Consider the following 139,799-nt stretch of genomic DNA (forward strand, 5'->3'; position numbering starts at 1 on the left):
ATTGTTTCTCGCACATTTGGTTGCTTGGAAGCAGGTGTTAAGAGTCAGAAAATTTACTTTAGCCAAGGCTGGAGTTTTGCCAAGCAAAGCCAAGAAGGGCCAAGAGCCGAGGGTGTTCACAAGGGAGTAATTATGGTTAAGGACCAAGAACTCTAAACTGGGTTTTTTAAAAAGAGTAATGCTCAGTGAAAAATGAGGACAAATAAACGGATGGTCCCAGTATAGACTAAGCATTGTGAGGACATAGCACTCAAGTAAATAAAGATAGGAAATATGGTATTTGAAAGGAATATGCTTAGAATTAAATTTTCAGAGATCTTAGAAATAGCCAAAGGAGCAAGTGGCTGAGGTGAAACAGAAAACGTTGCATGTGAACAGTGAGGAAAAGAAAGAGCTAAGAAGCCTTTGTGTGAGGATTTGATGTGAATGTGAATCAGCAAGAACCTAGAGCAGAGATGAAGACAATGTGAAGTGTTCAGTATCTATACTTGCTCATATTAAGTTGGTGGGAGATATGAGTTTTCAGAGAAAGAACAAATTAATTTTACTCACCTATCATAACCACACTCTCCTCACATTCCAATCCTTGCTCTTGGGATGATACAAAGAATGCTACATCAGATGTCTCTGAATATATCCTGCAGTTGCAAATGGAAATATGCATCTGAGCAGTTAAATAAGATGGCTTGTATTGTGGCCCTCTTCCCTTTCTTGAAAAATAAAACTAAAATTCATCTCCCCTCTAAGAAAAACAAAGAGTTGAACAGGAAAGTGGTAAGACAGATTTTATTCAGAACTATTGCAAAAAGGGAGATCTCAGTACCAGGCTCAACTCTGAGTACAGCATGGGCAATTGGGAGTCACAGCCAAGGAGCAGGTAGATGCAGTGGAGGGATAATGACTAAAAGGAAGCATCAGGGGCCAGGGGAGTTCTGAATAAATCAGCCTCTCGGGACTCTTGCTGAAGGCGGTCTGGGATGATCAGGCATTATCTGGGGGGCACTGGAAGATGAGGAATCTGATCATATGTCAAGGAAGGGGGCTTCTGGTTAAAATCACTTAGCAAGTTTCTTGCCAAAACTGGCTCCTAGAAGGAAGTGAACAGATGGATCTAGAAGGTACAGAAGCCTGAATGAAAATGGTTAAGGAGAAGATCTTTGTCACTCCCTAGGGAAATGAGCTCACCTTGGAATGTATCCTGAAGTTCTTTCTTAGGAATGTAAATAAATGACTCCAAGGAAGAGAGGAAGTGAATGTCTCCAACTCTAGAACCCAGGGACATGCACAGGCCCCAAGTCTCACCCCACCTTGAAATAAACACACCCCTCCAGGGAAGCAGCTCTCTCAGGAAAGCCTTTCATTTTCTCATCACCCTTCATCTTCCAAGAGTTGATCTTTAGCACAGCTACTAGATTTCAGTGAAATTTGTTCAAAACACTGTACAAAAATGTAAAAATACATTTTCTACAGTTTCCCAAATAATAAGAAAGAACTGAGTGTTCAGACCTTCAGTGAACAAGAAGGATGGTGAGAAGTGAGTGTGGTGCAATGGCTGATTTTATGTGTCAACTTGTCTGGCCCAAGGGGTACCCAGACATTTGGTTAAACATTATTCTGGGTGTGTTTCTGAGAGTGTTTCTGGATGAGATTTTTTAAGTATATAGGGCTTCCCCAGTGGCTCAGCAATAAAGAATCTACCCGCAATTCAGGAGATGCAGGAGACACGGGTTCAATCCTTGGGTCAGGAAGATGCCCTGGAGAAGGAAACAGCAACCCACTCCAGTATTCGTGCCCAAAAAATCCCATAGATGGAGGAGCCTGGCAGGCTATAGTCCATGGGGTTGCAAAGAGTCAGATATGACTAAGCAACTAAACAACAACTATATAAATATATTTATATATATATATATTTATACATGTATATATGTATATATATGTGTATAATTTTGCTGTACAGCAGAAATTAACACAACACTGTAAATCAACTCTACTTCAATTAATCAGTTCAGTTCATTCAGTCACTCAGTTGTGTCTAACTCTTTGCGACCCCATGGACTGCAGCATACCAGGCTTTCCTGTGCATCACCAGCTCCTGGGGCTTACTCAAACTCATGTGCATTGAGTCAATGATGTCATCCAAACATCTCATCCTCTGTCATCCCCTTCTCCTGCCCTCAATCTTTCCAAGCATCAGCGTCTTTTCAAATGAGTCAGTTCTTCTCATCAGGTAGCCAAAGTATTGGAGTTTCAGCTTTAGCATCAGTCCTTCCAATGAATATTCAGGACTGATTTCCTTTAGGATGGACTGGTTGGATCTCCTTGCAGTCCAAGGGACTCTCAAGAGCCTTCTCCAACACCACAGTTTAAAAGCATCAGTTCTTTGGTGCTCAGTTTTCTTTATAGTCCAACTCTCACATCCATACATGACTACTGGAAAAACCATAGCTTTGACTAGATGGACCTTTGTTGGCAAAGTAATGTCCCTGCTTTTTAATATGCTGTCTAGGTTGGTCATAACTTTTCTTCCAAGAAGCAAGCGTCTTTTAATTTCGTGGCTGCAGTCACCATCTACAGTGATTTGGGAGCCCCAAAAAATAAAATCTTTCACTGTTTCCACTGTTTCCCCATCTATTTGCCATGAAGTGATGGGACCAGATGCCATGATCTTAGTTTTCTGGATGTTGAGCTTTAAGGCAACTTTTTCACTCTTCTCTTTGACTTTTCATTGAGAGGCTTTTTAGTTCCTCTTCACTTTCTGCCATAAGGGTGCTGTCATCTGTATATCTGAGGTTATTTATATTTATCCTGGTAATCTTGATTCCAGCTTGTGCTTCATCCAGTCCAGCATTTCTTATGATGTACTCTGCATATAAGTTAAATAAGCAGGGTGACAATATACAGACTTGACGTACTCCTTTCTTGATTTGGAGCCAGTCTGTTGTTCCATGTCCAGTTCTAACTGTTGCTTCTTGACCTGCATACAGATTTCTCAGGAGTCAGATCAGGTGGTCTGGTATTTTCATCTCTTTCAGAATTTTCCATAGTTTGTTGTGATCCACACAGTCAAAGGATTTGGCAAGGTATATAAAGCAGAAGTAGACATTTTTCTGAAATTCTTTCACTTTTTCGATGATCCAATGAATGTTGGCAATTTGATCTCCGGTTCCTCTGCCTTTTCTAAAACCAGCTTAAACATCTGGAAGTTCGTGGTTCACTTACTGTTGAAGCCTGGCTTGGAGAGTTTTGAGCTTTACTTTACTAGCATGTGAGATGGAGAAGGCAATGGCACCCCACTCCAGTACTCTTGCCTGGCAAATCCCATGGACAGAGGAGCCTGGTGGGCTGCAGTCCATGGGGTTGCTAAGAGTCAGACACGACTGAGCGACTTCACTTTCACTTTTCACTTTCATGCATTGGAGAAGGACATGGCAACCCACTCCAGTGTTCTTGCCTGGAGAATCCCAGGGACGGCTGAGTCTTGTGTGCTGCCATCTATGGGGTCACACAGAGTCGGACACGACTGAAGTGACTTAGCAGCAGCAGCAGCAGCATGTGAGATGAGTGAAATTGTGTGGTAGTTTGAGCATTCTTTGGCATTGCCTTTCTTTGGGATTGGAATGATAACTGATTTTTCCAGTCCTGTAGCCACTGCGAGTTTTCCAAATTTGCTGGGATATTGAGTGCAACACTTTCACAGCATCATCTTTCAGGATTTGAAATAGCTCAGCTGGAATTCCATCACTCCCATTAGCTTTGTTCATAGTGATGCTTCCTAAAGCCCACTTCACTTCGCATTCCAGGATGTCTGGCTCTAGGTGAATGATCACAGCATCGTGATTATCCGGGTCGTGAAGATCTTTTCTGTACAGTTCTTCCATGTATTCTTGCCACCTCTTAATATCTTCTGCTTCTGTTAGGTCCATACCATTTCTGTCCTTTATTGAGTGCATCCTTGCATGAAGTGTTCCCTTGGTATCTCTAATTTTCTTGAAGAGATCGCTAGTCTTTCCCATTCCATTGTTTTCCTCTATTTCTTTGCATTGATCACTGAGGAAGGCTTTCTTATCTTTCCTTGTTATTCTTTGGAATTCTGCATTCAATCTGTATATCTTTCCTTTTCTCCTTTGCCTTTCATGTCTTTTCTATTCACAGCTATTTGTAAGGCCTCCTCAGACAACCATTTTGCCTTTTTGCATTTCTTTTTCTTTGGGATGGTCTTGATCACTGCCTCCTGTACAATGTCATGAACCTCCATCCATAGTTCTTCAGGCTCTCTATCAGATCTAATCCCTTGAATCTTCAATTAATACATATATATTTAATAAGACAGGAGAAATAAGTGTATATGTGAGAAAGTGAGAAAAAATTTGAATGAGTAGTTAGGAGTAAAGCAAGTTGCTCTCCCAGTGTGGGTGGGCCTCATTTCATCTGCTGAGGGTCTGAATAACATAAAATGCTGAGTAAGAAAGAATTCCTCCTCTCTACCTCATTGTCTTTGAGCTAGAATAGCCATTTCCTCTTACCTTCAGACTCGAATCCAGACAGGATCTTATAACTCTCCTGGTTCTCATGCCTTTGAACTTAGACTAGAACTTCACCCTCAGTTCTCCTGGGCCTCCAGTTCTCCTACTGCAGATCTTGGAAGTTCTCAGCCTCCACAATGGTGTGAGCAAATTCCTTATAGTAAATACACATAAGTATTTTAGAATATATATATATAGTAAATTTTAGTCTGTGTGTGTGTGTGTGTATAGTAAATATATACTATATATTTAAAATAAAACGAAATATTGAATAATATAATGTTATATTATAATAATATATTTTATTATAGGAGATATAAATATAGAAATATAATCGTTGGTTCTGCTTTTCCAGAAAAATCCAAGATTAACATACATACCACCCTTATGGCAGAAAGCAAAGAGGAACTAAAAAGCCTCTTGATGAAAGTGAAAATGGAGAGTGAAAAAGTTGGCTTAAAGCTCAACATTCAGAAAATGAAGATTATGGCATCCAGTGCCATCACGTCATGGGAAATAGATGGGGAAACAGTGGAAACAATGTCAGACTTTTTTGGGGGGCTCCAAAATCACTGCAGATGGTGACTGCAGCCATGAAATTAAAAGACGCTTACTCCTTGGAAGAAAAGTTATGACCAACCTGGACAGCATATTCAAAAGCAGAGACGTTACTTTGCTGACTAAGGTCCATCTGGTCAAGGCTATGGTTTTTCCTGTGGTCATGTATGGATGTGAGAGTTGGACTGTGATGAAGACTGAGCGCCGAAGAATTGATGCTTTTGAACTGTGGTGTTGGAGAAGACTCTTGAGAGTCCCTTGGACTGCAAGGAGATCCAACCAGTCCATTTTGAAGGAGATCAGCCCTGGGATTTCTTTGGAAGGACTGATGCTAAAGCTGAAACTCCAGTACTTTGGCCACCTCATGCAAAGAGTTGACTCATTGGAAAATACTCTGATGCTGGGAGGGACTGGGGGCAGGAGGAGAAGGGGACGACCGAGGATGAGATGGCTGGATGGCATCACTGACTCGATGGGCGTGAGTCTGAGTGAACTCTGAGAGTTGGTGATGGACAGGGAGGCCTGGCGTGCTGAGATTCATGGAGTCGCAAATAGTCGGACACGAGTGAGCGACTGAACTGAACTGAACTGAATGGCGGTTACCTCAAAAGACCAGAAGTTTTTAAGGAATTAGGGAGAAAATGGTCAGGAAGAAACAATGAGAAGCAGAAAGGAGGCTATCCCACCTCCCAGCCTGTGCTCCACTGAGAATGGAAGAAGAAGCAGACACCACAAGGACTCCAGTGTCCTCAGGGGAGAGCAGATCTCATTCTTAGAAAGAAAGGAACCTTCTGAGAAGAGATGAGGTTCAGGGAATTTTGTGGATGACAGACAGAGGATTCCAGAGGACACAGAGAAAGGTTCTGAGTGGTAAGGAAGGGATAGGAGACTGAACCCTATTAAGGGATATAAAGAAACTTACAGGACACAAATCAGACAGGGAAAAAACAGACCACTTTAAGGTGTTCTTAAACCTTTAGCCTTAAGCCTTTAAGGGCTTAGCCTGCCGGTGGAAACTGACCTAAATGAGATGAACATATAAAGCGATAACATGATCTCTGATGGCCTTTCAGGAGAAAGTGACTAAGCAGCTCTAATTCCATCCACAGGCCAGGAGTCTGGAGAAGGGAAGTCTCCTTAAATATTTCAAGGAGACGTGAGCCCAGGAGAGGAAGCTCCTCCAGCAGGAACCACTGGCTGTGCCCTTAGATGGGGCTGCAGGGACTCTGACCACACAGATTCTGCTCAGGTCACCAGTGAGTAGCCTTACTACCAAGAAAATGGGAGGTAAAACTCAGCACCTTCCATTACAGAACGGAAGATGATTCGTGGTCAATGTCCCCTGAAGAGAATCTGGCCATACAAAAGCTCTCCCTGAGAAGATCTCCATGCCCCACAAATCATGGAAAACCAGGCCCAAGGGTAAGTCCTTGGTAATGTTTCCCACCCTGTCCATGCCAAGTTTTATCCTGTTTCTCATAGGAACCGATTCACCTAGACCACAAGTCTGCTTCCAGAGCATTTCTTCAGCTACATCCAGGTCCATGGGCAATGTTTCTTCCTCTTCCTGCAACTTCTCTCCCCTGGGAGCCCTCCCCACTCCCACCATGAATCAGTACACCATTCACCACTTCCTTGACTTTGTCCAGCCTTCCCTTGGGCTTCCTCACCTCATATACCATCTCTCTGTTCATTCATTCAACATTATTAACATTGACAACAACTCCCCTACCCTCTAACAACAACTCTTTCTAGATTGCCTAAACGATGTGTTTTCTGGAAAACGTGTGTGATGGACTGGTGGTCACAGTTCCATGCCTGAGTCAACTTTGGAGTCCCAGTTCAGCCATCCTTGATCCCCACTGTGATCATTATCTCTTCCGAAATGTGAAAAGCACTGAGATACATTTTTTTCCAAAGCACTTATTGCTATTTGATACAACAGCAAAATCTTCCAGGCCCCATTTCCTAAAGTCAACTGTCTTCACTCATGACCTTGCTACTTGGTAATGAGGCTAACATCTCACTTTTAAAAACATTCATTCAAACGTTTACACGATTGATACTACATTATTCAGTCTCTCACTCCATTGGTCTGTTCTGTTTTAATCTTTTAAGAAAGCATCAATCACATCTTTATGCCATGTATTGTCACATTCAGACAGATGTTAACTATTTTTATCTTGATGAAATAAAAACTCAAGAGTAGATTTGTACTGGGACTTCCCTGGTGGTCAAGTGGCTAAGACTCTGCTCCCAGTGCAAGGGGCTGGGTTTGATCCCTAGTAGGGACTTCCCTGGTGGCTCAGACAGTAAAGAATCTGCCTGCAATGCAGGAGACCCGGGTTCAATCCCAGGGTCAGGAAGATCCCTTGGAGAAGGGAATAGCTACCCACTCCAGTATTCTTGCCTGGAGAATTCCATGGACTTGGAGGCTGGTGGGCTACAGTCCATGGGGTGGCAAAGAATCAGACACAACTGAGTGGCTAACTCTTTCACTTTTAGGAAACTAGATCCCTCATGCCACAAAGAAGATCAAAGATCCTGTGTGCCAAAACTAAGACCTGAAGAAGCCAAATAAATAAATATTTTTTAAAAAAGAGTACACTGGTGATAACCCAACACATGACCAACTGTAGCCAACGAGCTCTCACCACAGTCTTCCATTTGGTCATTGAAGCTTAGAGTCATGAATTTTCCAGAGAACAGATTAGCATTTTGCAGGTGGCTCTTACACCTGCCCACGTTGACCCTGAAAAGATAAACAAGTTTAAAGCCTGTCACACTCATTCATTTTTAGGTCTAGTTACTCCCATGGTCCTTGGAGAGAACCATTTGTGTCTCAGTGACAAGGGAAGCATGCTCATCAATACCTTTGGGGGTATCTTCATTTGTTTCCTCAGAACTATCACAATCAAAGAGCGGCTGCAAGCTCTGCACAATTTCTTAGCAGTTTGCCAAAAAAAGCAGAAAGACTTGGTGTTTGACTCTGGGGATCAGAGATGTATTCATCAAATCTGAGATTTTCCAACTCCTCCTCTCCTTCTCCCTAATCTTCACGTGTTAGATTGTGAAGTCAATCAATCAACAGGAAAGGGAAAAGAGAGCTGTGGCTCCTTGGCATAGATGCCTCCCAGTGCCCCGTCTCCCAGCTCCTCGACCCACTGTCCACCCATCTGAGGAGCTGGGGGAGCCCTCTGACTCATCCTGTGCTTTGCAGCCCCCACTCCTCCTGACTCAGGCAGTCACTTTTTATCTTTTCCTGTTTGTGCTTCAGGGTCTTCTCAGAAGCTGGGAGAGAAGGATGAAGAAACTAACCCTTCCATCATGGGGATGGAGTAGGGGAATGAGAGCTGCAACCTCCTGTCGTTCAGGGGAAGGGGTCTTTCCAGGGGCTCCTCCAAGGAGCTCCCAGTCTGGCGCTTCCAGCTCAGCAGCACCTTGGCTGGCTTTATAGTTGAGACTGGCTTCCCAGGTGGAGCTATTGGTCAAGAACCTGCCTGCCAAAGCAGAAGATGTAAGAGATGCAGGTTTAACCCCTGGGTCAGGAAGATCCCCTGAAGATCCCACTCCAGGATTCTTGCCTGGAGAATCCCATGGACAGAAAAGCCTGGAGGGTTATAGGACATAGGGTCACAAAGAGTGAGACACAGCTGAAGTGACAGCATGCATGCATGAAAGTGAAAGTCCCTCAGTCATGTCCAATTCTGCAACCCCATAGACTATACAGTCCATGGAATTCTCCAGGCCAGAATCCTGGAATGGGTAGCCTTTCCCTTTTCCAGGGGATCTTCCTAACCCAGGGATCGAACCCAGGTCTCCTACACTGCAGGTAGATTCTTTACCAGCTGAGCCACAAGGGAAGCCCAAGAATACTGGAGTGGGTAGCCTATCCCTTCCCCAGAGGATCTTCCCATCCCAGGAATCAAACCGGGGTCTCCTGCATTGCAGGTGGGTTCTTTACCAACTGGGCTATCAGGGAAGCCCATGTTCACAGAGTTTATTTCAAATAAACCCTGAGAGGATAACCTCACAGGACCATGTGGCAGGTCTGTTTTAGATCCAGTGCAGTTTTGATACAATCATCTGTATGCATAATGAAAAGTAATAAGATTGGCAGTCCACTTCCCTACATGGTGAACCGGGGTCTCCTGCATTGCCTGGCAACATCCATACCTGCATATTGGCTTCCCCTCCCCTGCCTCCCTCTCCCCACTCCCTAACTTCTGACTCCTAGAATCACCTTCTTTGGCTATGAAAGAGACTTAAACTAAAACTCTATCCTTTGCCCCATCAGTTTTGTGTAGTCAAGAAACTGGGTGAGGAGTTAACTGAATTTATGAGCCAATTGAAGTGACAATATTGGATTATCTGAAAATTTCCCTAATTCCTTGAAAAGTCCTGGCCTGTACATCAGCTGCAATATAGCCATTCTTTGGAGAAGTAGACAGACCCAAAAGGCAAAGATGTTTCTGTCTCTTAGATAATATTAGCTCTTTTGAGAGCCAAAATGCAGGTCCACAAGGAGATCATCATAAGCAGCAGCCAACCTTAAAACAAGACTTTGACAAGCCAGAGAGTTGAAAATTCGATGTGGACAGTATCTCATTCTTTGTGTCCTAAGGAGCCTTGGAAAAATCAATGAATGTTTATTGACTGACTCTTCAGCTTCAACTGAAGATAGCAAATTAAAGGTTCTGAAGCAAATTTGGTTCTCCATTAGCGGGATAATTCTGTAGTCCCACAGAAGTCTAAGAGCAAGCCAAGGGTTTATCTCAAAAGTCAGATCATCCAGCAATGGTAAGTAAATCCCCCCTCAGCTATTCATTTATAAATTTTATATATATCTTGCTTACCATGCTTGCTAATTCACATGACGGAAAAGTGTTTTACCAAAGTTTTCCCCTATTTTTTAAATGAACACAAATCATGTCACAGCAACAAGTATTTAAATAATAGTCCTTTCTTATTAAGATATAAAAATATACTTTGGAAAATGTCTATTTTAAAAGATATTTATAGAGTTTAAGGATGAATTCCTATAACTCTAGAGTGTTTGGTTGGGGGTGTTTGGGGTTTTTTGTTTTTGTTGTTTGTTCATTTGGTCATGTGTTTGCTTCCTGGTGTGTGAAAGGGATAATCTAAAACAAAGGGAGAAATAAATATCAGAATTAGGGTACGACTTTGTTATTGGTAAGCTTAAAGATACAAAATTTATAATTGTGAATTATGGAATATCAGCGTCAGGATCTGACATAGATTTCCAAAAATTATTTAAAGGGGGAAAGTTTATTTGAATATCTTAGGTTTACAGATGACAGAAAAGTCCATTCAGAAGAAAAGTTTCTGTAAATAGTCATAAAAAAAGCAGACGACTTTTCATGTGAACTGGGACCCTTACAGGTAAGTAGTGCATGTGGATAAAGGGGCTGTAATAGTCTGCTCAGTCTGCATATGCTAGACCACAGAAGGGGTGGCTCTTACCACAGAAATTCATCTTCTCCCAGTTCTAGAGGCTGGAAGTGAGACAGGCTGGGACCCAGGCCCCTTCGTGGCAGTGCTGCAATGTTTGCACCTGGACATAGCTCTCCTTGAGAACAAAATAAAAGAAAACTGTATGGGATTAAAAATAGCCATGTGTACGCACAGCTGGGGAAGATTCTGGGACCCTAAAGATAACAAAGAGACCGAAAAACCACACTGCTACTTTTAAAGAGCCCAGAGCAAAAGCAGAGTACTGTGTGTGCCCTTGCTCTGGACACCACTTACGGAGTGGGGAGACCCCTAAGCCACCCCTGCAGCCTGATCCCTGAACAAACCTCTACCCTCACCAGGTACAAGAAACAAGCTTGCCACCCCCCTCTCAGGGAGAGAGCAAGCAAGGGAAACTGTGGTTTGTTCTCCTGCCCTGCTGCCGCAGAGACCCCAGCAAAGCCCTGCCTGAATTTCTTGTGCAGCCTCTAGTCAATTTCTACCAATTGGGAAAGGTGAAGAACCCTGGATGGTAACAGAAGTCCAAGATCAAAGTGCCAGGAAATGTGATTTCTGGCCACCTTTCCTCCTGGCTTGCAGACGGCTGCCTTCTCACCGTGAGCTCCTGTGGCCCTTCCTCTGCTAGGTGTGCTCAGAGTGAGAGAGTTCTCTGGTGTCTCCTCCTCCTCTGGGGACACCAATCCATCAGATTAGGGCCCCACCCTACAACCTCCTTTAACCCTAATTAGCTCCCAAAGGCCCCACCTCCAAATACCATTGTGTTAGGGTCAAGGCTCCAACATAAGAATTTTGAAGAAGACACAATTCATCCCATGAGAGGGGTCATGCCCTTTGATACAATAATGTATCTTTTTAGAATCTATCCCTGGAGGAGGTCACGGGCAACCCACTCCAGTATTCTTGCCTGGAGAATCCTATGGACACAGGAGCGTGGCAGGCTACAGCCCATAAGTCACAAAGAGTTGGACATTGCTGAAGCGACTGAGCACAGAATCTATCCAAAGGAAGGATTCCAAATTATATAAAAACATGTACATAGAGAATTTTCCTTGCAAGAAGACATACAGAACTAACCCAAAATGTGCAACAACAGTAAGGGACATAAGAATGACAAAGCCAGAAAAAGAAATGTTATGTAGCCATTAAACATGGCAACTCAAAAATCGTACACCAACAGGAAAAACATTTATAACGGTAGGTGCTTTTTAGAAAAGATGAAGGATCAAGTAACTCTGGGATTGAATTGGCTTTGGGTTTTCTCAGCTATTGTTACCATTATGAACTAAATTGTCACCCCACCAAAAAAAAAAAAAACCCATTTGAGGTAGCCCTAACCCCCAATGAATCAGAACATGACTGCATTTGGAGATGGGACTCTTAAAAAGATGTGTGTGTGTGTATACATCCTTGTCACTCATTCATGTCCAACTCTGTGATCTCACAGACTATAGCCAAGCAGGCTCCCCTGTCCAAGGGATTCCCCAGGCAAGAATACTGGAGTAGGTTTACCATTTCCTCCTCCAGGGGATCGTCCAGACCTAGGGATCAAATTCATGCCTCCTGTGTCTCCTGCATTGCAGGGAGAATCTTTACCATCTGAGTCACCAGGGAAGCATTTGAAAGAGATAAGAATGGTTAAATGAAGTCACAAGAGTGGACTCTAATCCAACCTGACTGGTGTCCTTAGATGAAGAAAAGAAGTGCCAGGGATGCTTCTGCACAAAGCAAAGACCATCTGAGGGCACAACGAGAAGAAAGCCATCTGCAAGCCAAGGAGAGAGGCCCTGGGAGAAACCGTCCCCACTGACAGCTGGATCATGGACTCCTGCCTCCAGAACTGTGAGAAAATAAAGTTCTGTGGTTCTAAGCCACCAAGTCAGTGGTACTTTGTTATGGCAGACCAAGCTGACTGACCCCATTTTGCTCACAGAACAAAGACTTGATAATCCCTAAGATGCTCTGTGCTCAGGTAAGAGCTGAAGTGCAGAAAGGTTTTCCTCTGTGTTCAGGCCCTGTCCTCAATTTTCACCCGACCCTGCATATCTGCCTCTCTGAGTTTCCTGAGCTTCTGGGAGCTCTTGCTCTCTCTCCTGCTCCCTGTCCTTGCTGGGCTGGCAGGTGGTGATTGAGCATTTTCATCGCCCAGCCCGGCATCAGCCTCAGATCGTCCTTTGGGTTTGGAACTTGAGGGTGGAGCTTTGTGGGTATCCCTGAGCCTCCTTCCTATGAAGGTCCAGCTGCTCTGCATCTGCAGTGAGTCCTACAAGAGTGCTCCCTGCCCTCCCCAGTGGTGTCAGTGTAGGATGCTGGGCCCAGTGCTCTCTCCACTCATCTCAATGGGCATGAGCTTGAGCAAACTCCTGGAGATAGTGGAGGACAGGGAAGTCTGGCATGCTACAGTCCATGGAGCCACAAAGAGTCAGACACATCTTAGTGACTGAACAACAACAACAACTCCCAGTTAGAGGAGTTGTCTCTCCAGGTAGTGGGTCTGTCTTCTTTCCTTCCTTCAGCATCAACCGGTGTGTACCTGCATCTTGGAGGCTACAAACCCCACTGCCTCCTTTCCTATCTGGAGAAGGGAATGGCAACCTACTCCAGTATTCTTGCCTGGAAAATCCTATGGACAGAGGAGCCTGACAAGCTATGGTATGGAGTCACAAAGAGTTGGGCATGACTGAGCAACTGAACACATCAGTTTAAGGCTTCAAGTGATGGATCAGGCATTAAGGTGGGGTTTAGTGTTCCCCTCCCCTCACTCTGCCCCTGCATTGGTATCTAACATAGTCTGCAGGCCTGCATCACCAGCTGGGCGCTCTCCAGCCTACACCCAGTCTGCCTGGAGAGTCTCCAATGGAGTTCCATAGGACAGAGTCTGGGGGTGGGTCCAAGTCCCATTAAGTCTAGGGGTCTCTTTGCTGCCATGTTAGTCCACACTAGGTTTGTAGCAATTAATTAAAAATTTTGCTGACTTCTTTGGAACACTCTGATGACAGGAGTGACTTCTTCTCTGTTCTGAGGCAGTACTTGTGACTGGAGGGAAGAACTTTGCCCCTTGAAATTCAGGCTACTCGATTGCCCCTATAATGAGTTCAGGAAAAACCAACTTTGTGGCTTATGTTGTTTCTTCTCCTGAAAGTCTGAGTGATGTTCTTTCCAGCTTTCTCCATCCTAGCCAGAAGTGGGACCCACATCCAATTTTAAGTGATGTGTTTCCTGCATGTAAATACTGAATTTAGCACCAAAAGAAATAAGCTTTGCAAACAAGACAACATCAAGCCCAGAACTATAATTATCATGAGGCTCTGATATCACTGATAATTCTCCAACACTCAAAATTATTCCAAGGAGAATGTAAACAGTTAAGAAAAATGACAGATGGGAAGAGATGAAATGGATATAGCCATTATGGAAGACTGTATGGAGATTCCTTAAAAAACTAGAAATAAAACCACCATATGACCCAGCAATCCAACTCTTAGACATAATTGAAAAATTATGAAAAAGGAAACAAAAATTGAAAAAGATACATGTATCCCATTGTTCATTGCAGCACTATTTACAATAGCTAGAATATGGAAATAACCTAGATAGATGAATGGATAAAGCAGTTGTGGTACATATACACAATGGAATATTACTCAGCCATAAAAAGGAAAGCCTTTGAGTCAGTTCTGATAAGGTGGATGAACCTAGAACCTATTATACAGAGTGAAGTAAGTCAGAAAGAGAAAGATAAATATCATATTCTAAGGCACATATACAGAGTCTAGAAAATGGTACTGAAGAATTTATTTATAGGGCAGTAATTGAGAAACAGATATATAGAATAGACTTATGGACATGGGGAGAGGGGAGGAGCAGGTGAGATGTATGGAAAGAGTAACATGGAAACTTATATTACCATATTAAAATATATAGCCAAAGGGAATTTGCTGTATGGCTCAGGAAACTCAAACAGGGGCTCTGTATCAACCTAGAGGGGAGGGAGATGGGAGGGAGGTTCAAAAGGGAGGGGATATATGTATACCTATGGCTGATTCATGTTGAGGTTTGACAGAAAACAACAAAATTCTGTAAATCAATTATCCTTCAAGTAAAAATAAATTTGAAAGAAAAAAACAAAAAGATACATGCACTTTTATGTTCATAGCAGCACTATTCACAATATGCTCCAAGATATGATAACAATATAAATGTCCATTGACAGATGAATGGATAAAGGTGTGGTATGTAAATACAATGGAATACTACTCAGTCATAAAAAAGAATGAAATAATGCCATTTGCAGCCACACAGATGGACCTAGAGATTATCATACTAAGTGAAGTAAGTCAAAGACAAATATCAAATGATATTACATGTGGAATCTAAAATATGACACAAACGAACTTATCTATGAAATAGACTCACAGATGTAGAGGACAGACTTGTGCTTACCAAGGAGCAGGGAGGGATGGATTCAACTCTGCTGTATCACAGAGATTAACACAACATGTTGTGTTGTGTTGTTCAGTTATACATATACATACATTCTTTTCCATTATGGTTTATCATTGGATATTGAATATAGTTCCCTGTGCTATACAGTAGGACCTCATTGTTTATCCATTCAGTATATAACAATTTGCATCTGCTAATCCCAAATGTCCAATCCATCCCTTCCTGCTCCTCGGTTAAGCACAAGTCTGTCCTCTACACTGTGAGTCTATTTCATAGATAAGTTCGTTTGTGTCATATTTTAGATTCCCCATGTAATATCATTTGATATTTGTCTTTGATTTACTTCACTTAGTATGATAATCTCTAGGTCCATCTGTACTTTAATACGGAGAAGGCAATGGCACCCCACTCCAGTACTCTTGCCTGGAAAATCCCGTGGATGGAGGAGCCTGGTAGGCTGCAGTCCATGGGGTAGCTAAGAGTCAGACACGACTGAGCGACTTCACTTTGACTTTTCACTTTCATGCATTGGAGAAGGAAATGGCAACCCACTCCAGTGTTCTTGCCTGAGGAATCCCAGGGACGGGGGAGCCTGGTGGGCTGCTGTCTATGGGGTCGCACAGAGTTGGGCACGACTGAAGCGACTTAGCAGCATACTTCAATCAGATAAATGTTTAACTAATTAAGGTGATATTAAAGGGAAGTCATTTATAAGACTACAAAAATAAGGCCTGGTAGGACCCCCAGTGGCTCAGCAGGTAAAGAATCTGCCTGCAATGCAGGAGACATGAGTTCAATCCCTGAGTTGGGAAACTCCTGGAGGAGGAAATGGCAACCCACTCCAGTATTCTTGCCTGAAGAATCCCCATGGACAGAGGAGCCTGGTAGGCTACAGTCCAAAGAATCACAAAAAATCGGACACGACTGAACACACAAGCACAGGACTATACCAGAAGACATATGAAGTCATCAGATCCCTGAGTCACGCTGCGAATTACCCGGATGCAGCAGCTATAAATCCAGACAGATCCCTGGGCATTGTATGAGCAACTCAAATACTCAGAATAGCGGTGCTATTGGGGATGCACTCTTCCAGAATGGCGAACAAGTCTTGAGGAAGCTCCTCCCTAAACCACCTTTAATCTTCTGTTGATTGTCAAGGTAACTGTGTTTATAGAGAAGTCAATGTACCTTACATGCATGATAAATATATGTTATGATTATATTTATTGTGAGATATTTATAATGAAAAACAGGCTCAGGTTAAATTAATCACTGGATATGCCCAGGAGCAGGAATGCAGTATCATATGGCAACTTTATTTTTAGTTTTTTAAGGAAACTCTAATTTTAGGTTTTAAGGAATCTCCATACTGTTCTCCATAGTGGATGCACCAATTTACATTCCCACCAACCGTGTAGGAAGGTTCTCTTCTCTCCATACCTTCTGCAGTATTTATTGTTTGTGGATTTTTGATGATACAGATTTATCACTTATGTAGAATGTCTGATGGGACATTTGAACATTTTGCAGACTTTTCCCTAGTGCTGTAGAAATCTAGAAACCCACCTTCAACTGAAAGTCTCCAGGAATGTCAATCACTAAGAAGTTCAAGCATTGCACCTACACAAGAAGAAGGGCCACACCGTTGACCAAAGAGGCCACAAAACTGAAAGGAGCCAGGCAATGTGCCCAGGGTCACAGGGCAAGCTGGCTGCGAGCCCAGTCGCTTCTTTGCAGGCTGTTTCCCCTGCAACCAGGCTTTTGGAGGCCTCTAGTCTCCAAAAAAAAAGGAAAATTTAACTCAGTAATGACTCCTCCAAAATAAAAAAAAAATCACAGCAATTACCTTAACTGTGCATCTTTGAGCCACAGTTTGGTGCCTGGGTCCCCTTGACTGGAGATACTGTGGGACCAGATGAGCCAAGGAAGGGAGAGTGGCCACTAACATGTAGTCAAAATGGTCCTTGAAAGCCTGGAGGTTCTGAAAATAAGGTGAGCCACAGCAGAAGAACAAAACCGATTTCCATGTGTCCAGGCTGCTTCTGAAATGAATCATTCGTTTTGCAGCAGTGTATCCACCATGTGGAACACACCTGCCCTGATAGGAACTACGCCAGGGCCACAGGGAGCTGATGGGTAAGGAGCCAGCCCACCTTCCCGGAATTTAATGGGAAAGTAGCCAGTCAGTAATTAATTACACGATTACGTCATTAGTGCAATGAAGGAGACAGCAAAAAGTGACATATTAATTGTGTCGAGACATTAACCTAGCAGGGAAGGAATCAGAGTTCCGTCAAGGAAGCAGGAAGCTCCGATACAGAATGTTGTTCGGTGGCTCGGTTGGGTCCAACTCTGCGACCCCTTGGACTGCATGCCAGGCATCCCTGTCCTTCACTATCTTTCGGAATTTGCTCAGATTCGTGTCCCTTTAGTCAGTGATGCTAACTGTCTCATCCTGTCACCCCCTTCTCCTCCTGCCCTCAATCTTTCCCAGCATCAGGGTCTTTTCCAATGAGTCAGCTGTTCGCATCAGGTGGCCAAAGGATTTGGAGCCTTCAGCTTCAGCATCAGTCCTTCCAGTGAATATTCAGGGTTTATTTCCTTTAGGATGGACTGGTTTGATCTTGCAGTCCAAGAGATTCTCAAAAGTCAGAATAAGGGATTAATCATCGGAATTCCACCTCCCACATCACAGAATATGCTGGGGAAGGAAAGGCCCAGAAAGGGAGGGTTGGAGCGTCAGAAAAAAGGCCCTAGACAGAGCCTGTGAGGGGAAGCTGAGAAGCCCAGGTGAGCATGGCCCCTGAAGTCAGACCACAGCAGAAGAGTGAGATGTGAAGCAATAGTCAGCAGCCACATGAACTAGAACCTGGGAAGAAACACAGCTTTTCTCTCAGCTTGAACACCCCAACGACACAGGTGCCCTACAGAAACCAGCAACCTTCCCTGCAGAGCTTTACACACCTGCCAGGACCCAGAAAAGAGGCAAAAAGGTCACGGGCAAGCCAGAAGGGCTGCAGGTCAGGCAGCAGGCCAGCCTGGGCAGGAGTGAAGTCCAAGGGCACCTGAGCCCCACCCTACCCTTCCTCGTGCATCGTCACTGGGCCTTCATGTCCACCTCCCAAATTTCAGGCATCTTTCTGTGTGGCCAGCTCCCACCCAGAACCACAGCAGCCAGAGTAGCCAACTAACAGTGCAGAAGCCTCCAGAGGCTTTACCAAAGAGAAGCTGAAGGATCAGCTGGAGTTGCATAAAGTGAAGGAAGAGGGGAGCAGATGATCCAAGGCCCTGGGGTGAGTGGACCCATAGATCCCTGTGGTACTTTCCACACTGCGGAGACCAGAGTGTGGAGAGTAGTGCCTGGCCAGGGCGGGTTGGGGGAATACTCAGCTGGGCCTCGCAGGCCATGGCAAGGTTTGAGATTTCATCCTAAGAGCAGTGGAGAGGCAGGGGAGAGTCCCCCAGCACACACAGCAGGCAGAGAACCTACCCTGGAGTCTGAAAGGCCTGGGGTCAGAAGGCACACGGGTCTCTCTGGGACTGTATCTTGTGACTTCACTTGGCTCATTGGGACCACACTGGACTAAGTGAGGACTCACTGACATAAGCCAGGAAAGTGTCCTTGTGCGGAGGCAGGACAGCACACCGCTGATTCAAAGGACCACAGGGTGACTGCGTCGGTCTTTGCGGGCCAAATGGTCTCGGTCACAGCTCTTTTCAACTCTGTCATCAGGCCTGAATGTAGCCACAGAAAACACGTCCACATTGACTGGCTTCTGATAAAACCTCGCTTGTGGACACTGACATTTGAATTTCACATAATTTTCACCTCATAAAACATTATTCTTCTTTTGATTTTTTTCAACCATTTAAAAATGCAAAAACCATTCTTAGTTCATGGGCCGTATAGAACTAAGTAGCAGCTGAACTTGACTCAGGAGCTGTATTCACTAGCCACCCTGGGGGACACAACACCAGTGTCTCTCCCCTTAATCTTGCTCTTTATGCAGACATGTACAGACATACCATATACACTCACACATACAGACACAAACAAATACACAGGCACACACACATTGTAGAAACACGGCACAAACAGCACTCACACACAGACACAGCAAACACTCAGGTACACAAATGCAGAACACACACATCATTCTCTCACATGCATAAGCACAGAGCACACACATAAACATGCACATGAACAAAACCAGCACACACACACACACACATCATAGAAACACACACACACATCATAGAAATACACACACACAGCACACACATGTCATACACTCACATGCACAAGCACAGAACACAAACAGATACATTCACATATACAAAAAACAGCACATATACAGACACACCATACAAATAAACACACAAACACAGCACACACACACACACACACATCATACGGTTACCTGCACAAACACAAAACACACACACACACAGCACAACTGTGAAGAGGCTGCTCTAAGCCTCCAGGCTGACTGCACTGCCTTTTAGTTCAGTCCAATTTGTCTGTTCTGAGTGAAACAAACAAAACTAGATCAACAATAATCTTTTAAATTAGTTTTTGATTTAGACAATCACATGCTATTCTTGGAACTACCTTAGACTTTATTAGCCATGAAATTGGAGCATTACCAAGAGTTGCTAAATTAAGTTACTCTATGAAACATCCTACATTCTTAAGGTTTCTGTAGAGAAATATAATCAATACATCCTGTGCTACATTTCCCCGATAGACATTACTAGAATCTTATAAATTGTCTGCTTTGTCAATCCAGTACAATTATGAGGCCAGGCACGAACCACTCCGTCTGAAGCCATAGGGTGAGCGATGATTCTCACAAATCTTCCCACCAGCCTGCAGGGTCAGAATCTCATTATAGTCTTAGAAATAACATGTCTCACTCAACAAAAGAAGATGATTGTGGGGTTGTTTCAGCTCTGGACCCAGGCTGCTGCCTCAAATTCTGCCTTTCCCAAGTTGAGAACCCAGGGTACCTGCTTCATAAATGTTAGAGCGTGAGCCTTACCCGAGGCTGCGGCCTGCGGCATGATTTACAAGCGGTGCAGGGTGAGAATTAAATATTTATCAACTGCAGGGGAATGAGGCTCCTTCCAAACACTACAGGGATGAGGAAAGTCTGCACTCACTTGGAGCAGGGCGACCTCGGTCCTAAGAAGTGGACCATGTCAGGTGAGGACAGGTCAGGGGAGTGGGGAAGTGGGCATCTCCAGAATGGACTTCAGGAGTTCACCATTCAATCCCTTTGTTCTACTGATGCATCAACAAAGATAAAACCTACTAAAGTTCAATGCAGCCAAATTCCTTTCCTCCAACGTGTGTCCTCTTGGGGTAAATGGATTCACCCCAAGAAGAAGTGGAACCCTGCCAGGCACAACATCTTTCCCTGTGACATCACAAGCACATTCTCGATGCTTCAATTTCTGTTTCCTAAATGTTATCAGGTGTCTTCTCCCTGCCTCTCCCATCCATCAGCCACACTCATCCCTCTCCATCCTGCGTGGATGCCAGCAGCAAGCTCCCTGAAGTCCTGGCTCTGGTCAGGCTTGGTGAGCAGCAGAGGGAGGAGACCTGTCTTTGTTACCTGACTCCCTCCCGGTCACCTGTCCATAGCTTGGCTGTGTCCCCCTACCTGTGGCCCAGCAACTGTCAGGGGCCTTCTCTGTGCAGGCCTGGCCACCTCTCATGCCCCATCAGTCCTGTGGATGGGGATGGTGACAGCTCCTCTGACCTTCATGTCCTACAGGCGCCTGCTGGACCACCATCTATCCCATTCTACTTGCCCAAACCCCTTCACCTGGAAGAGCCCATCTCTTCCTCCGTCTGAGACCCACATTCTCATCTGGGTCTCACCTGGGTCAGTCTACCCACAAATAGGACTGTCCTACCTCTTTGCACAGGACACATGTTTTTCCCTAGGGGAATGTTGTTGTTGCTGTTGTTGTTTAGTCACTAAGACATATCTGATTCTTTGTGAGCCCATGAACTGCAGCACGCCAGGCTTCCCTGTCCTTCACTGTCTCCCTGAACTTGCTCAAACTCATATCCATTGACTCCATGTCTTCTGTATTGGCAAGGGAGTTCTTCACTCACTGAGCCACCAAGGAAGCCCCTCCAAGGGCACAATACGCACTTATATGGTAGGTTCAGATGCTGACACGGCATCTCCTGTATCCTCAACAGCATCCACTCGCCTTCAGGTCATCACCAGCCAAAAACCAGCATCCCGGCTCTAAGATCCCTAACGGTGTTCCAAGATCAGGGCCACAAAGAGTGCAGGAAGTGCTTCTATTGGACCTCTTCAATTATCTTCGATGTATTGACATTACGACTTGAGTCGTTGTTGTTGTTGTTCAGTCACTAAGTCTTGTCTGGCTCTTTGCAACCCAATGGGTTGCAGCACACCAGGCTTCCCTGTCCTTCACTCTCTTCCTGAGTTTGCTCAAAACTCATGTCCATTGAATCAGTGATGCCATCCAACCATCTCATCCTCTGTCATCCCCTTCTCCTCCTGCCCTCAATCTTTCCCAGCATCAGAGTCTTTTCTGATAAGTCCACTCTTCGCATCAGCTGACCGAAATATTGGAGCTTCAAGTTCAGCATCAGTCCTTCCAATGAATATTCAGGGCTGATTTCCTGAATGACTTGAGTCCTACTTTACCAGCTGAGCCACCAGGGAAGCCCTGAGTAAACAAAGGAAGATCCTTAACTCCCTGGGGCAGGCTTGGAATCTGACAGTGTAACTGTCAAAGAATCCTGGAAGGATGGGCAGGTGTGGTCTTCCTGGGTGTCATTTTATAACTCAAGGCTCTGAGGGACACTTCTTTAAATGCATCTGTAGGTTCATTGGTCTTTCACTGGCAGAGAGGCATATGTATCTTTCAGAGAAACATCCCTGGACACGATGCTTTAACTTCTCTCATCCCTTCCCCCAAGCCTGCTTCAGCTCTGTGCATTGCAGGAGTGAGAGAGAGATTTATCACATCAGCACAATCCCATTATCAGTTGAGAGCTGCCCTGGGGTTTGCAGGATTCCTAAATAGAAACTGGCAAGTACATAGACATAACACTGAGAGCAAACACAGATTGCGTGTTTGTGTAAAACAGTCCATCCTTGACTCACCAAGGTCATTTCCAAGTAGATAGCTCTAGGTCAGCACTATCCAAAAAGTTTTCTGCAGCAGTGAAATCTGTAATCTACATGTCCGACACAGCAGTCACTAGCCACACCTGATATTGAGCACTTGACATGTGCCCACTGGGACTGAGGAAATCAATCATATTTCATTTAATTTCAAATAATTTAAATGCAAATAGCCGCATGTGCCTCTGGTATTGCATAGGTCAACTCGAGATAGTTCTGTTTATAAAATGTTCATACCTCTTGTAAAATAAAAACTAGCCAGGGGACCTTCCTGGTAGTCCATGGCTGAGACTCCATATTCCCAATGCAGGGGACCTGGGTTTCCCTTCCCAGTCAGGGAACTAGATCCCCCATGCTGCAATTAAGACTTAACACAGCCAAATAAATAAATAAAAAATAAACTAGCCGAGGATCCCTTTGAGAAAACTTACTCATGGAATAAGCTACTGTTAGAACTTGTTTACTCATAATATAGGACAATGTCCCAGAATCTAATGAATGAAAAAATATTATAGACTGATTCACCAAGCATGTAGCAAGTTGGAGAGATTTCTATGGAGATCATTTGGCATCATTCTCCAGAGTTTAAAACTTAAAGTTCAATTGTATTCTACATGCACCACCCCCCAACTCCTAAAATAACCACCAGAATATAATTCTTATAGCAGGCAAATGGCAAATATTCATTATACCTCAATATACTATCTTTCTCTATATTGATCTATTTGATGTCAGTATTTACTTAATGCCTACAGAATGCTAGATTCTGTAAAGGTTACTACAAAAGGCATAAAGGACATAATATTTGCCTTGTCCCAGGATCCAAATTCTGTGGCAATTTAAGGAAAGCAAACCATGAAGTGAAAAATATGGAATTCACTCATCAAACAGCTCTGCTTGAAGGGTCTTCTGAACACTCTGGTCTTTCTTCTTTCTCATTCAGGGATGGTGGCGGGAGACAGAATCATATTTACAGGAAGTAAAGAAGTCTTGATAATAAACAAGAGTCTCATTTTTAAGCAGTTGTATTGGCAATTAATGTTTCTCATTTAAAAACATTTAATGTTTCTCATTAAAAGGACTCTCGGGAAAGTGATATAGCAATATTCATGGCTTTCTGAAATTTTGCACTATTAATTTCACCCTTCAAGAACATAGGCGACCAATTCCCTCATATTACAGACACAGTCTTATAAGAGGTATTTTTTTCAGGATCCTCTAAGTAGTGGTGATATTCAAAGTATTTGACAGCCTGAAAGATTGAAGGCAGGATGAGAAGGGGATGACAAGATGAGATGGTTGGATGGCATCACCGACTCAATGGACATGAGTTTGAGCAAGTTCCAGGAGTTGGTGATGGACAGGGAAGCACGGCAGTGCCGCAGTGGATGGGGTCGCAGTCAGACATGACTGAGCAACCGAACTGAACTGAACTGAACTGAAAGCAGGAAAGCCACCCAATCAGAATGGACAGTAGATGAGCCAACCAATCAGAATGGTTAGTCCAGGTACACCAACAAATCAGAATGCATAGTGCATGGGAACCACCCAATCAGAAAGGATATTGTATGTACATCAACCAATCAGAATGGATAATGTATATGGGAACCAGCCAATCAGAACAGGTACAGAGCAGAACACAGTCCCATGTTGTGCCAGCAAATCTCCCTTGAGTTAGTCATCAACTCATAGAAGAGGGTCCAGGGTAGGGGCTGAATGTAATTTAAGATTAAAAAAAAGTATTTTATATCATGATAGTATACAGATACACATCATTTTATTATGGTTTGCTTTATTGTGCTTCATAGATACTGCATTTACAAACTGAAGGTTTGTGACACCCAGCAGTAGTCTATCAGTGCCATTTTTCCAGCAGCCTTTGCTCACTTCCTGTCTCTGTGTCACAGTCTGGTAATTCTCACAGTATTTCAAACTTTCATTATTATTATACCTGCTGCGGTTGTGGATGTAAAATGTTGCCTGCCGTATCAGCAAACAAAGGATGCTGTGGCCATCAAGCCATCAGCCACTGCAGTCCCTGACGGTGAGCCCTGAGGGGACTCAGGACAGGAAAGAACAGGATCCTGGCTCCAGACAGCTGAGATGCACAGAAAAGGAATGAGTTCAACACTGAATTGCTTAACTTGAGATGTCTGGTTTTCTTTAATTAAGAGTCAATCTTTTGATGACTATCTGGTCATTGTTGCAAAAACTCCTACATATCCTGTCTCCTCCCTTACCTCTTGGGAGTAGTCCCCTGAAACTCACTAGGAGGCTGCCTTCCAGGCTTGATGTCTTTAGAAAATTTGCCAAATAAAAAAATTCTCAGTTTTTAGGTTGGGCTGTTTTTTTCAATGGATAACCTGTGATCAGTGATTTCTGATGTGACGCTTGCAGAAAGTTTGCAACTCACTGACCACTCAGATGATGGCAAGCATTTTTTAGCAAGAAAATATTTTTTAATTAAGATGTGTGCATTGTTCTTTTAGATATAACACAAAGGCGCATTTAATAGACTACAATATATGTAAATATAGCTTTCACATGCTCTGGGAATAAAAAAAAAAATTGTGTGACTTGCTCTACTGCTGTGGTCTGGAACCAAAACTACAACATTTCTGAGGTCTGCCTGTACAGACATCTTTGTGAATGGATTAGCACACAGGAGTGTATGATAAGAAACATCATCATCACAATGAATTTGTGTTTTTTACCAGGTAACTCTAAGGAATTTACTAAAATCCTAACACTTCTGAAAAGTCAAATTCTATCTTGACAATAGCATGGTTGGGCCTGGGGGGCTCAGAAAGAAAGAAAGACAGTGAAGTCGCTCAGTCGTGTCTGACTCTTTGCGACCCCATGGAGGGCTCAGGGCAGTTACTAATTGCTAGCCATCAGAGTAATCTGCACCAACCAGTGCAGAGCTCAGTCAAATCATAGTCCAACCTCTGTGTTAAATATGAAGAGATGGGGTTGTCAGCAAAATACATTGAGAATCTCTACATGAAAAATGAAAAAAGAATTTTTAATAGAGGTCTCTTGTTTCTTAGAAAATGCTTGATTCTTAAACTCTATGATTATTTAAACCATTTAAATAGTAAAGAGTTAAGAAGAACAATAAAAGGTTTTTTGGTGTCTTCCCTTTTATTTATGAAAGAATGTATTGCCCATATCCAGTTTTTTCATGGCTGGAGATACATCCCCCAAACAGCAAAATCCACATCTAACTCAGCTGAGGACATGAGAACAAGATTGATAAGGAAGCAGATAAAAATGAATGTCTTCATGTCAATACCCAATAATAAGATATTTCTCTAAGGTGCACTTCTGCTTTAGAATGTAATATTATTTATAACCTAAAACTTATGGTTTTTCTGGGCAATTTCAGTCATCTGATGGATCCTAATGTTTAATCCTCTTTTTTTCCACAGATAATATGCAATAATACCCACATAGTAAACATACATAAATATTACCTTCAAGAGACTGTAGATAATAAAGACCTCTTAAACGTCACAATGGGATGTAGACATATCTGCCATTTGCTGGGTTAGCAAGTAGGAGTGTTGAGTGATGAGAAGCATTATCATAATGAATGTGCAGCTTTTACTTAGTAACTATGGAATTCGCTGAAATCTTGAAATATTTTAAAAGTCAAATTCCACTTTAGAAGCTGGGAAAATGGATTCCTTCTCTCAAAATAAAATATCCATTCTGATGATGACAACATTGCTTCTTCCAGGTCATGCTGCAGAGTGGGAGCCCAGCGTTGGAATGACAGCATTGATGACATCACAGTAAGCAATGATGACGTCATGAGCAATGAGATGTAGGTCCTCAGTCAAGAGCCATGTGAAGCCAAAGGGATGTCTTTACTATACCAAAGTCACATTCCTGACCTTCTTAGGACTGGCCACATTAAAAGAAACCTGTGGGTGATTGGCTGGGCCCAGCTGGCAGTGATCAGACTCCTGAAGACAAAGAAAAAAAAAGGATGAATTGAGTTGCTTGAGATCACCATAAAAGGCACATTTGAGAAGAAAGCTCCACCCATCAGCGAAGATAAAATGAGGATGCAGAAAGGGATACAAATGTTAGCATGTATCCTTCCGTTATGATTTGCAGTACAACACTCTAGACATTTCCCAAATTCAGGGCCTAAAGAGAGATCCAATTCAAAGAATCTAGAATGTGTATGAAGGCAAATTACAGCAAAAATTCACAATTTTGTTTTTTAATGTCCTAATTCTCACCATTATGTGAAAATATAGAATATTTTCAACCTTCTTTAAATAACACACTCCTTCCTAAAGGAAAGGAGCAAAATTGATTAACTGACTCTATGTAGATCACCCATCTATCTCCTCAGACAGTTTTCCTGGCTCTTACATTCCCCTTCTGAAATGCACTCCCAAGCAGACCACTCACTCCTCCAAGGGGCCAATGCCTGTGGAAGAGTAATTCCCTGTTAAAATACATGCAGTATATCTGGAGAAAAACATGATCTGAAAGGATACATGTATCCCAGTGTTTATTGCAGCACTGTTTACAATAGTCAGGACATGGAAGCGAACTAAATGCCCATCAGCAGAAGAATGGATAAAGAAGGGAGATAATACAATGGAATATTCCTCAGCCATTGAAAAGAATGAAATAATGCCATTTGCAGCAAAGTGGATGGACCTAGAGACTGTCATAGTGAAGTAAGTCAGACAGAGGAGAAATAGCATATGACATCCCTTATATGTGGAATCTAAAAGAAATGATACAAATGAACTTACATAACAGAAGCAGACTCACAGACTTAGAGAACAAACTTATGGTTGAAGAGGAAAAGATAGAGGGAAGGGATAGCTAGGGCGTCTGGATGGGCATGTACACACTGCTATATTTAAAATGGATAACCAAAAAGGACCTACTGTATAGCACAGGGAACTCTGCTCAATGTTATGTGGCAGACTGGATGGGAGGATGGGTTGGGGGAGAATGGATACATGTATATGTATGGCTGAGTCCCTTCCCTGTTCGCCTGAAACTATCACTACACTGTTAATTGTCTATGCAGGTGGCGCTAGTGGTGAAGAACTCACTTGCTGATGCAGGAGAAGTAAGAGAGGCAAGTTCAATCCCTGGACCCAGAGGATCCCATGGAGAAGGAAGGGCATGGTAACTCACTCCAGTATTCTTGCCTGGAGAATCCCATGAACAGAGGAGCCTAGTAGGCCACAGTCCATAGGGTTGCACAGAGTCAGACACGACTGAAGTGACTTAGCATGCATACACCAATGCAAAATAAAAAGGTTTTAAAAAATAAAATAAAAAATAAATTACAGGCAGTGTATTTTCCTGCCCATCCTGAAGATGCTGGCTCAGACTGCAAGGCCCTGGAGCTGCATTTAACATCTTAAATAATGTAACTGGCCACCATGAATAATTAACATCACAATGGAACTGCAGCGAATCTTGGGGATGGCACCACTCTGACTCCTGGTCTTAATTCATTGATTCCTGGTCACACAAGGAGAACCATCATGCCACAAGGATCGTGCTTCTGTTGTGATGATGCCTGGGGTTTTGCTGTTGTTTGCCTTTTCCCCATGACATGGTTGCACCAACCAATGTTGTTTTCTAAATTTATCAAGAGTTTATTTCTGTTGGTCTCGCTACAGGAGAGACAAGCAAGGAAGACATAACCCAGGTTTCGAATTATTCATAAGCTCATCCCCCAATACTAACAGACTTGGAAGGAAAGACACAGAATTGCCTGAAATAACCAGAAAAAAATGGACTGCCAGTGAGTCAAGGAGAGAAAAAGGAGGATTGTTTTAAATATTCATCATGATGTGAAATATTTGCAAACCCCATGGTTTTGTATCAAAATAAAAGAAGCTTTCCTTTCTCATTGACTGCAATTTTCAGGAAGATATTTCTGACTTTATCAGTTTTGTACTAATGAATTAATGGACAGTGACACCTATATTAACTGTACCTCACCAACAGAAATTCTTGTCTGGAAAATAACATCAGTGTTATATGTCTTAACTGGAGATGCAACCAGAATAGAAATAATCAGGAAGAAAAGTGTCATGTTTTGATTAATGCAAATTTTGAAAATCAGTCCCGTCTTTACCTTCTGAGTCTTCCTAAAATTCAGTGCATGATCTGGAATTTCTACAGCCTAAAATCCTCTTTTATTCATTCATATTGAAAGCGTTGTACCTTCGGACCCACATAAAACTCGGGAGATTTACAATTTGTTCCCCAACTATGATGCTCATGGTTATGGAGTACTTCAATGTCAGGCCACCTCCATGTGACCCTCCTCACCGCCCCCAACAAGCATCTTGAATCCTCTGTGCTCTGCAGCAAGCTCCCTGCAGTGGGGTCGTGAACACGGGTTTCAAATGCACAGATGTAAGTGAAGCTCCGAAACTCAGGGATGGTGTCCCCTTAGGAACGATGCAATGCATGTCTGTCATGTTTTCACGCTGAGCCACAAATGAATTTTCCTCAAAGCAGATTGCCCAGGAGCACAGTAAAAATGTCCATTCTTCAGCCATATCTCCCAGAGATTCTGGCCCAGAACGTCTGGAAGAGACTCGGGAGGGAGCATTTTAACAAGTGCGTCTCTGTCCTGAGGACTGCTGCCCAGTCTGCTGGTACCCAGACTAACGTGTTTCTGGGTGCTGGCTTCATCTCCACACTCAGCAAGCATTCTTCAGGATCCAGAATACAGGAGAAACACCCCCCATTTCCTCCAGTTGTGACAGTAACAAGGACTTTCTCTCTCAGCCCCTGGTAAAGAGTCGCGAGTTCGGGGGGACTCAGCAGGGCAGTGGGCTGAGAGGTGGGGATGAGCATGGGAGGTGCTCCAGGAGGCTAGAGGGGGCCACTTTCCTTGATTTAAAAGCCTACAATTCCCAGTGGACCTGACCTCCACCAGCCATGGCCTCTGGTAGCTCCAGACCACAGTGGACGGCCTTATGTGGAGGCAACCTCCAGCCCACAGCCTGTCCCCAGTGACACTGCCCCAGAGCTGAGCCCTCACCCCTTCTGAAGTCCTCAAGGACCGTCAGCACTGAAAGGACCAGAGACACCCAGGGATCTGAAAAAAGGGGTTCCCCACGACAGCTATGGTGACCCTCCCATGGCAGTGTGGGCCTCCGATGTTCTGGACATTAACAGGGAGGGTGTCGAAGGAGAAAGAGTTATAGGCTGGTTCCACGGCAGATAGGATTTTACCCCTTCCTGGACAAAGGAGCCTGGCAGGCTATAGTCTATGGGGTCACAAAGAGTGGGACATGACTGAGCGACTGTCACTCACTCACTCAAAGTATGAAGAGGGTTTCCCTGGTGGCTCAGACAGTAACGAATCTGCCTGCAATGTGGGAGACCTGGGTTCAATCCCTGGTTTGGGAAGAACCCATGGAGGAGGAAATGGTGACCTACTCCAGTATTCTTGCCTGGAGAATTCCATGGACAGAGGAATCTGGAATCAGTTCACAGGGTCGCAAAGAGTTGGACATGACGGAGTGACTAACACACACACACCAAGTATTAAGGAGCCAGGCTCCCGTTCTAGTAACTGCTGAGTGTAAGTTGTAATTAAATTCATGCCTGGTGATACACAATGAAGACACAGCATGTGGATGCTCTCAGCAGCCTGGGGATGTAGATACAGATGGTTGAACTCTGGGTGGAACTGAAGGGAGGATGAGAGTAACTCCCCAAACTGCCTGCTCCTCCTCACCTGTGCTCAACTCTAAGCGCTGTGGTCACAGACCTCAGGGCCTCCTCTCCTTGTAGCGGGGTCCACATGATGCCCTCAACGGTGCTGCTGCTTCTGTTTAGTCGCTCAGTCATGTCAGCTCTTTTGCAACCCCATGAACTGCAGCCCGCCAGGCTCCTCTGTCCATGGGATTCTCCAGGCAAGAACACTGGAGACGGTTGCCATTTCCTTCTCTAGGGGATCTTCCGATCCAGGGATGGAACCTGCATCTCCCGTACTAGCAGGCGGATTCTTTACCGTTGAGCCACCTGGGAATAGCATGGTGTGCAAGCAGCATCAGTCCTGGACAGCGGTCCAGTAAATCCCAGCCCAGTGCAGTTAATATGAATGTCTTGGACTCTGAGAAAATCATAAGTATTGCCCAGGGTGAAATGACAAAGTAGCCAAGTCGATCTTTGGCAACATCCCACTCTCCCCACCTACAAGGCCATTTCTGTCTTAGGCAATAACCCTTCAATCCAGCCACATGTCAGAAACCCCTCCACTGGCTCTAAAATGCAGAGATGCCCAGGCTGCCCCACAACCAGCTGGACTGAGCCAGGAGATCCATGGTGGGGGGGACCAGGAACCTGGGTACCCCAAAGGCCACACCGATGACTCCCCTATGCACTGCACCCAGGGCCCTTCAGGGTCCCCATTCCCTGGATCATTTGAACAAGACAGTCTTGAAGAAACCCTGAGGGACCAAAATTACAAAGGAGCAAGATGGCCATTTGACCTGGAATCATGCAGCTGTCTTCAAGGACCCGAAACAAAACATTGCCTACTCAGCTACTCTGGTCAAATAGTATTTTTGTCCTGATTGCATTGTGGTGAGCAGTCTATAAGCACTCAGGCTCCTGGTGTCACTTTACTCGTGACAGCATAATGCTGGGTGTTGAGGACATTCTCCAGTAGAGGGAATTAGTGTTTAATGAGCATCCAGAATGTCGTGCCAGACTGCACGGAGTCCACGGCCTCCCACTACCTAAAACCTCCTGAAGATGTGGAGGGTAAGTAAGACATCAGCTGAGATGAGAAGGCGGAGTGGGGAGAACACACACAGGTGGACTCATGAGATGCTGGACTAGTCAAAGGCAAGATGGCCCTGCTCTGAGACCTGCTGACCCAGGGCAGGAGCCTCAGCTGCTCTTGCATACACGCCCTGTCTCCATCCACAGGACAGGCGTCTGACCCAACCAGCTCTGTGGTGAGGAGCCCGGGCCACACTTTTGCTGCAGGCTGACTCACAGCCCAAGATCTCTCCGTTTAACTCACAGGCTGCTCAGGACCTGAGCCTAGCTCAGATTTTCCGTAAAATTGTGTCATCCGTAGTCAACCACTCTGAAGTCTAACCAGCCAGCTCTTGGGCAGGAATCTCACTGGGTACCAGCTCTGGGCCCCTGAGGCGGGTGGTGATACCCCCACAGCTGCACAGACAGCAGAGTGAACAAACTGAGTCACAGGGAGGCCCGGGGAGAGGAGGGCAGGACAGAAGGACAAGGGATGGGGCTCTGACTCTCAGCTGCCTGTCCTGGGCCCTCCAGGGAGCAGGGGTCACTGCACAGGGACAAAAGTCACAAGGAAAGAAATCACAGTGTACTGTCCTTGCTCTGTGGCCTAAGAAGTTCTGAGGAGGGTCCCCACCACCGGCAGAGTGGGACACGCGGCCACACAGACCAGCTGCAAGCCTGGCTGTAGCAAGTTCTAAAGGAACCTCTCACTAAAGGTGGCCTGGACCTGCTCCTACAAGCTGTGGCTTGACCACCTGGAGGGTCTCCAGGGGCCAGATGACCACTTGCAGGACTGTGTCTTCTTTGGAACAAGGACATGGAAGGCAACTACTGAAAGCCCAGCCTTTTCCGCTATGGACCATCTTCTTCCCGCCCTCCTCCTTTTTTCCTTAAATTGGAGTATAAGAATGTCATGTTAGTTTCAGGTGTCCAGCAAAGTGATTCATCTATACGTATATTTTTTCAGATTCTTTTCATAGATTATTTTACCCTTATAGGTTATTACAAAATATGGAATATAGTTCCCTGTGTTCTACAGAAGGTCCTTGTTGGTTATCTATCTAGATTGATGTGTATCCGTTAATCGTAAACTCCTAATTTATCCCTCCTCTCACTTTCCCCTTTTGTAACCATAATTGCGTTTTCTATGTCTGCAAGTCTGTTTTGTAAATGAGTCGATCTGTATCACCTTGTAGATTCCACATAGTTGCGATATCATATGATATTTGTCTGTTTCCTCCCTCCTACAGGGCTTCTGTGGTGGCCCAGTTGTAAAGAACTGCCTGCAAAGCAGGAGACCAGAGTTTTATCCCTGGGTCAGGGAGTTGTCCTGGAGATAGGAACAGCTACCACTCCAATATTATTGCCTGGAAACTTCCGTGGACAGAGGAGCCTGAAGGGCTATGGGGTCGCAAAGAGTCTGAAACGACTGAGTGACTAACACAATTCTTCCCTCCTTTAAAGGCCTCACAGGAAGCATAATCCAAGGTACACTTCACGTCCAGGTTTCCCAAATGGGCAATGAGGACACAGTGCCTGGACCCACACCTGCAAGGCACCTTTTGCTTAAGGATCAAAGATGGACCTTTTCAGAAATGCGCTTGTCCTAAGTTCCCTCGCTTAGAAAAATCGAGCTATTTAAAAACGCTTTGTCAGTTTCTAGCTCAGGCAAAAATAGTTCATCTTCCTTGCATCCTCTTTGATTCTTAAGAAACCTGGTGCTCTGGCTGAGGTGCCCTGCTTGCCTAGAAACTTTACAAACACTTCAAGAAGCACAGGGCGTGTTACCAGCCCCCAGGGCCCAGCACCTCGATGGCCACTGTTCTTTTTCCACCAATAGATTATCTAACTTATTACCTGTTTAAGAAGAAGAAACATCCTAAATTTCTCTCCCTGTATGTTTTTTTCATCATATATATTTTTCATCAAAGTACCATTAATTTACAATGTTTCACGTGCACAGCAAGGTGATTCAATTATACATACACACATATATTATTTTTCGGATTATTTTCCATTGTAGGTTATTATAAGATATTGACTATGGTTCCCTGTGCTATACAGTAAATCTTTGTTGCTTGTTGTGCATCTATTTTTTTTAAATTGGAATCTAGCATTTCATTCATACCAAGTCAAACAAGTGGAGTCAAAATGTCATAAATGTTTTAGTTAGGCAAAAATTCATAAGTTTTCTAAGATATATGTTATACATACTATTTATATATGTATGAAAAAGCTTTTCTACTGTGCTTGAGAAAGAACATCAAAAAAAAAGGAAGAGATGGAGAAATTGGAAAACAAACTAAATGAAATGTCTCCCTGTATATTTTCAAAGCAACACTTTGAACTGAGTGTCCGCTTGGAGCTCCGAACGCCATCCTCCTGTATACAAGCACATCCGTAGTCTCCCTTTCTCCTCATTTATATCAGGGACATGGGACATGACCCGCTTCTGTATCTCCTCCCCCTTGCCCCGTCCTCCATCCCAGACCTGAGCCCTGGGACTTCTTTGGTGGAAAGACACATGCCATGTAACCACAGAAAGGCCACTGAAGTAATGACTGGCTTAAATGTGTCCGTGGGGTGACCATGCTTGACACCAAGGGAGAGCCCCTTCATCAGCACGCAGTGCCCATTCAGGTCCAGTCATGGGGTCTTGACAGGAAACGCCCCTCACAGCCTGGCAATTGCTCCCTTTCACCCACCACCTCATAAGTCAAGAGACACTGGCCCTTCAAAGGGGAAACTGTCGCATCGCTACAGCTGAAAGATACATGTGCCCACAGGAGCAGCTTGATGGGAAAAGTTTTACCTCTCTATTCTCTGCCACCCAGCCTGAGGCAGTAGCTCGAACTCATACCATGAGCTCACAATTTGTCATGCAGGTCCATCTGCTTCTGTGCCTTGAACCCCTCGTACATCTTCCTGACTGGCTACCTTGGTTGCTGCTAACAGCATCATTTAGCTCCTCTCGATAGATGGCTGAGCATCCATCAAGGTCCCCTTCCCTGCACAGGCCTGGGAGGCACATGTCTCTGGCAAGATGTACGTATGGAGCTGGGTCTCAACAGCAGGGAGGCATATTACAGCCGGCAGCCAGCTGGAAGCTGAAGTGAACATCAGTGCCAGGAGAGAAGGATGGGGCTTCGAAGGCACACACTCAGCAGTAGCGCCTCAGGCAGGTATCAACTCTGAGGCCAAACAGAGCTAAGGCTCTGTGATCCACAAGTTGTTGGAGCCCCAAGCTGCGCATCTGGCTTTCCCAAAATCTAGCAGAGGAGAACACCCACTGGGGACATTCAGGCAGAATCGCATCTAAGTGCTTCTCCTTTGAAGATGCACAAGTTAGAAAATGGTCCTGGTTGTACACACATTTGTATTTTGTTTGTTGTTTGAAGTAATTTTTATTAGGCTATAGTTGCTTTACAATGCTGTGTTAATTGCTGTTGTACAGCAAAGTGAAGCAGCCATCCATATACATATGCGTCTGTACTCAGTTGCTCAGTCATGTCTGACCCTTTGCATCCCCATGGACTGTAATTTCCCAAGCTAGAATACTGCAGTGGGGAGCCACTTCCTTCTCCTGGGGATCTTTTCAACTCAGGGATCGAACCCACATATCCTGTCTCCTGCACTGGCAGGCAGATTCTTCACCACTGAGCCAGCTGAGAAGCCCCCATATACACACATCCCTTGTTTTTGGATTTCCTTCCCATTTAGGGCACCACAGAGCACCGAGTAGAGCTCCCTCAGCTGTACAGTAGGTTCTCATTAGTTGTCTGTCTTACACATCTTATCAATAGAATATATATATTAATCCAGATTCAGAGAACAATCTATGGACACCAAGGAGGGAAGAGGGGGTGGGATGAATTGGGAGATTGGGATTGACATATACACATTTGTTTAATATGATTTTTGGATATAAAGAACCATATATTCTGCATATAAACTCTGATTCATTCGAATGATAACCAATGTTGACTCGGTGTCAGAAAATGATGAACTGTGTCTCCACGGCTTCTCATGGATGGTTTCCTTTATGTTAATGTCCCTTGGAAGAGCGGTGCCCATCAAAAGTTGCCTAGCAACCAGAAATACCTGCAGTCAATTGTGCTCTGCCCTCACTGTTTACAATAGCTGGGACATGGCAGCAACCTAGATGTCCACTGGCAGATGAATGGATGAGGAAGTTGTGGTACATATACACAATGGAGTATTACTCAGCTATAGAAAGGAACACGTTTGAGTCAGTTCTAATGAGGTGGATGAAACTGGAGCATATTATACAGAATGAAGTAAGTCAGAAAGACAAACACAAATACTATATATCAATGCATATATATGGAGTTTAGAAAGATGGAAACAACGATCCTATATGCAAGGTAGCAAAGGAGAACGGACTTTTGGACTCTGTGGGGGAAGGTGAGGGTGGGATGATTTGAGAGAACAGCACTGAAACATGTACATTACCATATGTAAAACAGATGACCAGTGCAAGTTTGATGCATGAAGCAGGGCACTCAAAGCCAGTGCTCTGGGACAACCCAGAGAGATAGGGTGGGGAGGGAGGTGGGAGGGAGTTCAGGATCGGGGGGACACATGTGTTCTGGTGGCTGATTCAGTTGATGTATGCCAAAGCAATCACAATATTATAAATTAATTACCCTTCAGTTAAATATTTTTTAAAAAACATATGAGAAAAAATAAAAGTTTTTTAAAAATCATGCTCTTCCTGGTGCCCCAGGCTCACATATCTGTCTGCACATCCCACATCTCTGTGGACTCCTCAATATTACCAGTCAACAATTACACCTTTGGTCTTTTCCCAAAAAACCTGCTCCACAGTGAGAGATACTACGTGTTCTGGCCCCGTTCCCAACACTGTCCCATTGACTCAGAGGTGGGCAAATGCCACATTTGTCCATCATGAACATAACATAATCGCCTGCCATGAGGCAAGGGTGTTTAACGGCAAAAAAATAGTCCAAAAGGGGGAGAAGGTCTGAATCACCTGATGAGGTTGCCTACTGCTGCGTTGCTCTGGAACACCAGCTTCAGAGGACTTGGCATGGAGGGAAGCCGGCTCTGCAACAGAAAGAAGATGTTTTTATAGTCAGAAGTGACCCAAACCCCACTGCCTATTCTAACAACTCTGACGCATAAAGAAATACTTTTATGTAGTACCCCTGGCATCAATCATTCCTAACCACAAACGGCTTTTTTTAAGTTTACTTGATGGGACATACTTTTAGAGATTTATCTTTCTAATGAAATAAAAATATAGCAAAAGGACTCAAAATCGATTCCTTTCTTGAGAGGTTAGTCTCATTCAGAAACAAGACGAATCCATAGCTTTAATGGCTGATGGAGGGAAATAGACACAGTGGGAAAAGAGGGCCAGAGAGATTCAGTTTGGGCCACAGTTTTGGTCAAGGGTCATGATTTATCACTCTGAATACTAATGAATAAATATTCTATCACAGGAAATTTTGCACGAGACTATGATGGGATTATTCAAAGAAATTGTCCATGCTTGGTGATATTCCTTTGAATCTGAAGCATACAGTTTGGAATGTACATAGGAGGGAGGCACAAAAGAATGGAAAGGAAAGGGCTACCAAGAATAGAGTCCCAGTCCCAGTGGAGAAAACAGTTTTGATCATCTCTGCAAGAATCAATTAACCAAAAATCTTCCTGTGGAATTTGTTTTGCTGGCAAATTGTTAGGGCCAGCCCCAAACTTCTAAGGGGTAATTTGTACAGTCTCTCTCTCAACTGCTTTGAAAAGGACCTTGGTTCAGATCCTGCCTCTGTCTTTCACTAGTGACAGTGGCTTTAAAGACAACCCATTATGACTATCGAATTGAAAAGGCAAGATTTCTTGCTGAGTTTCAGATTTAACTGAAGTTTTGGGGAAGTTACCCCAATGTATTAAAATGCCTCCTCACACACTTTAAGGTAGAATAATTAAAAAAAAAAAAGAAAACATTGAAAAAATTATTTTTAAAAACAAATTTTCACCTCAATTTCTTTTAGCTTTAGATAAACAGGTGGATTTCTACTGTAATTGTCTCCTAGAATATTTCTAGTTCTGGAATGACTTTTAAAAATTACACCCCAAATAACGACCGCCAACAGCTAAGCAGATGTCTTCAGAACCGGTGTTCCGTGGGCCTCCTCCGACACCCTCCCTTCCAGATCTCACTGCTGTCCAAACCCAGCCACTCACGTGTGGTCCTTGGCTCATCTGAACGGTAGCCATAGTTTTCATTTGCACTTTTCAGCTTTGTCCCAGCAGTGTCTTTGCTTGTCTTCACAGTCGCAGATTTCCTAGAATTAGACCATTTGAAAAAGCCAATGTTCATCAGCAATGGATGTTCGGGTCTCACTGTCCACCCAGTGCATTCACACACAAAGAACTTAACACAAGGCTGAAGTTCAGGCCCTGGCTCCTGGAGGGTGGCCAGCATCAGGATGGACTTTCATACCCACCAGGATGGCTATGTAGACTCCTGTATGCTCACACAGTCCCCTTATGGGAAGAAATGGGACTTTATCATGACAGGTCCATGGATTCCAATCCCAGGTGGTTGATACTCAATTCTCAGAAACCAGTGACTAAATAAAGAAGGGTTGGCCAGCTATGACCCAAGACCAAATCTGGGCCCCCATCTGTTTCTATAAATAGAGTTTTATTGGAACTCGTCTGCTTCCATATTGCCTGTGGCTGCTTTGCTGTTAGAGCAACAGAGTTGCGTAGCTGTGACAGAAAGCATGTGGCCCACAAAACCAAAGAGATTTACTATCTGGCCCTTCAGAGAAAAAGTCTGCCTCTGAAATAAAGCAAAAATTGGTTCTGCTTCCCAGGGTAAGGAAGTTTGGCGGTAGATATCCAAAGATTTTAAAATATTTATGCTTTACCACTATGAATTGACTATCAAGCAAGGGAAACAAGCAAGGGTGTGTGCAAATATTTACCTGAAAGGATGTTCATTCATGAGCTAATGATGATTACATACAACTTCCTTCACCAGATGTAGCGAGAAGAGATTTTAAATTGTAGCATTACATGTATTAAAATTGTCTAGTAAGATACTGAAAACTAGATACGGTTTTAACACTCCCAACAAAACCACCACTGCCTAGAAATCCCTCCCTTGACTGCATTTATAATTATGTAAATATTGCAGACATTTAAACTGATTATTATAAGTCCTTGATGTAGTTACCTTAAAAATGCTTGCAGCTATATATGGACAGCTGTGAGAAGGGCAGGAATGTTTCCATCCCTCCCCTTTGGGGTGTGAGCACTGAACACTCCTGTCTGCCTAGTCAGTTTCATTGCCTTAAGCAACCCAGCTGGTCTCGCTGTCTCCACTGCCCTGGAAGTTCCAGTAGGACCTCTGCCTGATTCTTAAAATGGTCCTCAGATCCCTAGCCATGACTTAAAGCAGGAGGGCACCAGTCATGGTACAGAGTGTCCTCTTGTGGGAAGAGTGGCAAATGCCAGACACCGAGTAAAAGTCTACTCCACTTCCCTAAGTGAGCAAGTCAAACATAGGCAGTAGGAGCCCACCTATTTTATTCTACAATTAATATCGCCCTATGAGTTGGTAACTGGCATACAGGTTTTTCAGAGTTGCCCACTTTTAGTGCCTTATTTTGAGTCATATAGTCCTAAAACCCCACAGCTGTGTGTGTTGGTTGATTTTCATTTGTTTTTATTTTCAGAAAATTGACGTGATCTCAGACTTACCTTATTTCACTTTGATAACTAGATTCTGCAAAAAAAAAAGAAAGAAAGAAAAGGAACAAAATTACATTAGCAAAATCAGGGTAGTTATTCTGAAAATAAAATCACATCAATTTTTATAGGTCCCTGATTTTAAAGACTCACATTACTGAGTGTTTGTGATCCAACAGGTATTTAGCTCCCTAACAGTGAACTACCAAATGACTTCAAACATAAGGAGAGTAGAATTCACTGTTTACTATCATAAATAGATATATTTATGATACTTGGGTACCTGAAATACAGTAGGGGCCCATTATGTACTTAGTACTGAATCTGATTCCTGAGGTTATAGAGACTGCGTTAGGTCACCATGAGGACTCTGTGTTCCCTGTCCCTGCTGTCAATCATTCAGTGCTTACCTGTCCAGACTTCGTGCCAGTGCTATGCAAGGTGTTATTTCATTTAGTCGTTACAACAATCCAAGAGGTGTTAGCATTATCTTTTTTTTTTAACAAACTAGATACTATTGCACAAGGGTAACTATGTTTTTAACAGATAAGGAATTATATTGCTTAAGCATTATAGTTCTTCATTCTAAAATACATTTTCAGTCAATATGTACCAATAGTATCCATTCATACAGTTCTGCCCACCCCTCAAAAGCTCTTGTTAAATCGCTAGTGTTTTTAGTCAATGGATTCTTGGGCTGGAAGGAATCTGGCATTTCAACATGGGGAGTAACACAGCCCCCACAGTAACCCCAGCCCATCTGGCTCTAAAACCAGTGTGCTTTGCATCTTCGCCTTCCTGTCTAGTGCCCCTATGCATCTTGCTTTATCAAGATCCAAAAAAAATATTCATTTTCCTTATTTTTGGATAATGTTCTCACTTATTTTCAGTTCTAACAACATTACTGATTGACACCTCAAATTGAACCTCAGAAGCAATCTTATTTGAGTTGGAGGGGAGAGATTGGTCTCCCCGTGGTGACAGAGGATGCTGTTGTGTTCCAGCCAGGTTCAGTCTGAAGGAGAGGGACCCCTGGTCCCACTGCTCTAGAAGCATGGATTCCCAAAGCCTCCAGGCCATGCTGAGTGGGGTCCCCAGCCATCCTCAGTCAGTCCCCAGAAACCAGGAACAGCACTGAGAATTCTTCAGGCATCAAAAAAGCAGAGCACCAGAAAAATTTTTTTTGTTTTTATTTACTTATTTTTTTGGCCACACCATGTGACATGCAAGATCTTAGTTCCCCAACCAGGGATTGAACCTATGCCACCTGCATTGGGAGCCCAGAGTCTTAACCACTGGACCACCAGGGAAGTTTCTTGAAAATACTTTTTAAAATTCTTGAATTTTAACAGTTTAAAGCATGGAAATAATTATCATGTGGAAATGCTTTGCTGGATCCTCTACATTTATGTCAAGGTGAAGTATAGTGTCCACTGTGAATCAGCTTTTCAGAGATAGATAAAATCTAGGACAGATCATGTAAACTTTTATTATGTTAATTTATTTAATTCTCCTAACCAGTCTCTGGGCTTCCATGGTGGTTCAATGGTAAAGAATCCACCTGTAAAGCAAGAGACGTGACTTCGATCCCTGGGTTGAGAAGATCCTCTGGAGGAGGAAATGGCAACTTACTCCAGTACTTTTGTCTGGGAAATCCCACGGACAGAGGAGCCTGGTGGGCTACAGTCCATGAGGTCACAAAAAGTCAGACGTGACTTAGCAACAACAACAGCAACAACCAATCTCTAGGATAGGACTTATCTTCATTTGTAAATGAGGAAATTAAGAATCAGAGGATCTCTGGGTGCACAATCCATGTGGACCAGACCTTCTTATTAGGCTGGTGTGGAGTAGACAAAAGCCTAGGAGATGCAGAAGTCCAAATAACCAGAATGTTCTTCAACCATACCACAATAGCTAATATCAAAAATAATAATCTGAAGACAACAAGCAAGCCTAGTCTGTTTTGAATTAAAATTTAAGTTATCCATAGTTTTCATTAAAATTCATTAATAATGCATCTGTGACATACAGGATAACTCCCAAGGAAAAACAAATTTCCATCAAATATGGGTCAACAAGAGTTCACTACTTTTCATTTCTGTTTCCTAGAGAATAAAAGTATGTTGTTGTTTAGTTGCTAAGTCCAGCTCTTTTGCAACCCCACAGACTGTAGCCTGCCAAGCTCCCCTGTCCATGGAATTCTCCAGGCAAGAGTACTGGAGTGGGTTGCCATTTCTTTCTCCAGGGGATCTTCCGAACCCAGGGATCGAATCCATATCTCCTGCATTGGCAGGTGACTGGGCCACCACAGAAGTCTGAATAGAGGTATAGCACAGAGGTAATTCTCCAAGGACAAACTAAACCCATACAGGAGCTAAGTCTAGGCAATTAGCCCAGTTAAGACAGCACAATGCACGTCACGTGAAATATCTCACGAAGAGAGCTAGTCCAAGTGAAAGAGATAGATAACATGGTGCCTGGCAGACATGCAGAAAGTGCTCATCAAATCACATAGTGCTAGTAAAATTAAAAGCACAATTAAATTGACATGTACCCAGACATCAAAACTCTGACTTTAAGAAACAAATTCAAATATTCAAATAGGAGTAGATGAAGGTTTTAGGAGAGAAAGAAAGACAAAGATGGACACACACTCAACACTTGGGTAGTCCTGAGTGGTATCTTGAGGTACCCCTTGGGTAGTCCTGAGTCCATACAACAAAGTGCCTGTGGTTTCCAAAACCATGAACTAACTCCCACCCCAACATTGATTAACTCACCCCGAGGTTGAGCCTGCCCCCAGACAAGGCCACTGCCTTCACATATCTTGGCGTATCTCAAAAAACTTCATTTAAAAGATGTGTACTTATATTTATTAATTTTATTTGTACTATTTTTGTTAACAGAAGACCATGTTTTTCTTTCTACCACTGCATCGATATTCACCTAGAAAAGGAGAGTCAGAATCCTACAAAATAGAAAATAATCTTTTGATGTGCTTAGATAGTTGGATATTATTTTAGAAAGAAAAAACAGCATAGCCTCTGAATGACACATCAAAATAGCCTTATATCTTTGCAAATAATGAAGTAGGAAATGGAAACCCACTCCAGTCTTCTTGCCTGGAAAATTCCACGGGCACGGGGGCCTGGCAGGCTGCAATCCGTGGGGTCTCTTGCAAATAAACACACAACCATCTCTTAACCTTCTCAGGGTGTGAAGATCTGTCTTCCTTGAGGGGTTGGCTCAGGCTTCCTTCCATGAGGAAGTCCTTTCCTTCTCTACTAATTTCATGCATTTCCTTTCAAAGACTCTAAAAGCCAATGTATCTTTTGAAAGAGCAGATGAGCTAATGAACTACAAATCCTTGTACCAAAAATTTAAAAACACATACAAATCTATGTGAACAAAAGTAAATTACCTTCTTTCTCTGTCCTGGAGACACAGCAGCAGAATATTATAATCAGAACAATGATCAGGATCAAAAGCAATGACAATGATACAGCAAGTAGAACTATGGCCCAGGTAGGCAACGATGTACCTGGTTTATCAATACTGTCTATAAGGTAGAAAGGAGAAAAAGATATATTTTAGTGATGCTTGTCGTTGTCAAGGGTATGTAATCACTGAATCCGCCACACTATAAATTAGAATACATTCTCCAACAATGTTGTAACTATTGGATCTGCTACAGCCAGATGTCAGAGGCCAAGTTTTCCCTTCAGTGTGATTTAAATATTCAATGTTCTACAGTATCTTCCATTACTGCCTCATCCATTTATTGTTACCAATAAATACCTGCCTAGTAACACGTCCAAACATTCTCTGGTCAACGCCTCTAACATTCCTGAGAGGTGGATAAGCTAGGCTGTGCCACTCCCTAAGGTTGGGACAGTGGTTTCCATGCTCTGATATCATTTACTTACTCAAGAAATGCTTATTGACCAGATACATGCCCAGGAGTAGGATTGCTGGATCAAAACCCTAATTTGAAAAGAAACACACAGCCCTTTGTTCACAGCAGCACTATCCACAACAGCTAGGACTGGAAGAAAGCTAAATGTCCATCGACAGATGAATGGGTAAAGAAGATGTGGTACACAATGGAATACTAGTCAACCACAAAAAAGAGCGAAATAATGCCACTGGCGGCAGCATGGGTGGACTTAGAGATTATCACATGAAGTGAAGTAAGTCAGAGAGAGAAAGACAAATATCATATGATATCATTTATATGTGAAATTTAAACTAAGCACAACTGAACATATTTACAAAATGGAAACAGACTGACAGCTTCAAACACAAACTTAATAGTTACCAAAGGGGAGAGGGGGTGGAGGAGGGATGAATAAGGAGTTTGGGAATAGTGGATACAGACTATTACACATAGAATGAACAGACAATAAGGTTTACTATATCGTACAGGGAAATATATTCAAAATGCCCTGTGATAAACCATATACCACCTGATGTGAAGAGCTGACCCATTGGAAAAGACCCTGATGCTGGGAAAGACTGAAGGCAGGAGGAGAAGGGGATGACAGAAGATGAGATGGTTGGATCGCATCACCGACTCAATGGACATGAGTTTGAGCAAGCTCTGGGAGTTGGTGGTGGACAGGAAAGCCTGGCGTGCTGTAGTCCATGGATCACAAAGAGTCGGACACGACTGAGCAACTGAACTGAACTGACCTATTCAGTGTTTCATGTCTGCCTCATCACCAATTTATTTTCAGGAATGGAAACAACTGAAAAACTCTTGGAGTTGCTATTATCTTATTTACGTTAATGTATCCAGAAGTACTATAACATTGTAAAGGTGTTTCCCCGCAGAAAGTAATGACAATGATGATGTGGTTTCCAAGTTGTTCATGCCAAAGACATGTTCCTTAGAAAGAGTTTTGATGTACGCAGCTTTAAATAGGGTTCTGAAACCATGATCATGCAAAATACATTGTACTAATTAAGCAAGCCAGAAGTAGTAAGAAAATCTGTAATTATTCTAGAAATGTCTAGACAATTTTAAAAAGTGCAATCAAAACAAAAAGGAGAGCTGGGGACAGAAAGAAAGAGACAAGAAAAGCCATTTTGATTTTTCATGGCCATGTCCTAGTGGGCCCTTTCCTATACATGTGATATCATTGTCTAAATTGAAATTTAATCTAATTTAAATTACATACAATTATATACAATTACATACTCAGCACCAGTCATACCAGCACATTTCAAGGGCTCAGTTGCCCCAAATAAAGTACCTTACCTTCATCAGGGAGAGTCCAGTGGGATCACACCACCTTCCCAATATTTCCCTGATGGCTAATAAATGCATGAAAAAATGTTCAACATTGCTCATTATTACAGAAATGCAAATCAAAGCCACAATGAGGTAACACCTCACATTGGTCAAAATGGCCAGCATCAAAAAATCTACAAACAATAAGTGCTTAGAGACGGTGTGGAAAAAAGGGAACCCTCTTGCACTGTTGGTGGGAATGTAAATTGATCAGCCATTATGGAGAACAGTATGGAGATTCCTTTAAAAACTAGGAAGAAAACTACCATATGACCCAACAATCCCACTTCTGGGCATATACCCTGAGAAAACCATAATTGAAAAAGACACATGTACCCCAATATTCATTGCAGCACTATTTACAATAGCTAGAACACGGAAGCAACCTAGATGTCCATCGACAGATGAATGGATAAAGCAGCTGTGGTACATACATACAATGGAATATTACTCAGCCATAAAAAGGAACACTTTTGAGTCAGCTCTATGAGGTGGGTGAACCTAGAGTCTATTACAGAAGTAAGTCAGAGAGAGAAAAACAAATATCATATACTAGCACATAAATATGGAATCTAGAAAGATGGCACTGATGAATCTGTTTGCAGGGTAGCTTCCCTGGTGGCTCAGATAGTAAAGCATCTGCCTGCAATGCGGGAGACCTGGGTTCAATTCCTGAGTTGGGAAGGTCCCCTGGAGAAGGAAATGGCAATCCACTCCAGCACTCTTGCCTGGAAAATCCAATGGACGGAGGAGCCTGATAGGCTACAGTCCATGGGGTCGCAAAGAGTCGGACATGACTGAGCGACTTCACTCAATGGAGATGCAGACATAGAGAACAGATTTATGGACATAGTGGGGGAAGGAGAGGGTGGGCCAAACTGAAAGAGTAGCATGGAAACAAAAGTTTTAAAAATTACCATATGTAAAATAGATAGTGGATGGGAATTTGCTGTATGACACAGGGAACTCAAACCCCATGCTCTGTAACAACCTAGAGGGGTAGGACAGGATGGGAAGTGGGAAGGAGGCTCAAAAGGGAGGAGACATATGTATACCTATGGCGATTCATGTTGATATATGGCAGAAACCAACACAATATTGTCAAGCAATTATCCTCTAATTAAACATAAATTTAAAAAACAATTTTATAACAACATGTTTAGGTTGATCTGTTTAAATGTGAATTGCTATTCAAGAAAGTCTGCCACTCAACTCTGGGTGCTTGGGTAGCATCTCATTGTAAATGTGTGCTATTTTATTAGATATCAGTCATTAGAAAAATATTAAAACAACAGACTTTCTAGGAAGAAAAATAGGATTTGCTTGTAAATCAATGGTCTCCCCACACTTTAGAACCAGAGATTATAGCTGAAAAATGTCTCTTGGATTTTCTTACTTAGAGTTTTCCTTGAAATCATAGTTTCAAAGTTAAAGGCTCAGAGTAAGTTGCATGAGTGGTTATAGATGATCACTAATGCTTTGGTGAGAAGGCAATGGCACCCCACTTCAGTACTCTTGCCTAGTAAATCCCATGGATGGAGGAGCCTGGTGGGCTGCAGTCCATGAGGTCACTAGGAGTCGGACACAACTGAGCGACTTCACTTTTACTTTTCACTTTCATGCACTGGAGAAGGCAATGGCAACCCACTCCAGTGTTCTTGCCTGGAGAATCCCAGGGACAGGGGAGCCTAATGGGCTGCTGTCTCTGGGGTCATACAGAGTCGGATACAACTGAAGCAACTTAGCAGCAGCAGCAGCAATGCTTTGGTGTCGACCTCTGGGTGCTGACTTCTGGATGAGCAATGATTCCACTGCAGAATAATCCACAGACTTATCTCAAAACAAGCGCTGAAATCCAGAGAACTCTGAATTCTGAAGAACTATTTAATATAAAAAGACATTTGCCTTTTGTCCTTCATGCAAAGCATCTCTGCATTACCTGTGATGGCTTTTTAGTATTTCTTTCTTTTTGAAACATCTCATATTCAATGCAGCCTTAAATGTCTGTGAACTTGGCCACTATAAGGTCCATTCTTCCTACACTTCTGCTCCTATCTAAACTAGATTGTCCCCACAAAGACTGTGTCTTATTCTCCTTATACCCCAAGCAACAGGCATATTAAAATTGGGCATGTTGAACCAATGAATCAATCGATGGATGGATAGAAGGATGGATGGACGGATGAAAAGACTGTTTCCTTCTGACTCTGCATGGAGAAGAGAAATCTGTACACTACCCTGTCAGCTGCAGCTGAGCCAGAACTGGGACTCACCTTTCTCCTCATATTGAGATGCTTGGACAAGGATTACGGGACTTTAGAAAAGTCAAAACTAATATCTATCTCCACATCAGCCACCATTCTTCTGAGGTAAGCTGGGACAGATAGAGGTAAAAAGAGATTTATCCCCCCCAAAAATGAAGGGGGAAGTAACAGAATTATCACTCCCCATATCATCCTCCCTAGCCCCATAAATGGAGCTTTAAAACAAGTCAATCCTTAAATTAGGAGTTTGGGATTAACATATCAGTCAGTCACTTCAGTCACTCAGTCATGTCGACTTTTTGCAACCCTGTGGACTGCAGCACGCCAGACTTCCCTGGCCATCACCAACTCGCGGAATTTACTCAAACTCATGCCCATTGAGTTGGTGATGCCATCTAGCCATCTCATCCTCTGTCATCCCCCTTTCCTCCCACCTTCAATGTTTCCCAGTATCAGCATCTTTTCAAATGAGTCAGCTCTTCAGATCAGGTGGCCAAAGTATTGGAGTTTCAGCTTCAACATCAGTCCTTCCAATGAACACCCAGGACTGATCTCCTTTAGGATGGACTGGTTGGATCTCCTTGTAGTCCAAGGGACTCTCACGAGTCTTCTCCAACACCACAGTTCAAAAGCATCAATTCTGTGCTCAGCTTTCTTTATAGTCCAACTCTCACATCCATACATAACCACTGGAAAAAACTTTGACCATAGCCTTGACTAGATGGACCTTTGTTGGCAGAGTAATGTCTCTGCTTTTTAATATGCTGTCTAGGTTGGTTATAACTTTTCTTTCAAGGAGTAAGCGTCTTTTAATTTCATGGCTGCAGTCACCAGCTGCAGTGATTTTGGAGCCCCCCCACCAAAAAAGTCTATCACTGTTTCCACTATTTCCCCATCTATTTGTCATGAAGTGATGGGACTGGATGCCATGATCTTAGTTTTCTGAAAGTTGAGCTTTAAGCCAACTTTTTCACTCTCCTCTTTCACTTTCATCAAGAGGCTCTTTAGTTCTTCACTTTCTGCCATAAGGGTGGTGTCATCTGGCTATCTGAGGTTATTGATAATTCTCCTGTCAATCTTGATTCCAGCTTGTGCTTTCTCAAGCCCAGTGTTTCTCATGATGTATTCTGCATATAAGTTAAATAAGCAGAGTGACAATATACAGCCTTGATGTACTCTTTTTCCTATTTGGTACCAGTCTGTTGTTCCATGTCCAGTTCTAACTGTTGCTTCCTGACCTGCATGCAGATTTGTCAAGAGGCAGGTCAGGTGGTCTGGTATTCCCACCTCTTTCAGAATTTTCCAGTTTGTTGTGATCCACACAGTCAAAGATTTTGGTATAGTCAATAAAGCAGAGATAGATGTTTTTCTGGAACTCTCTTGTTTTTTCGATGATCCAGCGGATGTGGACAATTTGGTCTCTGGTTCCTCTGCCTTTTCGAAAACCAGCTTGAACATCTGAAAGTTCATGGTTCATGTATTGTTGAAGCCTGGCTTGGAGAATTTTGAGCATTACCTTACTAGCGTGTGAGATGAGTGCAGTTGTGCAGTAGTTTGAGCATTCTTTGGCATTGCCTTTGTTTGGGATTGGAATGAAAACTGACCTTTTCCAGTCCTGTGGCCACTGCTGAGTTTTCCAAATTTGCTGGCATATTGAGTGCAGCACTTTCACAGCATCATCTTTCAGGATTTGAAATAGCTCAGCTGGAATTCCATCACCTCCACTAGCTTTGATCATAGTGATGCTTCCTAAGGCCCACTTCACTTCACATTCCAGGATGTCTGGCTCTTGATGAGTGATCACATCATCATGATTATTTGGGTAGTGAAGATCTTTTTTGTACAGTTCTTCTGTGTATTCTTGCCACCTCTTCTTAATATCTTCTGCTTCTGTTAGGTCCATACCATTTCTGTCCTGTATTGAGCCCATCTTTGCATGAAATGTTCCCTTGGTCTCTCTAATTTTCTTGAAGAGATCTCTAGTCTTTCCCATTCCACTGTTTTCCTCTATTTCTTTGCACTGACCACTGAGGAAAGCTTTCTTATCTCTCCTTGCTATTCTGCATTCAAATGGGTATATCTATATACAAAATAGATAAACAACAAGGACCTACAGTATAGCACAGGAAACTATACTCAATATTGTATAATAACTTAGGGAAGATAATCTGTAAAAGAATATATACCTGGATCACTGTGCTAACACAACATTGTAAATCATCTACACTTCAATTTGAAAAAATAAAAATGAGATAAAATACAGTATATGGTCAAAAAACAAGCCAGTCCCTTAACGTCAGTCACATCCAGAGAGTAACATCACTCGTCCCCTTGCTCCACAGAAAGCAGACTCCCAAACATCACCTGAAATGTTTGCTGTGCTCATAATTCAGAGCCAGCTTCCTCGATGCCAAGTCAGGGGTCTGTAATGGTACCCCAGGTGATTCTGAGGCAGGTGGTTGGTGATCCACACTTTGAGAATCCCTGGGTGCAGTCAAGATGTAAACATTTCCCAAGCAAACTGCCACATTCCAGGGAACCCCGATATTCTCCCTCCCACTGATATGATGACAAAATTATTAAACCCAAAACTGCTTTAGGATATTCACACTCTATCCACTCTTCAGAAGCCTTGTGACTTAGAGAGCTTCAGGCTCCGTGTCAACAGAACCAATCAAATTTCATGGCCACCGTGTGCCTATGCTCCCTTTAGCCTTAGGTTCACATGTTAGTAACAATTCTCACCCCACCAGGCTGTTCAGAAACTCAAGAGGCACAGATCAAAGTGCCAAACACTGTGAGGTCCAGTGTATATGTTCCAGATTGCAGTGCTCATCTTAAATTCGGCCTGATGAACTCTTTTTACAAACTGAAGTTTGAAAAGAATAGGAGTTTTATAAGAAGGGAGCCAGCAGAGGTGGGTCTGGTTCAAGATTCGAGAGAAAGACTTGAAATTCTTACTGGAAAAAGTCAACACACTGTTGACTTACTCAAACGCTCTATCAGGGGTGTTTCCTTTGCTGTTGGAAAAAACTCTCAGCATGCCAACTTGGGTCAGCTGTTTCTTAGCATGACAATCTTCCCCCTAATCTTGCAAAGCAAGATAACCCTAGGGAGGGCCTATTTGAAGGAAGGGAGGCCACCTCGCTGGCATGGGAAACAGAATCAAGAAAGAGAGAGGGTGATATTGCACCCTGCCTGCCTCTTGTGTCCCTTAATTTAACTACCAACTTCAAAAGAGGGATGCTTGTACTCACCTAAAAGCCCCAGGCTCTCACCAACATGGCAACTTACCTCAGGAACCACACGGCTCAGATTTTTGCTTTCTATTGGCTGTTACCTCGCTACACTGGGGTCAAATCTCCCACGGAGTTTCCCACCTAAGAAAGACTTATGCCCTCTCTCTGCTCCAGGGGAAAACCATGGGGTGTGCGTTATAAACAGATGTAATTTAGGATTGGAGCCACACAGAAGAAACTTCCTTCAGTTCAGTTCAGTCACTCAGTCATGTCCAACTCTTTGCAACCCCATGGACTGTATCATACCAGGCCTCCCTGTCCATCACCAACTCCCGGAGCTTCCTCAGAGTCATGTCTATTGAGTCAGTGATGCCATCCAACCATCTCATCCTCTGTCAGCCCCTTCTTCTCCACCTTCAATCTTTCCCAGTATCAAGGTCTTTTCTAGTGAGTCAGTTCTTCACATCGGGTGGCCAAAGGATTGGAGTTTCAGCTTCAGCATCAGTCCTTCCAGTGAACACCCAGGACTGATTTCCTTTAGGATGGACTGGTTGGATCTCCTTGCAGTCCAAGGGACTCTCAAGAGTCTTCTCCAACACCACAGTTCAAAAACATCAATTCTTCGGTGCTCAGCTTTCTTTATAGTCCAACTCTCACATCCATACATGACTACTGGAAAAACCATAGCCTTGACTAGACGGACCTTTGTTGGCAAGGTAATGTCTCTGCTTTTTAATATGCTGTCTAGGTTAACCATAGCTCTCCTTCCTTACTTAAATAATAACTTTTAATTGATATCACAGTATGTATATATATGTACGCACATGCATATATGTCACAGGTATCTATGTTTAGCATGAGGCTAATTTTTAAATGAACAAGGCTTCCTTGGTGACTCAGTGGTAAAGAATCCACCTGCCAATGCAAGAGATGACGGTTCAATCCCTGGGTCAGGAAGACCCCTGGAGAAGGAAATGGCAACCCACTCCAGTATTCTTGCCTGGAAAATTGGATGGACAGAGGAGCCTGGCCAGCTACAGTCCACTGGGGTCTCAAAAGAGTCAGACACTGCTGAGCAACTAAACAACAATTTTTAAATGAGCACATTTATAGTGGGTTGAAAGAGAAACAATAGTCTTATACTGATAAAATGAAAATCATGACATGGAACAGAAAACACAATCTTGGAATGATCTCATCCATTACCCAACCCCTTCATCGTTCAAATAAAACACTCAGGATAAAGCTCCATTAAAGGTTAGCCAAGGGCGCTCAGAGCAGGGGAGCCCCAGAGTCTCTGACTCTTTATTCTGCCACATTGGGTCTCTAATCTGGAAAATTCCTGCCTGGAAAGTTGCAGCTCGGGTCCTATAAGAATCAGGAACTCTCAGTGGACACCAGTCCCTGATTTGTGTCTTAGCGAAGAGTGTGGGCACAATGATTCAAGATGGAAAGAAGATTTGCGGGTATGGATGGATATACTATGGGCTTCTCTGGTGGCTCAGGTGATAAAGAATCTGCCTGCAAAGGAAGAGACCCAGGTTCGATCCCTGGGTATACTATACCTGTTACCCACAAACAGTGACTAAGTAAGGTTACCTCCAAGATCAACGCCACATGCCTTCCTCCCTATATTCCCTCCCATAACTGCCTGCACACAAGGACTGAAAGACTGAATTTACAGTGTGACTTTAATCTCAGCTCCGAGATTGTCCTTTTCCCATCTGTGAAGAAAAGGAAAATAGATCCCAGGTGCTCTCACAGAAGTGCTCAGAGTTTTAAAAGGGCACATAGACTTTCTCAAAACTAGCAGAATGACTGCAAAATGTCACTACCAGACTGTGCAAAATATGCTCCTATGTGGGCCAGAACGGACATGGGAGATCACTGAATCCACAAAATAAATGAGAACCGTGGCTCACTCTCCTGTCCTGTAGGCTCTGGTGCAGGCACTGGGTGTTTAAAGCCACTTACTTCTCATACCAATAACCACCCTAGATGGTAGGGATTATTATTATTATCTGTTTCACAGATGAGAAAACTGAGGCTCAGAGAGGTTAAGTCACCTGCCTCATGTCACACTGTGAGTAAGAAGGCAAGCTGGGAATTGAGTCCACGCTGTCTGGCATCAAATCTGTGAAGAGTAGCATCTGATGAGGCTGGGCTGGGAGGCGGGGCCGTAGAAAGGTTCCATTTCAGTACCTCCTAATCCTGCTTGCTCAGTAATTTGGGAGCTTTTCAAAATAATAATAATAAATGCTGACTTCCAGATTCTACACAGACTGAGACAGAACTCTGGGGTGGGGCCTGAGAATCAGCATAAGTGTTAAAGCTCCCTTAACAAGCAGCCAAGGAGGGGAAATGTGTGTCCTAATCTCTTCCCTGCCCCTCATTTTACCCATAAGAAAACTATACCACGAAGGCATAGGACTGGCCCAAGTCACACAACTAGTGCCCAAATTCCAACAAAGACGGTCACACCCACCACTCTTGTCTGCTCTCAAAAGGACCACGTCCCACAGAACTCAGATCTCACCAGGAATCACCACAGTCTACAAGGCAATCATGTGTCCTAAAACTATGGCTTTACTTGCACAGTCTACAGCCTGAACACTTGTAAGTTTGTGGAGAAAATGACCGAGGCGGTCAGACAGAGGGTTGAGGGAGCTTGGCCCAAGGCAGGAGTCGGGGGAGCTTTCACCTTCTTGCTGTCTGTACGTCTGTGATCTTAAAGTCTGTATTACCTCTATAATCAAGAAAATCAATTTAAAAAGACACCAGCATGTGCCTTTCAATATGCTTTTCTTTATAGAATCAATAAGCACTTCATGCAAACTTTTGGCTTAAACTCATCAAGCTTCCTAAGCTGTCAATGTCACTTTCCTCAAGGGCTCAAAAGGATTACCCCCAAAATGAACACTAACTCCTTGCACTTTTAGGAAATGGGTGACAGGACTGATGTTTTTATCTGATTCCTGAGGAAGCCTGAACAAGCACAGCCTCGAGCATTCTCGGCTCTTCATAAACATGGCTTGGCTTCCAGAAGCCAACTCCCCTAGCCCAGGTGGTAACAAGGTCTTCAGCTACTAAAACTTGCATAAAACACACAACACACCACCAGGCACCAGCTGCTCTCGATCTTGATGAATAATTTAGAAACAAATTACCCATCTCCAAATGAGTCCAATAAAATGGGACTCATTGAAACATACCCATCATGCTCTCCTCTGTGAAGCTGTTGGAACTCCAGATGCCATAATTAAGCCTGCTCACTTCACTGGTCCTGGGCTAAGAAGAATTCAGCTGAATTAAACCCCATCAAGGGAAAGTGAATGCCCCTTGCCCTTTCCCTACAAAAGACAAACTTTGCAGACAAGCTCATCTCCAGATCCATTTCTACAAGGCATCATCAGTCAGACCAGAGCTCTTTGTTGCATTATTGCCTTAATAAAGTGTGTGGTTTGAACAGTTTCGTTCCATTTGGTGCTAATAGAACTTTCTTTTCAATCTTCCCTTTCAAACCCTGGACCATACTTTGTCACATTTAAATTGCCTGAAAGCAAGGGATTTCTGTGTGTTGATTTTATATCCTGCAACTTTATTCATTGATTAGCTCTAGTAATTTTCTGGTGGAGTCTTTAGGGTTTTCTATGTAGAGGATCATGTCATCTGCAAACAGTGAGAGTTTTACTTCTTTTCCAATTTGGATTCTTTTTATTTCTTTTTCTGCTCTGATTGCTGTGGCCAAAACTTCCAGAACTATGTTGAATAGTAGTGGTGAAAGTGGGCACCCTTGTCTTGTTCCTGACTTTAGGGGAAATGCTTTCAATTTTTCACCATTGAGGATAATGTTTGCTGTGGGTTTGTCATATATAGCTTTTATTATGTTGAGGTATATTCCTTCTATTCCTGCTTTCTGGAGAGTTTTTATCATAAATGGATGTTGAATTTTGTCAAAGGCCTTCTCTGCATCTATTGAGATAATCATATGGCTTTAATTTTTCAATTTGTTAATGTGGTGAATTACATTGATCGATTTGCGGATACTGAAGAATCCTTGTATCCCTGGGATAAAGCCCACTTGGTCATGGTGTATGATCTTTTTAATGTGTTGTTGGATTCTGATTGCTAGAATCTTGTTAAGGATTTTTGCATCTATGTTCATCAGTGATATTGACCTGTAGTTTTCTTTTTTTGTGACATCTTTGTCAGGTTTTGGTATTAGGGTGATGGTGGCCTCATACAATGAGTTTGGAAGTTTACACCATTTCACACCAATCAGAATGGCTGCGATCCAAAAGTCTGCAAGCAATAAATGCTGGAGAGGGTGTGGAGAAAAGGGAACCCTCTTACACTGTTGGTGGGAATGCAAACTAGTACAGCCACTATGGAGAACAGTGTGGAGATTCCTTAAAAAATTGCAAATAGAACTGCCTTATGACCCAGCAGACCCACTGCTGGGCATACACACCGAGGAAACCAGAATTGTAAGAGACACATGTACCCCAATGTTCATTGCAGCGCTGTTTATAATAGCCAGGACATGGAAACAACCTAGATGTCCATCAGCAGATGAATGGATAAGAAAGCTGTGGTACATATACACAATGGAGTATTACTCAGCCATTAAAAAGAATACATTTCAATCAGTTCTAATGAGGTGGATGAAACTGGAGCTGATTATACAGAGTGAAGTAATCCAGAAAGAAAAACACCAATACAGTATACTAACACATATATATGGAATTTAGAAAGATGGTAAGGATAACCCTATATGCAAGACAGCAAAAGAGACACAGATGTGTAGAACAGACTTTTGGACTCTGAGGGAGAGGGAGAGGGTGGGATGATTTGGGAGAATGGCATTGAAACATGTATACTACCATGTAAGAAATGAATCGCCAGTCTATGTTTGATACAGGATACAGGATGCTTGGGGCTGGGGCACGGGGATGATCCAGAGAGATGATATGGGGTAGGAGGAGGGAGGGGGGTTCAGGATTGGGAACTCATGTACACCCGTGGCAGATTCATGTCAATGTATGGCAAAACCAATACAATATTGTAAAGTAAAATAAAGTAAAAATTAAAATTAAAAAAATAAAAAATAAATTGCCTGAAAGCAAGCTGGGTTGGCTCCTTGGAGAGATGGTCAATTCCAGGCCAGAACAGGGGAAATGAGAAGAAAATTTGGAACATCTTAATGAGCCAAGTACTCAGAAACTAAGAGGGACACGTCAGGACACCAGAGCCAGCTGGAAAGTATTCCCCCTGGTCAAAATTAGAATATCAAATGGATAGTGATGGGAGTAAATTACAATGTATTGGATAAAACTGAGTCCACACCAAACTGTAAAAAAATAAAAAGGAAGAAAGAGACAGCAATGTCTCTTCTTTGAAGAAGAATGTGTGTGCTCATTTATTCAGTCATGTCCAACTCTTTGTGACTCCCTGGACTGTAGCCTGCCAGGCTCCCTGTCCATGGGATTATCCAGGCAAGAATACTGGAGTGGGTTGCCATTTCCTACCACAGGGGATCTTCCCAACCCAGGGATGGAACCCACGTCTCTTATGTCTCCTGCACCAGCAGGCAGATTCTTTATCACTGTGTCACCTAAGACACCCATTACAGAAAAGCGACAACTAAAAAATATAGAAAAATGGTAGAACCAGAAAATCATTCTTTTACAGCCACCAAAGAAATAAGTGATTTGGGCAATGACTTATCCATGAATGCAAATATTATTAGGTGAAAGACTGTCAAGAAACAGATATTCACACAGTATTTGTAGATTACATATTAATTATAAAAGCTAAAATGTACCTTTCCAATAGAAAAATCTGGGGGATGTTGCTTTAATCAGATGATCAAACTTATTACCAGTAATCAAGAAAACTGGCATCATGTGCCCACATGACACTACTCATAACTTGGCAAAAATATTTGACCTTCATCAAGTATGTTGGGAAAACTCAGACAAATCCATACTGAAAGGCTTCTTGCAATAAAGGTCTGGATCCTTCAAAGACGTTTTTATCAGAAAAGACAAAAGAGGTGGGAGGACCACAAGATATTAACGGAGAGCAAAGAAGACATGACAACCAAAGGTACATGGTCTTTAGCTGGATACTGGCTTGGGGGAGAAACATCTAGAAAGGACAGTGGGAGAAATTTGAATATGAACTGAATATTGTATAATAGTATTGTATCAATATTAAAGTTCCTGACTTCCAAGAACATTGGGGTTAATTAGAATGGCCTTGTTCTTATGATACGTATGCTGGGGTATTTAGGGGTAAAGTGTCATAAAATCTCCAAGCAAATCTTAAATGGGAAAGAAGGAAAGAAGGGAAGGAAGGAAGGAAAGAGAGAGAGAAAAAAAAATTGTAAAAAGAATGAGGGAAGGATGGACAGAAGATAGGGAGGGGGAAGACAAGGATGGAGGGAGCGAAAGAAAAGCTGAGAGAGAGAAGCAAACGTGAGAAGATGTTCACATCTGTTGTGTCTAAGTGAAGATACATTGGTACTCCTTGTACCATTCTTGCAACTTTTCTAAAGGTTTTTAATTGTCCAAACTAGCAAGAAAAGCAAGTTAGGTTTGAATTCTAGCTTCCTCTTCATATGTAGTCTTAGTAGGAAATAAGCTAAATTCTTTGGAGTCTCATAAGCTGAAATAAGTTAACCCTGACTTAAAACCAAAACATACACACACACACACACACACACACAGATCTCTGTGATCTTTACCATCAAAAAGACAGATATTCACAGAAGCAGGTCAAAGCTCTGGTGGTCCTGAACTCCCATTTCTGTTGGCAATCACCAGCTGGAGCTGGTCCACCTGCTCTGTGTGGCTGGGGCATGCTGTCTGATTCCTAACAAGCCCCTATAATCTGTCTCCTACCTGACACGTGTATTCACACATGCTTTCGTTTTTGTTGTCTGCATGGTCTCTGGGGATGTCTGAGTTGGAGACAAGGGCCAGACATCAAGAGTGTGGGCTTGTGCTGGTACTACACTGGGGATTATTACCTGCAGTGTAAAGTTCAGGATAACAGGATCTAAACACATTAGGCTCTAAATGGCTTTTCACAGGTTCACAGAGACATCATCTGTTGTGCAGTGAATTGTCTCTCCCCAAGCTTCCCAGGTGGCACTAGTGGTAAAAAAAAAAAACCCACCTGCCAATGCAGAAGACACAAGAGACCTGGTTTCAGTCCCTGGGTCAGGAAGATCCACTGGAGGAGGGCATGGCAACCCACTCTAGTATTTTCACCTGGAGAATCCCGTGGACAGAGAAGAGAGCTACAGTTCAAAGGGTTGCAAAGAGTTGAAAAGGACTGAAGTGACTTAGCATGCACACACACACAAAATTCATTTGTTAAAGTCCTATCTTCTAGAGCCTCAGAATGTGACCTTGTTTGGAAACAGTGTTGTTGAAGATGGAATTTAGTTAAGATGAGGTCATACTGGATAGAGTGGCCCCTTATCCAATATGACTGGTGTCTTTATTTTTTAAAAAAGGGAGGGGGCAGAGTTTGGACACAGCCACATATACAGGGAGAACATCATGTGAAGACAAAGGCAGAGATCAGTGTGATGCAGTGTCCATAAGCCAAGGGACACCACAGATGGCCAGCAAACCACCAGAAGCTGTGTTATAGGGAAGAGCCAATTACAGCTCCATTTGGATCTGTTTCTTTAACCTTTCTTCCTGTTGCTTTTGTTCACTGAAAAGACACTGCCCATATAAAGTGGCCTGCCTCAGGAAACCCTGCCCCTATGCCTGAATATTAAACCAAAATGCCTTTGTTCGGGCCCCTGTCCATCTGTGGGTGGCAAGATGAAAGAAATAAACACATCCCCTTCCTGAGGATTGCCATTCTAGGAGATATTTGCAAGATTAATAGCCTCTTTACTTTGTTTCCTCACCTCCCCCAATCTCTGTTCTATAAAAGAACCTGGCATCCAGACCCCAATAAGATGGTTATTTTGAGGCATTAGTCTGCCACCTTCTCAGTCAGCTGACTTTCTGAATAAAGTCGTATTCCTTGCCTCAATATCTCATCTCTTGGATTTATTCAGCTGTGTGCAACGAGCAGAGTGACCTTGGATTCAGTAACATCTGGGGGAGAGGTCTGGAACAGACTGGTCCTCAGAAGAAGCCAATCGTGTTCACACCTTGATCTCAGACACCCAGCCTCCAGAGCTTTGAGAGAAACCACGCCTGTTGTTTAAGCACCCAGTCTGAGGTTACACAGCCCCAGGACTCTCACACACCTTCCAGGGCTTCTCACAGAGGGAGGGCAGAGTGGACTGGAGGGCAGAGTGGACAGGTAAGCAGATTCGACACACCCTGGCAAGGCACACCTCTGCCATCTACTATAAACATGGACATGTTCCAAACAATGCTCCCCCGTCATCTCATCTTTAGAGCAGGAATATAACAGCATCCACTCATGAGAAAGCTGTGCAGGTTAATTTGGTTAATATTTGAGAACCACTTAAACTAGTGTATTTAAAGAGGAGATAGATCGTTTGGTATGTATACATATAGCTGATTCACTTAACTGTACAGCAGAAACTAACACAACATTTTAAATCAGTATACACCAATAAAAATTTTAAAAAATAATAAAGTGAAACACTGAGCTGCAAAAAAAGTCTTTACTTAATAAGCAATATGTAGTGCTGTTTTTTATTTTTATTATTGTTATTATTAATCTTGCTATGGCCGTAACTTTGTTCCAAACTTTGGAAGATCTTAAGTGAAGATGTTTTCATAGTGGGAAGAGTTATGGAACATGGGAGAACTCGTCCAGGCTTTGGGATCCCTCTGTGCCATCAGCATATGACCTGGAACAAAGTGTAGTCCTTCTCTGCGCCTTCTTTCCTTTCACTTTTCCAAAATGTAGGTGTGAAGGCAAACCTCCAGCCCCCACCCTTGTGCTTTCTGAGCTCAAGCAGGTCCAGAGAGGCCCCATGAAGATGTGTGGTCAGAGTCTGGCATTTGCCAAGGACCCTGTTGATGATGGCATCATCAACACAGTGAACATGTACTTGAGCAAACTCCAGGAGATAGTGAAGGACAGGGAAGGCTGGCGTGCTGCAGTCACGGGGTCACGGAGTTGCAAAGAGTCTGACATGACAGTGACTGAACAACAAGGACCCTACAGCAGATTCTCTTTGGATCTAAATTTTAAACTTATGTCATTTTGTACATTTTTTTTAAATGCATAGACCTGGTACTTTCAGATACACTGTGGATTTGCTGTGTAAAAAAATGATCCCTTACACAATGCTTGGGGCTGGTTCATGGGGATGATCCAAAGAGATGATATGGGGTGGGAGGTGGGAGGGGGGTTCAGGATTGGGAACTCATGTATACTTGTGGTGGATTCATGTCAATGTATGGCAAAACCAATACAGTATCGTAAAGTAAAATAAAGTAAAAATAAAAATTAAAAAAAAAATGATTGCTCCTAATTCCACTAAGATTGGAAGGAATCCCTGAGAAAATGCACACCCTCCTAAAAAATTAGAAGAATTCCTTTCCTATTGGCACAGGGGATGGGATCAGACAGGAACAACAGATGAGAGCTAGAGAAAAACACTGAATTCAAGAATTTATATCTGAAAATGCTGTTTTATAAGCAGTTGTCAAGATTCTCAGTGATTTCCATATGTAAGAAGAAAAGAGAGAAACACTTGAAGAGGGAGTTTAAACGTGAAATCACAAGGTCAAGAAGCTGACACATGTCTTTTGTCTCCATTACTATCCCTTCCTGAGATCAAGGTCACCATACGATTTTCCTGGGCATCGTTGATTAAGCAGCACAGTACATAAAATGTAAAGCATGCAATAATAATTCACTTTGTATGAAGCAAAAGTCTTCACTTACCCAAGGGAGGCTGAACCACAGTGAGATTGACAGTTACAGACTCACGGACATCCAGCCCCTTCATCTCAGCCACACAAGTCACAGTGCCATTGCCCTGCGGTGTCAGAGCAAGGACGCTCACGGCACTTTGAAGGTCCTCGGGCTCCGGGACGGAATAATAGCTCGAATGGCTCACGGGAACCCCTATCTCCCAGGAAAGATCTGGGAGCGTGGTCCAGTTCAGTGCACGGCAAGTCACATTACAAGGCTTATCCTCAATGACTACAAGGCTGCCTTCAGGAATGAGCAACTGCCCCATGACTAAAGGAGAAAAGAAAAATGATCGAGGGAATGATCATGCCTCTCAGGGCCAGATTTTTCCAAAAATTTTCCTTTAGATCACATTGCATGAGCACTGTCTTCCCCAGCCCAAATTGACTGTGTCTATCCGGAAACCATAAGTCAGGTTTGATCTGTGTATTTAGTTTACACCCGTCGGGTTCCTAGAAGAAGGGGAGGTGGCTCACCAGAAAATATAGATTCCAGAGAAGATGAATAAATAGAAAATCAGGATCCAGGGACTTGGGAAGCATACGGGAAGCATACTTAATTTAAACACTTGTGTTCTCTTTCAACACATAATTTTCTTCTGTTAGTTTTGATTGCATTTCTTCTTTCTGTTCTATTTCATTTGTCTAGAATCCCTATTATATGCATATAGAAACCCTGGGATTCATTCTTCATGTGGTAATCTATATATATCTCTATTTAATTGTATTCTTTCACAAATTCTTGGAAAATTTTAGGGGCTTGTCTTTCATCTTCACTGATCATTTATTTTGTTGTTAATTATAACAAATCTGTAGTTCACATCTTTCCATGTTTTTTCATTTTTTCACTTAAGGGTTTTTTTTTTAATTGTCTTAAAGCAATCTTCTCTGACTGACTGTTACTACCTTTTGAAAATATCCTTGTTAAATTTCACAGGCAATAAACAATAAGCATTTTCTTTAAAAAAAAATCAGGATCCAGGGAAATATAAATTACATAGGAAAGAGGGGATGAATGTGCCCACCACAGAGGGCTACAGGATCACTGCAGCAGAGTTGCAAACTTGTTCTGGGCTGCCCTAAGAACCAATGCAAAAAGGGAAAGAATCTTTACATTCTTTTCATTGTAGAGAGAACACTTCTCAGAGTTTCATGATGGAAGCAAGTCTCTCCTGGCCTTTCTTTGATCAATCAGATTCATTTTTCTTTATTTTTGGACAACACATTTAAAAATATAATTTCCTATGATGTTGCCTTAAAATATTTTTCTAGGTACAAATTAGATACAAATCTAATCTAATCATGGAAGTAACTACCTTAAATCCTGTATCAAAATATACTAGATCAATTATTTTAAAGTTTTTAGTAAAGACTCCCTTGCATATGCCAGGGCTCACACTGCAAATAACCCATCTGAAAATAGCACTTGTATGTGCTACTATTACTAAAATAACCTGAGGATTGGCCCCGGAAAGACACAGCCTTAGTGAATTACATAGACATTGAAACATTCAAATTAAAATTTCCTAAAACTCCCTCTCACATTTTATAATGGAAAAAACACTGGACTAAGAATCAAAGAATCTGTTCTGGATCCTGACTTTCCCACAAAATTGTCATCACCTTGGGCAGATCACTGAAATTCTCAGGCTCTCTTTTTACTACCTGGTGAGCAAGAGGCTTTAACTTAGATCAGTGGTTCCCAAACATTTTGGTTTTAGTACCTTTCATACTCTTAAAAATGGCTGAGGATGCCAAAGACCTTTGGTTTAAGTGGGGTCTATCTATATTTCCCATATTTGAAATTAGAATTAAATATTTGCTTATTTTCAAACACATATTTTAAAATAACATTAGTAACCCATTACTTCCTAGATGGCTCAGAAGATAAAGAATCTGCCTGCAATGCAGAAGGCTCCAGGCTTCATCACTGGGTCAGGAAGATCCCCTGGAGTAGGGAATGGCTAACCACTCTAGCATTCTTGCCTGGAGAATTCCATGAACAGAGGAGCATAGTGGACTATAGTCCAAGGGGTCACAAATAGTCAGACACAACTGAGCAACTAACACTTTTGCTGGTTAATATGGATTAACATATTTTTATGAAAATATATTTTAACCCAAAATAAATTTAGTAAGAAAAATGACACTGTTTTCTATTTATGCAAATCTCTTTAACATCATGTGGCTGCCTTCAATCTGTTGCCATATATTGTTTTCTTTGGATTATATAAAGAGAATATGAAAATCTAACTTCACACAGATATATGGTTGGAGTGGTAAGGAAGCTTTTCAGATAATCATGGCTATTCTTTAATACTACACCAAAATTTGACAAGTAGTGTTTTCTTAAAGTTTATTTACACTATGGAGGGCTTCCCTGGTGGCTCAGATGGTAAAGAATCTGCCTGCAATGCGGGAGACCTGGGTTCAATCCCTGGGTTGGGAAGATCCCCTGGAGAAAGGAATGGCTACTCACTCCAGTATTTTGACCTGGAGAATTCCATGGACAGAGGAACCTGGCTGGCTACAGTCTATGGGGTTGCAAAAAGTCATACACAAATGAGCAACTTTCACACACACTGTATACTGAAACCATACAAATAAACTTTTATTCCGTTACATTAGAACTCATTGCTCTATCTGGCACTTTGAATGTATCTTTTATCCTTGCATGATTTTGTATCATACATCAGCCACTTGGAAAATGCCGGTCCACTCAATTATACAGACCTTCCCAGTGTACAGTGGGAAACTCCCTGTACACTCATGACAACATATGAGAAAGGCAATAACATCTTAATATGACTATGGAAACATGTATTCTCATAAACCACCCTGAAAGAACCTGGGAAGACGCTGGGGAGTTTCCAGACTAGACTGAACGGAATCAGCTCTGAAAGCCCTTCTTACTCTGAAATGTTAGATTTTCCATTAGTTCTTTCTTGAATAGTGTCTTAAAGTAAGTGAAGCACATTAGCTATCTCAAGGATTTCTGTAAATATAGTGAGAGAGGAACGGATTTGCCCCTCTGCAGGCTGCAGGGGTTTGTGCTTATTCTTTTCATTTCATTCATTGCTTCATGATGGAGGTGTTTAAGAAGACAGGAGCTGAGGAGGAATACTACTGCTTTAGTGATCTTGTACTCCAGTCTTAGTGGCCCTCAAAACACCGGAGGTCTAGATTTCAGTGTGTGATTAATTGGTGGACTGGGCAGTAAATAGACAAACTCAATCTGAAGCATTTTCTTTTTCAGTATGTATACGTGATCCACTTTTTCCCACTCATGGGCTTTCACAAAGGTCATCCAGCGGTGTGAAAAACACTTTTCACAAGGTGATAGCTAAAGCATCCACATAGATTTTGGATGACTCAACAGGCAGTTATGTAAGCTCTCTTTATTTTTCTTGTGGATACACGGGAAGGGGAAAAAAACACGCTTTTGAAGTGAACTGAATGAAGTGCCATTCAGATCATTACAATCAGGATAAATGGATGCAATTCTGTCTCAATCTGTGGGTTCCTTCCACGCGATCTTGGGGAAGACTGTAACTTCCCTAGATGCTTGTTCTTCCATCTGTGTTAAAAACCAAAAGCTACAGTAATTATCAACATAAAAAAATGCATGTTTGCAGTATTCAGGCAACTTTATAGATTCATAGCTTCAGGCAAGATGCTATAAAACCACATGGATTTAAGAATCTGATATGCCATAAGCATAGCAACAGTAAGTCTTGCCTTTGACCCTGTTTCCTTGATCCAGAGGTATTTCTCCATTTTGCCTGTTTTCTACAGAACTTCAAAGCACATCTCACATGGCACCTGCTCCCTGGAACCCACCTAGAATACTTCATTGAGTCTCTCACCTCCCTTCATACTTTGAATCTGACCTTGTCTCCCTCTCATTGCACTGGCCAGCATCTACATTGCACCACTGCTGTTTATACCCTTGCATTATCCACTTTGTTGTTGTTGTTGTTGTTGTTGTTTTTCAGTCACTCTGTCGTGTCTGACTCTTTGTGACCCCATGGACTGCAGCACACCAGGCTTCCCTGTCCTTCACCATCTCCTGGAGCTTGCTCAAACTCATGTCCATTGAGTCAGTGATTCCATCCAATCGTCTCATCCTCTGCCAACCCCCTTCTCCTCCTGCCTTCAGTCTTCCCCACCACCAGGGTCTTTTCTAATGAGTCGGCTCTTCGTATCAGGTGGCCAAAGTACTGGGGCTTCAGCTTCAGCATCAACTCTTTTTAAAAAAAAATATTTATTTGGCTGTGTTGGGTCTTAGTTGCTGCACACAGGATCTTTGTTGCAGCCTGCAGGATCTTTCATGTGGCACACAGATTCTGTAGTTGTGGCAGGCAGACTTAGCTGCTCTGTGGCATGTGGGATTTTAGTTCCCTGACCAGGGATCAAACCCAAGTCTTCTCCTTCACAAGGTGGATTCTAAACCACTGGACCACCAGGGAAGTCCCTATCTACTCTTCTTGAATTCTTAAGGATAGGATTGTGTCTTATTGCACTTACCTTTGAGTCTTCCTTAAATGCCTAATGCAGTGGCATGCCCCTATTGGGAACACAATAAATAATAGCAAATGACTACATGGAGATTGCTATGAATCAGGTGCTGACCTAAAGGCTTTTATATAGACCTACTCTTTTGATCTCACAACTGCCCTGTGGTGAGGAAACTACAGCACAAGGTCACTAAGTAACATGTTCAAGGTCACACAGTTAGCGATAAAGCCGGACTTTGACCTGGCAGCCAGGCTCCCACGCCTCTGCTGTTAACCCCCAGACCTCTCTGGCCCCCAGCTTCATATGCAGTAAATTGAAACAGACAGAGCATGGGAGTCTTCAAACCACCCTCATTCAGTTTTTCATTTGATCCTCAGAGTAAACCTGTGATGTGAGCAGGGGAGCCTTATCCCCACTTTAAAGATAAAGAAACTGAGCCGTTCCAGGAGTCACCAAGGTGGAATGAAAACAAAACCAGAACTCATATCTTTGATTCCTTGTCCTGTGCTCTTTCCTTTACACCACAAATTATTAGAGTAACAATTTCATTGTGCAAACTAAGCCAATAATCCAGGTAGCCTCACACGACCACTTCTTTAGAGAATATCATTGTGCCCTTAATTAAACCACACAAAATCAAAGACACATAAAAATAAAGATAAAACAATTTGGCTAAATTTAAAAATAAGCAAGTAGAAATTGGTAGACCTGTATCTCCACCAAACATCATCAAACTTGATTTGATAGCAGTGCAAATACAGACCAAATCATCGGAAATTTCTCCTAAACTAACAAATAAATACAAATAAGAAAAAATTTCAAAGCCACAATGTAGTCTGTTAAAAGAGATGCTGCCATAGAAATTAGGAACTCTAAAAGCTCCAATACATCTATAAATATTACATAGTTACATTTTCAAGGAATGCAAAATGATTAAACTTGGATATATTCTGAATTCTTGTAAAGTATCCTTTTATTTTGTTCACTGTGTAGCATAATCTTCAGCACCTCAAAATTACCTTTGATGCTACAACTTCCCTATAATGAAAATGAATGATAAAAGGAAAAATAAGTTGTTCATTATTATAAATTTTGTTATTGTTTTATTTTCTCTAAAAGACATGGTAGGGTTGAATGAACACGCACGTTTGATTGTTAGACTCACTAGGGGCAGGAAAGAGATCAGGAAAATTCAGCCAGAAAGAGGAAAAAGTTAAAGCATGATTCAAAGTTAATAAATGGTGTCAGGCAAAGAAACAGAGCCAGGATATGAAAAACTAGGAAAAGGGCAAGGATTGTCAACTCTATCTCTAAGTCGAAGATGAACGACCACAACTGGCCTTAGAATTCCAGGATATACTTCCAGAAAAGCTGTTCATACTGAAATTGGTTAGATGGGAAAGTGATTTTAAAAAACTGTCTTTCATAGCCTTAATAAGAGGAAATGGAAAACAAAGGAATGGAAAGATGGGAGGGGAGGGAAAGAGAAGCAGGAAGAAAGGAGATAGTGAGGAAGGGAGGACAGAAATAAACACATGGCAAAACAACAAACACTAGTCGGTTCAGAGAAATTCTAAGCATAGTATCAACCGAAGGCAAGTCCATACACGGAAGAAGGAAGGCAGGGAAGAAGGGAGGGAGAGAGGGAGGTGATAAATAAACAGCACAATGTCCATCAGTTCAGAATAATTCCAAGCATAGTACCAACAGAAGGCTGACCCTAGGCGTCCCCACATGACATGAGCTTCAGAAGGCTCTTTGCAACCTGATGTTTTACCCAGAGGACCCCAGGTGCTCCTCATCAGAGTTGCCTGCATACATACCTTGAACGGAAAGGAAGGCGGATCCATCCCGGTCGCTGTTCTGGAGGCTGCATTTGACTTGCCCGGCATCGCTGAGTTGCACGTCGTGAATTATCATCTCAGAGATGAAGGTCCCGCCCTCCTGGTAGCTCGCCGAGGTGAAGCGGTCACTGGTGATGATGGGTTCACTAGGTGTCATGCTCAGCACCACCGTGCCTCTCAGAGCCCACATGATGAGCTTCCAGCCCTGGGAGATGGTGCAGTTGAAGCGAGCCTCCGAGCCCTTCAGGGCCGTGACATTCTTGGGACCCTCTATGATTTCACTGCCGGATCCACAGGCTGAAAGACAACCAGTTTTGCAGGTGGTGAGGGGATGACTCTACAGAGGTTGGCTGTACCCTGTAGCCCTTCTGTGTACCAGTCGGGACCATCCAATGGCTCAGACTCCATGTCCTGCTGGTCCCAACACCAGGGCTCCCAGTAGATCAGGAGCGGCCACTGGACAGGAAGTCATGCTCATGCCCTCCTTTCCCAACTCCACAGTCCATGGAAATCCCAGCAAGACTGGGGATGGGGGGAGCAATGCCCTTCCTCCAGAGGGAACGTTCCCTGAAGTATCTGACCCCAGCCTGTCCAGAGAGCCACCACTAGCCCAGTCCTGTTACTTCAGGTAAGTTCTTCAGCCTCACTATGAAGTGGGAATTTTCCTCCCATTGAAATGGGGAAGACAGATGACTTCCACCTCTGAGGAGATTTCAAGGCTCAAAGTGGGGAGTGGAAGGAAGTGTCTCTTTGCACAGCAAGTGGAGACCCTAGCTTGCCATGCGCATGGTCCACCACACTCCCCCAGCACCCTTAGGACAGACCTGTCACTGAGGCAGGTCTTTTCCAAAGATGAGAAGAGACCCATGGGGGAGACACAGAGAGGGAAAATACACAGAAGGATGCTGGAGAGTGGGATCCCTCAGTGAGAACACTCGAGGGAGGCATTCACAGCCTCATAGAGTCTCGCAGCATCTAGGGTCAGGTTTAAAACTCCCACAGGTGAGCATGTAGTTCCAGAGCATAAGACTGTGGACTCCGGAGCAAGTCCTGGCCCACTGCGCAAGTTATCAGACTTCTCCTTGACCACTCCTCTCACTGTAAACCAGGGGGCGTCACTGGTACTGAAACCCAGAAGGATGCTGCAGGGTCTCCCCAGGTACAGGTCCTCCCCTTCCCCATCTCCTCCTTCTCCTTGTTTGTGGAAAAGCTTTAGCCTCCTAGGCCTTGCCCAAGTCCCAAAGAGCAGATTTAATCAGAAAAGTGAAAAAACACACACACACAAAGGAAAACAGTCAAACAAGACAAAATTTTAATAGTTTAGCCATAAAAAAAAGTCAAGGGCCCTTAGCTCCTCCTCCAGGGGTATTGATCATTTGTTGTTGTTTTTTTTCAGTCACCAAGTTGCGTCTGACTTTTGCCACCCCATGGACTGCAACATGCCAGGCTTCCCTGCCCTTCACTATCTTTTAGAGTGTGCTCAAATTCATGTCCACTGAATTGGTGATGCCATCCAACCATCTCATCCTCTGTTGCCCCCTTCTCCTCCTGTCCTTATTCTTTCCCAGCATCAGGGTCTTTTCCAATGAGTCGGCTCTTCACATCAGGTAGCCAGAGTATTGTAACTTCAGCTTCATCAACCATCCTTCTAATGAATATTCAGGGTTGATTTCCTTTGGGATTGACTGGTTTAATCTCCTTGCAGTCTGAGGAACTCTCTAGAGTCTTCTAGATAATGTTCTGAGCCAAATTCTTGGGTTGTTCTGCAGATTCCAAAACCCCCACCAGGTGAAAGAAGTTAGCTGCTTGCTCCCCACAACCACAGAGACCACAGACCAGTTGGAACCAAAAGGCTGATAGAATTGATTCCTGAAATACCACCTGTTTTCTTACCAATCAGAAGAATGTCCATGAGCTGCTCATGTACTCTGCGACCTCCCTGCTTCACACTGCCTTTTAGCCATCAAGGAGTTTGGGTCTTTTGAGCATTAGCTGCCTGTTTGTCTTGTTAAGCACCTGCAATAAATGCTGTATTTTCCTTCACCACACCTGGTGTCAGCAGTCTGGCTTGGCTATGTGCTGGGCGAGCAGACCCAAGATTGATTTACAGCACCACAGCAGTTAGTTTTAAGAACCAAATGAGACAATCCATGCAAAGCCCTTACAATGACACTCAAGCCTTCAGGAAGCAGTCACTATTATGTGACTTGCAAGAAAACCAAGAAAATCATAGAGGAAAATAAAATTCTTTCCTTCACACTTTTCATAGCATTGTATTTTTCCTTCACCAGATACATTCTGACACTGGTTTTAACTGAAATGATAACTCCTAACTGGCCTTCTCCAGGGAGGGGACCAAGACCACTCTAGCTCACAGGAACTCAGGCAGAATCACTCAACACAGAGTGTGTTCTGCTCCTGAAGAACTCAAGAATCTTTCAGTCATTTAGTTGATTTTCTTATCACCAGGAAAAGCAAAGTGGTGGCCACAGTTTTCCTAGACTTTCCCATGTGTGTAGCAATAATTCAAAGTAGAATGTGCATAGTGACCAAGAGTCTTTGAGATTTCTCATCTTTTACCTCTAGTGTTTGAGTGTTTGTTTTCCTTTGTTTTCCAGATGCACTGGGTCCTCACTGCTGCAGGCAGGGACCGTCTTCACTGCAGTGCCTTTGCTTCCCACTGCGGTGGCTGCTCCTGTTGCAGAGCACAGGCTCTCGGCACAGAGGCTTTTGCAGTTGCAGCATTTGGACTCAGTAGACGCAGCTCTCAGGCTTAGTTGCTCTGAGGCACATGGATCTTCCTGGACCAGGGACTGAACCTGTGTCCCCCTCACTAGGAGGCAGACTCTCAACCACTGAACCACCAAGAAAGCATCCCTCTTATGTTTTAATAGTGAAGAAATCAAGACCAGCAACATCTCAGGACTTGTGAGCACAGTGAAATCGCTGGGACATAAACTCAGTTCTTCGCACTCTGAAGTTTCCCTCTTCCCACTCTTTCCCCTCTGATCTCACTCAGAGTTTATGGCAAACAGAGCCCCTTGGCTGCCCACACCCTTGGTTTCTTCTCAGCCGTGCCTGCCACCATCAGTAAAGACTACGTGTTCCTATCACCTTCTGGAACTGTAGGTGCCCCCCTTCCAATCTTACAAGGTCAAGTTGTAAGGAAGATTCTAAAGGAATCTAATTACTGTATGAAAGATTTCTGGGGAGGAACCTCCCTGCCCATCACTCACTGAAGTACCCAGAATGCACTGCAGGGGATGTGCCCACTGCAGGGCCAGGGCCTTTGGAGAGGATGGGAGACAGGGACCCAGATGCCTGCGAGGTAGAGTCAAGGAGGGGGCCCCCAGGCTTCAAAGAGGCAGAAATAAGAGAAGGTCAAAATTAACTAGACTAATCTCAGATGGGGATAAACATGATCACTATTCTTTGTTTTGCCTCTGAGCATGATAAAAAGAAAAAAAGTAAGATCCTAAATAACCACTCAGAGTGGGTCTTCTCCCTTACCCATGGGCACATTTCTCTGATGCGAGGATCCCTGTGATATGGGATTTTAAAAAAAAAGGGTGGGGTGGGGGGAAGCCTGAGGAAGCAAAGTCAGAAATTATTCCCCAGGGAAGCCACAGCCGCTGTGCCAACTTGGGTCTTTCCATGAGCCCTGAATCTCATCTTAGGAAGAAGCACAAAAGAAAAGAAAGGGCCAAATCTACACTGCGAGGAAAGAAAGACTAGATACCCTGTCATACTCCACACTATGATAACAGCATCCTTCCCCCACTGGTGGCTCAGAGGTTAAAGCTTCAGCCTGCAATGAGGGAGACCTGGGTTCGATCCCTCGGTCGGGAAGATCTGGAGAAGGAAATGACAACCCACTCCAGTATTCTTGCCTGGAGAATCCCATGGATAGAGGAGCCTGGTGGGCTACAGTCCACGGGCTTCCAAAGAGTCGGACACGACTGAGCGACTTCACTTCACTTCACTTCCCCATTCACACTCGGGTCCGTGCGAGCAGATTGGAGACAACCTTCGGGGCTGGGTGTGGGAGGGCAGGGAGTGAGACCCAGGCTTGCCCTGCCAGCATCTCAGTCCAGGCCACTCCAACAGGATTGAGCAAAGCGTCTGAAACCCTGGTCCCATCACTGCCTGGCACCAGGGAGGTTATTCACTCCAAAACCCTGCTCATTTCAAAACAGTCTTTAAATTCCCTGTGGACTGAAGGTGGGAATAAGAACGCATGCGGGTCCAGACCTTACTGTGCAGGGAAGCAAGAGCAAGGGCGGGACCTGGGCCAAACGGAGACTTCCCATTTGAACTTGGCCTTTAAGCTAAACAGGTGGCACTGAACCCTAATCACTAGACCCCTCTGACATCATTGCCAGTGATCTTTGCTACCACCACAGGCTGACTCCCCTCCAGCTCTGCCCTGTGACTCAGAAGCTCTATTTTAGGTGATGTGAGGCCCTGAATTCTCACTGCTCCCTCACCTGCATCCTATCAGCTGTGGTGTGTGTAACCTGCCCCACACATGACAAACATAAGAAAATTGTCATCAAACAGTCCCCATCTCGATGCAAAACCTCACCTTCCCCTTTGTTCTTTCAGTTTGTAGAGCAAAGGACCAAACCACGGGCAGAGCCATGGGAACAAACCATCAGTGTTCCCACCCACCTCGGTCACTGAAGTGACCAGCTCTGGGGGTCACCCAACACTGAGTGCTTCCCTGCAGGAGTTGACCCACATGTTTGATGCTCCAAATCCAGGGCTCCTGCCCTGCCCCTACCCCGACCCTTGCTCTCCTCCTGCTTTGCAAATCCCGCTCCACCATGCATCTCCATGTAAACGACCGGCTGCCCCTCAGGATTAAGTTCCCCTTCCACTCATTGTGTCCTAACTGTGGAGTTCTGCCTCAATGCCACAGAAGTGGAGCCAGAACCAAGGTCACCTCCTAAACTGATTGAACCCCTTTGTAACCATTGCCCCAAACCCCCTTGATCATTACCAGCCAGCTCCCTGACTCCACGTTAGGCAAAAACACCCACCCAATGCTCACCTATAGTGCCCTACTACTCACCTAACACCAACCTTCCAGCAGGAATTTTCTTTGTCTTGAGGCTATAAAAATTGGCTGTTAACCCACAAAACTGTTGACTCTCCCTGGTCTGTCAGGAGATCGGCTCACTGTATTCACGGTACCCACATTATCTCTGCTCTTTGTTCTTAATAAACTCACTCCCTTCTGAAATTCCGTGTCTGGAAACTCTTTTCCAGCCCATGCTTGAACTGCCACCACACTAACATCTGCAAAACTAAAGTCACTCGCACAGGAACACGTGGTCAGCTGCCCGGCCCCTTCCAGTCCCCATGGATAGATTCTGCACATGAGTACCGTTCTTCTACAATGATTTCTTCTCAGCCCCCTAGGGTAGCAGCTGGTGTCTCCCAGGCATGGGGGGGACAGTGGGTCTGCCCAAACCGACCCCTCTAGTCTTCCACTCACCTCTTCTCCAGCTTCCCTCCTGTACCTGTAGACCTCTAACCTGCTCCCATCTGTTACTTAACATTGGAAATGAAGAGAAAAGCAGACAATTAAAAGCAGAAGGGAGGAATTTCCCTGGCAGTCCAGTGGTTAAGACTCGGTCCACCCAATGCAGGGGTCCACCCAATGCAGGGGTCCACCCAATGCAAAGGGCTCAGGTTCACCCCTGGTCAACTTGATCCCACATGACACAACCAAGACATAGCCAAATAAAAAAATAATAATGATGATGATAAATAAATAAAGAGAAAAAAAGCAAAATGAAGCAAGGTAAATAAAGTGGAGGGGGTGGAAGGGAAGGGCTCTGGTGAGGCAGATCCAAAGGTGAAAATGGAAGTCAAAGCATATCAAGTTGGGGGCACTTGCCTATTGTTCCAGTGGTTGAGACTTTGCCCTCCAATGCAGGGAGTATGGGTTTGATCCCTGGTTGGAGAGCTAAGGTCACTCAGAAAGAATTAGTCACTCAGTTGTGTCCGACCCTTTGCAACCCCATGGACTGTAGTCCACCAGGACCCTCTGTCCATAGGATTCTCCAGGCAAGAGTACTAGAGTAGGTTGCCATTCCCTTCTCCAGGGGATTTTCCCAACACGGGGATCGAACCCCCGTTTCCCACATTGTAGTAAATTCTTACCACCTGAGCCACCAGGGAAGCCCCTAGGATCCCACATCCCTCGCAGCCAAAAAACCAAAACATAAAACAGAGGCCATGTTGTAACAAATTCAATAAAGACTTTAAAAACAGTCCGCATCAGAAAGATTTTCAAAAAAAAAGAAAACCATAAGGAGGGTTGGGCCACCAGAAGGAGACAGGAGTGAGGAAGGGGTCCGGAGGTGGATCTGAGCTGCCCGCCGCGGCCTGCTGACCACAGCAGGGGGTGCCAGCATCACTGTCGCCACCATCACCCAAGAGTGCTCTCCACGTGGCAGTCAGACAGCTCTCAACACGCCCCTATGATCAGGTACCCTTCCCTACCCCCCACCTGACTTTGTTTAATATATTTCCACCCTTTAGAATATAGACCAGATCATCCTTAACATTACCATATCTTAAAACCCTGCTTAATTTCACATCCATTTCATTTTTCCCCAAACTCCACCCTCTGACCACCAGACCATCTTTCATCTATCAAACTTACCAGCTGTTTCTGGCTCCCTTTGCACAGGCAGAGACTGCCTGGAGAGCCAGTTTCATTTACACCTCTGCTCCCAGCCAAGTAGTCTCCCCCTCGGGAAGCCTTCCCAGACCACTTTACACAAGTCAAATTATCCAGAACAGGATTTTGAATCAGTGAAGCACTTGTCACGGTGGTGATTTCATATTGATTTTTCTATTAATTGATGTCTAAGCTCTTGGTTAGCAGGGACTCTGCCTGATTTTGCTCATCCCTGTGCCTGCAACTAAATGGCACATAAAAGCCCCAAGTGAATATTCACCAAGTAAAGAAACAGGATGGTCAAGTTCTGTATAATCCGCCACGCTGGGTATAGGTGGAGAGGAGAGGGCTGGCAGGAGCCTTCTGGGTACACATGGAGGCTGCCCTTAGCTACTCAAAGCTAAGTCTACAAAAGAAGGAGTCTCTACCCAAAATTTTCCAAGCCTCCTAAGGGGTCAGAATTTTGCAATGGATCCCCACCCACTATGGGGCTCTAGAATTAACCCATAATCTTCACTGGAAGGACTGATGCTGAAGCTGAAGCTCCAATACTCTGGCCACCTGATGCGAAGAGCCAACTCATTGGAAAAGACCCTGATGCTGGGAAAGATTGAAGGCAAGAAGGGAAGAGGACTACAGAGGATGAGATGGTTAGATAGCATCACTGATTCAATGGACATGAATAAATTAAACTCTGGAAGACAGTGGAGGATAGAGGAGCTTGGCATGCTGTAGTTCATGGGATCGCAAACAGACATGACTTAGCGACTAAACAACAACTTCTCCCCTCTTGGAATAGCCATACCCAAGCCTCAACCCAAGCCAATCCTGCCTTCAAAACAGAACTTCAGGGTAAATGGCTCAGAAGAATTGTAGATACAGAATTTAAAAAGTTTCCCGCTAAGCCATTGGAAGAGGTTTTTGCCACTGTGACTGAGAAAGTCATGTGGGAGCCATATCCTGGAAATATGGTGGAGCCTGGTCTGCTAATCCCATGAGTCCCTAAGTTCTGCACAAACAGAGAAAATGTCTTCTTTCCAGCCTATAGACAAATGCACATCAAGCACCTAAAAAAAATGATTAACACCCTGCACAAGACAGAGGCCTTCCAAATATCTGTCCCCAAATACGTGTTAACACCCCAGAGCCAGCTTTGCTTGTCTTAATGTGTAAACACACCGGAAACCAACATTTATGAAATAGTCCTGACTGCACCTCACACACTCTGATCGTCCCTGTACTATTTTATCTCTGTTTTAGTTATGTTTTTACTGCTGTCATGGACAGAGTTTAAAACACAACAACAACATTGTCTAGCCCTCTGAAACAGAGTTTATAGGTGTATATCAAAGTCAAAGCATTAGTCACCCAGTCGTGTCTGATTCTTTGCAACCCCATGGACTGTGGCCCCCCACGTGCCTCTGTCCATGGGATTCCCCAGGCAAGAATACTGGATTGGGTAGCAATTTCCTCCTCCAGGGGGATTTTCCCAACCCAGGGATAGAGCCCAGAGAGCCACCAGAGAAGCCCATAGGTGTGTACAGTACAAAGCAAGCAAAATATCTACACAGCTAGAAGTCAGAATAACAGTCACTCTAGGGACAGGGTGGGGGAGAGGCTGAAAGAAACATTTGTGAAGTGTTCTTGGGCTCCTTGTTGATACACAAAAGTGCTCAGTTTGTAAAATTTCATCAAGCTGTACCTTTACGACTTGCACAATTTTCTGTATTCTTCAATACAGCACCTTGGGATCACTGCAGTAAGAATACCCTGAGGAGTTTAGAACTAGCTAGGAAAACAAGAAAAACACACCAGAAGCAATGAAATCAGCACAAAACATAGTCAAAAGAAAGCTGGGGTACAAACTGGTTACTTTAAGCAACCCCCCGGTCTGCACTCTCCATCTACTGCAATGCAGAATCTGACTGGGAGACCCTGGTCTGGGACACCTGGAGTCCATTCTAACAGACACCTGGAAAAGTTCCAGGCTGAGAAGGAGCTGTTGGGAGGACTGGAAGGTCTCACAGGCGATGGGCCCCTTAACTCTGCCATTAATGGGAACTAGGATGATTGTCCTGAAAACTGCAAGGTCAGGAAGGCTTCAGAGAGGAGGTGATGCCTGAGTCAGGTCTTCTTGAAGACCAGGTAGAATCAGAGGAGAAAGTTCAGGCAGGAGAATGGAATGCTTTAACGAGCAGTGACTTTGGGAAGGGACCGCAGCAAGACTCCCAAGGCAAGGACCCCACTGTGGAGGACTTGTGGGCTCACATGCACATGAAGGACCCTTCTGGAGTAGGGCTGACATGGCAGGCAATGGACCCCACTGAGTGCTAAAGTATCTGCCTGCAATGCAGGGGACCGGGTTCTCTCCTTGGGTCAGGAAGATGCCCTGGAGGAGGGACTGGCAACCCACTCCAGTTTTCTCGCCTGGAGAATTCCACGGACAGAGGAGCCTGGCGGGCTACAGTCCCTGGGGTCAGAGGAAGTGGAGAGAGGAAGGGGAGCCAGTGGGAAGAGCTCAACAAAGAATCTTCGGGCAGCCACGCTCCCCGGTGGCCTCCTCCAGGTGCCTTCCACCCACTCCAGGAGGATGCCTCAGAACATCCCACCAAGCTCCGTGGTCCCTACCTGCCAGTCCAGCCAGGACCACCAGCATAACCAGGACACCTCTCTCGGCAGCTCCCTCCATCTCACATGTTCCTCCTCACCTGGGAAAGCAAAATAGGCAGGTCACAGTCAGTCCCCTTGCAGAGACCCACAGGGACCCTCCCAGTGCGTGTGTGTCCCTGGAGAGATGAATCAGCACTTCTCAGCCTGATCAGCGGCGGCACCAGCCTCATCTGGGAACTTGTCAGTGGTTTGATTACCTGCTGGTGGTGGTTTAGTTACTCAGTCATGTCCTAGACTTTGCCCCTGGGCTGTAACCCGCCACGCTCCTCTGTCCATGGGATTCTCCAGGCAAGAATACTGGAGTGGGTTGCCATTTCCTTCTCCAGGGGATCTTCCTGGCCCAGGGATCAAACCCACACCTGCCTTGCAGGAAGTTTCCTGCATTGCAGGCGGATTCTTTACTGCTGAGCCACCAAGGAACTTCTTAGAAAAGCAGATTCTTAGGCCTACCCTGGACCTACTGGATTAGGTCTAGGGGGTGAGCAGGAAGAATTCTGCCCAAAGTTAAGCATGGGACCAATTCTGGTAAATACTCATGTCTGAGAATCACTGTATTAAGTGATCTTGCTCCCAAGCCCCTGCATAAATCATGGAAACACCTACTATGCTCTACTACGACCACAAAATCACTGACTGAGAGGTCTGAGTGTGGGTTTACTGTTATTCCCTTCCATTATATGGATGGGAATGGATGCTCTAATCACTGAGAAAAAGCAATCCTACCCACAAGTTTACATTATCAGAAGAAAAATAGCAAAATGAAGACCTAGATCATAAGCTTATTAGAAGGTGGTAAGAGGTATGAAGACAAACAGTAGAGAGGATTGTGTGTGAGGGGGTGGGTGGGATGTGCTGGCTGATGTTTCAAAGGAGAGATCGGAGAAAGGCTCCCAAGAAGGTGTCCCATGAGTAGGGAAGGTGGTCAGGTGACAGGCAGGTGGGTAAGTGCAGAAGGGCCTCTCAGGCTGAACAGCAGGTACAAAGGCCCTGGGGTGGGACTGTGCCTCTGTGTTCGTTTGCGGAACCACAGAGAGACTCTGGGGCCTGGGAAGAGAGTGAAGGTGAGTGGAAGGGGAGCGGTCAGTGTAGACCAGGTGAGGACCTGCTGGCCCCTTGCAGCACAGGGCAATCTTGTCATGCACATATCTCGGCCCATCCATTTTTCTGTGATAACCCTCTTGCTCACTCCCTATCCTTTCATTTTTAGTTTTATTTTTTCCTTCTCCCTGGGACAGGCCTGTTCAAGACTGTCACCAGCACTGACTGGAGCACTTAAGTCATCCACTGAATGTATTCTGAACTGTCTCTAGGGGTTCTTTATTTCACCCATCCTTAGCACAGTGACCTGACCTGCCAAGAGTTTTCACTCTGGCTTTGGCATCCACACAGATTTCAAACTTCCACTTGGGGGATACAACCCATCCCCCCCAAATTGGGGGGCAACGGGTTCCATCAGAGACCCTGCACAGGGTTCTGTGATGAGCTGACCCATCCTGTCTTCTCTTACAAGACGTAGGAAGCAGGCCCCACAACAACCCACAAGCAGAGATACGAGAGCTAAAATAGACACAGGTAATAACTGCATCACCTCCACCTGCAAAAGGCGCCGCATACAAGCTACTGAATCAGACAGAGTTGGGGTGGGAAGGATTGAGGACTCCCAGGCCCGTGATCCCCTCTTTACATGGTAGCATGTCACTGGTTGCTCACGAGATCACGAGAAGGAATGTGGGATTTCCGCCTCTTTGTTTTCCGATGACTTTGGAAAGTAAATTTCAGCCTGTGTAGGAAACCATGTCCGCTCGTGTGCAGCTGTGTCATGTAAGGGGTCATGGTACCTGTGTGGCAGGAGCGTCCCACCTCAGCCTCTTTCATCATCGAAAACAGACTCAGCAAATTCCTGCAAATATGCTTTGATTCCAAGCTTCCCTGGAGAAGGGCATGGCTACCCACTCCAGTGTTCTTGCCAGGAGAATTCCATGGACAGAGGAGCCTGGCAGGCTTACAGTCCCTGGTGGTCACAGAGTCAGACATGACTGAACAACTAACGCTTTCACTTTCACCAAGCTGTCCAGCAGCTGAACACAAACTAAAATCATGGGCTTCCCAGATTGGTCCAAGATCGCAAATTACCAAGCACCAAATAAATCATTTGCTAATTTTTTCAAGGTTCGATGAACACAAGTGGACAAGTCAGTTGCTCGGCGAGTCACCTAGAATCTAGGCCAGAGCAGAGGATGGAGGAGAAATTGAGCTGCCGAGTTATAAAAGTCACACATTTTACCAAAAGCAATAGATGTGAAGTGTGGACCCAGCATCACTGAAACTGCAGCAAAAGCTTAAGGTCCACCATGAAGTATTTCTAGTCACTGATAGTCAGGGTCACTCGGGCTGCCAGCTAGGACCAGATGACAATTCACTCATTCCCTGTGTGACAGAATGAGTCCATTCCTAAAAGCGCAGCAGCAGCCCCCAGGCTGGGGTATAGGAACACCCCAAGTGCTACAGGAACCCAGATGTGGATTTGTGAGCAGACCCTATTTGAAGGGTGTGTACAGAGAATAACTGTCTTCAGGTTGAGTTCAAGTTGTAACTGAGCTCAGACAAGTCCCTTTAATTAAAGGAAATCTCTGCCAGGTAATTTGCAAGTTCATATCTTGGTGGAGTGGTCTGAGATTTCACTTCTCCTTCATTTTATTACAGATGACTTGCGATACCTGCTTTTAGTTGAAGAACTGTAATGTTAAAAGTCTTAAATCTTATTAAATTGCATCAGGACAGGATTTAAATGCCAACCACTCTTTACTGCCCAGACAAGGCAGAAACACTGAGCAGACCCGTCTGCACCCAGCAAGCTCGTCATCTCAGGAAGGAAATTGTTGAATTTGATCATCTGGTTTATTTACCCATAACACACACACACCCCCTTATGGCTGGGTTCTTGGAAACAGCCTGATATCACAAAATTCAGGGGCTGCAGACATCCTGTCTTTGGGCATCAACATAAATTCTAAACCCCAAAACAACGAAGACAGTGAGAATTTAAATGCACACAAGGGGCTCTCTGCAAACCTCTATCTCCACATACAAAGGCATCAGGGCGCCTCCTCCACCCAGTACCCCAGCTCAGGGTGCCCCCACATTCAGAGGGGCACTGACTCTGCCAGCCAGATGTGGGGAGTCTTAGAACTTCCAGAGATTCAGAGCAATTTCCCTCCCATCAAACCTCTCACTGGGGAAAGATATGTGTGTGTGCTCAGTCGCTCAATCGTGTCCAACTCTTTGCGACCCCATGGACTGTAGCCCGCCAGGTTCCTCTATCCGTGGTATTCTCCAGGCAAGAATATGGGGTGCATTCCCATTTCCTCCTCCAGGGGATCTTCTCAACCCAGGGATCAAACCTGAGTGTCCTGCATCTCCTGCATTGCAGAAGAATTCTTTACTGCTGAGCCACTGGGGAAGCCTTGGGGAAGAATAAACGGCATCCAAAGTCTGTCCGATGAATAACAGGCATGCCAGGAATTTTCCAGCCGAGTCTCAGCTTTCAACGCAACCCAAGAACAGCTCCCAATGAAGCTAGAATTGAGAAACTGTCTCAAATCCCTACATTCACAGGGCATCCCGGTTTTCGTTTTAACTCTGTGGAATTTGGGAAACAGATATGCCTCAGATTGCTCTTTCCCCCCAAGGCCAGCTAGCGGGCCTCCAGGAGCTAAGCACCAGCTCCCCGGGAGGAAGGCAGTACCTGCGGGGAGTCCACCGGCTACACACCAGGCCCACGGGGTGTCTCACCTGTGGCAGGTGTATCTGCCCCTCGGGCCTTCAGCGAAGGTTCTTGGTCCCCTCTTTCCTGCCTCTGACCTCTCCCCACACAAACGCAGGAACAAATCTGTCGGCCACTGGAGAATCTGGACGGTACTCAGCTGTTACCAGGAAGTGGCTCACGTCACAGGCCAAGCTGTGCACACAGAGGTGGCCTCCTGCCTCGGGCCCAGAACAGCAGACTCTCAGTTAATCATCAGCCAGCCCGAGGGCCAGTCAGACAGACAACGCCCCACCTCAGGGCCACGGCTGCGCTTCCACCTGGCCTCCACCGCTGGTTCCCGCCCACGAGCTTTCTCACATCCAGCAGAGCCAGGCCCAAGCCCTCCTGCCCCAGTGGGAGGAGAGCAGCCCCTTCCTGCCCATGGTTGTGGATATAGATATGGACGGGGACCCGGCCAGCGCCAACCAACCTTGCTCCCTGGGCTCCAGCACAGGCCCGGGGCTGGCAAAGCCGGTTCCTGCTCCCAGACAGGTTCCTCCACGTCCACAAGAACAGGTTCTTTTGTGAAAGAAAAAAAAAAACAAAGTCCTGAGGGTGAAGTCCTCTGGAGTAGAGCCAGCTTTAAAAGTCAAGTCCTGTTTCCCATGGAGGGTTCACTGGAAAACTGCTAAGAGGTTTTCTACAGACGTCCCAGACCCCAGACCCTTGGAAGCGAATCAAGGAACTTTGATTTTCGGAGCATTGATAATTCCTAAAAAAAAGGTCATCCCCCTAAATCATGAAGCAACATCATACCAAATTGTCTACTCTCTTACGGTTCTTTCTGAGTTTTTGGCTGGTCTCCATTCTAATCCAGTCGTGGAACTCAGGGCAAAGGTGTGGATCTTATACTGAGAGTAAGACCTTGAAAGGAATGAGTATGGAGGAAACACTGTGCTTTCCAGATGAAGGGATTCAGAACACACCACCCCAAAACATGCCACTTTGGCATAAAGATTATTTTTAAGCTGAAGACTGAGATTCAACAAGTGCAAAAAAAAAAAAAGGGGGGGGGGGTGGTGGGGAGGGGAATAACCTTCTCAGAGCTTTCCTTTTCAAATTGAAAACTGTACCTTCTGGGAAATTAGGTTGCCATAAATTTCCCTCCAGGGTAGGTCTATGCCCAGAAGAGAAAACACAAATGAAATCTACTCCAAATCCTGTCTCCAGGGGAGTTTATGATGCTAAGGAAGACAGCAAGACCACTCATGCCTGTGTAGACAAATGTCACCACAAATTTCTTAACTCCCATCTATCATAAAAAAAACTGTGTTCTTTGCCTAAGATACCTTTTCTCAACTGCTTCCTTTCTCCTAGTAAGTTAGCTGTGCAAGTTTTTAGCCATTCAATGAGACAATTACTTCCTTTGTTGGCTCCTATATGCATACAAAATAAACCTTTTCTCCTGTTAATCCAGCTATTACAGTCAGTTTAATTCACAGGCCACAGGCACAGAACATAAGAGGATAGAGGAAAAGATTTTTTTTTTTTCCTTCTCAACCAAGCTCTAGGGCTAGGAGCTGGTCAGAAAAATGGTAAACAAGCAGATAGACCTGGAGAGTCAATATATTTGTCAAATATCTCACAAATACACACAGGATTAAAGCATCTTATTTAGGAGCTGTGACCCTGAAGGACTGAGATAATTCAAAACTCAAATGATTCCAAGACAATGAGACACAGGAATGAAAAATCAAAGGCCAACATAGCTCATTTTGCCCGAAGTGCTTTTTTGTCTTCTTGGCTTCATTCCATCCTGACATTTAGAATATCAGTCACCAGGCATCCTTTATATGTGGCATCTAGAAAGAAATGATACAAATGAACTTACTTACAAAACAGAAAGAGATTCACAGGCTTAGGGAATGAACTCATGGTTGCTGGGGAGAAGGGATAGTTAGAAAGTTTGGGATGGACATGTACACACTGGTGTATTTAAAATGGATAACCAGAAATTAAACAAAAAATTAAAAAAATAAAATGGACAACCAACAAGGACCTACTGTATATCACAAGGAATTCTGCTCAATGTTTTGTGGCAGCCTGGGTGGGAGTTGGTGGACAATGGATACATGTATATGTATGGCTGAGTCCCTTTGCTCTTCACCTGAAACTATCAAAACATTGTTAATGTGCTCTGCTAAGTCACTTCAGTCGTGTCCGACTCTGTGTGACCCCAGAGACGGCAGCCCACCAGGCTCCCCCATCCCTGGGATTCTCCAGGCAAGAACACTGGAGTGGGTTGCCATTTCCTTCTCCAATGCATGAAAGTGAAAAGTGAAAGTGAAGTCGCTCAGTCGTATCTGACTCTTAGTGACCCCATGGACTGCAGCCCACCAGGCTCCTCTGTCCATGGGATTTTCCAGGCAAGAGGACTGGAGTGGGGTGCCATTGCCTTCTCCGGTTAATGTGCTATACCACAATACAAAATAAAAAGTTTTTTTAAAAAAAGGTAATCTCAATCAACAGGAGTTGTGAGGACTGGCCTTCAGATCACAATGAGTGTATGACCCTGTTGTCCTACTCTTTGTGACCCCGTGGACTGTAGCGCACTGGGCTCTTCTGTCCATGGAATTATCCAGGCAAGAACACTGGAGTGGATTGCCATTTCCTTTTCTAGGGTACCTTTCCCACCCAGGGATTGAACCTGAATCTCCTGCATTGACAAGCAGGTTCTTTACCACTGAGCCAGGGAAACCCTCAGAGCACAATATCAACCAACATTTCCAGCCCTACCCTCAACCTCAGCCCTGCTACTGGACAATATCATTAGAGCTTCTTAGGAAAATTTAAGCTATAATAACAAAGAGTGTATAGGGGAAGGGAAAGAAGAAAACTTTACTCTCTTTGGTGGCTGGGACCCTGGAAATTAAACTGACAAAGACAGATTAACAAGAGAAAAACAAGAGATTAGCAAGAATTTATTAACACGTGCAACATACAAACACACAGAAGAAACTCAGTGCCCTGGTAAACTCAAAGGGGCCATTTGGACATGGGGTTGTCTAGTATCTAACAAGGAAATAAATCTCCAGAGAAGAGACAAGAAAATGAAAAGGAGTTGAGGTTTGGGGGTGGCAAACTGTGGGAGGGTAAGTACATGGGTGAGCCTAAAGAAAGATGAGTGTTGTCATGATAAGTTTTCTAACGTAGATTCTGATAAAGAGCCTCCAGTAATTACCATACTCTTGCCCTTCCTGGTACAGAAGAGGGGAGGGTGAAGCTTGTTTGATGTCAGCTGTTTGTCAGTCATCTTGAACTTAAAATAATCCATATGCAAAGAGGCCTATGTTAGGGTGGCCTGCTCTAGTCCCCCACAAATGCTGTAACACCTCTGCATTTCTAGTGACCATAACCACTGTCAGAAGTTCCACAGAATATGCAAGGTCCTTCTCAATTGACCCCTGGCCCCGTGTATTCCTGTCCACCTGTTACTGAGAGGTTCCCCTAGGGCAAGAGTGGAAATGTACTGACAAGTCAGTCACTGGAAGTGCAGCTCAAATTGCGTGGTCCTGAGGGATTTTTTTTTTTTTTAATTTGGGAGATTTGCATTCTTTCAAAGTTTGAGTATAAAGAGAAATTTCATCAATATTTTTAGCCTGTGCTCTTTTAAAATCATAAAGTTCAGATTTACATAAAACATAGTCACACTGGAATTGCAATTGTGGTAAAGTCTCTGAAGGAAGCTTTGATGAAGGTTGGGGTAGGGAGGTAGGTTCTCTGGGTTTGAGCTCAGATGCAGTAGGGTGGTGGTCAGGGCATGTAAGGAGTGAATTGGGTAGGAATGGAGGTCCCAGGGGACCACTTCTGGGACAGAGGGATCAATGTGCATCTGGGCAGTAAGATGACTGGCAGGAGACCTGGTGCCCTGAAGACATTAAAGAGCCTCATGGGACCTGAATGCAAATAGCTGGGGGAGAGGTTGGGGGTGGGGGTGGTTTGGATGAGCACAGAGAAGAGGTAGGGTCCAAACTGAGGATTCAGACAAGAGATTTGTCTTTAACTCTAATATAGAAAGAAACATCAAAAACAGTGGTGAAAACTTTGAAATGGGGAAAAAAGATTATGGGATTATCTGATTTAATAGGACCTGAGCTGTCTTTGGAGAAGGAAATGGCAACCCACCCCACTGTTCTTGCCTTGAGAATCTCAGGGATGGGGAAGCCTGGTAGGCTGCGGTCTATGGGGTCACATAGAGTCGGACGCAATTGAAGCGACTTAGCAGCAGAGCTGTCTTTGAGCTTCTGAAAACTCTAAGTTTCTTCATTTTATGTGTCAACTGGATAGAAGCACATAGATAGTTTGTTAGACATCTTTCTCGGTGTGTCTAGGAAGGCACCTCCAGAAGATGCTGGCATCTGAATCAGTAGACTTGAGGAAAGAAGATTCTTTCCCACTGTGGGTCCCATCATGTCACATCATCTGGTCACTCAATGGTGTCTGACTCTTTGCAACCCCATGGTCCATGAGGCTCCTCTGTCCATGGCATTCTCCAGGCAAGAATATTGGAGTTGGTTGCCAGTTCCTTCTCCAGAGGATCTTCTTGACCCAGGAATGCTAGACTGGAAGAAACACAAGCTGGAATCAAGATTGCCGGGAGAAATATCAATAACCTCAGATATTCAGATGACACCATCCTTATGGCAGAAAGTGAAGAGGAACTAAAAAGCCTCTTGATGAAAGTGAAAGAGGAGAGTGAAAAAGTTGACTTAAAGCTCAACATTCAGAAAACGAAGATCATGGTATCTGGTCCCATCACTTCATGGGAAATAGACGGGGAAACAGTGGAAACAGTGTCAGACTTTATTTTCTGGGGCTCCAAAATCACTGCAGATGGTGACTGCAGCCATGAAATTAAGACGCTTTCTCCTTGGAAGAAAAGTTATGACCAACCTAGAGAGCATATTAAAAAGCAGAGATATTACTTTGCCGACTAAGGTCCGTCTAGTCAAGGCTATGGTTTTTCCAGTGGTCATGTATGGATGTGAGAGTTGGACTGGGAAGAAGGCTGAGCACCGAAGAATTGATGCTTTTGAACTGTGGTGCTGGAGAAGACTTGAGAGTCCCTTGGACTGCAAGGAGATCCAACCAGTCCATTCTGAAGGAGATCAGCCCTGGGATTTCTTTGGAAGGAATGATGCTAAAGCTGAAACTCCAGTACTCTGGCCACCTCATGCGAAGAGTTGACTCACTGGAAAAGACTTTGAGCCTGGGAGGGATTGGAGGCAGGAGGAGAAGCGGACAACAGAGGATGAGATGGCTGGATGGCATCACTGACTCGATGGACGTGAATCTTGAGTGAACTCCGGGAGTTGGTGATGGACAGGGAGGCCTGGCATGCTGCGATTCATGGGGTCTCCAAGAGTCGGACACGACTGAGCAACTGAACTGAACTGAACTCCCATATTGCAGGCAGACTTGAGCTTCATCTAACTTGTTGTTGCTGTTCTTGTCTAGTCGTTAAGTCATCTCTGATTGTCTGCGACCCCATGGACTGCAGCACACGAGGTTCCCCTGTCTTTCACTATCTCCCAGAGTTTGCTCAAATTCATGTATATTGAGTCAGTGATGCCATCCAACCATCTCATCCTCTGTCTCTCCCTTCTCCTCCTGCCTTCAATCTTTCCCAGCATCAGGGTCGAGTGCTTAAAAAGAACAGAAAGTGGAAGAAGGATGAATCTCCTCTCTGTCTGACTATCCAGCTTGGACATCAGTCTTCTGCTCTCAGAGACTGTTCCTCCTTGGTCTCAGACCTTCAGACTCAAACTGGAAGTCAGACCATCAGTCCTTCAGTTCTCAGGGTTTCAGATCTGGACTGAACCGCACCACCAGCTCTCCCAGGTCTCCATCTTACAGACAGAAGGTCAAGGGATGCTTCAGCCTCCATAATCACATGGGCCAATTTCTCATAACTGATTAACGAATAAATAACTTATTGGTGCTGTTTCTGTAGGGCACTGACTCATACAAAGTTGTAAGAAACTGAAAGTAATATAAATGGTTCTAGTATTTAGAAATGCAAATGAACTTCGACCAAAGATGCAATTGATTTTTGCCCTGAAGCTGCTGACCAGTTCTGCATCTATTTGTAAATTTTTTAACATTCATGATGGCACATAGATGTGTGTCCCTTGAATCATCCTTTGAATCTGTTGTAATGTCTTGCTGGTTCCCTCATTAATTAATGAGTTAAATAAAATCTGGGACATACGTTTCTTTTCAATTCATATGAGAGCCATGATTTTAGACACTTTAACAGGGTCTAAAATTTAGACACTTTAACAGCCCTTTGAGAAATTGAGTGAACCGGTAGCATGATCTCTGTGGAATATCTGTAAAATTAAAAGTAACAGGTCGAATCTTTAAAGTTTTACTGAGTCTAAACTCATACTGCTTACCATAGAACAGGTCAATAAATCAGATGAGTTGTTGTGGCAAGGAAGAGCAATTTTATTCAGAAAGCCAGCAGACTGGGACTATGACGGACTAGTATCCCAAAGCGGAGAAGGCAATTGCACCCCACTCCAGTACTCTTGCCTGGAAAATCCCATGGACAGAGGAGTCTGGTGGGCTGCAGTCCATGGGGTGGCTGAGAGTTGCACACAACTCAGTGACTTCACTTTCACTTTTCACTTTCATGCATTGGAGAAGGAAATGGCAACCCACTCCAGTGTTCTTGCTTGGAGAATCCCAGGGATGGCGGCGCCTGGTGGGCTGCCGTCTCTGGAGTCGCACAGAGTCGGACACGACTGAAGCAACTTAGCAGCGGCAGTATCCCAAAGAACCATCTTACCCAAGTGAGAATTCAGGCATCTTTTATACTAAAGGCAGGGCTAGGGGGGTGGGGTGGTTGTAAACTTCTTGGTGCAGGAATCCTTTGTTATTGCCCCTGTACACAAAGGTCTGGTCACAATGTAACAAGATAAATGTTTTTCTCTGTTCTGCAACTTTTTATCTCTATAGGAATTTTTCAAAAAATGTTATACCTTTAAAGGTCAGAGCCTTGAGAATGGACTATCCTATATATTTCAGGCTATAGGCAAAATTCTTTTAGTGATCAATTTGTAACAAAAACAATATAACACAAAGATTAAAGAAACAGATCCCAAAAGCAATCAGATTCCTTCTTCCCTGTTACAAATGTGACCCCATTTAACTGTTTTTCACTTACATAAATAGCAATTTCCTATTAGGTTCAACCTAATATAAAGAAGAAAACAAAACCCATCTGAATATATCACCCCTAGATAAGCATAATGAATTTTTACTGTATAGCTCCTGTTATTTTTCTCATTAGAAGTGGTAATATACATTAACCATAGAAAAATTAGAAAATTCAGGTAAGCAGAAAGGAAAGTGAAAGTGTTAGTCACTCAGTCGCATCCTACTGTTTGCTACCCCTTGGACTGTAGCCCTCCAGGCTCCTCAGTCCATGGAATTCTCCAGGCAAGAATACTGCAATGGATAACCATTTCCTACTCCAGGGATCTTCCTGACTCAGGAATCAAATCCAGTTCTCCTGCTTGTTATCATCTGAGCCACCAGGGAAGCCCAAGCAGAAGGGGAGGAAATTTTTTAAAACAAATTTCTCTTAAGCCCAACATGTAAAGACAAGTAGTCTATAGCATGGCATATATATGTATAAAAAGGTTTTAAAATGTTCTTATTTTACCTAATGTTTAGAAGCCAGGTTTTACTTACTTACCATGTTAAAAGCCTCTTTCTCCAGTCGGGAAATACTCATATTTTTAATAACTAAGCATAATTCCATGAAATGAAGGTGCATCATTTATCTAAACAAGATTCTCGCTGTTGAAGGTCATATGACTGGCACTTTTGACCATTGTACACAGTGGTGAACGTCATCATAGCTGGATGAGAGCATAAACGTGTAATGATTTCCTTAGGATCGGGTCTGAAAAATGCAACAGCTACTATGGAGAAAGTAAAAAGATCAGCGACTGTGGCCGGCGACGGCCGGGGGCAGGTGGGAGGATGAAAAGGCAGAGAAGAATATTTTTAGGACAGTGAAAATATTCTGCATAGTTCTATCTCAGGAAATGCATGTCATTATACATCTGCCAGAACCTTTGGAATGTACAGAGGAAGGCCATGTGATAACAGAGGCAGAGAGGGTAAGGATAGAACTACAAGCCAAGGAATGCCCAGGACTACATGCTGGGAGATGGAAGAGGCCACCTTGATTTCAGACCTCCAGCCTCCAGAACTGTAAGGCAATGAAGGTATGCTGTTTCGAGGCATCTAATCTGTGGGACTTTGTAACAATTGCCCTAGGAGACTAACATTCTTACTTAACCAAACGACTTAAAAGTTTTTCCATAAATTTATGCATTCTTATGAAATAATTTTAAGCGGTTAAAAAGTGTTATGTTTAATGGGTGGACCATAAGTTACTTAAATAATTTATTATTAAACATTAAGTTGTTGCTCTATTTAAAATGGATAACCAAAAAGGACCCGCTGTATAGCACAGGGAACTCTGCTCAATGATATGTGGCAGCCTGGATGGGAGGGGAGTTTGGAGGAGAATGGATACATATATGTGTATGGCTGAGTCCCTTCACTGTTCACCTGAAACTATCACAACATTGTTACTAGGCTATACAAACACAAAATAAAAAGTTTTAAACAAAACATTCAGTTCAGTTCAGTCGCTCAGTCGTGTCCGACTCTTGGCGACCTCATGAATCGCAGCACGTCAGGCGTCCCTGTCCATCACCAACACCTGGAGTTCACTCAGATTCATGTCCATCGAGTCAGTGATGCCATGCAGCCATCTCATCCTCTGTCGTCCCCTTCTCCTCCTGCCCCCAATTCCTCCCAGCATCAGAGTCTTTTCCAATGAGTTAACTCTTTGCATGAGGTGGCCAAAGTACTGGAGTTTCAGCTTCAGCATCATTCCTTCCAAAGAAATCCCAGGGTTGATCTCCTTCAGAATGGACTGATTGGACCTCCTTGCAGTACAAGGGACTCTCAAGAGTCTTCTCCAACACCACAGTTCAAAAGCATCAATTCTTCGGCGCTCAGCCTTCTTCAAAGTCCAACTCTCACATCCATACATGACCACTGGAAAAATCATAGCCTTGACTTTAAAGTGCATCTATATTTTAACTGTCAGAAATCTTTTACTTGAACCACCATATACATTTCATGTATTATATAGAGAATATATTGTTGTCTATACAATTTTGTATCATTCTGGACTTTTCATTGTTGATTTAGACTGGTTGTTTTCAAGGTGATGCAGAACTTGATAGAGACAATGAATCCCATGGTCATACACTCATGACATACCTGTGTCCACAAAATGAGTCCTTGGTTTGAGCTGACATCATGCAGGTTCCTATTTGATGAATCTTTCATCCTGAAGCCCTCCAATGGGTGCTGGCAGCACAGGAGCAGGAAAGGCAAACGCATGTTAGGTGTCAACTCCAGTAAGAATAACTGACCTCCCAGCCCAATTGAGGGACTGATGTGATCAATTTGCTACCGAATGACTGCTGGTCCCTCTAAGGCTGGTAGCAGGGAAATGGAGCCAGCATCCAGCAGAGATGGGGGCTAGGTCAACCTTGGCAAGGGGGCCGTTCATAACCTTTTCCATCCCTGTCATCTTGGCTGTACTTATGGGCCATTGCACAGAACTGGGCGACTGAGGATGGAGGCCATCTAACCCCCCCAGACCAGTCATCCTGTCCCGCTGGTTGTAGAGCAACAGAGACCTTCCATGAACATCACCATGAGACACAGGGATTTGCATGTCCACTCCCCAAAGCCCACCCACATTTCTTTTCCTTGGGGCTCCAGTGTCTTTGGCTGCTGGGGCTAATATAACAAAATACCGTAAGTTCATCTTCACCACTTGCAAAGCACAAATAGAGATACAAACACAGAGAACCAAGGTGTGGATACTGAGGTGGGGCGGAGGGGTGGGATGGATTAGGAGACTGGGGCTGACATATGCATGACTACAAATAAAGTATATAACTGATATGAACATACTATATAGCGCAAGGAACTCTATTCAATGCTCAGCACAATGCTTAGCCGTTCAGTCACATCCAACTATTTGCAGCCCCAAGGACTATAGCCTGCCAGGTTCCTCTGTCCATGGAATTTGCCAGGCAAGAAAACTGGAGTGGGCTGCCATTTCCTCCTCCAGGGGATCTTCACAACCCAGGGATCGAATCTGAGTCTCCTGCATTGGCAGGCACATTCTTTACCACTGGCACAACCTGAAGCCTACTCAGTGCTCTGTGGTGGCCTAAATGGGAAGGAAATCCAAGAAAGAAGGGGTATATGTACACATGTGGCCAATTCACTTTACCTTACAGCAGAAACTAACACAATATTGTAAGGCAACTACACTCCAATTAAAACAAAATTAGGGAAAAAATATCATAGACTGAGAGCAAGAAGCATTTATTTCCCACATTCTGAAGGCTGAAGTTCAGAGTGCAGGCATGGCTGGGTCTTGAGCTCTCTTTCTGACTTGTACATGGTCACGTTCTTACTATGTCCTCACAGAACAGATAGAGAGCTCCCTGATCTCTCCTTATGAGCCGCTAATCCATCATGGGGATCCTCTGTCATGACCATCTAATCCCAGTTACCTCCCCAAGATCCTGTCTCCTAAGACCATCACTTTAGGGGTCAGGGCTTCAGTATATGAATTTTGGAAGTGGGAGGTGGAGACACAAATCAGTCCATAGCACCCCGTCTCTGGGCTGACGATCCTTCATCTTCTAGGTCTCCACCAGAGGTCTCCCTCCAATTTTTGAATTTTGGGTTGATGTTTTAACTTGCTGGTGGCTCAGACGGTAAAGAATCTGCCTGCAATGCAGGAGACCCAGGGTTCAATCTCTGGGTCTGGACGATCCCCTGGAGAAGGGTGTGGCAACCCACTCCAGTATTCTTGCCTGAATAATGTCACGGACAGCAGGCTACAGCCCATAGGGTTGCAAAGAGTCAGATATGACTGAAGCGACCTAGCAGGCACACACAGAGGGAAAGCTCTCAGAGTCCATCCCTGTAGGTCAAGATCTTTCCTCTTCATCTCTCCTACTCTAGCTCCCTTTCTGCACCAAACCCTCCCCCCTGAGTTGAAGGCACACGTGAGAACATGCACACATACATGAGCACTTGCACACACACACACATGTTCATCCTCACACACATAAGGCTTAAAATTCATGTAATGAGACAGAGTTAGGCAGCAGGTAACATGCAGTGGAGGAAAGTCACAACTCCACCCCACCCCATGTCATTCTCTTATCGAAGTGAGTCTCATATTAAACATTTTAATCTCATTTCATTCAGATATACTGATGGGACTTAAAGCAGCAACCAGTCCCTGGGGCCCTCCTTGTCTGCACTCCATCTGAGATCCTACAGATCATCTGAACACACAGACTCTTGCCATCTCTTCAAATTTTACCTTCTGTGGAGTACAGTGTTCTGAAATGGCAGCTAGCATTCACAGTCAACATTCACTTAATATTTTACTGTAACTTGATTTCCAGCTTAAAACACCATTCGCTACTTTAGTCTTACTCTAAATCGTAATATCTGTGGAATTAAGACCATGGTTTTCTCATAATGTTTTTTTACTGGTTGACACTGAAGTCCTAATTACAAAAATTAAAATTGAGCTTGTGCTTCCTAGAATCTTCTAATGGACTGCTTGTAAGAAAACGGTCATCTGGTCAAAAGTCACATTTTATATATTTAGTTCTGTTTTATCTCTGCAGGAGAAAGTTGTTTTCTTTTGGATCCACTGAAGTGTTTAAAACTCACATTTTGGGTTCACATTTCGGGGGTGTTAGAAGTTTTATTTCAACCACAGCAGAGAGGAAAGAAATAGCATTTTCAAATGCTGAAAACCACTTGGGGCTTTCTATGTTGGGGAACAAAGGGGCCTGACTTTATACAACAAAAGAAAAAATATCTTGGTTCCTTTTTGAGTAAACCTAGTGACATCTGACATGATTATCACCAAGTAGTATTTATGAACTGTCACTGTTTCTCATGTTTAATAACTGCAAAAAGTAATATTTAAAACATGCTTAAGCATCTTGGCATGCACACAAAAGCAGAGTTTTACATTCCAGACAGGTAAAGCAGGCTTTGCAATAAAGCCACCAGGCAAGTGAATCCTGATCTTTTTATTTGGAAGAGCGGGAATACATGAGCAATAAATCAGATATATTTGGCAGAAAAGAAAATACAGTCCGACCGGGGCTTACTGAACACCTTGCCTCATTGCTAACCTGATGAGATAGCAAATTGCTTCTTTATGATGCATCCCTAGGTTGTAAATATTTCCTGTTGTGGCGGGATTAGCTGCAGCCACATATGCTTCAAATATACAGGAGAGAAACCCCAGCAAACAGGGGCTCAGGCACATAAGTGTTTTCGATTGTAGAAAAAAGTCCAGAGGCAAACATTCTGGACCAGTTTACAGAGTCCTTCCTTCTTTCTCCTCTGCAGCCTGAGCTGGTGGCTGGAGCAGCAGAAAGGGTGCACTGAGCGGTTGAGCCACCTGGCTCAACCAAGACACCTGCTAACCAAATGAGACACCTTCCCAGGAGGCACCATAACACAGTGGCCAGAATTTAGTCAAATTCCCCTGTACCTACAAAGAAGGATGAGAAATGTACTCTTTTTTTGTAACTTTTCATTTTGTATTGGGGTATAGCTGATTAACAATATTGTGATAGTTTCAGGTGAACAGCACAGGGACTCGGCCATACATATACACGCATCCATTCTCCCCTAAACTCCCCTCCCATCCAGGCTGCCACATAACATTGAGCAGAGTTCCCTGTGCCATATAATATGGCCTTCTTGGTTATCCATTTTAAATAGAGCAGCGTGTACGTGACCATCCCAGACTCCTTAACTGTCCCTTCCCCCTGGCAACCATAAGTTCAGTGTCTAAGTCTGTGAGTCTGCTTCTGTCCAGTTAATTTGTATCATGTCCTTTTAGATTCCACATTTAAGGGAGAGAAATGTACTCTTTTAACTGGGCATATTTTTAGCCCACGTAAAGGGACTTAGGACAAAGATGTGAATAGAAGTAGTTTCACTGACTTGTTATCAGCATAGAGAGAAAAATGATCACCTTATCTGAAGAAGCAAAGTACTCTTTGATCCAAGCAATTTGTTTCATAATTACATGCCATCAAAAACTTATTTCTTTCTAAAAATAAGTCTAAACTTTCTGTTCTCATTTTTTTAAAGGATGTGTACTAGTCAGGGACCTAATTCTGACCCTAACGGGAATAAATTTCATGTTTGCATCTTGCTTAGCGGGGCTTCCCTGGTGGTTCAGTGGTAAAGAATCTGCCTGCCACTGGAGAAGATGCGGCTTTGATGCCCAGGTTGGAAAAATCTGCTGAAGAGGGAAATGGCAACCCGCTCCAGTATTCTTGCCTGGGAAATCCCATGGACAGAGGAACCCAGTGGGCTACAGTCCAAGGGATCACAGAGTCACACAAGACTGGGCTTCAGTCCATGGAGCTGCAAAAGAGTCAGACATGACTTAGGGACTAAACAACTTGCTTAGTGAATGCAAACTACAGCTTGAGTAATGTCTCAGTGAGGTAGGTTCTGGGGAGCATGGTCCTTACCACTTACCTCCTATGTGACCCTGTATGAGCAATGTCCCTTCTCTGAACTTACAACTCCTTGTGGCAGGCAAGCTCCCAGATAGTCTCAATAACCCCTGCCTCCAGGTGTCCTGGGCTTCCCTTGTGGCTCAGCTGGAAAAGAATCTGCCTGCAAATGCAGGAGACCTGGGTTTGATCCCTGGGTTGGGAAGATCCCCCAGGTGAAGGGAAAGGCCACCCACTCCAGAATTCTGGCCTGGGGAATTCCATGGATTGTATAGTCCATGGGATCACAAAGAGTCAGACACGACTGAGCAACTTTCACTTTCACTTTCTTTCCTGGTGTGCCCTGCGTAGTCTCCTCCCTTTGAGTCTCCTCCCTTCTAACCAATGCTGCTGCTGCTAAGTCGCTTCAGTCGTGTCCGACTCTGTGCGACCCCATAGACGGCAGCCCACCTGGCTCCCCCGTCCCTGGGATTCTCCAGGCAAGAATACTGGAGCGGGTTGCCATTTCCTTCTCCAATGCATGAAAGTGAAAGTGAAGTCGTGTCTGACCCCTAGCAATCCCATGGACTGCAGCCTACCAGGCTTCTCCATCCATGGGACCTTCCCGGCAAGAGTACTGGAGTGGGTTGCCATTGCCTTCTCCAGCCAGTTGCCAACTCAGCTTCTAACCAACAGATACAGCCAAAGTGATAAGGCATCAACTCTGAGAGGGTAATAGGTAGAAAGGCCAAAGGTCCCCAAGCAGCAGGAGGAAATAAACTGTAAGTGGCAGACATTTTTTCTCCCCTTCTCTGTTGATGAAACCAGTTCTGCCTAAGACTAAATTTTTTTCTCTTCTCAAACCTGGGGCTGATAATGCCTCAACAAACCAGTATTCATGTCAATTGTTTTATGACCAGGGGATGACATACCTCATGCCATCCTATCTCAAAAATGCACATTGTGGGAGAGGGGCCTGGTGAAACTCCCTCAGCCTTGAGGTGTCTCTTTTACCTGCTTAATAGCTTTCTAACAGACATGAAACACCTTGCTAAAAACTAGCAAGGGGGCACTCTTTCTGTCGCCTTCTGATATCTTTGTCCGAAGCTTTCCCTATCTCTTTTATACTTTAATAAAACTTTGCTACACAAAAAGCTCCAAGTAGTAGAGCCTCATCTCTGACCCCCAGATTGAAATCCTCTCCTCCAGAGGCCATGAATCCCAGCACAACACACAGCTCGCAGCAGCAACCTTTCACCTCTGTGATTGAAGATGGTGGTAACTTCCACCTTGCTAGCCAGCTTCCATCTCCCTCACAGCTGGCATACTTTGATAAAGCTAGCAGCCAGGTTGGAGAGATCTATCATAGGGAACTAAGCATAGACTCCAGCCAACAGCCTGCAAGGAAGTGAACCCTGCTGGCCACAACATGAGCCTGGAAGTGGATCCCTCCTCCGGCAAGTCTTCAGATGAAACCGCAGTTCTGGTCCAACCTGCAGTTATACAGTATCTCATCTAGCACTCACTCTGCTGTACAAAGTGGCACTATGGTAAAGAATCTGCCTGCCTATGCAAGGTGCTGGTTCTATCCCTGGGACAGAAAGATCCCCTGGAGGAGGAAATGGCAACCTACTCCAGTATTCTTGACTGGAAAATTCCATGGAGAGAGAGACCCGGAGTCTGTGGGGTCACAAAAGAGGTGGACACGACTGAGCACACAGCATATGCTGGAGGAGGTATTGTTGGCCTTACTTGTCCTTATAGGTGAATTATTCTCATTTTACTTATAAGAAATGTATTTGTTAGCTTTTTCTGTGTAGTAAATTTACCACAAAATAGCTTAGAACAACACACTTCCCAGGGTTTTCTGTAAGTGAGTTCCCCTGCTCCCCTAGATGAGTATGTCACCTGGTTTAGCAGGGGGAGAGAAACACAGTCTTTGTATTTAAGCTGCCTCATAAGACCCAGACCTGACGCTGTCAGGAGAGGAGTGTGGTCTGTAGGGGAAAGGACACCCCATTGTTTAAGTACCTGGCTACTTTAACCCTATTTTATTTAACTTATATGCAGAGGCATCATAAGAAATCCTGGACTGGATGAAGCACAAGCTGGAATCAAGATTGCCAGGAGATAAGATACCAAGATACCAATAACCTCAGATATGCAGATGACACCACCCTTATGGAAGAAAGTAAAGAAGAACTAAAGAGCCTCTTGATGAAAGTGAAAGAGGAGAGTGAAAAAGTTGGCTTAAAGTTCAACATACAGAAAACTAAGATCGTGGCATCTGGTCCCATCACTTCATGGCAAACAGACGGGGAAACAGTGGAAACAGTGGCTAACTTTATTTTTCTGGGCTCCAAAATCACTGCAGATGGTGACTGCAGCCATGAAATTAAAAGACGCTTGCTCCTTGGAAGGAAAGTTATGACCAACCTAGACAGCATATTAAAAGCAGAGACATTACTTTGCCAACAAAGGTCTGTCTAGTCAAGGCTATGGTTTTTCCAGTGGTCATGTATGGATGTGAGAGTTGGACTATAAAGAAAGCTGAGCACCGAAAAATTGTGATGTTGGAGAAGACTCTTGAGAGTCACTTGGACTGCAAAGAGATCCAACCAGTCCATCCTAAAGGAAATCAGTCCTGAATATTCATTGGAAGGACTGATGCTGAAGCTGAAACTCCAATACTTTGGCCACCTGATGCAAAGAACTGACTCATTTGAAAAGACCCTGATGCTGGGAAAGACTAAAGGTGGGAGGAGAAGAGGCCAACAGACGAGGAGACGGTTGGATGGCATCACCAACTCAATGGACATGAGTTTGAGTAAACTCGGGAGTTGGTAATGGACAGGGAGGCCTGGTGTGCTGCCATCCATGGGGTCGCAAAGAGTTGGACATGACTGAGCGACTGAACTGATTTTAACTATAAATTAAAGCCTTGTGGATTTAAATTTCTTCAATTTGGAATATATGATAATTGGTAATATGCTGGTAATTTCAATACCAAACTTGAAATTAATTAACTGTTGTGAATCAAGTTAAGAATTAAAGAAGATACAGAAATTTACTGCGGAGGGTGATTTTTCAAGGACTTTAATCAATTATTGGCAGGTAATTAGCATTAACAGGCAATAAAATATTGAACTGGTGTTCCAGTTTTAGACAGCATACACACTAGAAAGAAAACTAATTCAATCAAGCACACTTTACAAACAGAATTTCACTTTCAAGTGTGACCTTCCTGTGATTCCTACCTGTTATGGGGCTTATGATTGGTGAGACTGCCTCCCCTGGTCCAGCACTGTGTTGGTGGCAGTTTCCATGGTCTTATTTAACCAGCCCAACAGTCCTGAGAGGGGGCATTATACCCATTTTAGAGATTAAAACTGAGACTCTAGACATTGCATTCCATTGCCAAGAGCCATGCCATCGGTAAGCCAGGAGTTCCACCTCTGTCTCTGACACCGAAGTCTCCCTGCTCTCTTCCCTCTCTACTGGGCTGCCTTTTTATTAGGATGCTTATGATAAAATTTATAAGGTGCTTCACTAATCCCATCCCTCCTGAGGACAACCGCCATCATAATGAAAGATGTGATTTCAGCTGTTTGTCTCTACAGCTTGCATGGCTGCCAGCTGCAGCTCAGTTCATCAGCCACTTTACACTTAGATTCTTCTCTGTTAAGGTGACTGTTGGACTTCCCTGGGGGCTCCGTGGTAAAGAACCCGCCCCCCCAGTGCAGGACACAAAAGAGACATGCGTTCGATCTCTGGGTCGGGAAGATCCTCTGGAGGAGGAAATGGCAACCCACTCCAGTACTCTTGCCTGGAGAATCCCATAAACAGAGAAATATTTCCTGTTACATTAATAAACAGGAAATGTCAGAGCCATCAGCCATTTCTGGCCTCCAAACATGAATGAGGGCTCCCAAAACTGGGATCCAGCAAATGCTACCAACTCCCCATGGTGATTGCGGAGGAGCTTTGTTGTTTCGTCGCTAAGTTGTGTTCGACTCTGCGACCCCATGGACTGTAGCACGCCAGGCTTCCCTTTTCCCCAACATCTCCTGGAGTTTGCTCAAACTCATGTCCATTGAGTTGGTGATGCCATCCAACCATCTCATCTTCTGTCGTCCCCTTCTCTCCCTGCCTTCAATCTTTCCCAGCATCAGGGTCTTTTCCAATGAGTCGGCTCTTCGCATCTGGTGGCCAAAGTATTGGAGCTTCAGTATCAGTCCTTCCAATGAATATTCAGGGTTGATTTCCTTTAGGATGGACTGGTTTGATCTCTTTGCTGTCCATTCCTCCTTGCTGAAGAGCTGGGGAAATGCTAGAAGCAAGGTGAACAAGGAAACAGGGCTGGCCCCCAGAGAGCTAAGGTGCATATGAAGGAAATTAATTCAGTGAGGCCAGAGGCTGCATCTTCCCACATATAGGATGCTAAATTTCTTAACTTGATACCTGATCTTTGAAGGCCAGACTGCCTGCCCCCTTTGTTGCAAACTTGTATATAGCCTGACTTCCCCCTGCTGCCTTCTTGGAGCAGTTTTCTCGGAGCTATTGAGATGCTGTCTCCCGGGCTCAGAGTCCTAAACATTCCCACAAATAAAATGATTATTTACTTTCAGTTGAGACTATATTTTTTAGTCGACAGACTTCTGCCTCCCTACCCAAAGGTAGTTTTCATTCCAATTCCAAAGAAAGGCAATGCCAAAGAATGCTCAAACTACCACACAATTGCACTCATCTCACATGCTAGTAAAGTAATGCTCAAAATTTTCCAAGCCAGGCTTCAACAGTACCTGAACTGTGAAATTCCAGATGTCCCTCGTTTTAGAAAAGGCAGAGGACTCAGAGATCAAATTGCCAACATCCGTTGGATCATTGAAAAAGCAAGAGAGTTCCAGAAAAACATCTATTTCTGCTTTATTGACTATGCCAAAGCCTTTGACTGTGTGGATCACCACAAACTGTGGAAAGTTCTGAAAGAGATGGGAATACAAGACCACCTGACCTGCCTCTTGAGAAACCTATACGCAGGTCAGGAAGCAACAGTTAGAACTGGACATGGAACAACAGACTGGTTCCAAATAGGAAAAGGAGTATGTCAAGACTGTATATTGTCACCCTGCTTATTTAACTTATATGCAGAGAACATCATGAGAAATGCTGGGCTGGAAGAAGCACAAGCTGGAATCAAGATTGCCAAGAGAAATATCAATAACCTCAGATATGCAGATGACACCACCCTTATGGCAGAAAGTGAAGAAGAACTAAAGAGCTTCTTGATGAAAGTGAAAGAGGAGACTGAAAAAGTTGGCTTAAAGCTCAACATCCAGAAAACTAAGATCATGGCATCTGGTCCCATCACTTCATGGCAAATAGATGGGAAAACAGTGGAAACAGTGGCAGACTTTATTTTGGGGGGCTCCAAATCACTGCAGCTGATAACTGCAGCCAGGAAATTAAAAGACACTTGCTTCTTGGAAGGAAAGTTATGACCAACCTAGACAGCATATTAAAAAGCAGAGACATTACTTTGCCAACAAAGGTCCGTCTAGTCAAGGCTATGGTTTTTCCTGTGGTCGTGTATGGATGTGAGAGTTGGACTATAAAGAAAGCTGAGCACAGAAGAATTGATGCTTTTGAACTGTGGTGTTGGAGAAGACTCTTGAGAGTCCCTTAGACTGCAAGGAGATCCAACCAGTCCATTCTAAAGGAGATCAGTCCTGAGTATTCATTGGAAGGACTGATGTTGAAGCTGAAACTCCAATACTTTGGCCACCTGATGCAAAACACTGACTCATTTGAAGAGACCCTGATGCTGGGAAAGATTGAAGGTGGGAGGAGAAGGGGACAACAGAGGATGAAATGGCTGGATGGCATCACCAACTCAATGGACATGAGTTTGAGTAAACTCCAGGAGTTGGTGATGGACAGAGAGGCCTGGTGTGCTGGCGTCTATGCGGTCGCAAAGAGTCAGACACAACTGAGAAAGTGAATTAAATCGATATATCCTCTGGAAAATCTGCAAGCCCCATGCCTTCAACTGCAAAATGAGGGTAATTGAATTTACCCTTTGTGAGGTTACTATGTGGATTTGATTAAATAATGCATGTAAAGCATTGGTATATCATAAATGCCTGATATATTATAATTATTACCTTTGTATCTAATATACAAAGGTTTGTCTTTGACAATCTTATGTATGCCTGTTGCCCCTGGGAAATTCTTTACAGTTTCCCATTTATATGCAAAACTATCCCAGTAGAGATGATAAGCTTTATGATCATCACACGTGCATGCATGCATGCTCAGGCCTGACCCACTCTTAGTGGCCACATGGACTGTAGCTCACCAGGCTCCTCTGTCCATGGGATTTTCCAGGCAAGAATACTGGAGCAGATTGCCATTTCCTTTTCTGCGAGATCTTCCCAATCCAAGGATCAAACCAAGGCCTCCTGGATTAGCAGGTGGATTCTTAACCACTGTGCCACCTTTGAAGCCCTCGTCTCAGTTTCCTGCTGCATGCTTAGTCGCTCAGATGTGTCCGACTCTTTGTGACCCTATGGACTGTAGCCCGCCAGGCTCCTCTATCCATGGGATTCTCCAGACAAGAATATTGGAGTGGGTTGTCATTTCCTTCTCCAGGGGATCTTCCCAACCCAGGGATTGTACCCAGGTCTCTTAAGCCTCCAGATACAAGGGCCAAATAACTGTGCTACAACGATTTCAGCGTACCCGGGGATGTTTTTCTTCACTTTAACCACCAGATGGCACTGCAGGGTGGTAAACTGAATGGAAAGACCGGGCTATAAAATATTACTTTAGTAATATCCCAGGGTTGGTTCTCTTCCCACCCCAATAAACACACACACAAGCTTCATTTTATTCGTTGAGATTGGGCGACCCAGTGATTCTATGAACACTCACCCTAAAGTTGGAATACGAGAAGATTGTAACACTAATTCTAAAACCCATGACTGATTATCCTCAAGCCATATTTTGTTCTTGAACTGAATAAAATTGTATTTCTACTTTCATAATCCAGGCTAAAATTAGCCAGAACATTCATTGAACATACCACAGAACAGGTATGTGTTTCGTTATTTGCTTACAATGTCTTGTTAGCCTCTAGAACAGTACCAGGCATAAATAAGTGCTCAGTGGAGAATGAATGAATGCCAGGGCTGACATTGAAAAGATACATATATGGACTTCCATAACTTGAACTGAAATTTTTTGGAAGCTGGAATGATATGGCTTAGTTGAAAACAAAAGCACTATTTATTTACATTTAGAAAGAGGTTCACAGCACCAGAAATTATCAACGTGATGTCTGAAGGGAGAATGCTTTTTTTCAAAAAAAAAGAGGTCAACTAAAATATAAAGCTACAATTTTCCTCAGCTCAATTTTTGCTTATTCTACCCTCAAGATGAAAATAAAGCTTTCCTTTTCCCTTTACTGTAAAGGAGAGAGAGTCATAATCAAGGCAGATTTGCCCACTTTCAGGAGCCAGCATATGCCAAGCAAGGAACTAGTCAATGACAAAAATATTTTTCCAAGCCAGTCCAACAAGAAAAGCATTAATAATTTCTCTTTCAGCTCTGTTAATAAATAAGGCACACACCCCCAAAATGCATGTTGGGTTGACCTTGTGGACTGTACCATGGTGATGGGCAAGGACGGACAATTCCTGGAAGAGCTCAGTGTACTTGGATGGTTCAGTCCAAGTGCAGTAGTGATGCCCCTCACAGACAGTGGACCTGGATGAGAGCTCCCCGAAAGGGAAGCACCAAGGGACAGTGGGCACAGAGGCTGCAGCCGGGCGCAGTCAGTACACTTCAGTTCAGTTCAGTCTCTCAGTCGTGTCCGACTCTTTGCAACCCCATGAACTGTAGCACGCCAGGCCTCCCTGTCCATCACCAGCTCTCGGAGTCCACCCAAACCCATGTCCACTGAGTCGGTGATGCCATCCAACCATCTCATCCTCTGTCGTCCCGTTCTCCTCCTGCCCTCAATCTTTCCCAGCATCAGGGTCTTTTCAAATGAGTCAGTTCTTTGCATCAGGTGGCCAAAGTATTGGAGTTTCAGCTTCAACATCAGTCCTTCCAGTGAACACCCAGGACTGATCTCCTTTAGGATGGACTGGTTGGATCTCCTTGCAGTTCAAGGGACTCTCAGAGTCTTCTCCAATACCACAGTTCAAAAGCATCAATTTTTCAGTGCTCAGCTTTCTTCACAGTCCAACTCTCACATCCATACATGACCACTGGAAAAACCATAGCCTTGACTAGACAGACCTTTGTTGGCAAAGTAATGTCTCTGCTTTTTAATATGCTGTCTAGGTTGGTCATAACTTTCCTTTTAAAGAGCAAGTGTCTTTTAATTTCATGGCTGCAGTCACCATCTGCAGTGATTTTGGAGCCCAGAAAAATAAAGTTAGCCACTGTTTCCACTGTTTCCCCGTCTGTTTGCCATGAAGTGATGGGACCAGATGCCATGATCTTAGTTTTCTGAATGTTGAGCTTTAAGCCAACTTTTTCACTCTCCTCCTTCACTTTCATCAAGAGTCTCTTTAGTTCTTCTTCACTTTCTGCCATAAGGGTGGTGTCATCTGCATATCTGAGGTTATTGATATTTCTCTTGGCAATCTTGATTCCAGCTTGTGCTTCTTCCAGCCCAGCGTTTCTCATGATGTACTCTGCATATAAGTTAAATAACCAGGGTGACAGTATACAGCCTTGACGCTCTCCTTTCCCTATTTGGAGAAACATGACAAAAGCCTGAGTGCTCAGCCAGCAACTTAAGATAAAGGTGGATTGGGAGTTTGGGATTAGCAGGTGGAAACTAGTACATATAGAATGGATAAACAGGGTCCTGCTGTATTGCACAGGAAACTATATTCTACATCTTGTGATAAACCATAATAAAAAAAAGTATGACAAAGAATGTATATATGTGTATAACTGAGTCACTTTGCTGTACTGCAGAAACTAACACAATGTTGTAAATCAACTATAATAATCTTTTTAAAAAAGAAAAAAAGACTAATGCGGAAACTGGAGGCCCTCTTCAGCTGTGTGTAGAGAAGAGACTGGCGTCTCCTCCACTGGAGGCTTGAACCAGCTGAGGATCAGGCTCGGGAATTAAGTGTAAGGATAACAACCCTGTGGGAAAGGTTGACTTCTCCATCCCCGCAGGACTGGGATGGCGAGGAGAGAGGGCCCCGGTGGAGAAAGATGGGACTTAGAGACTCAGGATGGGGACAGCTGAGTCAGTATGAAAATTCTAAACCCTCTGGGTTGATTCAAGCAGTCAGCTCTTCTCTGATTAACACATCAACCCCATCCTTGCTTGAACACAGTGCAGAGGCCCTTGCCTTGTAGGCAAACATGTGTCCCCCATCCCCTCCCCAGGTTCTACTCCAAACTCACCACCAAGCCAGCAACTTAGGTTTGCTGTTGTTCAGTTGCTAAGTCATGTCTGACTCTTTGTGACCTCATGGACTGTAGCCTGCCAGGGTCCTCTGTCCACGGGGATCTTTCAGGCAAGAATACTAGAGTGGGTTGCCATTTCCCTCTCCAGGGGATCTTCTGGGACCAGGGACTGAACCCATGTCTACTTCACTGGCAGGTGGATTCTTTACCTCTGAGCCCCTGGGGAAGCCCAAACTGGGTTTACTTGCCACATACCACAGCCAGGGAAGGATAAGCTAAGGCAGAGAGGGATTCTACCCACTGCAGTTGCAGAACCCAGCCGACAGGCACCAGCAGGAGCTGGGGGAGTAGGTGGGGGACTTGTCCACAACAGTGACCACACCAGCTGGCTTCTTGGGTACCATCTGAAGACAGTGGTGAGGAATCTGCCGGTGAGAGGCTCCCAGAACTGTTGGGAAGTTAGAGGGTGACTGATGCCAGGATGCTGTGGCAGGACCAGGCTCCCTGGTGGGAGGAGGAAATCCACAAAGTACAGAGGGCTGGGAGCAGCAATTCCCTGTCACTGGCCACAGGGAGCCGATGACAGTGACAGACAGCACATTGGAGGGCAGGAGGAGGAGACCGCCCCTCAGGGAGCCCTGACATGCAAACTAGGACAGCATTCTGAAGAGGAAGATGGAGGGCAGACAGTAGGGTACTGCCCTATACAACCAACCAAAATGAAGGTAGCATGATGGGGATGCGGAGGACAACCACCAATGACAAGTCCTGCCCACTCTCTGTGCCCAAGCCCATTCTCGGAGCTGAAGCCCATTGACTAAAGAAGATGCTGGAGTCTCAAGAAGGACCCTCAACACCTCAGCAAACACACCTGGTCAGGATCCCTTAGTCGTTCCCCAAAGGGACCCCAAGTCCCTAATGGAACAGGGACATATACAACCTGAGGGCTGCTGTACATGGTGGTTGATACTTGGGGATTTTAAGCATCACCAGGGTGCCCTGCTGGAGTAGGGGGCACATTGGGGTTTGATAATAAAGACAGACTTAGAGGACTACGCTGGTGGCCCAGTGGTAAAGATTCACCTTGCAGGGCAGGGGATGAGGGTTCAATCCCTAGTCAGGGACCCTAACACCGCATGTCGCAGAGCAACTATGCCTGCAACTAGTGAGCCCACGTGCCACAAAGAGAGAGTCCGTGCACCGCAACGGAAGACCCCACGTGATGCAGTGTGCAACTAAGACCCAACACAGCCAAAGTGATTAATTTTAAAAATATATAAACTACGGGAGAAAAAAAACGAAAAACAAAAAACTACCTGGACAGACTTGGTCCATCAGGGCAGGTACACCGACTCAGCCAGTGCTCATTTCCCCATCCTCCATGTATAATTGGAAGGCAGTGACTTAGTAAGTGGCAGAATCCACACACTATGGCTTGAACTGTATCCCCAGAACCTCCCATGTTGAAGTCCTAAGCCCGTTATCTCAGAATGTCCCCTGGGTAGGAAATGACAGTTGTGAATGTAATCAGTTAAGGTCATTAGGACAGGCCCTAATCTAACATGATTGGTGTCCTAGAAAAAAAGATAAATTTAGACCCACACACAGGGGAGACACGCAGGGGAGACACACAGGGGAGAACGTCTCAGGACGATGGAGGCAGAGATTGGAGTGATGTTTCTACAAGCCAAGGATCACCAAAGACTTCCAGAAAACCACCAGAAGCTAAAGGATGGACAGTGGGCAGGGGACAGAGTCTCCCTCACAGCCTCGGATGGAGCCAACCCTGCCATCACCTCGATCATGGACTTCTGGCTCCAGAGCTGTGAGAATATAAACATTTTTTGTTTAAACCATCTGGCCAGTGGTATCTTATTATGGTAGCCCTAGGGCTCTGCTCCGTCATGTTTGGATTTCTTGGCCTAAGAGGTAAGATTGATCACAGTGGGAAAGGAAAAGCAGAAACTCATGCAGTCGACTTCAGGCCAAGAGTATAAATTAAAAACAATATTCCCCAGAGAAATGAAAGACTTTTAGAGACCAGCAAGGAGGGCGAGGGGCAGTGGGTTCTGTCATCTCCTTCATTTTATTTATTACTTGAGCCCTTTCAAAGTCATGGAGATTTTAGAAGATAACTATGAGCCTGGCGTGCTGCAGTCCATGGGGTCGCAAAGAGTCGGACATGACTGAATGAATGAACTGAACTGAACTGCAAACTCAGCCCCACAGAGGCCCTGAATACAGCTGTTGTGCCAGGTGTGGCCTCTATCCTAGAGTCAGTTAGTGTGAGAATGATGTGCAGCCCTAGATTTGATGGCTGCATTACTCTTCATCTTTATCAGGGAGGAGGATTAGAACCATGCACTGTCCCATGAGATGGACAGCAGTATTTATTTATAACTCTGCCCCAAGGCTGTTAATGTGCCTGCCTTCTGTCATAATTTAATCTGAAAAGACCTGGGCCATCTGGACTTTTCCCAGAACATCACACTGGTCCACTTTATAGATGCTGTAGTAAGAGGCTAGTGTGCTGGAGGTTTCTGAAAGACAGAAGTACTCCAGAAGGTGAGAGAAAATGCTGTAAACATTCAGGGACCCAGGGTATTCAGGAAAGTTTTAAGGGTCCAATGGGCTGGAGTTTGCTGGCACAGCCCCTGTAAGTCAAGGATGAACTATTGTGTCTTTAACCTTCCACCCCAAAGAAGGATGCACACCCTGTTGCTTCGGGTTCTGGAGATAGGGTATTTCAAATAGGAATATTTCTCAACACATTTACCGAGTGATGTGAAATGTGTAGGGCTTCCCAGGGGGTGCTAGGGGTAAAGAATCCCCTTGCCAATTTAGGAGATGCAGGTTTGATCCCTGGGTCAGGAAGGTCCTCTGGAGAAGGAAGTGGCAACTCACTCCAGTATTCCTGCCTGGGAAAATCCCATGGACAGAGGAGACTGCTAGGCTACAGTCCATGGTGCCTCAGCGTCACACTCGGCTGAGCACACACATGGAAGGTGCCATCTCTCAGTGACAGTGAACAAAAGGAAAAGGCATCACAGCTGGTCCAGGCTGTGGTTCAAGTGAGCCTGCTGCTTGGCCATGCACCCTGGTAGACCCTGAATATCTGTGGTGGGAAAATACATACATCATACACAGCTTAAGACAAATCCCAGCAGGCATACCACAACCTAGACCTCTAGGATTCTAGAGCAGGACCATGCCAGCTGCAGCAGAGAGATATATACTTCCTGAAAAGAAAAGTATTTGTCCTGTGCCAGGTCCTGATTGAGACTGGTGACCTGACCGTGACCACCAAGTGACCCTGTGGCCATCACTGCCCATACGGACCCCCACACTCACAAGGTCAGGCAACCAATCAGCAGGAAATTCTTACCAATGAAAGTGGAGCCTGCAGATGAGGCACCAGCGGGCCAGAAGGCACAGGTAAGTTGCACCGGCAGGTGGCCTGGAGATCTGTCCCTGACCACTGTTGCACCTGCCTCTCTCCTGCAGTTCACATCTGTGGCCACAAGGATTAGGGCTGTGCCTTGTCACCTGCTAAAGGGGAGGTTAAAGGCTAAGCTTTGGTTCATTGATGAGTCAGCTTGCTACCTGGCCACCCTTATGAATATGGACTATGGATGCACTGCAGCCGCTGAGTGCTCAGGGAGTGGAAGCTGGGCTGAAAGTCCTGGTGATGGAACGCTTCCCAGTGGGAAGAGCTTCAAGCATCTGTTACCCATTTGGAGCAGAAGTGGCCTGAGGTTAGAACATATACAGACTCATGGACTGTGGTCACAGCTCGGCTCCCTGTTCAGTGGTATGGAAGAAGGAAGTCTGAAGATTAGGGACAAAGAGGGCTGTGGATGGTCCTGTAGGAAGGGGCATTAAATGCAAAGATCTTTGTGTTCTATGTCAGCAGACACCGGAGAGTATTCACCTTGCAACCAAGTAGACAAAATGACTTTGCCAACCAAGGTCAACCTTCTTCATTCATGGGTCACTCCAGTGCTTGTACAATGGATACATGAACAGAGTCACATGGTAACCAGAAGGAAGCTATGTAAGGGCCCCAAAGTGTGGGTTCCAACTCACAAATAGCTACTGTATGCTGAACGCCCAACCCGCAAGCACTAGAATCCCACCCTGAATTCTACATATGGTGCCATCATACAGAGACCAACCAGCCATCCTGAGAGGAAATGATTCAACGTGACAGGCATTAGCCTACATGCTAGGGTGAATTTGCCTTGCCTATCTACAGGGCTTCAGGCAGCATCACTGTGTGTGCTAAGTCGCTTCAGTCAGGTCCAACTCTTTGTGACCCTATGGACCATAGAGAGCCTGCCAAGCTCCTTTGTCCATGGGATTCTCCAGGCAAGAGTACTGAAGTGGGTTGCCATGCCCTCCTCCGGGGGCTCTTCCCACCCAGGGATCAATCCCACATCTCTTATGTCTCCTGCACTGGCAATCAGGTTCTTTACCACTAGGGCCACCTGGGTAGCCATCACTAGTTGAAGGTTTACAGAATACTGAATCTACCAGTCTGGTCCCACATTAATAATTCCTGGGCTCAGACACTCAATTTACAGCAAAAAAGTATGATAGTGGCCCACAGACCACAGATTGACTGGTCCTACCATATACTGAAGCTTCTGATCTGACAGTACAATGAAAAACTTCTTCGAAGACACAAATAAAGCATCAGCTTGGAGCCAGTACCCATCCAGGCACCCTCTAGGATGTAGCATCACTTCTAACTCAACAACCAAACATGATGCTGTGTCCCCAGTAGGCGTTACATGTCAGCGTGGAAACCGACTATGGCAGTCACATTGGCCTACCTACCACCACTTCCAGTGACCGGCCTGGTGGCTCACGCTTCCCGTTGTTGAAACTCGGGACTCCGGTTTTAGCTCTCCACAGGTGGAGAGAAATTTTGACCCAGGATGGATCCTACCCAGAGTCTTCCTGATACTTGATTTCAATGGCTTCAGTTCAGTTCAGTTCAGTCACTCAGTCGTGTCTGACTCTTTGTGACCCCATGAATCGCAGCACACCAGGCCTCCCTGTCCGTCACCAACACCCGGAGTTCACTCAAATTCACGTCCATCGAGTTGGTGATGCCATCCAGCCATCTCATCCTCTGCCGTCCCCTCCTCCTCCTGCCCTCAATCCCTCCCAGCATCAGAGTCTTTTCCAATGAGTCAACTCTTCACATGAGGTGGCCAAAGTACTGGATAATGAAATTTGAGACTTTTGATCTGGTAAGACAGATAAGATTTGGAATTTGAGTTGATGCTGTAGTCATTTGAGATTCTGGGGCGGGGGGTGGGGGTGGCACTCTGGGACAGGGTGACTATATTTTGCACATAAGATGGGCAGGCATCTTTGGGAGCCTGAAGCAGACTGTAGTGGACTGAATAGTGAGTAGTCCCTGAAAGATATCCAGATTCTCAACCTCTGCCTTCCAAGACAACCACTATTCTATTCTTGGTCACTGTAGCTGAGATTAGTTTTTCTAGAATTCATATCAACGGAATCATACAGTATTCATGTCTTTGTGTCCACCTTTCCTTTGCTCAGCAACCTGTTTTTGAGACTTATCAATATTGCATGTATCTGTTTGTTCCTTTCCTACTGTTGAGCAGTGTTACATTGTTTGAATATATCAACATTTATTTATCCATTTTTCTGTTCGTGGATATTTGGGTTAGTTATAGCTGGGGCTACTCTAAGTAAAAACTGCCATGAATATTCACGTCCAAGTCTTTGTGTGGGCAGACAAATGCTATTTTTAAATTTGAGAAAACAGAAAAACAGAAGTGAATTGATAAGCAAGCGATCCACACTCAAGCTGGAATCACATGAAAAGACTGTACATCTTCTTTAAGGCTAAAAAATAATATAACCCATACAAGATATAATTAGTGTTTCTGCAAATACTCTTTGAAAAACACTCATTTGCGTAATTTGGGTGCAGTTACATCAATCTGAATATTCTCAATTATAGAATAACATAAAAAACTTGCTTTTATGATTTCTCAGTGTATAAAATAACTAAGAATCTGCCTGCAATGCGGGAGATACGGTTTCGATCCCCGGGTTGGGAAGATCCCCTGGAGAAGGGAAAGGCTACCCACTCCAGTATTCTGGCCTGGAGAATTCCATGGACTGGAAAATTCCATGGGGCCGCAAAGAGGCGGACAAAACTAAGCAACTTTTATTTTCACTTTCACTTTAAAAATAACTAAGAGTATTTGCCTTCCAAGGTGTTTCTAGGGAAGGACCCTGGGGCATTTATTTAAATAGTAATTATACTCTATTGTAATTTACCTTTGACTAATCACTTAAACATTCTCCCTGGGATCTCAGATTACACTGTTAATTTGCTTAGCAAACACTTCCTTCCAAGTATAATAGGAAGCCTCAACTAAACACATAGAGGTATAGCCAATCTCTGGTTAATGAGACCCAATTGATGAAATTGTAACTTCAGGTGACATAATTGGGATCCCACCAGCTCAGCCCAACAGGACGGACCAGTCTCTACAGTCCAAGCAAGAGGAAGGTGAGGATTCGTGGAGGAGCGGCACCCTCCCCAGCATCACTAACAGACAGCCTTGGTCAACCCTGCATGGCCAGCCCATTTTAGTTCAGACACTCCCTAGTGGAAGAATTCTTTAGGTGAACTCCAGCATAAGGAAATAGCTAGTGAAATGACCAAAGGTAGAAGTAATTCATCATAGTTTTGAACACTTCAGATCATCCTAGGGTGGATGATCAAACACAACCATCAGAAAAACAGGCCTATTAAATCTGCCACACACACAATAAATTACAATAAAGATGGTGTGTTTCATAATCTACATGACACACACACACGCAAAAATGGGAAGATGGTAGAGCTCTTACCAAGCCTTTGGGGGACTTCAGAGTAAAGCAAAACCACTCGCCAAGGGCCAATCCCGCTCAGCCTCCCAGCCATTGCCTGGGGCTTGGAGCTAGTCATCAAAAGCCTTGTATCTAGAGAAGTGGGTTTAAGGTTCACCCTTCAGAAAATGATTTTTGCAAGAACCCTGATACTATTTTGGGGGGCCCTGAGTCCCAGAGCTGTGCTGCAGATGGCATTCAGGACCGCAGGCATCAGTTGTGTGCATCTTTATTGGAAGTGTGTAATCATATTGAAGAGCAGAGACATTACTTTGCCAACAAAGGTCTGTCTAGTCAAGACTATGGTTTTTCCAGTGGTCATGTATGGATGTGAGAGTTGGACTGTGAAGAAAGCCGAGTGCCTAAGAATGAATGCTTTTGAACTGTGGTGTTGGAGAAGACTCTTGAGAGTCCCTTGGACTGCAAGGAGATCCAACCAGTCCATTCTGAAGGAGATCAGCCCTGGGTGTTCTTTGGAAGGACTGATGCTAAAGCTGAAACTCCAATACTTTGGCCACCTCATGTGAAGAGTTGACTCATTGGAAAAGACTCTGATGCTGGGAGGGATTGGGGGCAGGAGGAGAAGGGGACGACAGAGGATGAGATGGCTGGATGGCATCACTGACTCAAAGGACGTGAGTTTGAGTGAACTCCAGGTGTTGGCAATGGACAGGGAGGCCTGGTGTGCTGCAGTTCATGGGGTCTCAGAGAGTCGGACACAACTGAGCGACTGAACTGAACTGAACTGAATCACCTTGATGTCAGTATTTACACCACAGAAATGGGATATATACAAATGAGGTCCTGCCCACCCCTAAGCATTGGACAGCACACCACAGCCAGCTGTATGACTGACTGACAGCTCCAGAGCCAGAGCACAGCTGATAGTTAAGTTCTCAGAAATCACTTAGTAAATGTAGGAGATTTAGGAGTTTAAAGTAAAATGAACTGCAGAATATAAAATATTTGTCAATTACCTTGAATGTGAAAAGTGAAAGTTGTTCAATCATGTCTGACTCTTTGTGACCCTATGGACTGTAGCCTGCCAGGCTCCTCTGTCCATGGAATTCTCCAGGCAAGATTACTGGAGTGGGTTGCCATACCCTCTTCCAGAGGATCTTCCTAGCCCAGGATTTTAGATCTCCTACATTCCAGGCAGAGTCTTTATCATCTGAACCACCAGGGAAGCCCTGTCAATTACCTTACTGCTGTGGAATGTGCACATCCTGCTCTTAAAGCATTAGCTGAACACAAGCGAGTTTAAGAACCCTCTCGTTTAATTAAACGGAAGCGTGGGAGAGGATTTTATGGAGATTAGTAAACTCAGGAAGAATAGGCCAGCCCCAAATATGATTGATTATTTTGAATTAAAGGGATTTGAGAAACAACTGTTCCAAGAACACTCTGTCTTCCTGGAAGTAGAAGATAAATTCCCCAGGTGAAAGGAGCCTTCCCTGTACCAGGAAGACAGAAGACATCTTCATCATCAGAGCCTGGAAATTTAGAACCGATAAGGCTGTGTAAACAAAACTTGTTATTTTTTCACCAATTTACTACCCCAAGTCCAAGCCCCTTTGTCTTATCAATTTTTCACAAATGTCTTTGTCTAAATTCTTCACAAATTTTCTTCAATTCTTCACAAGTGTTCTTTGTCTAAAAGATATGAAAACTTCCTGCTTTTATCACTTCTTTGAGTCTCATATTTTTATTGGACTCTTGTATATATGTATGTAATTAAGCTTTTTAATTGTTACTTTTTCTCTTGTTACTTTTTTTTTTCTTGTTTCTTGTTACCCAACGGTCCAGTGGGTAAAGATTCTGGCTGCAATGCAGGAGACACAGTAGATGCAGGTGTGATCCCTGAGTCAGGAAGATCCCCTAGAAGAGGAAATGACAACCCACTCTAGTATTCTTGCCTGGAAAATCCCATGGACAGAGGAGCCTGGTGGGCTGCAGTACATTGGGTCGCAAAAAGTCAGATGTGACTTTTTTAATGTGAGAAAGTAGATAAACAAAACTCATGCCCCAAACTCAGCAATCTTGACGTCTGGAAAGCATATAGCATGTATTACTTCTGGAAGTAGAAATAAAACCCCAAAGCACTATTTAATTTTCAAAGTTAATGAAAAAGCTGTGCGGGTGTGCAAGCTAAGTCGCTTCAGTTGTTGCCCTACTCTTCCCGGTCCCATAGACTAGCCCACTAGGCTTCTCTGTCCATGGGATTTCCTTGCTTTGTCCTCCTCCAGGGGATCGTCCCAACCCAGAGATGAAACCCACATTTCTAAGGTTTCCTGCATTGGCAGAGAGGCAGAGAGGTTCTTTACTACTTAGTGCCACCTGAGAAGCCTGAAAAGCTGTAGTGAATAAATAATAAGATATCTGAAAAGCTAAGTCAATTATCCATCAGAAAGGAACAAGGACTGCTTTCACTTTCCGCCTCTAGAGGGCGGCATCACCCCGCTGGCTCCGCTGGCAGGTCTGGCAACGTATTAGCATCACCAGGAGAGCTTTTAAAACTCCCCAGGCCCAGGATAAGCAAAGCAATTAACTCAGAGTCCCTCCAGAGAGATCCACGCGTCAGTATTTTTTAAGGTTCCCGGGTGATTACAGTGTTCAGCCTGGGCTGAGAGCTGCTCTCGAGATTAAAAGGTTATCATGAGATTTACCTTTGCTCAGCATCCTTTTTTTGTGTGTGTATATGTAAGGAGAGACTCTTCATTGGCCATTTTCCCCACGATGATTAGGAAAAACAGGAAGAATTAGTAAAGAATATCTGTGTATTTAAAAGTGCTCTCATGCCTAAGAACAAGGTTGATAGCTTTTTATAAACAAAAAACCTATCACAAAAAATAATAGGATTTAACCATTTCCAACCTCATATTCTATTAACTCTGAAGTTTGTCTCATATAATCTAATTGCCGCAGTGAAGCTTCAGCTGATGTTATCTTTCTTGCTTTGCATCCTTCACTGAAAGGTCTTTCTTTCTGCATAGTTGCTATTTAGTTGAACTGTGAAAACCCAAGCAAAATAAGTTTACAAGTGAAGTGTTTAATGTGGAAATAGTTTGGGGTGGCGGTGTTGAGAATGGAAATGGTAAGAAGTAAGAATCCCAGGGACAGAGGAGCCTGGTGGGCTGCCGTCTATGGGGTCGCACAGAGTCGGACACAACTGAAGTGATTTAGCAGCAGCAGCAAGAATTTCAATACCCGGAAAGACATAAAACAATTCCTTCTAACTTTTGGCAGCCAAATTCTGGTTTCAACGTACACTCTGCCCCTAAAATTTCCAAAACTTCACTAACTTTTTTAAAGCTCTCAGATTACAAGATTATGAGATTCCACTACATATTGCAATTATGATCCTTCTATCTGGGCCTCCCCAATAACATCAGTTATAGAAAACCCCTGTAATCTTAAAATTATTGTATTTTACTGAATGCATGTCTCATTGGGCACAGATCATATTAAACACGATGTAATACATGGCAAATTGGGGCATAAATTCTCCATGTTTGCTATATTTTCTGTTTTCTAATGATTTTTTGTTTGTTTCATATAACAGTGTCTACAAACGGTTTTTTAAAATCAATTTATTTATTTTAATTGAGGGATAATTACAATATTGTGATGGTTTTTGCCATACATTGATATGAATCAGCCATAGGTGCACATGTATCCCACCATCCTGAACCCCCCTCCTGCCTCCCTCCCCACCCTATCCCTCTGGGTTGTCCCAGAGCACTGGCTTTGAATGCCCTGCTTCATGCATCAAACTTGCACTGGTCATCTGTTTTACATATGGTAATGTACATGTTTCAATGCTGTTCTCTCAAATCGTCCCACTCTTGCCTTATCCCACATAATTCAAAAGTCTGTTCTTTACATCTGTGTCTCTTTTGCTGTCTTGCATTTAGGGTCATTGTTACCATCTTTCTAAATTCCATATATACGTGTTATTATACCGTATTGGTGTTTCTGTTTCTGACTTACTTCACTCTGAATAATAGGATCCAGTCTCATCAACCTCATTAGAACTGACTCAAATGTGTGATTTTTTATAGCTGAGTAATATTCCATGGTGTATATGTACCACAACTTCTTTATCCATTCGTCTGCCAAGGGACATCTAGGTTGCTGTCACGTCCTGGCTATTGTAAACAGTGCCGCAATGAACATTGGGGTACATGTGTCTCTTTCAATTCTGGTTTCCTTGGTGTGTATGCCAAGGACTGGGATTGCTGGATGATATGGCAATTCTCTTTCCAGTTTTTTAAGTAATGTCCACACTGTTCTCCACAGTGGTTGTACTAGTTTGCATTCCTACTAACAGTGTAAGAGGGTTCCCTTTTCTCCACATCGTCTCCAGCATTTATTGTTTGTAGACTACAAATGGTTTTTAAAAATCAAATAGTATGAAAGATTACATCATTAAAAAGGAAGACTCCTTTGATCCCTAACCCCCAGTGTTCTTCTGCGAGGTAATCACTATCAGCATTTTCAGGGTATACTTCCAGAGATGGGTTGGGCAGGAAATTATGTATTTTCAATTCCTTTTCAAAATCCAACCAAACTAGCAACAGCAATGTGGGCAAACTGGGCAAGATATCAATGCAACAACATCACGTAAGCAGGATACTAAAAATTTCATCTTTCGTGCACAGTTTCTCCGGGAGCAAAGAAGGATGTGCTCCACCCATAAAAGAGGGCAAACAGGGAGAAAAGAGGCTTTGGTTCCAGGAAATGGGATCCAGCCTGTCAGCTATACAGTCTCCCTGCCAGGTCCAACAGAGGCAAGAACTCTGAGAGAGGGCTCTGGGAAGAATTACATCAGGAAGGTTAACACTTGGTACAGAGAGCTGACTCATTGGAAAAGACCCTCATGCTGGGAAAGATTGAGGGCAGGAGGAGAAGTGGGTAACAGAGATTGAGATGGTTGGATAGCATCAACGACTCAATGGACATGAATCTGAGCAAACTCCGGGAGATGGTGAAGAACAGGGAAGCTTGGCATGCTACAGTCCATGGGGTCACAAAGAGTTGGATTTGACTGAGCAACTGAATAACAACAAATATGTAAACTATGCAAATGAAAAATAGATAAATTCCAGCAGGGTAGGAGGAACTTTCATGAACAAAAATGTAAGCACTACACAATACTTTTCCTAGCAGTTAATGATATTTACATGGTCATAAATTTGTTGTTGTTCAGATGCTCAGTCATGTCCAACTCTTTGTGACCCCTTGGACTGTAGCATGCCAGGCTTCCCTGCCCTTCACTATCTCCTATAATTTGCTAAAACTCATGTCTACCAAGTTGGTTTTGCTATCTAACCATCTCACTCTCTGCGGCCCTCTTCTTTTGCCTTCTGTATGGTAAGGGAGTTAGAGAAGGTGAGGTTAGGAAAAAGGAGACCAGCACTTTACAGGAACAGATCACCTTTAATGAGGCAAGAAAGGGCAGCAGTCAGATTAGTGAGCTGCTGCACTAACCCAAGAAAAGAGTAAGTATATATAGGTATATATGTGGAAATCTACTGTCTTAAGGGGGCCTGTTCTTCTCCGAGGTTGTTTGAGTTAGTAATCTCTTAAACGGCTGGGACAAGGAATTCTGGAGATTGGCCAGAGGCTGGGACGGCTGGGAGCTGGGCTTAATCAACCTTAAAGTCCATTTTTTACTTCGGGTGAGAGAGTTCTTTGTTTTGCATAGAATGGTGGGGAGGACCCAGAGGGGAGTTTTAACTCCAGGCTATTTTGAGCCATGTAACTTTCCTTCACCTTCAATCTTTCCCTGCATCAGGGTCTTTCCCAGTGGTCATAAATAATAAATAGCAAATAAAGTTTCAATCCCAAATTGTGATATAACGAGAAGATGAGGGTGGTTAGTTGGTGGCAGGATGGGTGAAGTGGCTGAATCATTTTCGGCAGGAAGTCAATAGAAAATGCCTGAAGCAATGTAAGCATATTATTATAAGCATAGCATTATTATTATTATTATAAACATAGAAGTTTAAGTGTATTATTTAGATATAGCGACACAAATACCAGAAGAGACAGCACAGGGGATCATTCTGGCAGAGGAGGTGGGGTAAAGGACTGCTTTTTTCATTACTTAAAGCCCTATAGCACCAATGGCCTTTTACAGTATGTACACATATCATTTTGTTTAAAAATAATTAATTTTTCAAACATGTCTATAGGAAAAGTCATATAAATTTAAACATAAGAATGACATTGCTCATCTTCTATGTGGTTCAGCATCCCAACTTCAGAGATATTAATTTCTATGGATTCTTCAGCACACAACTCTTAATCATATACTTAGAAGGGTTGAAAAGTAACTTTATTAATCAGGATAAGATGTTTGATGAAACAGCCAAATAAACCCTGAAATGTCGAGGACTGAACACAATAAAGGCTTACTTCTCACTCGTGGAATGTGGGATCGAGGTCATAACCTCCAAAGTCACTTCTGTGGACAAGTGTGGACACTGTCTCTTAGTCACCTTCTGTTTTGAATTGTTGGTCAAAGGAGTTGGCCCCAAATGAATCACAAGGAAACTGACAAGACTTCCAAAATTATTAAGTGAACGTTGTCAAGCTCGATCAGTAGAACAGTCCAGAAAAGCATTATCTGTAAATGGACAAACAGGAAAGGAAAGTGGAGTACCATGTGAGAGGGGATAGGTGTAAGAATCTCACCTGTCTTCCCAGGAAATGGGGATCAAATCCTTCTGCCCACCTCCCAGATCCATCCTGAGACGTGCCCTAAGAGAACAGGCTCTGTAAATCATTGACAGTCCACAAACACAAGGTGTTAAATTGTGTCATATCCACAGGTAGATATGAGTACTCTTTGCCAAACCTATGTTCTATAACACATTTATTATTTGTATATTGCATAATTACTGGGAGAAAAATTTCCTTATCACTTACTTTGTTTTTAAAGGTCTTAACTAAGGATTGTATATTATAGCTAAAAAAAAAAAAAAAAATTCCCTTGAGAACACAAAGGGTTATGGGTCACCTGCTTGTTCTCGAGCTCTCTGCCCCTGTTGGGCACAGAAGGCTTGCTGTGCCATCCTCTGTAAAATGAGCCTGCACACCATCATTCTAACTGAAACCAAGGCTTCCTCTAAGTGTCAAGTACACTGCTAACATCAATCTCTAACCTACATCTTATCTTCCTAATCCAGTTATATTATTTTTGTCCCATCTTTATAATTCTCCAAAGGTACATATATTGCTTAGTCTTTACACCTTTTACCTTTTGCTAAGCCATTTTTTTTTCCTTTAATGGCAGTAAGAATCTCTGATAAGAATGTAAGATATATTGGTGTCAGACTATAGAGAAAAAAATATATTCATCTGAATATACACCCTTGCTCACCATGATACTCTAAGAAATTATGAAAGAAACACACAATTTCTCAGTTTCCTTAAATCGGTGTTTCCTTCCTTAAATCGGTGTCTCCTGTTATCAAATGGGACTTCTGTGGTTTTCTGAAACATAAGCCATCTCCAAACAGGAGCAATACCATTACAACAAGTTGCCTCGAAACTCACTATCAACAGTAGAGAAAAGGCCAGAGGAACCCACACCTGTTCTTTAATGCTTCAACCGGGAAGTCACACCTGACATTTCTGCTTACAGCCTATTGGTTGGAACTGGTCACATGACCTCAGCCTAGTAGCAGAGGAGCCACTATCTTCTGTTGTACCAGGAAGAGGAAACTTAAATGAGATTTGGTGACATTATGTCTATCTTCATAGGGAAATGCAAAGGTTCCCTGAGAATTCACAACCAGAATTCATAGGTTGATATAGGAACTCAGCAAGAAGGGCTTCAGGAACGAAATCCCAAAGCAAGTGACCACCATAACGAGGTACCTTTACATTTATATCCCAAGAATCAAATGTTTCTGGAAACAAAGTGGATTTACACTTGTCTTTGTCTTAATTAAATAGAGTGTAGGCAAACCTCAGAGATATGAGGCAGTTTGCTTCCAGACCACTGCAAAAAAGCAAACATAATAAAATTTTTGGTTTCCTAGCACATATAAAAGTTGTATTTACCCTATACTGTAGTCTGTTGAGTGTGAAATAGCAATGTCTTAAAAAGTACATACATAATTTAAAAATATTTTATTGCTAAAAAAAAAAAAAATGCTAGTCACCAGCTGACAACACAGGGTTACCACAAATCTTCAATTAAAAATATACAGATGTCCACAAAGCAAAATCAAATGAAGCACAGTAACACCAAGTATGTCTATATTCTGGGCACAACTTAGCTTTCCTCTGGTGGCTGCAAAAGCAGTTTAGTGCAGTGGGATTTTCTTTTAAAAGTTAAATTTCATTCTCCATCCTGCCAATCAACTAGAAAACATTAAAGCAAGTCAGGGTCTGCTGCGTCTCAACTAAGTTCTTCAGCTAAAAGGGGAAAAAAAAATAACTATTGTTCTGCCCAACTCAAAGGCTGTTGTGAAGTCAAGTGAGACTATGCATGAAAGTGTTCTGTGATGATAAAGTGCTAGCTTTAATTGATGGAGGGTTTTGTTTTACCAACTGGCTTCTTTTTATATAACTCACCATGTTACAGTTTGGTTTTGAAAATTAAAAAAATTAATTAGGACAAACAAGTTTTACCTGTGGTATCACCTTGTAATAGTTCATCTTTCTATTTAATTTTTTAGATGCAGTAAACATAGTGATGGGATTGCAATACCCACATTTTCCCTCTTTGGTCTAATATATTGGGCAAAAATAGAGTCCTCACATACATGGAGCATGCTCAACTAAAAGTTTTGTTTTTGTTCCAGACCTACCTGGTAGTGCTGTTGACTTGGAAACACAGTCTAAGGACTACACTAAGGGTAATTTTTCTCCATTTTTTTTTTTTTGTGTGTGTGTGTTTATTTTGGAAAATGTCTAACATATACTGTGGTAGGCAGAATAATGCCTCCTCCAAGATGTCTACTCCTTAACTCCTGGAATCTGTGAATACATTAGGTTACACGAAGATGGGAAATTAAGGTTGCAGATGGATTTAAGGTTGCTAATCAGCTGGCTTTGAGATGGGAAGTCATCTTGGATAAAGCTGGTGGGCCCAAGGTGCTAGTCGCTCAGTCACGTTTGACTCTTTGCGACCCCATGGATTGTAGCCCGCCAGGCTCCTCTGTCCATGGAATTCTCTAGGCAAGAATACTGGAGTGGGTAGCCACTCTCTTCACCGAGGGATCTTCCCAACCCAGGGATCGAACACCAGTGTCCTGCATTGCAGGCAAATTCTTTACCATCTGAGCCACTCAGAAAGGCCTCGGTAATCACCAGGATCCTTCAAAGCAGAAAAGATTCCCTGGCTGGTGAGAACCAGAGTGACAACAGCGTGAGAGGCCTCAACCTACCTTTGAGGGTTTGACGATGAAGGAAGAGAGGCCTGAGCCTGGGAAGATGAGAAGTTTCTAGAAGATAGAAAAGCAAGAAAAGAGATCCTCTCCTGCAGTGTCCCGGGAAGCATGCGGTCTGCCCCTCAGGCACCACAGTCTTAGCCCACGGAGGCCCCTGTTGAACTTCTGAGTCTACTGGATTGTAAGAGAATAAATTTAAGTTGTTTTAAATCGCTGCACTTGTGGTTACTTCTTACAACATTCATAGAAAACTAATACATATATGAAAGTAGAGAGAATAGTAAAAAAAACAAAAAACAAAAAAACTCCATGCACCTATTAACCAGACTTCAATAATCATCCACTCATCTTGCTTCACTGACACACTCACCCACTTCCTCCCAATCACATCAAATAACTTTGAAGAAAATCCCAGACATTTTGTCTCTTGACTCTTAAAAATTTCAGCACATGTCTGTAAAATGGAAAAGCTTTTTTTTTTACCTTTTTATTTTATATTGGAGTATAGTTGATTAACAATGTTGTAATAGTTTCAGGTGGACAGCAAAGGGACTTAGCCATACATATACATATACCCATTCTCCCCCAAACTCCTCTTCCATCCAGGCTGCCACATAACATGAGCAGAGTTCCCTGTGCTGTACAGTAGGACCTTGATTGTCATCCATTCAATGCCACCCCACTCCAGTACTCTTGCCTGGAAAATCCTATGGACAGAGGAGCCTGGTAGGCTGCAGTCCATGGGGTTGTGAAGAGTCGGACACGACTGAGCGACTTCACTTTCACTTTTCACTTTCATGCATTGGAGAAGGAAAGGACAGCCCACTCCAGTGTTCTTGCCTGGAGAATCCCAGGGACGGGGGAGCCTGGTGGGCTGCCGTCTATGGGGTCGCACAGAGTCGGACATGACTGAAGTGACTTAGCAGCAGTAGCAGTGTGTACATGTCCATCCAAACTCCTTAACTATCCCTTCCCCCATCTTTTCCCCCCTGATAACCATAATTTTGTTTTCTGTGAGTTTGTTTCTGTTTTGTAAATAAGTTCATTTTTTGTTTGTTTCTTTGTTTTAACTTTAAACTTTTTATTTTGTATTGGGGTATAGCCAGTTAACAATGTTGTGATAGTTTCAAGTGAACAGTGAAGGGATTCAGCCATACATATACATGTATCCATTTTCCCCCAAACTCCCCTCCCATCAAGGCTGCCACATAACATTGAACCGAGTTCCCCATGCTGTACAGTAGGACCTTGTTGGTAGAGCTCTTCTTTTAAACATAACCATGATACAACCATCACAACTCAAAATTAATGATAATCCCATAATATTGTGAAATATTCAGCATGAGTTCCTACTTCATCATTATCTCGGCAATATTTTACTAGAGTCTCTGTGTTTGAATCAGAAGGTGAAAACAGCCATAAATTACAATTGGTCAAAATGTTCCTTTATTCTCTTTTATTCCATTACATCGTCCCCTTGCCACCATCTTTATTTCCAACAATGTACTTATGGAAGAGAGTGGATTGTGTGTCCCAAAGAGTTAGTTTCCCACTATATGGGACTTTACTGTGTGCTGTGTCATCAGGCAGGTTCTTCTGTCCCCTTTGTTTCCTGCCCGCTGGTAGTTAGATAAAAAGGTTTAATCCCATTAGAGTTGTTGTTGTTTTGCAAGAATATTTCATGGTTGGTTTTGTTCCATTCTATCAGAAAGCCATAACATCTAGAGGTCTCTCTTTTCTCTGAAACAAATGTGTGTACATAGTCACTAAGTTATGTCTGACTCTTTTGCAACTCCATGGTCTGTAGCTTGCCAGGCTCCTCTGTCTGTGGGATTTCCCAGGCAAGAATACTGGAACAGATTGCCATTTTCTTCTCTGAAATAAGTAGTCATTTATAATTATTGCTTTGTTCCATCTTTTGTAAACCAAGAGGTGCTAAATGGAGGCACTCTCAGTCTAGAGCTCCTTTACTTCCCATCTTCAGCGTTAGTTGCTCAGTCATGCCCAACTCTTTTCAAACCCATGAACTACCTCACCAGGCTCCTCTATCCATGGAATTCTTCATTACAGCCCTCAGCATGTCACAACTCTCGGGTCTTGGACAGACCATGTTATAGCTCTTAGAGAAATCAGTTTTACAGCTCTATTTTATTTAGAAAATAGCATGAAAATCCATCCTCAAGGCATGAGGGCATGTTGACCCAAACACATGAAGAGAAGCGCGCCCCAGCACGCGCGAGAGAGAGCCCTTTGACTCCTCTTTTTATATGTTTTTTCCTCCCCCTGGGCCTGCCCTATGTATGTAAATTGGGCTAGCCAGGAGTATTGTTTGTTCTACTGAGGTCCTCACTCAGGTCCTCAGACCTTCCTTTGACCTTCCTTTGTTTTATTTTGGCGAACGTTTCCCTTCCTTGTCTTTTAGCCTCCGCCATTTTGGACAGCTGTTTCCTATTCTATATCTTTCCTATTTCTATACCTAACAGATTCTGTACCATCTGGGCTGCCAGTCAAGTCCCTCTGATCTTGAGTACAACTATAAAAAGAAACTTCTCCATATCACAAGCGGTCAACCTGCACTGGGGCCAGATGGTAAGCACTTTGAACTCTGGGGTTCACACAGTTTCTGTTGAGCTACTCAGCTCCACCATTGCCACACAAAAGCTGCCCCAGACAACCCACAGATGGAAGTGGCTGTGTTCTGACAAAACTTTCTCCCTCAAACAGTACACAGCACTCCAGTAATTAGTCATTTTGGGTATTGGCCCAGGTATCTTTGGGATAGATCCTCAGAACTGGGATTTCTGATGATTTTGTACTTTTGATAGATTTGTGATTTTGGTAGATCTTGCCAAGTTGCTCTGCACAGGCCTCCTCTAAAGTGGAGGTCTTCCATAAAAAAATCTTGGCAAGCTTCCATGTAACGACTTAATGAAGCTACAATCTTGTTTCCCAACTTGCCCTTTCATACTAGGGCTCTAGGTTGTTTTTCAGTCTCTGTCATGTCCTACTCTTTGCGACCCCATGAACTGTGCCTGCCAGGCTCCTCTGTCCATAGAATTTCCCAGGCAAGAATACTGGAGGAGGTTGCCATTTCCTTCCCCAAGGGATCTTCCCAACCCAGGGATCAAACCTGAGTCTCCTGCATTGACAGGCAAATTCTTTACCACTGAGCCAGCAGGCTCTGGGTGGAGGTGGTGAAATTGGAATTTGACAAAGTTTGGAAGGATACAGTGGAGCAGCACTATTATACTCTGCAGGCCCTCAGGGTCAGAAGCAGTGACAGACAGACAGACACAGATATCCTGGTGTATTTCAGCTTGTCCCACCCCTCCTGAGCCTCTTGTCCAGCTCCTCCCCGCTGACCGTTCTCTCCAAGGCACATGGTCAAGCATCCATCTTCCCAACTGGGCCCCCTCAGATAAAAAAAAAATGCTACAAATGGTCTTTGTGGTTTTTCGAGGTTTGGGGTTGAAACGGCCTATGTTCAGACCCTACCTGAGCCACCCACCACCTGGGTAGCCTCTGATAATGGTAAATTTCTCCATTCTCATCTCCAACATGAAGGGACACTATTTAGAGCCTAGTGGCAAGTTGCCAGGGCATATGGTAACAGATGAGGGATGTAGTTCTGGTCACACTCATCCTGATCAGCCCTGAATCTGTTTTCAGAAGAAGTAATGGCAAGGGGCAGGAAATACTTTAGTCAACTCTTCCCACAGTACACAGAGGCCTTGGTGGGTAGTACTGTGGTTATGCTTTCAGTGCATGACAAACTCATTTCTCCAGGTGCAGATAAGATTTTTGCAAAGCACTGGCATTGAGCTGCATTTTAAATATGTCCATGTAATTCCCAGCAGCTGACCACTCAAAATATATAATAAACAGACAATAGATAGGAAGATAAATCAATCAGTAGACAAAGATATAGGGATAGATAGATAGATTTAGATATAAATGATAGCTATATAAACAAGGGACAGAGTGATATAAATGATAGATAGACATGATAGATGGATAGATAGAAATAATAGAGATATAGATAGATAGAAATAAAAGACAGAGATAGATAAGTAGAAAGATAGAAATAATAGAGATATAGATATATATAAATAATAGAGAGAAATAAATATAAATGGGGTTTCCCAGGTGGCATTAGTGGTAAAGAACCCTCCTATCAATGCAGGAGACATTAGAGACTCAGGTTCAATCCCTGGGTCAGGAAGATCCCCTAAAGTAGGGAGTGGCAACCCACTCCAGTATTCTTGCCTGGAGAATCCCATGGACTGAGGAGCCTGGTAAGTTACATCCATAACATCACAAAGAATCAGACACAACTGAAGCAATTTAACATGCACACATAGATCTAGATAAATGGTAGGTAGATAGATCAAGCCAGACATCTAGGTGTATGAAGTCAAGTCGGCCTTAGGAAGCATCACTAGGAACAAAGCTAGTGGAAATGATGGAATTACAGCTGAGTTATTTCAAATCCTAAAAGATGATGCTGTGAAAGTGCTGCATTCATTATGCTAGCAAATTTGAAAACTCAGCAGTGCCTACAGGACTGGAAAAGGTCAGTTTTCATTGCAATCCCAAAGAAGGTCTATGCCAAAGAATGTTCAAAATACTGCACGATTGCACTCATTTCACATGAAAGCAAAGTAATGCTAAAAAAAAGTCTCCAAGCTAGGCTTCAATAGTACTTGAACTGAGAACCTCAAGATATTCAAGCTGGATTTAGAAAAGGCAGAGAAACCATAGATCAAATTTCCAACATCCATTGGATCATCAAAAAAGCAAGAGAATTCCAGAAAAACATCTACGTCTACTTCATTGACTACACCAAAGCATTCAACTGTGTGGATCACCACAAACTGGAAAATTCTGAAAGAGATGGGAATAACAGACCACCTTATCTGTATACAGGTCAAGAAGCAACAGCTGGAATTGGACATGACAATGAACTGGTTCCAAATTGGGCAAGGAGTACATCAAGACTGTGTATTGTTACCCTGCTTATTTAACTTATATGTGGAGAACGTCATGAGAAATGCCAGGCTGGATGAAGCGCAAGCTGGAATCAAGATTGCTGGGAGAAATATCAATAAATATGTAGATGCCACTATCCTTATGGTAGAAAGCAAAGAGGAACTAAAGAACATCTTGATGAAGGTGAAAGAGGAGAGTGAAAAGGCTGGCTTAAAATTCAACATTCAAAAAGCAAAGATCACAGCATCCTGTCCAATCACTTCATGGCAAATAGATGGGGAAACAATGAAGACAGTGACAGAATTTATTTTCTTGGGCTCCAAAATCACTGCAGATAGTGACTGCAGCCATGAAATTAAAAGATGCTTGCTCCTTGGAAGGAAAACTATGACAAACCTAGACAGGGTATTAAGAAGTTTTGGGAGCCGCATTAGGCATTACTGACAAAATAGAGGCACGGCCTTAAACCCCCTCCCTTTGTTCCATACGCACGGACCCAGAATGAAGGAGTTAGGCTTTGTGATTCTGACTTGTTTTTTCCTTTCCTCAGCTGAGTTGACTGAAGAGAATAATTCATAAAGTTAATCACTGACATTTGTTCAAGGACTTTTACAAAAGAGTGTTCCAGGGTGAGCACAGAGGTTGCAGCTTGAGACCTGGGAGGGATTCCTATCTGAAGCCTATTTGTGAGAAAAGGACTTAGAAAGATAAGAATTAAACTGAGGAATGTGGTATGCAGCCAGACATTAGCATGAGTTACAGTGTATTCACAAGGACACATGAAAAAGTAGATAACAGAATCACTGAGGAAGGAACTCCTTTTGAGGCGCAACAATAATTTTTGGAAAAAAATAAATCTGGGTCAATGGGAACTAAAAATATCAAACCTCTGACCTAATGCTTTTGTAAAAGTATACAAGAGACTCATAAGCTTGACATAAACATGCAGTCCAAAAAAAAACTGAGAGGCTGCCTCAGTTTCTCACCGACACTGCCCATCCCTTCAGGTTGAATCCCTGGCTGCTGGAGCTGGACTCTGGCAAAGAAGCAGAGATATTACTTTGCTGACAAAGATCCATATAGTCAAAGCTGTGGTTTTTCCAGTAGTCATGTACAGATGTGAAAGTTGGACCATAAAGAAGGCTGAGCATTGAAGAATTGATGCTTTCCAACTGTGGTGCTGGAGAAGACTCTTTAGAGTCCCTTGGACTGCAAGGAGATCAAATCAGTCCATCCTAAAGGAAATCAGCGCAGAATATTCATTAGAAGGACTGATGCCGAAGTGGAAATTCCAATACCTTGGTCACCTGATGTGAAGAACTGACTCTTTGGAAAAGACCCTGATTCTAGGAAAGATCAAAGGCAGGAGGAGAAGGAGACAACAGAGGATGAGAGGATGAGATGGTTGGATGGCATCACCAACTCAGTGGATATGAGTTTGAGCAAGCTCCGGATGATGCTGAAGGTCAGGGAGACCTGGCTTGCTGAAGTCCATGAAGTCACAAAGAGTTGGACACAACTGAGTGGCTGAACAACAACAACACATAAAATAAATGCTGTGGATATTATATTCCAATAAAATTGCTAATAAAAAAGAAAAAGAAAGAATCATGGATTGAAGGGAAGCCAAGGTCAGAATAAGCGGGAACATGGAATTTTTTCTGTCAGAATGGGACAGGCTTGCCCACACTGCACCACGTGATGTCGAGTGGACTGTGTGTGTACTGGGGGCAGTGGGGTAGGGGTGGAAGAGAAGTGGAACTGTATGTTGAAGAACCACTGGATTAAACAAATTAAACAGGCTTCTTTACTGCAGGGCTTTGGGGAAACTACAAAGTCCATGGACAGAGTGAACCTCAAGAGAAGATTCACAGGCATGGTTACCCAAATTTCTCTGATCTTTGAACACCCTGCCACAGCCTAATGAATAAAACAACAGATAAAGAACAGACTGACTAAGTGGTACTACAGCCTGGATGGCGTGGGTCAGTAGGACATCAAAGGCCATCAGTTCCTTCTGAGTAACCAACCACATGCAAAATGCCTTTCTGACCTCAGAATGCTTTTCTAACCAATTCAAGTCTCCTACATGATGGCTGGAAGATCAGGTTTGCATTTGCCTGAAAAAACTCCTCTGTTTTACTTGATGGGAAAACAAGTAGAGACTACAGATGATCCAAGAAGGAGCTTCAATTAGACAAGCATGAAGAGCATGTCAGATGTCAGCAAAATAAGAACCTGGAAAAGTGAGTTGTAAGATATTGGATGTAAGTGCCGCAGCCTAAGTCTAAAATGGGACATGTAAGTGACTCAGGGAAAACTTCACATTTTGCATGCAGCTTAGTTAATTTTTTATGTATGTATAAATGATGCTCCCCCATGAGAATCAGTTGGTAAACTGACTTTCGGAGTAGAAGCAAAAGCAAGATTTACAAGAGAATGAGAGGGGAGGCGGTCCTAAGATGGTGGAGGAATAGGATGGGGAGACCACTTTCTCCCCCACAAATTCATCGAAAGAACGTTTGCATGCCAAGCAAATTCCACAGAACAAATTCTGAATACTGGCAGAGGACATCAGGCACCCAGAAAGGCAGCCCATTGTCTTCAAAAGGAGGTAGGACAAAATATAAAAGATAAAAAGAGAGGCAAAAGAGATAGGGACAGAGATCCATCCCTGGAAGGGAGTCTTAAAAAAGAGAGAAGTTTCCAAACACCAGGAAACACTCTCTCCGGTGGGTCTGTGGCGAGCCTTGGAATCTCAGAGGGCAAAATAACCGGGAGGAAAAATAAATAAATAATTAAAACCCACAGATTACGTGCCTAACAGCAACTCCCAGCAGAGCAGCAGCCCAGACGCTCCCATCCCCCACTAGCAAGCGGGGAATGGACAGGGAGGCATGGGCTGCATTGCTTAGGGTAAGGACCGGGCCTGAATGCCCCAAGGGAAATCTGAGGGAATTAGCTTGAGATAGCAACCCAGACTGTGGGATAGCTATCCCGCGAAGGGCCCTAACCTAAGACACTGCCAGGCCTGCTCACAGAACAAAGGACTGAGCAGAGCTAGCCAGCTGTGGACCAGCCCATCCCCCGCCAGAGACAGGCATGTGAGGGCAGCCAGAGCCAGAAGAGGGCAATCCAGCCCCAGAGAGGCATCCTATACCAAACTGCAAGCAGACTTTGTTGCTAACCAAGACTCCTTGGGATTCTGGATGGTTGACATCCACCAGGAGGGTCGCAACCAGAGATCAGCTCCCCAGAAGAGACACACGGCAAACCTGAGAAGGCACACCCATTGTCCACCCAGAAAACCGAGCAGCTGGGACAGGGGAAGTGATAAGACACAGCCTTCAACTGGGGGCAGTTGTGCTCACCAAGCACCTGGTTACCTGAGCTGCTCAGACCTGGGACGGGCACAAAACGCAGGCCCGACCAAGTCTGTGCCTCTGTGGAGTACCCGAGAACCTGAACCTAAGTGGCTTAGACCTGGGGAGTGCATGCAACCCACGGCCCTCATCAGACAGTTCCTGGCAGAGCAACCTAGAGTCCGAGCAGTGTAGACTGGGAAAGCACACACTCTGTGAGTGGGGGCAAACCCAGTGTGGCTGAAACACTGTGAGCACTCACCACATATGCCAGTGATGTTTGTTTGCAGTGTTCCTCTCCCCTCACAGCACAACTGAACAAGTGAGGCTAAACAAAGTGACCACCGCCACCCACCTTGTGTCAGGGCGGAAATTAGATGCTGAAGAGACCAGCAAACAGATGAAGCTAAAATAGAGGGAACAGCTTTGGAAATGACAGGTGCAATAGGTTAAAACCCTGTAGTTAGCCCCATCTACACATAGGAAGGGGCCTATAGACCTTGAAGTATAAGCCGGGCCAAGGAACTATCTGAAAATGAACTGGCCCCACTCTTGTTTGCAACAGCTCCAGAGAAAGTCCTAGATATATTTTTACTATTATAATTTTTAATTTTTTTTATTTTAAGTCCTCTATTACTCCTTTAATTTTTATTTTTATAACCTACTATTAACTTGCAAAAAAAGAAAGATGCTATTTTTAAAGCAAACTTCATATATGTATATATTTTATAATTTTTGTGACTTTGGTTTTCTTTTTCTTTTCTTTTTTTTAATATTGTATTTTTGAGAATCTAACATCTACTCAAGATTTTTAATCTTTGCTTTATGGTATTTGTTATGAACTTTGTACCTTTAAGAACCCAATATTCAGTACCCATTTTTACTTGGGAACAAGATCACTGGCTTGATTGCTCTCAACCCCTTTTAACTCTCCTTTTTCTCCACCAGGTCACCTCTATCTCCCCCCTCCCCTTTTCTTCTTTACCCAACTCTGTGAATCTCTTTGTGTGTTCTGGGCTGTGGAGAACACTTAGCGAACTGATTACTGGCTGGGTCTGTCTCTCTCCTTTTGATTCCCCCTTTTATTCTCCTGGCCACCTCTGGCTCCTTCCTCCCTCTTCTCTTCTCTGTGTAACTCCATGAACATCTCTGAGGGATCCAGACTGTGGAGAGCACACAGGGAAGTGATTACTGGCTAGCTTGCACTCTCCCCTTTTGATTCCTCCTCTTCTCCTCCTGGTCACCTCTATCTCTCTCCTCCCTGTTCTCTGCTCCATGTAATTCTGTGTACCTCTCCGGATGTCCCTCACTGTGGAGAAACCAATACAATATTGTAACATTTAAAAAAAAGCCCAGAAATAAACTCACACACTTATGATCCATTAATCTATAATAATAATAATGATATGATCTACGTACTTTGCCGTTATGATGACATATAGCATGTAAAATGTTCAATATGTCTAATATTTATTTCATTTCAATGACATCAGTCTGTCATTACACAATAAATCAAAAAGAAAGTCTACAAAAAAAAAAGAGAGTGAGAGAATGAGGTTAGGGAGAAAAACTTCAGTCTTGGGGTAATAAATCTTACTTATGCTTTTTGGGGGTGGGGGGTAAATTGACTAGTTAATAACTAGCAAGGTGGGAATTTGGGCATTTTGTCCTTGAGGAATTCAAATAAGTCTGTCCAAAAAATCCAATTTCAGTTATTTGTGGGTTCTCCAGAAAACTTTGAGAGTTGAATATGGAGCAAGAACAATCGTGACAGGTTATATCTATGGAATGTTGACCACCATTCTGCCATTTACACCCACACCTTAGTAAGGCCACACAACTAGACTGACAGAAATTTCACATGAATATAATGGAGTGTTATCTTCAAAATGTTGGAAGAAAATAATTGCTAATCTAGAATTTTATATCCAGTTGAACTAACATGCAAATGTAAAGCCATAATTAAGACATTTTCAAACACACAAATAGTAGTAAAGTTTACCACCTGTAGCACCTGCTACCACCTGAGTAGCATCACTAAAACAATCAGGAAGATGTACAAACCCATATCTACATCACAGGATACATTGTTCAGTCATTAAGTCATGTCTGACTCTTTGTGACCCCATGGACTGCATCACGCCAGGCTTCCCTGTCCTTCCTTATCTCCAGAAGTTTGCTCAAGCCCATGTCCATTGAGTCTGATGCCATCCAATCATCTCATCCTCTGTGACCCCCTTCTCCTGCCCTCAATCTTTCCCAGCATCAGAGTCTCTTCCAATGAGTTGGCTCTTCCAGTCAGGTGGCCAAAGTATTGGAGCTTCAGCTTCAGTCCTTCCAATGAATATTCAGGACTGATTTCCTTTAGGACTGCCTGATTTGATCCCCTTGGAGTCCAAGAAACTCTCAAGAGTCTTCTCCAACACCGCAGCTCAAAAGCATCAGTTCTTTGGTGCACAGCCTCCTTTATGGTCCAACGCTCACATCCATACATGATTACTGGAAAAACCATAGCTTTGACTGTACTTTGTTGGCAAAGTAATGTCTCTGCTTGTTAATATGCTGTCTAGGTTTTGTCATAGCTTTTCTTCCAAGAAGCAAGTGTTTTTGGAGCCCAAGAAAATAAAGTCTGTCACTGTTTCCATTATTTCCCCATCTATTTGCCATGAAGTAATGGAACCGGATGCCATGATATTTGTTTTTTCAGTGCTGAGTTTTAAGCTGCTTTTTTCATTTATTCTTATTGCTTCTAATATCTCAATTCCTAGATATAGGTCTCCAGCTCAGATGTTTCTCCTGGGCTCTCAGACCTGTACAATCTACTACCTCCCAGACATCATTACTCAAACAGCTCCATCCATTGCAAACTCTCTCTGTACAAGTTGATAAAATAAAATGCATATGCTAGGGCAAAACAAGAAAAAATAACATAGAATTCTATCTGTGTGTCTGTTTGGGCCTCCTCCCTTGAGTACTGGGTGTTGGCATTTCACATTAACCAGAGCTGCCCAAAGACCAGTGTGCCTGCTTGACTGTAAAGATAGATTTCTTTCTTTCTTCTGACTCTAATAGTGTAACTTCTTAAACAATAGCATTCTTTCCCAGCTCTGCAGGAAGTCAAGGTGACTTGCTGCTCCCTCTGTCTGTTCTTATCTGGGTCATGCATCCTTAATGAATTTTATATAAAATATCAGTGTGTCATTTTGATGTATGCTTCTTCATCTCACTTTTTCCATTACAGTCCTTATATCTGTTTTTTATTTGCTTTGTTTTCTAAATTTTTTAATATAACATTGAATAGAATGTTATAGAAACAGTAAATTAAGCTTCCTGTCTTATTTCTCCCTTTAAAGCCGGGTTTCTTCCCTTTGCTGAACTATGTATCCAAATAAAATTTAAGGCCTTTGAGGCGATATAATTCAATACAAAGGAAATGCATGATCTAGGTAGATTAACATTTGTGGGTCTTATTTTCCTCATGCATTAATTTGCCAGTTAATTGAGTAATAAATTAGTTAATACTCATTTATTCCACTTTGCTAAACATAGAGGATCCTTTTTTAAAAGTACTTTTTTTTGAGGCACTGGTTTATAACATTATATGTTTCATGAATACAACATTATCTTTGACTTCAGTGCAAGCTATATAGCATGTTTGTGGCCAAATGTTTAGTTTTACCAGTCACCCTATAGTTGACCTCCTTTACCCATTTTGTCTTTCCTCCCCCCTCTTCCCCTCTGGTTATGACTACTCTGTTCTCTGTATCTTGTTTGTTTTGGTTTGGTTTGGTTTGGTTTGCTCACTTATTTGATTTATTATTTTTATGATATTTCATATGTGTACATGCCAAGTTGCTTGAGTTGTGTCTGACTGTTTGCAGCTCTATGAACTATAGCCCACCAGGCTCCTCTATCCATTGGATTCTCCAGGCAAGAATACTGGAGTGGATTGCCATGCCCTCCTCCAGGATATCTCCCTGACTCAAAGATCAAACCCACATCTCTTAAGACTCCTGCTCTGGCAGGCAGTATTTTTTACCATTAGCACAACCTGGGAAGCCTTATACTTCATGCTGCTGCTAAGTCACTTCAGTCATGTCCAACTCTGTGCAACCCCATAGATGGCAGCCCACCAGGCTCCCCCGTCCCTGGGATTCTCCAGGCAAGAACACTGGAGTGGGTTGCCATTTCCTTCTCCAATGCATGAAAGTGAAAAGTGAAAGTGAAATCATTCAGTCGTATCCGACTCTTAGCGACCTCATGGACTGCAGCCTACCAGGCTCCTCCATCCATGGGATTTTCCAGGCAAGAGTACTAGAGTGGGGCGCCATTGCCTTCTCTGCCTATACTTCATACATGAGTGCAAAAAGAAGAAAGCAGGCAGGGTTTCTTAGTCTCAGCACTACTGACTCTATATGAGGTATATCAGCATTCCTGGCCTCCACCCACTGGACGCGATAGCAGAGAGCCCACATCCCAACCACACCCTCTACTCCTGCAGGTTGTGACAACCAAAAACATCTCCAGACATTACCAGATGTCCCTTGAGGGGCAATATTGCCCCTGTCCCAGTCCAGAAACACAGCTTTCAAAGGTGTTCTCACATTTCACCATTAGGTTTGAATTTTGCTCTGAGATTTCTGTATACACCAATTAGGGTTTAGGGTTACAAACCACAGAAACTGTTTCAGGCTAAACTTATCACAAAAGTCACAACAAAAGAGAGATATCCGGCTTCTAACAGAATCAATGAGGAGGCTGAGAAAAGCAGGCTTAGAGAATAGGCACGAACCAAGGAGTGATGTGGGGAGCCAGGGCCCAGAAAAGTTTCCAAGAACAACCTGGTGAGGGTACTGGCTAGAAGCTTCTTTCCTTGCCCACCAGAGACAGTCCCACATCAGTCCCACTTCTTTGTGAAAATTGTTCCTGATCAAGGTCACTGGTAGAGCATCGTATCCACGAGGCTCAAGTCACAAAGCAGCTGGGGTGGGCAGGGAGCAGGATCTGAATTTTGGGACTTTCTAGAGTGGTAAATGGGACCAGAGTCTCACTGCCACTCACAGTTAAGTGGATTTTCCAGATGTAGGAAGGAGATTCAGATGCTGGGCAACCTAAAACTATGTGCAGATGTTGTTGTTCAGTCACTAAATTGAGTCCAGCTCTTTGCGACCCCATGGACGGCAGCATGCCAGGCTTCCCAGTCCTTCACCATCTCCCAGAGTTTGCTCAAATTCATATCCACTGAATCAGTGATGCTATCTAAACATCTTATCCTCTGCTGTCCCCTTCTCCTTTTGCACGAACATTGAGATGTAAAAAATAATCAGTATGCATTTATCACATTAAGGAAATACTTTCAAAGCCAATTTTTTTTTTTTTTTGGCATGAGGGCTAGTTGATGATTTTTACATCTATTTTCTTTTTAATTTTCTTTTTAAATGTGAGTTTTCTATTGCTGTGTAGCAAATCGCCTCATACCATTTATTCTCTCACATCTCTGCAGGTGACAAGTCTGGGTGTGCTGGAGAGCATTCTACTAAGGACCTCTCACTGTTGCAAAGTGTCACTCAAGCTGGATCTTTATCTGGAAGCTTGGGGGAAGAATTTGTTTCCAGGTTCATCCAGTCTTTTGGCACATTCATTTCCTCGAAGCTATAAGACTGAAGTCCAACTTCTGTGTTGGCTATCAGCTGAAGATGCCCACATTCCCTGACAATGGCTGCCCCACCCTTAACCCAGCAATAGCATGCTGTTTCCTCAATCTTGGCATCACTGTGACTTTTCCTCCTGCCACCAGCCAGGAAAAACTCTCTGTGTTTTTTTTTTTTTCTTAATTTTATTTTTGGCTGTACTACAAGACTTGTGGGATATTAGTTCCTTGACCAGGGATCAAACTCACGTCCCCTGCATTGGAAGCTTGGAATCCTAACCACTGGACTGGACTGCCAGTCTCCTGGAGAATTCCATGGACAGAGGAGCCTGGCAGGCTACAGTCCAGGGGGTTGCAAAGAGTCGGACACAACTGAACGTGCACATCCACACACCCACCACCCAAATAATAGCTCTTTTCATTAACTCAGAGTCAACTGATTAGTAACCTTAATTACATCTGCAAAATCCCTTTATCCATGTAATACAACATAATCATGGCTGTGGTGTTTCATCATATCTTGAGGGACCATTTTAGAATTCAGTCCCACCATATCTTATGAAGTTGTTCATTATCTGACTCTAAATTATCTAGTCTTGTCCTTTTCAGCTCAGGCTGCCATAACGAATACAATAGACTGGGTGGCTTAAAGGACAGACGTTTATTTCTTACCATTCTGCAGGCTCAGAGTCTAAGATCAAGGCCCCAGCAGGCTCAGTTCCTACACGAGAGACATTCTGTCTCTCACAGCACTGCTTATATAGGCATTGATCCCATCACGAGGACTCCATCCTCCCAATCTAACCACCTCTACAAGGTCCCACCTCCATATACCATCACATTGGGGGTAAGAGCTGCAATATATGAATTTGAAAGGGGTACAGACATTGAGTCCAGAGCAGGTCATCATTTAGTCCTTCCCCTTGGACCATGACAACATTCCCCCCACTAACTCAACATGCTCCTACTGACATCCAGCCCTTACACACACACAAGTTTTTGTCCCTGAAGCCTCCAGCTCCTCCCAGGAGGCTGAGTCTCACACAGGTCTCAGGTTAGAGTTCACTTTTTCTAGAGAGCTCTTCTGGTCCCTCAAGAATACATCAGTACCTCTCTATGGGCACACACTGCACCCTGCATATAATTTACCAAAGGCCTTATCACACTGCACTGTGAACACCTGTCTACAGATCATTTCCTTTTTATAGAGGGCAAGAACCCTGGTCCACAACAATAAATGTTCAACAAAAATTTGATGAATGAATGGGTAGCAGTTGGCAGTCAGTACACTTGGAAATCTAAACATCTAATTGCTTTAATATATATGCCTCTGGAGTGAAATAAGTCAGAAAGAGAAAAACAAATATCATATACTAATGCATATATGTATTGAATCTAGAAAATAGTACTGATGACCCTATTATAGGGAAGAAATGGAGGTGCGGATGTAGAGGACAGACTTGTAGACACAGCAGGGGAAGGAGATGGTAGGAAGAATTGCAAAAGTAGCACTGACATATATATACCATCATGCGTAAGACATTCAGTTGTGAATGTTTAGTTAGTCATCCAGTCGTGTCCAATGCTTTGCGACCCCTTGGACTATAGCTCACCAGGCTCCTCTGTCCATGGAATTTCTCCAGGCAAGAATACTAGAGTGGGTAGCCATTCCCTTCTCCAGGAGATTTTCCCAACCAAGGGATCAAACCCAGGTCTCCAACATTGCAGGCGGATTCTTTAGACCAGTTAGACCTAAACGTTGACGATACTGACTCCTGTTTACCTCACCACCAACCCATCAGAAGAATGTTTATGAGCTGATCATGCCCTCTTTTACTATAAAACTTGTCACTGTCTTCCCCAAGTTGGGACAGTTGGTTTTGAGGGCATTAGCCCGCTATAGTCCCCTTTGCCTGGCAACATGATAAAGCTCTCCTTTTCTACTTCACCCAAAACTCTGTCTCTGAGATTTGGTTCAACAATGGTGTTCAAAGAAGCTGAGCATTGGGTATCATGGGTAGCATTCTTTCCTTTGGATAAAGCTTCTGTCTTAATTCATGTGGTTCCACTGAGACTATCAGTCACCATCTGTGACCGTCAAGGCTGCAGGGCCATAAGAATGAACCACAATTCCGATGTGGCCCATCAGAACTCCCTCTCCCTCCACCACCCCTACCCTCTGCAACATGGATTTACCCAAGGCATGGGCCTATGTCACAAGCAGACCAGTCAGAGGACTTTGAATGAGGGAACAGAAGCTCAAAAGATGCTTTCTCCTTCTGCAGGTACAACTCCCAGGGTCCATGGCCTCTGTCCACTGACAGAGAATTTGACTCAATAGAAGAAAATAAGGTTGTCTAGTCTTTGCTGGTAAGGTCTTTAAGATAAAATGAAGTCGTTAGGGTGGGCCCTGACCTGATATAACTGGGTGTCCTTATAAGACATCAGGATAGAGGGGGGACCACCTGAGGACAGAGGGAGAAGGTAGTTATCTACACAGAGGTTCCCAACCTCCAAAATCTGATGTCTGATGATCTGATATGAAGCTGATGTAATAATAATAGGAATAAAGTGAGCAACAATGTGCTTGAATCATCCCAAAGCCATCCCCCTCCCCTGCTCCCTCCTGCCTCTGCCCACCCATCTGTCTCTGCTCAACCCCAGAACCAAGTCCATGGAAAAACCATCTTCCACGAAACCAGTCCCTGGTGCCAAAATGGTCAGGGCCTGCAGGAAGCCAAGAGGCTTCAGAGGGAACCAGCACTGCCAACAATACCTTGATCTAGGACTTTCCACCTCCAAGGCTGACAGCAAATAAATGTCTGTAGTTTAAGTCTCCTGCTCTATGGTATTTTGTTACAGCAGCAGGAGCAGACTAGTACATGTGAAAAGAGGTATTTTGATCTTGGGTGACATCAGCCTGCAACAACCTGGAGTAGGGCTTGGGTTCCCAGCCCAAGACTGAGGCTGGGTCGCATTGTATCCAAGCCACAAGACCAGTGGTCAGTGACAGGGGCCTTAGCCTTCAGCTTTGCAGAAAATAATTTATACAAAGATGGAAAGTAGTGAAGCAAGTAAAGTATTTGTTAAGAGGAGAAAAGTGTAGTACATGTGAATAGACACACATGTAGACTCAGAGGGAAAGTCCCTGAGTCTCACCCTCATGGCATTTAAATTACAATTATGGGCTATTTCTTCTGGGTTCCATTTGGCCAGTCATTCTGATTTGTTCTGGTTCACAGGCCATATTTGGTATATCTCAGGAACCTCCCATGTGTGTGCACGCAACTCTTAGCCAAGATGAATCCTACTGAAAAGGCCTGCGGGTAGAACATCCTTGACATGACTCTCCTTTGGCCTCCAGGGGACCTTTTCTGCACATGTGTGGTCAGGGAGGTCTTCTGACTTAGGGAATGAAAAGTATGTGGTCTGTGCAGGATCCAGCCTCCTCCCTTAATTGCCCTGCAATTCTTGTCTGGGAGTTTCCGTCAATAGAGAATGAATCTCCAATTGCTTTACCCTGGAGAAGGGGTGTGAGGGGTGGCATCTGCCTCCTGCCTCCTGCCTCGATTTGACTCAGAGGGAGTGTCAATGACAGGGAAGAGAAGAGGTCTGCAATCTCATCCTGGAGTTCTCCAACACTTGCTGGCCAGCCTGGGAAGCATACGTGGAACCAGCAGAGGAGACCAGGGAGGAGAGGCCAAGGTGGGAGGAAATCCAGCAGAGCGTGTGATCTTGGACTTGGAGGAGGGGAGCCTGAGGGAGCAGGCTGGGCTCAGCAGGGTTAGAGTGTGCTGAGGGTCCCAGCAAGACGCAGGTGCTGGGCAGGTGGGTCATGCGTGCCTCCACCAGGATGATCAGAACAGTGGCCAGGTGAGGGAGAACAGGAGCTGAGGAAGGGCAGTGGGAAGGCTGCTCTTTGGAGAGGTGGTAATGTTAAGGAAAAATAGAGGAAGGGACCATACTGAGAAAGGAGGGAAGTCCAGTGAGTTGTCTTTGAGTGGAGAGTGAGAGCACGTTTGTGTGTCATGGGAATGTTCTAGAAGGGAGGCATGCTGGCACTGCAGATGGGGGAAGTGACAGTAGTGGGAGTGGAGTCTGTGAAGGGAGTATCAGGAGGGGAAGGTCAGGCCTCTCAGGGGACCAAGGACAGTCCCATCTCATCACTGGAGGGAGGGAAATTCTTGGCTGGGTGGCCACCCATCCTTCTGGAACCAAGCAGGACCCTGTGGGGCTCCTGGGCCTGGAAGCCTTCCTGTGTCACCCGTTCCTTATTTGCGGAACAGACCCCAGCCTATATGACCTTCCTTGTGTCCCCAAAGTGAAAGTAAAAGTTGGTCACTCAGTCATGCCCAACTCTTTGGAACCCCATGAACTGTAGCTGCCAGTCTCCTCTGTCCATGGAATTCTCCAGGCAGGAATACTGGAGTGGGTTGCCATGCCCTTCTCCAGGGGATCTTCCCACCCGAGGGATCAAACTCATGTCTCTCAGATTCCAGGCAGCTTCTTTACCATTTGAGAAACTCTTACCAAATGGAGGTGACCGCTTGGGGCCAGGTTAAAGGAGTGCAGGCCCTGCCACATACCCTGAACCTATCAACCCCGTCCTTGAAACATTGCTATAAACTCCTCACCAAATCCTCCCAGGTGAAACACACAGTTTTGAGGACACAAGCCCTCTGTGTTCTTCTTTTCCTGGCAAAGCAATAAAGCTCTTCTTTTCTACTTCACCCAAAATTCTTGTCTCTATGATTTGATTCAGCACTGGGGTGGGCTTCCCTGGTAGCTCAGTTGGTTAAGAATCCACCTGCAATGCAGGAGACCCTGGTTCAATTCCTGGGTCAGCAAGATCCCCTGGAGAAGGGGTGGGCTACCCACTCTGGTATTCCTGACTTCCCTGGTGGCGCAGATGGTAAAGAATCCACCTGCAATTCGGGAAACCTGGGTTCAATCCCTGGGTTGGGAAGATCCCCTGGAGGGGGAAATGGCAACCCACTCCAGTATTCCTGCCTGGAGAATCACCACAGACAGAGGAGCCTGGCTGGCTACAGTCCATGGGATTGCAGAGTCAAACATGACTGAGAGACTAAGCACAGCACAGAGGCATCACTTTGAAGCTGTCCCATTCTCTGCCTGTCTCTAGGCTTCCACACCCCATGACACACAGCCTGCACCCCCTGTCTGATTCCTCCAACTTCTTTTTTGCCCTTATTTGCATTTATTTTTGCAGTATTTATTCCCAGGCCATAAGTTTTTGTTCCTTCAGTTTCTTCTGAGCTATCTTTTTCTTCTGTGCCACCTCCTCTTCTGGTTTAGGAACAATCTGTTCTCTTTCAGTAAGGATCATCTCACTGTGGCAGGGTGAGCCCATGTATGGGTTGATCCGACCATGAGCTCGGTATGTCCTGCACCGCATCTTGGGGGCTTTGTTCACCAGATGTGCTCAATGACCAGAGAATCTACATCTAAGCCCTTAAGTTCAGCACTACTCTTTGCATTTCTGAGCATGTGCAATAAAAATTCAGCACTATTTTTGGGCCACCAACCCTGCATCCAGCCCCACTACTTGGCCTGTACACACCTACCAACTCCACCATTGTAATGATGGAATGGCACATGTTGCTTCTTAAGGGTGACATCCTTCAGACACATGGTGGCTTTTTGGATATGCATACCCTTAATGGCCTGGGAAGCTTCACAAATGTTCTCAAAGTAAACACAAAGATCTGAACCTCTTGAGTTGCATGACTTTATGGGGGTTTCTGTGTCAAACACACCATCTTTAGAAGTCATGTTTAGAAGTCACAGGTTGCTTACCGGGAAAACTCCCTCCAACTTCTGTCTTGAGTCTGAGATGGGCTGAGTTTGCTGTCTGCAGGAAGCATGGGTGGATGGTGACCTGCAGGTCTGCAGTACCACAGGAATTGTGGCAAATACACACACAAGTCAAAGAAAAATACATCTGTTTTGATCATTTTATTTCCATGTAAATGACACTTTGAAAGGTCAAGGATTCAAGCTCTAGCTCAGAGATGAGTCACCAGGAAAATTCTAAATGTACAGTTGTAAAGGTATAGTTCGCAAGGCTTGAGTTCTTAAACTTAAATGGTAGTTTTAAAAAATAGGAATATACCTGAGAGAAAGAAAATCGCAAAGGGTGCCTGCCCCAAAAGCCCCGGGCTTATGAATCCCATCAGGAGACCTCATCTCTTGCCTCTCGCCAAACACTGTGCCCTCAGGACCACCCCACAAGAGTTAAGGCCCATGTCTTTGCTTCCAAACCTCAAGGGAAAAAAGGAATCCCCATCTCTTTCAATGATAAGCATGTCAAGGTTGTTCAGCTTATTTTTCTAAACATATAAAATCAAAGTTGAATTTTTTAAGTATTTTCCCCAAACAAAAAAAAATATATATATAGAAAATATCAATGTGGGGGGTGGGGGGAGATTGTCCAGTTTAAATCTTACATTGCTGACTTTCCAGAACACAAGTTTATCACATCATCAACAACTGAGAACAAACCAAGTTAAGTGAACTCTGCTATCATAATAGCTTAATTTTATTAAAGATAAATATCATTAATATATCATAAATAAATACATATGCCTACTTCCAAAATATGATGATGTAAGAGTCTAGTAAATTCTCCTAAAATACAGGGAAACAATATTTTCAGGTTATCAGTCAGTAATATAGAGTTTTATTTTTACTTCTTGTCTTTTAGGTCCCCAGCCTCCAAGATCTAATGCCTGATCTGAGGTGGAGCTGATGTAGTGGTAATAGAAATAAAGTGCATGATAAATGTAATGTGCTTGAATCATCCCCAAAGCATCCCCCCCGCCACAGGTCTATGGAAAAATTGTCTTCCAGGAAACCAGCCCTTGGTACCAAAGAAGTTGGGGACCTCTGAAACAAGCAAATTTTGTCCATGAAGTGTTCTCAATTGGCATTAAATAATTTCCAGGCATGCTGGATTTTTCTTGATGTCTTATTTGACCAGGTGGAAAACAGATCAATCCCCACCCCCAACCCTTACCATCTGACATTTTCCAGAGCATAATTTAACAAAGGGTATCACCACTTCTTTAGTTTCTCTCTCTTTCTCTTTTTAATATTTATCTATTTGGCTGTACTGGGTCTTAGTGGCCGCAAGACAGATCTAATTACCTGATGCGGATCAAACCCCCGCCCCCTGCATTGGGAGCACAGAGTCTTAGCCACTGAACTACAAGGGAATTCCCAGTTTGCCTCTTTGTTTGGGGACTCAAGACCTTGCACAGCCTCCCCCACAGCATGTGTGGAAAGATCTCTGGGCCAGACTGGGTAAAGGCCACCCCAGCCACTCGAACTCCGCCTGCATCGGGTAAAGGCCACCCCAGCCACCCGAACTCTGTGTACTCAACCAGAGTACACAGGCAATGAGACA

At 43.9% G+C, this 139,799-nt stretch overlaps 1 protein-coding gene, 1 long non-coding RNA gene and 1 pseudogene across 5 annotated transcripts; 1 reads left to right on the plus strand and 2 right to left on the minus strand.

Annotated features, from left to right (window-relative positions):
• Positions 1-24,635: 24,635 nt before the first annotated feature.
• IGSF5 (immunoglobulin superfamily member 5) lies at positions 24,636-79,564 on the minus strand. Of its 4 annotated transcripts, XM_040232301.1 has the most exons (10): positions 79,418-79,564; positions 78,975-79,105; positions 75,141-75,220; positions 65,798-66,115; positions 59,428-59,727; positions 42,150-42,287; positions 38,738-38,762; positions 37,211-37,311; positions 35,994-36,067; positions 24,636-26,169 (listed from the first exon to the last, which is right to left on the minus strand). In XM_040232301.1, exons 3-10 carry the CDS (start codon positions 75,199-75,201, stop codon positions 26,074-26,076), a joined length of 1,113 nt encoding a protein of 370 aa, XP_040088235.1. In that variant the 5' UTR covers positions 75,202-75,220; positions 78,975-79,105; positions 79,418-79,564; the 3' UTR covers positions 24,636-26,073. The 4 variants fall into 4 exon arrangements, with proteins under 4 accessions (XP_040088235.1, XP_040088245.1, XP_040088253.1 ...); XM_040232311.1 differs by lacking the exons at positions 42,150-42,287; positions 79,418-79,564 and having other exon boundaries at positions 78,975-79,201; XM_040232319.1 differs by lacking the exons at positions 42,150-42,287; positions 59,428-59,727; positions 79,418-79,564 and having other exon boundaries at positions 78,975-79,198.
• A 47,513-nt stretch (positions 79,565-127,077) lies between these two features.
• LOC120856869 lies at positions 127,078-136,095 on the plus strand. The gene is made up of 3 exons (XR_005719504.1): positions 127,078-127,162; positions 132,383-132,388; positions 136,086-136,095. It is a non-coding gene; the product is annotated as an uncharacterized LOC120856869 (long non-coding RNA).
• Positions 136,096-137,585: 1,490 nt separating this feature from the next.
• On the minus strand, positions 137,586-138,061 carry LOC120856875 (annotated as a pseudogene).
• Between the last annotated feature and the right edge of the window lie 1,738 nt (positions 138,062-139,799).

The sequence above is a fragment of the Oryx dammah genome, unplaced genomic scaffold, assembly GCF_014754425.2.
Source record: "Oryx dammah isolate SB20612 unplaced genomic scaffold, SCBI_Odam_1.1 HiC_scaffold_2, whole genome shotgun sequence".
Taxonomy (NCBI): domain Eukaryota; kingdom Metazoa; phylum Chordata; class Mammalia; order Artiodactyla; family Bovidae; genus Oryx; species Oryx dammah.

What these genes read in the sequence shown, in the direction of transcription:
- IGSF5 (XM_040232301.1), bottom strand. Translation starts at nt 75,201, where the DNA reads ATGGAGGGAGCTGCCGAGAGAGGTGTCCTGGTTATGCTGGTGGTCCTG. An exon ending in GGTCCTGGCTGGACTGGCAG is followed by an intron (nt 66,116 to 75,140) that starts GTAGGGACCACG and finishes GTTGTCTTTCAG; the next exon opens with CCTGTGGATCCGGCAGTGAA. An exon ending in AGATGAGCCAAGGACCACAC is followed by an intron (nt 36,068 to 37,210) that starts GTGAGTGGCTGG and finishes TTTCTGTTGCAG; the next exon opens with AGCCGGCTTCCCTCCATGCC.